Source organism: Helianthus annuus, chromosome 5, assembly GCF_002127325.2.
Source record: "Helianthus annuus cultivar XRQ/B chromosome 5, HanXRQr2.0-SUNRISE, whole genome shotgun sequence".
In the NCBI taxonomy this organism is placed as follows: domain Eukaryota; kingdom Viridiplantae; phylum Streptophyta; class Magnoliopsida; order Asterales; family Asteraceae; genus Helianthus; species Helianthus annuus.
The window spans coordinates 175,221,016-175,365,194 of record NC_035437.2 but is presented as its reverse complement, the minus strand read 5'-3'; the positions used below and the strand labels follow the sequence as shown (position 1 = coordinate 175,365,194).

Below are 144,179 nucleotides of genomic sequence, written 5' to 3'. Positions count from 1 at the left end.
TACCGGAACAATTACACCATTACTATGTGTTGTGGATCGCCTCTGGTATATATAGACTATCTGGGCCGCTCATACGACATACCGTATGAGCGGTCCAACATCGAAGCCATAAAAGCGATCCAGAACATGACCTAAAAAGCGATCCAGACACAAACTGACACATAGGCGATCCTAGACTAGGTACAAATAAACAATCCCTATACAAAACACTATTCTAGGATTCCGTGTCATTTCCGATCTTCTCAATCTTTATGACTTGATGAAAGACGTAGTCAGCAGACGTAGGTGCACTAACAGAGACCATACCACAACTGTTGGTGCATACGTCTATTGACTTCGTCTTATATCGAGTCTTGTAATAGAATTGTTAGATCAGGGCACGTTGTATGAGAAAACAGAGTTTGGGTGTATTTAGGCTATTTCGCACGAAATAGCAAAGTGCTATTTCGTACGAAATCACCTTTGGCTATTTCGCACGAAATAGCAAGGTGCTATTTTATGCGAAATACCCACTCCTATAAATAGGCTTTTTGCCTTGTCATTTGTAACGTTCATGTTTCCGGTACCGAAGTGCTGCTGACGTGTCGTTTGATCTGTAAAAGTGTTATGTCAATAATACAAGACAATTAAGAGTGAATCAAGCTGTTACAAAGTCTAATTAATGAATTCCGCCTCTGATTAGACCGATAACTCTTCTGATCGACTCGTTTGGGTCACAAAACGATCCTTTAAGTGGTATCAGAGCTCAGGATGGAGAGTTCTTACCAATTTCAGCTTGATTTCTTCAAAATTTCTCACTTCTACACCTTCTTTTCAAAATTAAACAGAATTTCACGGTTAAAATGGCTTAATTTTCTCACATTATAAGCGAAACGGTGTTTTAATGAATCCTTGAAAGAATTAGACCCTAATTCAGCTTAAAGTTAGTCAATTTTACAAAAATCAGATCGAAACTATGATGTCAGCGGTATTTCGCACGGAATAGCCATTTGATTTCGCTTAAATTTGGTATTTCGTTTGAAAAATACACTTGATTTCGCACGAAATCAGTGTATTTGAGCTATTTCGTACGAAAACAGCTTATTTCGCACCAAACTTGTCTATTTCGTTTGAAAGTTTCATACGAAATCACCTATTTCATACGAAACTACCTGTTTTCGTATGAAATCAAATTTGTTTTCGTACCAGATTGTATTTCGTGTGAATTGATTTCGTTTGAAGTTGTTTTTGCTGGGCATTTTGCACTAAAAGTTGATTTCGAATCAAAGTGATTTCGTTTGAAATTGTATTTCGTTTGAACTTGTGATTTTGTGAAAAATTTGCCGAGACATGGAAGAGGAATTTTACAATGCGTTTGCTACACCAGTTGCTCCAGTTACTGCTGCTAAAACTCTTTTCAGTGAGAATAAGACGGGAACTTATCAAAAACAGCCAAAGCTTATGTACATTGAAGATTTTAAGGGATGGCAAAATCGATTTGAAAATTGGGTGCAAGCTTACAAGTTTGACGCATGGTGTTCATTGGAGGTTGATTATGAGAAACCGAAAAATGAACGTGGGCTTGAAAAAACGTTTAGTGACTATTCAGAGAGTGAAAAGTTGAAATATACAAGTGAAAAAATGATGAGATATCTTTGTTTTGCTTCAGCATGAGGGTACTGCAAGATCAATTTGGAATGCTTTGATTAACAAGTTTAAGGGAAACGCTGATATGATAAAGAATAAAAATACTTTATTGAAGAAATCATTTGATATGTTTACAGCCTTTGAAAATGAAACAACAAAAATGACTATTGATAGATACTGTCATCTGGTTCTGGAAATGGGAAGATTGGAAATAAAGAAAGACGACGATGAATGGGTTGACAAGTTAGCTGATGCGTTACCGCAGAACAAATGGGGAACATATTTGTTGATCTTAAAACACCCGAGAAAATCAGAAAATATGAACTTAGCAAAGTTCATTCAAAAGATTGAAGAGCATGAATTGGACATTCAGAAAACGACAATCATGTCTAATCCAAATGCACAACAAGATATCAGTTTGTACTACCGAGGAAATAAATTTGAAACCACTCCAAGTCCGAAGATCAAGACTACTTTTAGTGCTGATAGTTCTTCTGGACCAAATGTTAGCACTACAACTCAGAGTGGAGGCTATTCATCATTGTTTTCAAGTTTTGATCCAAATAGTGCAACACCAAGTCCTCAACGACAAAATTCCACAAATCTACAATGCAACGTTACATTAAATATTAAAAATGGTCAACATTTGTCACCAGAAATAGCTAAACAACACATGGCATTACTTGTTGCTATGTTAGAGTCGTATGAAAGTTTAGTTGCTGGTAGAATTGGAAATCTGATGCTCACCAAAGAGGATTATGACCAAATTGATGCTGAGGAGCTTGAATTGATGGATATCAAATGGTATTTAGCTAGTGCTGTTAGAAGGGCAGGAAAGTTTCAGCAAATCACCGGTAGAGATGAGTTTCGTGATATGGCTAACTCCCTGATAGGATTTGACAAATCGAAAGTTACTTGTTTTCGTTGCAAAGGAAAGGGACATTTTAAACGAGAGTGTAAAAATAAAGAAGCAGCTGGAAGACAAGAAAAGAATGATTATTATCAGAAATCCATTTTTCATCAGATTGAACAACCATCATCATCCCATGTTGTTGAAGACGGAAAAAAGAAAGCTTTTCTCATTCATCAAGATGATGAAAAAGTGGCAGAGGGTTTCAGCTTAGATAAATACATTCCACCTAATTCTGGACTTGTTGCTAGAATTCTGAAAAAAGAAAAAGTCAAATCTAGTCCGAAAAGAGTACAGATTTTTTCCAGATTTAGGAAGTGACATTGATACCGATGATGAAGAAGAATATATTAATAAAGCTAGAAAAGGTCTGGATTCTGATAGTTTTTATTTGTTCTTTGCAGATAAGGTTGATATGCTGAACGAGAAGAAAGCTGCCAGATTGAAAAGAGAGTTAGAAGCAAGAAGAATTGCTGAAGAAAAGGCAAAATCGGAAGCTATAGAAGTTAAAGTTGAAGAAGATTTGTCAGAACAAATAGAAGTTGAAGAATGTAAAGAGAAAACAGTTTTTGATGAAAAACTGGTTGTGGAGAAAGTTGTGGAGAAAATTGTTGAAGTGGAAAAGATAGTTGAGAAAATCGTCGAAGTAGAAAAAATTGTCGAGGTTGAAAAGATTGTTGAGGTCATTAAACCTTGTCAAAAATGTTTGGAATCTTGCAAACACTGTGAAGAAAAAGACAAGAAGATCACTGAATTAGAAAAGATGAAAGAAAATTTATTGTCTGATGTGAAGTATGTTAAGGAATCTTATGATGTACTGAACAAGATGAGCTCAACGTTAATGATTCTGAAGAAGACAAATTCTGAGGTTGAGACTGCTATAACAAAGATGAGCTCAACGTTAATGAGAAAGCAGAAGGTCATCAATGAGTATATTGAAGACTGTGCTAAACTGAAGCAAGATTTGGAACTTGAAAAGATTGAGAGTGAAAGAATCAAACGTTTGTTGTTGAGTTATACAACATGTGATTATTTGATTGACAGAGTTTATCCTACTGTTGCAGGTCTTGAAGCGTTTCAAGATAAAAAGACAGAAGAAATGGGTACTGGTAAGAAACAAAGTGTCAAATATAACAAGTGTCCGCCTCCAATCTTTGAGAGTTATTCCCCCAGAAAACCAAATGAGGAGTGTCTAAAAAAAGCAGTCAACATAAAGTTAAAGTCTGAAACCATTGATGAGTTACCAGAAAACATTGATGTTACATTCACAGCGTCTGACACCGATCATGAGTCTGTGTTGTTAAAGAAAGTGGTCGATCAGGTGTTGGATATGGATGAAGAGTCAAAGTCGGAGTCTAAATCAGACAGTTCGAGTTCGTCAGAGAAGAGTCCGAGTTCACCTGTCAAAAGGGTTTATAATAAAGAATTTCTGTTATTGAAAAATAATTTGAATGATGAACCTATCAAAGTGGCATATACTTTGAGTGATTCGGACAAATTATATTCCGATGAGGAATTCCCAATAAGAAGTGTCAAAACTGAAATGATTAAACATGTTTCAAATTGATAGAAATTAATATTTTTTGAAATAAAAGATGTAAATCTTTTTGATAAACCTAAAAAGTACACTTCAAGAATTAAACAGAAAGTAAACAAGAAAATGGGTTACGATTGTGGTTATAGTTTCCAAAAGAAACTAAACCATAACAGTATTTTCAAAAAGAAAGGTTTAGGTTTCATTCCTCCAGAAAATTATAAAAATAAAAATACTTATAAACCAAAAACAAAATTTGTTTCAGGAGGAAGTGCTGAAGAGGAACAGAAGAAACCATTCTGGAGACAGTCAAACCAGGAATTTCTTGCTGAAAGAAAGAAGAATCAGAAGAAGTTTGTTCCAAGAGTTGATAGAAGAACTTGTTTCAAATGCTAGGAAATTGGACACATTGCTTGGAATTGCCCCGAGTCCAATTACTCAAAACAGGGAGTTTCTTCTAACTCTGAATTGAGAAAGACATTTGTTGATAAAACAGAACAATCTTTGGAAAAAGGTTAAAATGTTTGAAAATTCTACTTCTGAAGAAGGTGAAAGTTCAAAACGTTTTTACAAAAGAAAAAGGTGATTTGAACAAGCAAAAGTGGATTGTAAAATCAGAAAGTAGTTCTGACAATGAATCTGATTCCATAAAATCAGAGGAGTCATTTGTTGAGAAAAGTGAGAATTCCGTTCCAGATTTTAACGATGAAAATTTTCCTCCATTGTCAAAGGAAAATCTGAAGTTGAAAGGTGGAAAAGTTGAGATCTCAGATCAATTATTCCCTGGTAAGGAAGGATTTGATGTTGAGAAGGCTTTCAATGGAAAAGTCAAACATATTTTTGGGAAGATGGTTGACAGGAAGGTGAAAGAAGCAAAAGAGTTTTATAAATCAAAAGGAGGACGGAGTAAAGATGACTCAAAATCACCCAAGGCTGGTCAGGCTTGGGTGGATATATTTTTTGGTTAAACACCCGACTTGCCGGAGCTCTCAGGTTGGTAAGCGGGGAGCATGAATCGGCACTTTTCTTGAGAAATTCACGTTTGTGATATTTCGTTCTACAAGATTAATCAGGAACATTAAGTTGTACTTGATTTATCTTTCTTGCATGTGTTTGTGTTGATAAAATTGGGAAATGTTAAATTTTACAAGAGGGTAAAAATGAACAATTTGATGAGTTTTCCCCATGCCTACAAGTGCTAAAATCAACAAAACTAATTTTCCGGAAAAACCATTTTGATTAAAACAAACTTAAGTGTTTTGAAATCATAATGGGAAAAAAGTTTGTTGTAAGGGGGAGTTTTGATTGTTTAAGCTAAATGGATGAAGATTTGAAGCGATTTGGTTTCGGTTGTCACTTTACGTGTACAGTTTGTTTTCAAATTTCTTTAAATGATTTTGAATTTTAGGGGGAGTAAAAATTTTCAGAAAATCCAAAAACATTAGAAAATTTGAAAAATACAAAAACATGATAAAATCTATAAAAACCAAAAACATTTGAAAAATTAAAAATGAGTTTTGTTGAGAAAAGAGGAAATGATAGTACATCAGTGGACTATCACAGCACGCTAAAGAATTGGAAAGTCAAAATGTGATAAATGATCTCACTGCGGATATGTCAGTAGGTTTTTGCACATTTAGTAGATTGTTTTCGAGATATAAATATAAAAATCTATACTTACTTATTTCGTGGGGAACATCTTTCGGATATATGGGTAACCCCCGAAATCTTGTTTGAAAGATTTTCTATTTCTAACATACTAGGTCTTTGTGTGTGGTAATATCTGGGGTATTATACCTGGACTTCTGATTTTGTGGGAGCAATAGCCTAGTCCTCGTATAATACTTTGCATTTGCTTTATTCTTAAAGCCAGCCCTTTGTCACAACCCTATTTTCCACGTGTCACCGGTGGGCCCGGTGGGGGTATCGTGACGTAGTTGATATCGTCATAGTCAAACAACACAATATATAAATGCACAACGGAAGCAAAAGATAGATTTATTTCAACCGAATAAAATGTAATATTAAGTATCACAAAGTGGTTGAAACAGATCCACAGGCGGATCAAAAGAAAAAGGAAACTTGTTCAACAGATTTATTTGCATCCAAGCTTGCGAGACTCTAAACGATGCTAAGGAGAGGCCAGCCTATTACGCGTAGTACCTACACTTAACCTTTTTGGGAAAATACGTCAGTTTACACTAGTAAATACAATTTAACTGACTCATTTTGAAAAGGTTTAAAATTGATTTAAATGCACAAGGCACAAAAGGATTTTTATAACTTGGGATAATTATTTGAATATAAACTTGTAAAAGATTTACATGTTTCTTATGCGTCCGGTAGCCCAGGTTGACACCGGGTTAAAGATCAATAGACACACCACATGGTATAGTCCCGCAGCGGTTAAACCCAAAACCGGCGGTTATACCTTAATATTTATTTATGCACTAACCAGTGTACGCCTACACCCATATGCTTAGGTCGTGGCCATTTCGTAAAATGATGCCAAGGATATCTAGGACATGGTCATTAACCCCCCAAAGGCTTTAAGCAAACAAAACAATTTTAACGGGTCATTTCAATGATTTAATCTACATTTGATTAAAGATTCAATGCCCAACCAAGCGGTATTTTATATACCGTACCCCAAGCCCGTATAAGGGAAAATAAGTTAAAAGTATTTACCTGAGCAAGTATAGTCACAATAAGCAAGTGCAAATAGCTTTTACTGGATCTCCTATTCTAGAACGAAGGTTTTAATTTAGCCTAAGCTTAGACCGGTTAGTTTTAAAGAAAGGATACGGTTCAAACGCATGATAAAGCAAAGACCGGTTTAGAATGTGGTTTTGACCTGACAAGCTTGCATGCTTGTTTAATATGGGTAACCTAAACACATTCTGGATTTTGAGACAATAATGATATGGTTTGACCCGTTTCGGCTAATATATGCAAACTAGTTATATAAGCTGATCTGAACGCGGAGGGTGCGTAACGAGTAACCATATGAATTATATACAAGTTCCCTGAGTTAATATGCACTAAATATGTTGTGACATCAGTAAGATATCTTCTATTATGCCCAAAATGATTTTAAACTCAAACTACGCCTCATAAGGGCATTTTGGTCATTTTAAAGGGTATAAAAGAGTTTAATTTGTAATATGAGTTACAGGTCTGATTTATTTAATAAATATACTTAATTTAATAAGTTAGAACAGTAGGGTATCCTATATATGTGAAATTTATTAATTATAACCATATTATACACCGTAGGGGCATTTCGGTAATTTCACATAAGCCTAAATGGTCAAAACTGGAATTCTGAGTTTAAAACCCTTGATTACTGTTATAATATAGAAATTTACTGCATATATCAGTAGGCATCAAACCTTATATATATAAACTAGTTTTGATACATACCATGTCGTTAAAACGCTTAAAAAGGCGATTTAGAGCCATTTCCGGGTTTTGTATAGAAAGCTGATATTTTTATAATTCCAGAAGGCTAAAAATAATTTATTTAACATATTGAATCAGCATAAAAAGGTTTGGGGTCAAAAGGATTTATAAAACTCATTTTATAGCCCAAAAGGGCAAAACCGGCAATAACCGAATTAAGCTTAGAACTCTAAATTATGCTCAGCCTAAAAATAAATAAAAATATTCAAAAATCCAAAAATATTATTTTATATCAGTTGGTAAAAAGTTTGATATTAAAATTTGGGCTTAGATAGGCTATATGCTAAGTACGCCATCTAATTACTAAGAAGGCTTCTAATTACGCTAATGAGCATAACTCTAAATCTAGACCTCAAACTGATGTCAATTTTTAGGTACAATTTTATAAATCAATAACTAAGGTGTCTACTCTTTTACATTCTAAAAAATCATAGTTTAAGGTGGAAAGGGCATAATAGTCAACATTTAGGCAATTAACGGAAACTTGCATAATAATTAGACAACTAATGAACCAAGTCGTATAATCACAGAGGGTTATACTAACATGTAACTAGGTTCAAAAGAAGCTCTAAGGCAATCCTAAACTTGGCTTAAACGGGTCAGAACTGAAAGTCAAAGCAGAAGTCAAACTATGCGACTTTCGGTCCCGAATCGAGCTTAAACTGAAAATTGTCGGGGTGAACATGTTTAGACATGTTCTTACATTATTTACCAAGTTATATTAATGATAAAACAGGTTGCATGGATCCTACATTGCTAATTATGCATTAATCTGAAAATAAGCATTCTGTTGACTTTTTAAAGTAACCTTTGACCCGACAATTGACCTAGTTAGAGTGGGAATCAGAGAGTACCCTTTTAAGGGTTTATTACCCACATAATTACCCACTCATAGGTATTTTTAATTCGAGATTTGACTGAGTAATTATTGACTAATCTCGAAGTCAAATCTTAATTACGACGGTTTGACTTTTAGCTAATTAACTAAGCTAAACTGAATAAAAGAGGATTAAGGACACTTACAAGAGTCTTAAGTATGATTAGGGACCACTAGGAAGTTTGCTTGATGACCAGGGAGCTCCAGAAATACAGTTGTGAATGTTGCAACATTTCTCTTCTTATATAGCAAATTCAAGTGATTTAGATGATGCCATGCAAGCCTATGAACGATTCCTGATCATTACAATTGTCCCTAGTGCATGAAAATCCATTTGTACAGCCCCTGGTATCAGTTTACAGGCCCTTAAGTCAGTTAACAGACCTGCAACTGGCATCTGCAGGTTTTCTATCACTGTGTTGCTCTCGCGGGCCGCGTAAGCCCATAAGGGATTCTTACGCGGGCCGCCTGGCCCTCCAGAACCAGCCACATAAGTTTCACATATTTACATTTCAGTCCCTGGTCCTTTGTAACGTGGTTTTAAGCATTTTTCTTGCACTTTTGGCCCTCTAACCTTACTTTTAAGGGTCTTTAGACTTATACAAACTTGGTTAAGTCCTTGTTTAACTTTGTGATCACCCATAAGGCCTTAGAATTTAACGTCGACGTTTTTAATCCCTCGTATACGAATTTCATCATAACTTTCTCATTTGTTAACGAAACTTTATGAAATTTTTATCACATAATCTAGTGAGCATAATTTATCGTTACAAAACTTCGGGTTTGTCAAAAGGTCACTCAGAGGTGTACTTTAAACATGTTGACACATTTAGCCCCTGTAGTTTGTAATCTCTCACTTTCTTTCATATTTAGCTTCGTATGATCCATGATTTATTCGTTTGAAGGTATAAACATCTTGTAGGGCTATTTTAAAATATATTTATCCATTGTTGACACTTTGGATCCTTATATTCCTTGTTTGTCAACTTTAGTCCCTCTAAAGTATTCTTTCACACGTTCAAAGCTTACGACACGTGTCAATACATTATTGGACATTAATTTTCAAGGTGTTACATCCTCACCCCCTTAAAAGAAATCTCGACCTCGAGATTTACTGAAACAAATGAGGGTACTTCTCTTTCATAGTGGACTCTAACTCCCACGTGTATTCGGGACCTCTGCGGGTATCCCATTTTACCTTGACAATAGGCACATGCTTCTTTCGAAGCTTCTTAACCTGTCGATCCTCAATCGATAAAGGGTTTTCCACAAATTTCAAGCTCTCATCTATGTGCACATCCGTGTGTGGTATGACTAGTGATTCGTCAGCTAGACATTTCTTCAGATTGCAGATGTGGAATACATTGTGAATACCACTGAGCTCTTCAGGCAAATTCAACTTATAAGCCACTGATCCGACACATTTGATGACCTCGAATGGTCCTATGTACCTTGGGCTCAACTTACCTTTCTTGCCAAATCGCATCACTCCTTTCCAAGGCGATACCTTAAGCAAAACTTTATCAGCAACCTCGAACTTGAGAGGTTTTCGCCTTTTATCAGCATAACTCTTCTGCCTATCCCTGGCAGCTTTTAGGCGATCACGAATCTGGACAATCTTATCCGTCGTTTCAAATACTATGTCAGGTCCTGACAACTGAGCTTCTCCTACTTCAGCCCAACAAATATGCGTTCTGCATTTTCTACCATATAATGCCTCAAAAGGCGCAGCCTGAATGCTGGTATGATAGCTATTATTATAGGAGAATTCGACCAAGGGTAGATGCTTATCCCAACTACCACCTAAGTCAATCACACATGCACGTAGCATGTCTTCCAGAGTTTGAATGGTACGTTCACTCTGTCCATCCGTCTGAGGGTGGTAAGCCGTACTGAAATTTAAACGCGTACCCAAAGACTGTTGGAAACTTTTCCAGAAGTGTGACGTGTACCTGGTATCTCTGTCAGAGATAATGGCCACTGGTACTCCATGTAGAGATACAATCTTATCAACATACAATTGGGCCAACATGTCAGAACTATAAGTTTCCTTAATGGGTAGGAAATGTGCTGACTTAGTCAGTCTATCTACTATCACCCATATAGTATCATTTCCTTTCCTTGTCTTTGGCAGCTTGGTGATGAAATCCATCGTCACCATTTCCCATTTCCAAGTGAGAATTTCAGGCTGTTGTAGCAGACCTGACGGCTTTTGATGTTCCGCTTTAACTTGCGCACACGTCAAACATTTAGCTACATAGGCAGCTATAGACTTCTTCAAGCCTATCCACCAATAGTTTGCCTTTAAATCTTGGTACATCTTATCAGCTCCAGGATGAACAGAATATTTGGAACTGTAGGCTTCCTGAAGGATGATGTAACAATTGCCACTAAAAACAATAATTATGACAATAATTAGTCAATAAGGAAACCCTAATTGAGACACCCAAGTAATTCTGCACTAGCCCTAAAATTTTCAGAATGATCAGAATCAGGATCAGGGCCCCTAAAACTCGAGGGGGGCAAACCCTAGTCTAATAGTTATCTAAAAAAAACGATGGATTAGTCTGATTGGCCAAATATTTTGATTCATGCAAGCTACTCCCGTGCATGGCAAGTCTAGGACAAATAGGTATCCCTTACGGACCGTAAGGGATCAGGCTTACGGTCCGTAAGCAAGGCCAAATTTTGGCTATAAATAGCCGACCTTGGGACTTGAACAGGGGACTTGAAACGACGTAAAACGCTTCTGTATATGTCGAGTTATAGCTGTTATATTACAATAAACACACACACGATCACGAGGTGCTGCCGCAATTAGGGTAATAACTCGATCGCTATTACGATTCAACATCCGATCGATTATAACTATCCAACGATTGTCCGAGTGCTGCTCAAATTGAGCTTGTACTTTGTTATTCATTGTGATTTCGACTTGAATGTTTGAGTGCTGTTCGAATTCGGACTATGCTCTGTCATTCGTTGTAAATCCATTGAATTGTTAAGTATTGCACTTGATAATAGTTGTGAGGGTTTAATCTCGTGAATTGACGTAACTGCTGAATTAGTTACTAATCCCGTTTGTGTGTGTATTGTTATTTAAATTAGGTTAAAAGGCTAATCAGTAAAGCTTATACTCTGCTCGTAAATCTGCAATGTGAGTCATTCTCTTTTTATCAACTGTTTTACAAAACTCCAAACTATTTTAAGTTATAATTACAGGGATTAAGTCTATGTAATCAGCAAATTACAGCCGGTATGTGGGGTTTTGTATACATTACTTATTTCCCGTCACACTTGGACAAACGGGTGGGCAAGGGGTGATCTGACCACAGTCACAGACACCATTGGACAAATGGGCTAGCCAATGGATGGTCGAGTGACAAATACTGTGGGTAGTTGGTTTGATATCAGAAACATTGTAATTCCCCTTAATACTGTAGATTATAACAAATGTGTCGTTTTCAGTAAAATGAATGATTCACTCAGTATTTCCCCGCTGACAAAACCTTTTTCAAACATGTTTCAGGTGATATGGTATGAGCAAAGAAAAGTGCCGTGGAGCACTCTCAGCTTAGAAAAGTGGCTCAATGTAAATAAATAAATGAACATGTTTTGAAAATAAAGATTTCCCTGAGAAATCACATTATTGTAAATTTCAGGAATTTATCCCTAAGTTATGAAACGAGCAGTTTAAATTATTGAAAGATCCTGTTTAAAAAAAAAAAAAAGACTTCCGCTGTCGCCTAAATTAAATACCACGGGATTCCTGTCCCGCGGCTCCTGAAACGAGTCAAACCGGGTCGGGGTCCGTGACAGGAAAAGGTGGTATGAGAGCCACTGTTTTAAGCTTACTGATTAAGCTCATTATTTTAATTAAGAAAATTTTATTTGTCATTCTGTGAAAATATGTGCTTTAACTGATTAAATTGTTAAAATTACAGTATGGGTAAACAAAAGATTTCGGCTATCTACCGCAAATTAGATAGTACACCTAAAGAACAGGGAACTTCTTCCTCCAAATCTCCCACCAATTTAGAAGAAGGAATCTTTGTCCGTAAGGCAAATTATGAAAACCCACTTACACCAGAGAAAAGGAATTTGATTATTAGAAAGGGTCAAGAGAAAAAGAAACCCCAAACCAAGAGTGTGAGGTTTAATCCGGAAATTCAGGAAATTAACAGTAATCCACCAGGGGAAAATAACTTAGATGAAAAATGGGCAAATCTGTATCTGCTCGCTACCGTAGCAGAAAATGCAAATCTTTAAGCTTTAAATCTAGAAATATTTACTTCCCAGTAAATAAATAAATAGATCTGAGAGTGTTCTGTTTGCTGTTACGTTGTACAAATTGGTGTGCAATAAAAATGTTTATTTGTTAAGCTTTGTTCCAAAGTTTTAACTTAACATTTTGTACATTTTGCATATATGCTACACAGCATGAGTGAGCTATCCGAGGCGTTTCAGAATCTCAACCTCTATCCTGTGCCAATTGAAGTCTCCCACAACTTCACTGGTTACATTGCTGACATAGAGGAACCTCTGGAATTCCAAGCTCCACCGCTGGAAAAGGCAAAACCTAAAAAGAAGAGAAGATATGTAGGGTGGCGAAAGGTGCGCAGAAGGAAACCTAGGAGACTCCCTAAAATAGAAAATCCTGTGAGTGTGAGCAAGGGAAAAGAAATAGAAACCAGAGAAAGTTCCAAACCAGCAGAAATAGGGATAGACTTAAAGCAAAAAGGAATAGAGATCGGAGAAAGCTCTAAACAGTCTGAGGAAATCACATTCCAGGACGAAATAAACCGCCTACTGGATAAATGTGATGTTCTAGAGCCTATCAACGATAATCTCTTCTCTTATCCTGCTACAGCCCAAATTCCAATAAACCTAGGACCAGCTATTCCAGACCCACTAGTTCACACCCGACCATTAGGCCAAATGGAGGAATGGTGGACCAATGACTGGCAATTCCAAAATATAGTTAATAGTCCCTATAGTTTCCTCCCACAGTTTGATCCAGAACCTATCCCTAATCCGCCAATGAGCTATGAAAATTTAGCTGAGCTACGTCAGTTTGGTGAAGAACTGATAGGCACCGGGAATAGGATCCGGGAAATGGGGGAACAGATCTCTTGGAAGTACGACGAGAGGGAGCGTTGTTACTGAAACCGCCAGTGGACCAAAAGATAGGAAGGGTTTGAAAAAGTTTGTTTGTATTATAACTAATATAGTAAAACTGATTCTGTAAAATGGGCAATAAAACACTGTAAGATAAAAAGTGTGTATTGAAGCAGGTATAATATATAAAACAAAACAGAAGTCGAGGCATCGACAATTTTGACTATGCTTGCATGTTATACTGATCTATGTGTTTATCTGTGATTTTGTTATCAATAATTAGACACTAATAATTTCTATTAATACTAATTAGCAGATGGGAAACGCTAATAGTGAATCAGTTAATGAAGTAAATCAGTCTGATCAAAAGCAGGAAGATCAATATATAACTAGACAAGATATTGAGCACTTTATTGCTCAAGGGATAGCCAATGCTATTCCAGAAATTGTGGCTGCTGTTCAGAAACCTGCCGAACCACAATTAATTCCTAGTAAACGTATTCCGGAAGATAACGGCAGTAACAGCATAAATGGAGGCGGCAATCATGACGATCATGATCCGCAGCAGGCCCCACTCCCTAAGAGAATGAAAGCTGCAACGCCTGGTTGCACTTACAAAGAATTTCTTGCCTGTAAACCCGCAGAATTTGCAGGTAATGAAGGGGCAACTGCAACACTGCGTTGGTTAGAGAAAACCGAGGCAGTAATTGCAATAAGTAAATGTGCTAAAGAAGATCAAGTGATGTATGCATCAAACTTGTTCAAAGAAGGGGCGCTAGAATGGTGGAATACGGTGCTACAAGCAAAAGGAAGAAGGGTAGCCTATGCGATGAATTGGGAAGAATTTAAGAGTCTTGTCGAAAGAAAATTCTGTCCTGAATACGAGAAGGAACAAATGGCAAACAAGTTCCTAAGTCATCGTATGTTAGGTGTAGACTGTCGAGGATATACTTCGACATTCTTCGAATATGCGAGAGTGGTACCTTCCCTGGCTTCGCCAGAACCGGTACTTATTTCCCGTTATATTTGGGGATTAATTGGAGAAATCCGTAATATCGTTAAAGCTGCGAGACCACGCACGATTGACGATGCTGTGGAATTAGCTAATACCTTAACCGATGAACTAGTCCGCACCAGAGAAGAAGATCGTAAGAAGGAATTGGCTCAGAAGATTACCCAAGGATTTCGCGTGGGTAATAATAGTAATAAATTCAAGAAAAGAGGAACCGGGCAATACTCGTCACCTCCTTTCTGCAGAAATTGTAAGAAGAAACACTATGGACAGTGCAATATATTTTGCAACTTCTGCAAGGCGAAAGGACATCGGGAAGAAGACTGCAGAAGAAAAACAAAAGTTTGTTATAACTGCAGAGAAACAGGACATTTCCAGTCTGAATGTCCTAAGTTAGCTAAACCAGCAGACGATAGAGCTAAAACAACTGAAGGAACTACTAAGAAAAATGCACGAGCGTTCCAGCTGACCACTCAAGAAGCCGAACTCATTCCAGACGTGATAGCGGGTACGTTCTTAGTGCATAACGTCTATGCAAAAGTATTATTTGATTCTGGTGCAAACCAAAGTTTCATTAATACTGCATTCTGTCGAGCTCTTAACTTACCTCTAACTACTCTTAGGCAGATCTTTACTGTTGAAACGACAGATGGAAATTCTGTCAACATAGATAAGGTTTTGCAAGAAGTAAAAATAGAATTATTAGGTCATAAGTTTTCTGCAAACCTATTACCTATGAATTTAGCCGGATTCGATGTGGTATTAGGAATGGATTGGTTAATAGCCAACCATGCACGAATCCTGTGTGATAAGAATTCTGTAGAAATCCGTACCTCCACAGGAGAAGTAATTCTAATTACAGGAGATAGACCTCGAAAGCCATTGAAATTCATTTCAGTAATGAAATTGGCTAGTTATTCAAAGAAACAAGAAATGGTGTATATGATTTCCGTAATCATTAACACTAAAAGTAAAGAACTCCAGGACATCCCTATAGTTTCAGAATACCCAGATGTTTTTCCAGAAGAATTACCTGGGTTACCACCTGATAGGGAAGTAGAATTTAGAATTCATTTAATTCCAGGTACTATACCAATAACTAAGACACCTTATCGATTAGCACCTACTGAAATGCTAGAATTGAAAAAGCAATTAGATGAATTATTAAGCAAAGGATTCATACAACCTAGTTCATCCCCTTGGGGTGCACCAGTGTTGTTTGTGAAAAAGAAAGATGGATCAATGAGAATGTGTATCGATTATAGAGAATTGAATAAAGTCACAATTAAGAACCGATACCCATTACCTAGGATTGATGATCTTTTTGATCAATTACAAGGAGCTAGGTATTTCTCTAAAATAGATTTAAGATCTGGATATCACCAACTGAAGGTGCAAGAGGAGGACATACCTAAAACTGCTTTCAGAACTAGGTATGGTCATTATGAGTTTACAGTCATGCCCTTTGGATTAACAAATGCTCCAGCTGCATTTATGGACATGATGAATAGGATCTGTAAACCATACTTGGATAAATTTGTAATCGTGTTCATTGACGATATACTCATTTATTCCAAAAGTCAGGAGGAACATTGTAAGCACTTGCATACACTCTTAACTTTGTTAAGAAAGGAAAAGCTTTATGCCAAATTCTCAAAGTGTGAATTCTGGCTACAAGAAGTGTAATTTTTAGGTCACATGGTGAATCACGAAGGAATTCACGTAGATCCTGCTAAAATAGAAGCAATCACGAATTGGAAAGCTCCACGAACGGCTATGGAAGTTAGAAGTTTTCTAGGATTAGCTGGGTATTATAGACGATTTATTAAAGATTTCTCTAGGATAGCTGTACCTTTAACTAAGCTAACCTGTAAAGCCGTTAAGTTTGAATGGGGATCTAGACAAGAGGAAGCTTTTAGGATTCTAAAGCACAAATTAACGAATGCTCCAATTTTAGCTTTACCCGAAGGAACCGAGGATTTTGAAGTATACTTTGATGCTTCAAAATTAGGATATGGATGTGTGTTGATGCAACGCAAAAAGGTAATTGCGTATGCCTCTAGGCAATTGAAAAAGCACGAAGAAAATTATACAACTCATGATCTAGAATTAGGAGCCATAATTTTTGCCCTTAAAATTTGGAGACATTATCTGTATGGAAGTAAGTTTACTATCTATACAGACCATAAGAGTTTAAGGTATATATTTGTGCAAAAAGAGTTAAATATGAGGCAAAGAAGGTGGATGGAAATCTTAAGTGATTACGACTGTGATATTCAGTATCACGAAGGAAAAGCAAATGTAGTCGCAGACGCCTTAAGTCGTAAGTATCATGAAAAGCAAAAGCGAGTTCGTGCTCTTAGGTTAAATCTACAATTAGATTTAATGGAACAAATAAAGGAAGTTCAGGAAACGGCAATCAAAGACGATGCCGAAGGAATGAAAGGTTACCTAAAGGAAAGAAAAAGGAAAAGATGGGATTTGGAAATTCCACAAGAAACGAATTTGGGTACCTAAGCAAGGAGAACTAAGAAATAAGATTTTAGAAGAATCTCATAAATCTAGGTATACTGTACATCCAGGAAATAATAAGATGTACCAGGATTTAAGAAATAATTTTTGGTGGATAGGAATGAAAAAGGATATAGCTGAATACGTATCTAAGTGTTTAACCTGTTCACAAGTTAAAGCCGAACATCAGAAACCTTCAGGACTACTACAACAGCTAGAAATGCCTGTATGGAAATGGGAACTCATAACAATGGATTTTGTTACTAAGTTACCCAAAACCAGAAAAGGTAATGATGCTATTTGGGTAATTGTGGATCGATTAAATGAGATTGCCATAGTTGATGACACTGAAAAAAGGTAAATGATGAGTTAGAGAAGGAGATTGAAATTGAAAGAGTTGATGTTGATTAGACGACAGAAGTTCACAAGGAAAACTTAAAGTCTGATGAAGAGAAGGATTATGCAGATAAGAAGATGGCTGTTTATATGGCCGACTTGAGCAAATCAACGAGAGAGGTAAATTCTAACCCTGTTAGTTCAGTTTGTTCAAGATGTCGTGAATTACAGGGTGAGGTTGAGAGGGTATCAAAACAAAATCAAAGTCTGATAAATGATTTGTCGAGCTTAAAAGAATCAAACTTTTTTGTAAAAAGAAATGAGTCTTTATATTTATCACCAACCTTAATTTGTGATTTCTAAATCCATTTGAGTGAAATTTTAATTACTAATTAAACTCTTCATATGGTGAAACTCTTGAGTAGAGTTTTAATGGTGACATTTGATGAGTTTTATTAGAGTTTAAGTCTATAATTATTGAGACTCTTAACTCTTCATATGGTGAAACTCTTGAGTAGAGTTTTAATGATGACATTTGATGAGTTTTCTTAGAGTTTAAGTCTATAATTATTAAGACTCTTAACTCTTCATATGTGAAACTCTTGAGTAGAGTTTTATTGATGACATTTGATGAGTTTTAATGATGACATGTAATGCTTTAATTTGGTCATGTTTTGTATATATAAAATGACTTAAATTTTCTAACATGTGTGTTAGAAAATGTGTATCACGAATACGAGGTTAGAGATTGTTCATAATGAAAAAAATGTTTTATGTAAACATTTAATTGCATATGTGTGCATTAAAAATGATGAGAAATGGTTTATTTTATAAACTATAGCTCATTTTCTACCAATGAAGGAAACCTTTAGCATGGAAAGATTAGCCAAGTTGTATGTAGATGAAGTAGTATCCTTACATGGAGTCCCACTCTCCATTATATCGGATAGAGATAGTCGTTTTGCTTCCCGTTTCTGGACAAGTTTCCAAGAAGCAATGGGAACTCGACTTAATTTGAGTACTGCATATCATCCTCAAACAGACGGACAAAGTGAAAGGACGATACAAACTCTGGAAGACATGCTCCGAGCATGTGTAATTGACTTTGGTGGTAATTGGGATAGCCATTTACCATTAATTGAATTCTCTTATAACAATAGTTATCATTCGAGCATTGAAGCTGCTCCATTCGAAGCACTGTATGGACGCAAGTGCAGAACTCCCGTTTGTTGGGCAGAGATAGGAGAAAGTCAGTTATCAGGACCAGAGATTGTGCAAGAAACTACTGACAAGATATCACAAATCAAGGAAAGACTGAAGACTGCTAGAGATCGTCAGAAGAGCTATGCAGACAATCGCCGCAAGCCGTTAGAATTCCAAGTCGGAGACAAAGTACTTTTAAAAGTATCTCCTTGGAAAGGAGTAGTACGATTTGGTAAGAAAGGAAAACTGAGTCCCAGATATGTTGGACCATTTCTAGTGATCCAACGTATAGGACCAGTAGCTTATCGTTTACAACTACCAGAAGAATTAGCTGGAGTACATGATGTGTTTCATGTATCCAATCTCAAGAAATGCTTATCAGACGAATCCCTGGTAGTACCTCTTCAAGATATAGAGGTAAATGAAAAGCTGAAATTCGTAGAGAAACCCTTACAAATAGAAGATCGGAAGATTAAGTTTTTCAAACATAAACGACTGGTGTTGGTCAAAGTCAAATGGGAATCCAGGAGAGGACCCGAGTACACTTGGAACTAGAATCAGAAATGAAGCGAAAGTACCCTCATCTATTTCAATAAATCTCGAGGACGAGATTTTTCTCAAGGTGGGGAGGATGTAACAATTGCCACTAAAAACAATAATTAGGACAATAATTAGTCAATAAGGAAACCCTAATTGAGACACCCAAGTAATTCTGCACTAGCCCTAAAATTTTCAGAATGATCAGAATCAGGATCAGGGCCCCTAAAACTCGAGGGGGGCAAACCCTAGTCTAATAGTTATCTAAAAAAAACGATGGATTAGTCTGATTGGCCAAATATTTTGATTCATGCAAGCTACTCCCGTGCATGGCAAGTCTAGGACAAATAGGTATCCCTTACGGACCGTAAGGGATCAGGCTTACGGTCCGTAAGCAAGGCCAAATTTTGGCTATAACTAGCCGACCTTGGGACTTGAACAGGGGACTTGAAACGACGTAAAACGCTTCTATATACGTCGAGTTATAGCTGTTATATTACAATAAACACACACACGATCACGAGGTGCTGCCGCAATCAGGGTAATAACTCGATCGCTATTACGATTCAACATCCGATCGATTATAACTATCCAATGATTGTCCGAGTGCTGCTCAAATTGAGCTTGTACTTTGTTATTCATTGTGATTTCGACTTGAATGTTTGAGTGCTGTTCGAATTCGGACTATGCTCTGTCATTCATTGTAAATCCATTGAATTGTTAAGTATTGCACTTGATAATAGTTGTGAGGGTTTAATCTCGTGAATTGACGTAACTGCTGAATTAGTTACTAATCCCGTTTGTGTGTGCATTGTTATTTAAATTAGGTTAAAAGGCTAATCAGTAAAGCTTATACTCTGCTCGTAAATCTGCAATGTGAGTCATTCTCTTTTTATCAACTGTTTTACAAAACTCCAAACTATTTTAAGTTATAAATACAGGGATTAAGTCTATGTAATTACCAAATTACAGCCGGTATGTGGGGTTTTGTATACATTACTTATTTCCCGTCACACTTGGACAAACGGGTGGGCAAGGGGTGATCTGACCACAGTCACAGAAACCATTGGACAAATGGGCTAGCCAATGGATGGTCGAGTGACAAATACTGTGGGTAGTTGGTTTGATATCAGAAACATTGTAATTCCCCTTAATACTGTAGATTATAACAAATGTGTCGTTTTCAGTAAAATGAATGATTCACTCAGTATTTCCCCGCTGACAAAACCTTTTTCAAACATGTTTCAGGTGATATGGTATGAGCAAAGAAAAGTGCCGTGGAGCACTCCCAGCTTAGAAAAGTGGCTCAATGTAAATAAATAAATGAACATGTTTTGAAAATAAAGTTTCCCTGAGAAATCACATTATTGTAAATTTCGGGAATTTATCCCTAAGTTATGAAACGAGCAGTTTAAATTATTGAAAGATCCTGTTTTTAAAATAAAAAAAAAAGACTTCCGCTGTCGCCTAAATTAAATACCACGGGATTCCTGTCCCGCGGCTCCTGAAACGAGTCAAACCGGGTCGGGGGCCGTGACAGATGACATCCCGAAGTCCTCCATAAATAGGAACCCATATTCTTCCATTTAATCTCAGGATCCCGTCCTTGCCGTAGGATAACTGTCCTTCAGTTACTCCTAACTTTTCATCGGGATAGTTAGCTTCCAACACAGCTTCCTTCTGTGCAGCTAACAACCTTTCATTTAAACTGTTCTTTACTTCAATGCTCTTGGCATTGATTCTTATTGGCTTCACTCTTTCCTTCCTACTTAAGGCATCAGCGACTACATTTACATTGCCAGGATGGTATCTTATCTCACAATCATAGTCGTTTAAAGTTTCCATCCAACGTCGCTGCCTCATGTTTAAGTACTTCTGATTGAACAAGTGTTGAAGGCTTTTGTGATCAGAGTAGATCACACACTTAGTTCCATACAGATAATGCCTCCATAATTTTAGTGCAAATACAACGGCACCCAGCTCTAAGTCATGGGTGGTGTAGTTCTTCTCGTGCACCTTTAACTGTTGTGAAGCATAGGCAATGACCTTGCCTTTTTGCATAAGCACACACCCTATCCCGGTGTGTGATGCATCACAATACACTACAAACTCATCAATTCCTTCAGGTAACGTCAGCACTAGAGCGTTGCTCAACTTCTGCTTCAAAATATCGAAGGATTCTTGCTGCGTAGGCCCCCAGTTAAACTTGCTATTATTGCGAGTGAGTAAAGTCAGGGGTGCTGCAATTCTTGAGAAGTTTTTGATAAATCGCCTGTAGTATCTTGCTAGTCCTAGGAAACTGCGAATCTCCGTAGGCGTCTTCGGTTCTTGCTAGTTCATGACAGCTTCAACCTTAGCAGGATCTACTTGGATACCACACTCACTAATCACATGTCCAAGAAATTGGACTTCAAGAAGCCAAAATTCACACTTTGAGAATTTGGCATAAAGCTTCTCCTGCTGAAGTAGTTTCAGAATACATCTGAGATGCTTCTCGTGGTCAGCTTGATTCCTTGAATAAATCAGAATGTCGTCAATGAATATGATAACAAATTTGTCCGAGTATGGCTTGCAGACATGATTCATGAGATCCATGAATGCGGCTGGTGCATTAGTGAGCCCAAAAGGCATCACTAGGAACTCGTAATGACTGTAACGAGTCCTAAATGCAGTCTTGTGTACATCTTCATCTTTGACCTTCAACTAATCATAGCCTGACCTTAAATCAATCTTGGAGAAGTAGCTTACCCCTTGCAACTGATCGAATAGATCGTCGATCCTGGGCAAAGGATACCTATTCTTGATAGTGACCTTATTAAGCTCACGGTAGTCGATGCACAGACGCATCGATCCGTCCTTCTTCTTGACAAACAAGATTGGCGCTCCCCATGGAGACGAGCTAGGTCTAATGAAACCTTTGGCTAGCAATTCATCCAACTGCGTCCTCAATTCCTTCATCTCTGTTGGTGCCAACCTATATGGCGCTCTTGCAATAGGCGCTGCTCCTGGAATGATGTCGATTCTGAACTCTACTTGCCTATCTGGTGGTAAACCAGGTAGTTCTTCAGGGAAAACTTCAGGGTATTCAGAAATGATGGGAATATCTTCAATCTTGGGCTTCTGTTCATCAATAGTTACCTGTGCCATATAAATGACACAACCTTTCTTTAGACATTTGGATGCCTTGAGCATAGCCACCTGCTCAGGCAATCCATGTTGGGTATCTCCCTGAATGGTAAGTGGTTCACCAGACGGAGTCTTGATCACCACTTGTTTCTTATTGCACACAATCTGGGCTTGGTTATGCGATAACCAATCCATGCCTATCACTATATCGAAACCGGCTAGCTTAAAGGGAAGCAGGGACAAAGGAAAAGAGTGGTTCTTAATGGATATGAACATCCCTCTAAAACGGTTGATGCGGTTTCAATGGTTCCATCAGCTAATTCTACTTCATACTTCACACTTATGGCTTTAATAAGCATTTTCAACAACTCACAAAACTTATTATCTACAAATGATTTATCTGCTCCAGAATCAAACAATACTCTTGCGTAGATATCATTAATAAGAAAAGTACCTGTTATGACATTATCATTCTGGATCGCCTCCAGTGCATTCATTTGGAAGACCCTGGCATTGGTCTTCTTCCCTTCATCTGCCTTCTTTGCAGCTTTTGGGCAATTTGTCTTGATGTGCCCTTTTTCATTGCAACTATAGCAAGTTGCATCCTTCAGTTTCTTGCACTCTAAGGTCTTATGCTCAGTTGATTTGCAAATCCCACATGGACTTGGCTGAGACTGGGATTTTGAGTCATATCTGCACCTCCCAAAATGGTGCTTCTTGCAAACCTTACACTTGGGATTTTCTCCAGATTGATGCCCATCCTTCTTAGATTCAGACCCCTTCTTGTGGTCGTTGTTTCCCTTGTGCTTCTTGTTTGACCGTCGTGAATTGTCATCATCACGCTTCCTTTTCTTGGCATCCGTGTTCCTCAGCGATCTCTGCCGGACCGCGTCCAATGTGAGGGACAAGGATATATCAGCTACAGACCTGAATGTAGTTGGCCGAGAAGCCTTTACGCTTACCTTAATCTCCGGGGCTAAACCCCCAATGAAGCGAGCTATTCTTTTGGGTTCCGGGGTCACAAGATAAGGAACCAACCAAGACATTGTATTAAAGCTCGTGAGGTAGGCTTGGCAATCCAGGTTTTTCATCACCAATGACAGAAAATCAGACTCAATCTTTTCAACCTCATGCTGAGGGTAGTAGTTCTCCTTGATTAGTGCCATAAACTGTTCCCAAGACATGTTATACAATGGGATCTTCCTTGTAGCTTGGATTAAGGACCTCCACCAAGCTAATGCCTCACTCTTAAAAGACTGAGATACAAACTTCACAATGTCTCTTTCAGCACACCCACTAATATCTACCACAGTGTCCATTTCATCCAACCAAATCATGCAATCTACTGCCCCTTTTTCCCCAGTGAAATCCCGGGATTTGCAGGAAACAAATTATTTATATGTGCAACCTTTGGCACGTGGTGCATTATCAAACACTATCTTCTTGGGTGGAACACTGTTTTCGTTCGAAGAATGTCGATCATCATCCTTCTTCGACTCATCTTTCTTAGAGGGTGGCTTGTTACGAGCCTCAGAATGAGTCTTAGACTTAGTATGCGGAGTGGATAGAGTTCTACTTTGAGTTCCGCTGGACTCATTATACTGTCGCTCCAAAGCCCTTGTAACGACATTATCAACCAGTGCTTGCAGTTCTGCACCAGTCATCTGTATTCTAGCATTTGCATGGTTTTCCACCGGATGACTATTCACCTCATCCGACCCAACCATGTAGCTTCAATTGCTACATATAGACAAATAATGGGCAAGGTTTTATTTAGAAGCTAATATTTTATGATCTATTAACCATGGTTTTAATAACCATTTTTGGGTTAATTTGTTAATTATTTAAATTTTTCTCAGGACCTTTAATACAATCCTATAGTATAATTTAATAATAGCACAAAAAGGCATAGTCATACAGACAAATTTAATTTTTAATTCGAGACTTCTACAGAGTCAAGGTATACATGCTTTAATCAAAGTTTATTGCCTTTTTCTAGACAGGGAGTTATAGGCTACTACTGTCTTTAGTTCTAAGGACATTAGCTATAGCCCGTAGGCACCTCATCCTTAAGGGATGGTTACATAATTAAGGGAATTTAAATTAACCCAATTAAAGGATGACCTATTTGATTTTTATCGCATCACAGTTTGTCAACATGTTAACATGTTTTCAGATGTTAACAAGAATTGGAATCTTTTGGATAGGTTTTACCATCTTGGCCATGTCTGCAATGACATATGCAATTAACGCAGAACAGTTCTAATTTGAGATGTTAATGTGGATCTGAATCTAATTATGGAACTACCATCTTGGCCTGTCTTATGATGACGTGTGTCTAGGTCTTGTCGCTTTTAGATTTTGCCATTTTAATATATGGTAGATCTTTTAATAGGAAAATTATTTTTATTTATTTTATGTTTTATGATCATGCACATAATAAATAATAAACAAATGAAAATATAAATTAAACATCTCATTAAAAATTCAAACAAGTACATTTTTTTCCCTAAACGGGACTTCTACAAAATAACATGCCCACGCAGGGGCGAAAATAAATAAACATACCCACGCAGGGGTCAACAGAAAGACATGCCCACACAGGGGCGGAGTACAAAGAGACAAGCCCACGCAGGAGCTGAGTACTGAAACAAAAGTCCACGCAGGGACTTGATTACAACTAAATAAATAAAATAAACAAAGGTCTTTAATGACCCCTTCTTTTGGACTTCCCCTTGAGTAGGTCTGACAGACCCTTGAAGAAGCCTAGATGTTCCCTTCGGTCTTCCTGAACTTCTTGCTCAACTTGGTTCAACCTATCGAGAACCTCTTGTTGGCGTTCTGGCGGGATCAGTTGCGGCTGTGGCGGCTGCTGATACAGAGGTTGAGGAGGTGGCGGATGCTGGTACACATAAGGTGGGTACCCGATGGTCCAAGGACCACCATAAAGTCCTTCAGGGTGACGAGCATTGTAGTCCCACGCCTCCTGGTATGGGTCCACATTGGCATAGTTGTAGCTGTTGTGACCCGGCAGCTCGAATGGGTTATACGCCGCTGAACCGGCATATGCAGGGATTGGGTTATCAAAACCCAATGGTGGCGCCACAGGTGCAGAGTTTGCCTCCGAGACAGGGTTTGATGGTCCCCCTGTCTGCGGGTCTTCTTCCTGGAGTGGCGGATAATGACTGCCACTTGAGGGTTGAGGAGTGCTGATGCGGACTCCTCCTCGCACGGACATCCGTGCGTTTGATCTACGTCACCTCGGTGGCTCCGGAGGCGGCTGCTGAACTGGTGGTGGTGGTGGTGGAGTAACTGCCACAAAGCGTGAATCCTTGGAAGGATCATGCTGCTACTGCTGCTGCTGCTGGTAGGGAGACGAGTGTTCAGACGGGGTAAAATACCAGTCCCACTGGTTGAACCTCGCCTGGTAGCTGTCTGGACCGCGATAAGGTGATCCATGAAACGAGGACCCATCAGAGATTTCGATGGGGTGGTTCAGGGTCCCGGTTGCAGGCTCAAGGGGATCCGTATCCTCATCCATGTCGTTTTCACCCGAAAATTGATCTTCGGGTCCTAGTGGGTTAAAACCCATGGGCTCTTGGATGTAGTTAGTCGGGTTGAACCGGCACTGAAAGGCGGGTGTTGGGTCACCAAAAGAATGGTGAGAGTTTGATCTTCATTGGCGCCCACCGATTTCTCAGTTTTATCCGTTTTTTCTCGTTTTGATTCACTTTGTCATCTCCATTTTTTTAAATGGAAGAAACTCCGACAAACCGTCAAACCGGCCCTCGGCCAAATTTCGCTTACAATACCCAAGTTGAGGGGATTGCAGAAGAGGCTTCGGATGAAAATGAAGTGCAGTACACTGATAATCATCCGAAGGATCCTGTCACTCCAGGGATACAGCCTGAAATCCCTATAATCTCAATTCTATTTCCGGGAGAGACCCCTATCTCCTGGTATGTCAGATCACATGGAGCATTAAATGCTGTGTATGCACAACTCTGTGCACAAACTGCTCCTCCCACTCAATCACGAAGGTCTGTACCCCGTACTCGAGCACCATCGATACCTCATGTTTCCTAGCATGATGGACCATCACGGGTTCAGGTAGAAGACAAAGAAGTTTACTCTCGATCTCCAGCAAGATATGAGTATACTCAATCTGAGAATCGAAGAAGAGAATATCATAATGAGTCCCACTCTCATAGAAGACTGTCAGTTCACTCCAGGTTGGGCCCTTCACGGGACACCCACACCAGGGAGTATGATAGAACATACCATGAAGGGGACAGTGCAAGTGTGTTTAGTCGGTTACAACCAAATTACAACAAATGTAAACCCCGCTCGGTTTATAATCCTGAAGTTGAACACGACTATAATCTGATCTACCGCCCTGCGGAAGCTACAGAAAATTCCAAGTTCATCAGCAAAATTGTTCTGGCTCCACTAGAAAAAGCGAAACTCCCATCCAACGTAGGCAAGTTTAATGATATGGCGGACCCAGACGACCATCTTCGGGTCTTCACGAGCGCAAGGTTGGTAGGAGGTTGGACTCTACCGATGTGGTGTCACCTTTTTATTCAAACCCTAACAGGTGCCGCTAGGCTCTGGTTTGATAACCTGCCTGTAGGAAAAATCACATCATGGGGAGACTTACGAGCAAAGTTTTTGGTACACTTCAGCCAGCAGAGGCGGTCCATCTGCGATACGGCGGACGGCATGAACATCTAGCGACGCGACGACGAAAGTTTAGAAGATTTCATTACGCGTTACAACAAAGAATTGCTCAAATTAGGAGAGGTTCATGAGCACCTGATCAGAGCCCAATTTAAGTATGCCATCCGATGTGACGACATGATAAAAGTCTTGTCCGGAACGGAGGGACTCCCAAAAAGCTGGGAGAAATTAATGGCAGCAGCTAAGGTCTATGCCCAGACTGAGAAAAATCTCAGCACCAACAGACCGCCACCACTGCACAGTCGCCCAACAGACTTGGACCCGAGCAGCGGTAAAAAAGTTTAAAAAGAGTTGGCGCGACTCGAGTTCAGGAAATTATTCATCTGAAGATGCACGAGCTACCATCAATAAGCTCGCTGCACAAAGAGAAACAAAACAAGAAAACAGAGAAAGGCAGTGGACTCCTCTGACCAAAACTCCCGCAGAGGTACTGAGTATGGAGGACTACCAGTTCAAGGCTCCTCCACCTATGAAGAACAAGCGCGGACAAGACCCAAATCAATAATGTGATTATCACAAAGACAACGATCATACCACCAACAACTGTATCTCCCTGCGCACTGATATCGAAAAGGCGCTTAAAAGCGGTGAGCTCACTCACCTGTTGCAAAATGTGCGCAAAGAAATAAAACAAATTACTCGTGGCGAGGAGGGCCCGAGTAAGAAGGCGAAGAATTAAGCAGCAGTTCTATAGTCTCCTTGCAGGTTGGTCAAGCTCTATAGTTTATCAATTCTCAGCAAGGACTATAGTATAAGTTAAGTCTCATGTAATTATTCTAAATTTGTACGGCCTCTGCGCCTTATCCACGAATAAAAATAAAAGTTTCTATTATTTCTGAGTTTATTACAAAGTGCATGCAATTCCTTTTGGTAAGCGCAAAAACATTATGGTAGATATAATACAAGTCTCATGAGCGGTCAGCGATTACACACATCGCGCAAGACCTTACGTTCACACATGAGCTTTATACCACCTTTATTCGCCTTACCTAATCAAAGCAATTGTACTCATGCAAAATATTGTAAATTAAAACACATTTCATATCAAGTTACTGGCGCGCCACACGCCTTAACATAAAGTCATAAATATACACGGCAGTGTATTAAAACAAAGTTACTTGTGCAGCAGCGCATTAACGAAACAGGGATACACATCCCAAAAACTACAAGCTAATTGTTCATACAACCACCAAGGAAAACCTAATCTAAGTCTTCATCTTCATCTTTATCTGGGAAGATTTCTTTCAATTGCGCCACATGATCCTCAGATTGTAACACAACATTGATCAGATCCATAACCGGGAGCTGTAAGTTATTAAACTCTGTCTTCGCAGCAGCAAGAGCAGCATTTGTATTAACGCCAGGGGTAGCGGACTTGCTAGTATCCCAGTCAACCTTCAAAGCGTTAACCACATGGTATGAACATTCAGCATACCCTTGAGCATATCCATCGTTTCGTCCAGCAACCAATAAGCGCACAACCGTTTTGTTGAGCTCCTCGGAATTTAGAACTGATCCAACAACCTGTAATAAAAAAGAAAAAAAAAGCAATCAAGGAACAGCGCAAGACAGCTCCAAAGAGTTATAAAAAAGAAAAGAGAAGAAATTTACGCTTGCGATTCCACGCTCTTTTAACCATAGCATGTCACTCTTCAACGGTTCAAGCTCACTCTCCGCCGTCACCCGCGCAGTCTCGGAAGTTTCCAACTTCTCTTCGGTTTCGGCAAAGCAGCGGGAAGCTTCAGCCTTTTCAACCTGCGCAAGCTCCAGGGTCTTCTTGACAGATTCAACTTCCACCTTAAGTTGTTCCTGCTCAGATTGCAAAGCAATAAGTTCTTCTATCTCCTTATCTCTAAGGGCAAGGGTAGCGTAGGTGTGTACCTCTCGTAGTTCACTCCTTTCCCTGTGGGAACGTGCTTCGTCTCGCGCGACTTCAGTATCGACTTTTTCTTTTTTCAATTTTTCGATCTCCACATCTTGTTTCTTCAACTTCTCAACCTCAGCCTTGAGATTGTTGATAACATTGCGGAGACCCATCTTCTCGGCGTTATCCTTATCACAGATCTTTTTCCAGTTTTTGCGCACCTCGGAAAGAAGGGCAGCTTCAGCTTCCGCCTTTCTCTTCCAACCCGCAACAGACCACTCTTCCAGTTTTTCAGTCAGTCTCAAACTTGGCCTGATCAGCTTCTAGTTTAGCCCTCAACTGGACAACACGGTTTTCATCATCAGCATCTTTCTTTTTGGAAGCCTTAAAAGCAGCCCACTCTTTATGCATGCAATGCCACTCACGCACTTTACGGTAAGTAGTGGATGTATAAGAAGCAACCTCTTCAAGGTAGGCATGATAAGTTTGATCATGAAGGTGTCCTTCCTGGAATTTAATCTCCCCAGGCGGGAAGGTTCCCTGTAACCAATCTCGACACACACGCTAGTCTGAAAAGGTATCACCTTTCTTCATATTCCAGACAGGGACGTGAATTTCAGCGGCGTGCTTCTTCGAATAAGTTTTATAATAATAATCCCCCAGAGTTTCATCTGGGCGGATTGGAGAATTTTTATTAGCACCAAAAAACGAACCTTGATCCTCAGCAGAGACTTTCTCAATATTCTCAGGCATGGAACCAGAAGCCATGAAGGGAGAAGCCGTTACAGGGATCTCTTCAGCAGTTTTCCTTTTCTCCGAATCCTGAGCAACAAATTCAGGAGTTTGTAGATTACCAGCACCAACATCCACAACCTCTGGGCTAGTGACTTTTCCTACATCCACAGCAACATCAACAGGCTTTTCAGCCTCAAGACTCTCAACCCCAGCAGTCTTCCCCGCCTCATTCTCAGGAATCTTAGTATTCTTTAACTGCTCAGCAATAGAGGCGCGTGGAGGAGAGGGCGGAAGTTCTTCATTAACCACAAAAGATGGTTCTGTGTGAACAGGAGAGTTTGGTTTTTCTGCAAGAACAAACATATAAATCACACGAAGCATGTAAGCGGAAAGCAAAGAAGAACACTTACCAACAAGGGGATTCGCAGTACAGGCATCAAGATTGCCTTTCCTAGTGATTTTCTTCTTCTGAACCTTCTTTGCGGGCTGAACTTCAGCTTTAGCGTCAGTCTGTTTTCTTTTTCCTGCCTTCTTTCTCAACAGGCGCTCGAGACTCGATTCCAGATCGATAGGATCATCAGGGTTCGATGGAGTGATATCAACAGTATCTTTTGGTTCCGGCTTCGGTCTTCTTATAACTACAGGCGCAAGACCCTCCAATGAATCAGATACCACCACATAATCACACCAGGAGTCAGAGGAACAACACGTACCTTTCTTATCCCCTCACACATTTTTTGCCTTAGAAGGTTAAGCTTTCTCAGTTTCACCCTTTTTTGGCGCAGCAGTAGTAGTGGGCGCACGTCTTTTCTTCTCAGGGCCTATCCCCAAATTAGACAGCTCACCTACTATAAAGCACATAAATTAACTTATTCAAGCGCGCAGAAACAACGCCAAAAAAAACATTGCGATAAAAACTTACCAGTGCCAACAGCAGGTTGCGTAGACAAATCCTCATCCCGCGGAAGAGCAAAACTCCTCACAATACGGTGATACCAAAGCTCCTCATCAGGCTTTTTGGCAATGGTAGCCATCCTCCCACCTTCTCTCTCAAATGCAACAACATACAAAGAAACAACTGCAAAGGAAGAGAAGTAAAGCCAAATTCAAAAAAAAAAAAAAAAAAAGAAGAAGAAGAAGAGAAGAAACAGGGCAAAACCCCAAATCTTATTTTTATCGCCCTCCATATACACCGGCTTCTCTTCCCGATTCATCCTCCAGTTCAGGCTCATGCTAGCACCAACAAGGGCTTTCTCCGGCAAAGCAATAGATGGAACGTCCTTCAAATCCCGGTACCAATTTTCATCAACAGGAGTCTAAATAGTCTCAGTAGGGACATCCCCTTTTTCCGTAAACATCATCTTTATCGGGATAACCCCTACTTTAATAAAAAAGAATTTCTGCTTCCAGTCATGGAACGAATTTGGGGGTTGAAGCAAGATCTTTTTTGTAGATGCTCTTTGCACAAATGAATAAAACCCCTGAGAACAGTGCATTTGATGGAAAACTCGAAATCGAGGAACCGTCAGTTCAATATGCATTGTACGACACATAAATTCAAAATGTCGAACCCTAACCATACAAATAGGGTGCATCTGGGAGATATGAAACTTGTAATAATCGAGAATATCAATAAAGAATTTCGTTGTAGGCAATCGGAAATTGCCTGCAGAGAAAAAATCCCAAAACAAAGTTATGTACCCGGCCGGAGCATCCGCCGCCGTTAGACCCTCGTCAGGGTATCGAGCAACCCAACCTTCCAGAAATTTGAAATTCCGAATCAAACCATCAAAAGTTGCCCTAGACCACTTCAATGGTGGAAGTTCGGCAGCCATGTCTTCAGCAGAGTCTTCGTGATGATCTCCGATTGACATAAGAGAGAGAACTCACAAATTCTTTCTAAGAACGGATAAAGAAGACGAAGAAGAAAGGGGTTTTCAAGAAAGTAATGATTAACGAGAATAGAAACTTGAAAGCACTTATATACTCACCGCCATAAATAGCCTAGGTAACTGCAACAACACCTTTTTCGGGATGGCACAGTTATCCAAGCGTCAGGGGCGAGTGGGTAAGTACCACAAACGCGAGTTCACGCGCGCGTGTGAAACACGATCAGTAACATACAACCGACAATGATAACCTGTCACACATCAACAGTCATTACTGCATCTTTTCACAGACCCAAAAGTCAAAATTTTCAAAATCATAATAATGAGCAAGAAGTATCTTCTCTCAAAAGATTCTCCACTTTCGCGCCAAAAGCTCTACAGCAAAAACACCTCTCTCTCATAGTCTAGTGCTCCACTTATTTGCATAAGAGCAACACTAGACTGGGGGACTTGAAGGGGTAAGGTCCCAAAAACCTCGCTTCGAGTACTTGGGACCATACCACAACCACATCCTTCTAAGCATCTTTAGACCTTGCGCGGCCGCGCACTTGTCCCACAAAGAGAACTTAGAAGAAAAACAACAAGCAACACCTGCGCGCCAAAAGGAAACTAACGAATCATTGCGCCTCTCTCCACAACAGATAAGGATAATAATCCTGATAAACACTCCCGCATAAATAATACCCGGACTTGGATATTATTTACTCCACCGATGCCATACAGTAAGGAGTCACACAAGATTACAGCTGTAATCTTCTGGAGGACTCTATAGTGCATCACCAGACAGTTATAACCGTCTGGCCACGTGTCCTCATCCCAAGCTCTCTTGAAGTCACGATGATGGTATGGAATTGAAAAGAGATCTTCTCTTTCCCACTTTCCACGTGGCAATACCCCAGCCGTTGATCAAATATCGCGATCCGTGTGCTCTCACACTCGTCAAAAGATTAACGTAGGAAAATGATAACCGCTTACGGGGTGAACAGTTTCCGTCAATATTTCATCAACAAGTTTTCCCACACAAACTTCGGCTATAAATAGAAGGATAATTCAGGTATAATCTCCAAGTTACATTCACTTCACTTACACTTCTTCTTCTTCATAAACCTGTACTTATTCTCACGTCGGAGGGTGGTCACGGAGAGAACCCCCATTCTCCTCATGGCGAGTCTAACGGTGGTTGTTTTGCAGTTACTGTGAAGAGAAGAAGATCAGTCACCACGAACCGAACGAGAAGAAACCAACCCTTTTTATGCAGAACCGAACCCCCTGGTTTATCTGATTCCGGTCATTTAACCAGTGTTTCTTCAGCATCTTATCTACCTTCTATACATATTCGTTCGTTGTTTACATCAAATCTCTTCTAATAATCTCACATATGCATTTCATCAAACACTTGGCGTGCGTACATCATCTATTGCACAATTTACAACTAATTCATGCTCTTATTCCTATTTCCTACATTCATTCATCATCATCACTAAGAATCACATAAATTTCATACTATCCTTCAATCTAACCAACAATTATGCATCACACACTAATTAATTCATCATAATTACACAAGGATTGGACATGGGTAACATACTCATGTCGCCATCTTCATAAACCCAAATGGGTTTTACCTCCAAACATCGAATTAATCAAAATCATGTATAACACATGTTCTATATAGTGATCCTAACACATAATCATGCTTAATTTCATACTGATTTGTGGATTTATCAATAACCCACTTCATACAAAATCATCGAATCACAAATTTCAACATACCTTATGTAGAGGACACTTAGATGTTTAAGAAACCCATCACATGCATATGAATCCAGCCTTAATCCACTCTTAAATGGTTGAATTTCTGGTTGTTGTTGGAGGAGTGGTTTTTCTCCTTCCTGCTCTGTAGTTCGACACACTCAAATGCCCAGAATTGGGTTTTTCTTTCCCCCCCCCATGTTTTAATTAAAATATCTTTCAACTTGCCCCCTTTAACCCCTATAATTTTGTTACTTATTTTGTTTAGTCACCAGGAATTCATTCCTTGTTATTGAACTTACAATTTAACTAAAATAAATAACTTGGTTATCTCATATCATACCATGGCACAAGGGATCAAGATATCAAATTAAAATTCAAGTTTTGGGGCGTTACAAGTATACCCTCCTTAAAAGAGATTTCGTCCCCAAAACCTTGCTTATTCCTACTTGACATTTATTATCTTTTCTTTCAGCCCCATCAAGTTGATCGCGAGCTCGCCTCGGTGATGACCTTCTAAACTCCAAGAACCGATCCAGAGTTCTTATTAGTGTCATCTTCATGGTATAATGCTAGTTTCTAGCAAAATAAACATAATTCTATGCATTGCCCCTGCCTTCTTAAATTTAGCAAATAACATTCATCATCACATAAAAAAATTGGAATCTATCCAGAGCTTTTAGTGTCGTTTTCACTCTATAGCACTAGTTCCTAACACACTTCATCACTAGCGGTTCATTCATCACTCTATTGCTCCTACAGATCTAAGTTTACGGCTTGTTTTCATCTTTTTAATTAAACATAATACATTTATGTTTTACTTATTCAAAATGAATGAGTTTATTTCATTCTATTCATATATCATCTATGATATTTCATTTTGACCATCAAAGACAAATCCCAACATTCCATTATTAACATTCCTTCTTATTTATTTTCGTATTCATATGAAGGTCAACATATCATTATACGTATACCAATAGACATTTGATTATCTATTAATACTACAACAAAACTACCATGTTCTTGCTTACTTATTCGTACTTGACACGTGAATTAGGTATCATTCTACGGTTGTTATCGTTACTTGTACCAAGCATACCATTAAGTTAACCTCGAATCATCTCATCCACATCTCTTTATTATTAGCTCTCTTCCAGTACTACTTATCCTACTTAGCAAGTATGTTGTGCAAGCGCATCACGAGGGCGTTTAACCGATACCCTAAGTTTTTACTCAAGGATTTTGGAAATTTCCTCCTAATGACATAATCTCCCTTCTTATATTAACTATTAAAAGCCAAACATTCAATATACCAATTCTTACTCATAATCATGAGCTAAATATTTTACTAACCTTGCTTTTATTGCATAAATCATCGATCCGCGACCCGGATTGGCCCACTTCTTCATGAGTTCAAGCCAGAACTGAATTGGCTTCGTTCATCCATGTGATGAGCTTCCGCTCGTGCACATCCTTTTCCATCTCTACCAGCTTTACTCATCAAGCGTTCTACCATTCTTAGCTAGCCATTTCTAGATTCTTTTTTTAAACATTTATTCATTTGACCCATTCATGATAGGTCAATACATGACCATTATTTAACATACCATTTCCACTCGGTTCTTCATTGTATTCGGTGTTAATTCATCTATGTTCTTTTGCTATCCCTTACTACTGGGTATCCTACTTTACAAATTGCATTTTTTACGTAATACTTTCAAAATTTGTAAATAATTATTTACCGACTTCTGCAATTTGACTTTTCAAAGTCAACCACCACTTAGCACCTATTGTGTACAAGTCTTATAGTACGCGTTGTACTCACTTTCAGTTCGAACATACTTACAAAAAGTTATTTCATAGCTTTATTCAAAAATTCTTTTACACAATACATATATGTTTATTCATTATGACAACAACTTTCGACGGTCTTGTTTAGTTAGCATATCGAACATTTCATGTTATATTAGTATTACTTGCCTTCTAACTAACAATATCATCATCTTCTTTTGACTTTTCAGAAACTCAGCCCGTACGTACATTCTTATTTGCGTTTTTAAGAATTGGCTACAATCGTACCCAAACGTGTTCATACATGTTTTTACCCGTACTCACCTACAGGTTTATTTTTTATCCATACTCTTCATTCCTTCCTTTCGACAGCGAAAGATTTTGGCAACTTAGAGCGTTTACACTTAAGCAATTGTTCAAATTCTAGCGACACAAAACTTTTATCGGCGCCAGTATCAAATAGACAAGAAGCATAAACATGGTTCACAAGAAACGTACCAGTAATGACATCGTTGGCATTTTGAGCCTGAGCCGCAGTGATGACAAAAGCTCAGCCTCTAGCAGGTTGTTGAGCTTGCTGTTGCTGCTGTGGCGACTGCTGCTGTGGTGGTGGCTGTTGCGGTTGTCGAGGTTGATAACGCTGGGGACAGACATTGGCGAGATGATTGAGATCGCCACACTTGAAGCATGCTCGCACAAGAGCATTTTGAGGTTGAGGGAAGGTTCGACAGCTGTTAGCAAAATGACCATACCTCTGACAGTTGGCACATTTACGGCAAGGTACATTGGCAGGATGGTGAAACAGACAGGTGGTACATTTGGGATGAGTTCCAACATAACCTTGTTTTGGTGGTTCGGTGTTTGCGGGCGCGACGACGGCTAAAGCTGGTAAGGGTCGTGGGTTTGGCGAAGTGACGACCGCACAATTTTGGCTCGAAGCCTTCCGCTTCTTGCCCTTGTTTTTCTTGGATTGGGAGGATGAAGGTTCAACAATGGTAGTGTCGGTTGTGGCTTGGTGTGCATTCTTCGTTGAAATCTTGTCAAAGACTCCCTGAAGGACACAGTTATTGTTAAGTTCGGTGGCTATGGTATAGGCTTCCTCTATGGTTTTAGGGTTAGCAGAGGCAAGGTGATTGGTCACGGAAGGTGCAACACAACGAATGAACTTGGCTATGGTTTTGGGAACGGAATCGACTTGTCCAGGGAAAAGGACACTCAGCTGTTTGAAGCGCGTAATCAGACCATACATGTCGCTCCCCTTTTGCTTTAGATTCCAAAATTCGTTCTCCAACTTTTGGAATTCGTGAGGAGGACAGAAGTGGTCTTTCATAAGCTGCTTCAGTTCATCCCAAGGTAAAGCATGTGCAACTTCGTTTCCCCTCTTGTTACGTTCGGTGGTCCACCACTCAAGCGCCCTTGAGCGGAAGACTCCAGTTGCGTTCAAGGTTCGTAGCTCATCAGGACAACCACTTTGCAAGAATGTAAGCTCGACTGCATCAAACCAATTCAACATGGCGGTAGCGCCATCTTTGCCTGTAAACTCCAAAGGTTTACAAGCCATAAATTGCTTGAATTGGAATGTCGGCTTGGGTTTTTCGGCCTTCGAATCGACAGAACCATGTGGTGAATCGGTGTTTGGCTGAATCTTGGTAACAATGTCGGGTAGGACCTTAGCCATTTGCTTGGCCATGAATTTCATGCAATCCTTTTGTGACATGGAGTTGGATTTGGCGTTGGAGGTTGAACCCTTCTTTGACTTGGCTTTCTTACAAGCATCGTTGGACGACATCTAAGGAATCGAAAGAGAAGGAAAAAGGATGAGACTTGATCATCAATTCAAAATAAGTTTGCAAGTTTAAGCATGTAAGTATGATGTATCACGTATGGTTCACATAATTAACAAGAATTCAAAAAGTATAAACACGCATGAATGTGTGAAAAGAGTATAAATTTAGTTTGTTCACGAAGGTTATTATTGTTTTTGATTGCGCTAGACGTGCGAATTGTGTAACGGTTTTGAAACGAACGGGGTAAAAGGTATAAAATCACATATAAATTGAATCACATAAAAGAGAGGCTCATAAAACACAGGATTGTCTTTGGGTAGAGAAACGTCGACTATTCCAAAGTGAATCGAAAGTCCTTTCAAATTAGAGAAACGTGCTTTGGCCTATAGGTAAGATACTCTCGTCGAGAAGCGATTAATGGTGTCTTACCCTTCCAGTTACTACATGTCTCTAATCGATTGAAACAATCGAAACTTTGGCGAGGTCAAAAATCGAGGAATGGGACTTAATCGACAAGGTGCGGGTTTCACCCCTAACTTGACGATTTCGTACCCTAATGTGGTTAGTACTCGTCAGGTCAAAATATAATTTCAACACTTTGACGAGGGTCCACTAGAGTTTGAATTGGAAATTTACCATTTAGATGTGGATTTCACTCCTAGCTAAATGGCGAAATTTCGTACAAAATAAGAATAAGCGGAATGAGAGTCGTTACCAAAATTGTGGTTTTCACGCCTATTTTGGTAACACGTCTCTTTTGTATAAAGAGTGGCTTCAAGTCTTCAAGTGTATTGTGTAAAATGTCTTAGGAAATACATAATGTAAGTATTAAGACCAAAAGAAGAGAAAGGAGCAAAGAAGGAAGCATAAAGTTTTAAGCATGAAACAAGAATGGTCAAAAATATGGTTCCTACTATAGACTAGGTCGAACATGGCAATTCTACCTAATTCCCTATAGTTATGGCTTTGATACAAATCTGTCACACCCCAACCAATGGCGGAATCGTCGGAGTGGGACTTGTTCAAGATTGTAAGAGACTTCATAACACTATTTATGACAAGACTATATAACCGAAACCCCGAACATGCAAAATGGAAATTAGCATGAAAAATGGAAAAAAATAATATTGATATGTCTGTTGCAGGTCGCGACACCCTTGTAACTTTCTGGTCACGCTTGTTGACACGTGTCGAACCTATACTGGTGACTAAGGCCACCTATGCCCTAGTTAGGGCCTACCGCGGGCCGCGATAGGGTAGCCCTAGGCTACCACGGGGGGGGGGGGGGGTGAAAGCCTACCAGAATTGCTATAAATAGAACATTCAGTCTGCAGTTCAACTCGTTCAAAAACTTTCTTTCTCTCTCAACTTTCTGCTCAGGTTATTATACCCAATACCCCTAATTCCACGAAGCTTTGCCCCGTTGTAAGTGTTTTAACCCCTAATCACTAATCGATACCATATCCGATCGATCCAAAACCAAGCAACGGATGTCAAGGCGCTGCTTGAATTAAGCTATGCTTTGTTAACTACGTTGGGGTTCGGATCTCGTGATGTATCGATAAAGTTGAGTTGGGTTATTATACTAACACGTGTGCATTGTATATTTTATTAGGAACTCAGGAAGTTCACCAGGATATATTATTAAGAAGCTTTTAATTAAACCCTATGTTTATAAAGTGAGTCATTATCCTTTTCCTCACATTATTGTGAGACATTCTTTTTATTTAAAATGCTTTACAAAACCCTAAATGTTTATCAGTTATACTTATAGTGATTAAGTCTTTGTATTATGAAATTATTGCCAGTATGTGGGGTTTTGTATACATCACTAGTCCACAGTCACCAAGGGTGTGACATGAACCGTTACTATTGGGTGACAGGATCCAATAGTAATATGACCACGAGCACAGGGGATTTTCCTCAGTCGCATACTGTGTTGAATAATTGACAGATATAAACATTGTAATTCCCATTGATACTGTAAAAATATAACAATGCGTCTTTTTATAAAATGGAATGAACTAGCCAGTATTTCTTGTTTATAAAATGTTTTCAAACGCGTTTCAGGTAACTAACTGACTGTGAAGGTAATAGAAGCCCGCTATGGAGCACTGAAGGCTTAAATAAAGTGGCTATGATTACCTGAATAAAAGAAGAAAATTATATTTTCAGCAATTAGGGTTTACCCCTATTAAAAACATTTTAATTAAATATGGGGTTTTAACCCATTTGTTTAATATTAAACGTTTGGTGTTTTACAAACTCTGAAATTATTTCCTAACTACGATCCTGATGATTTATTCCGCTGCAAATTTAATAAACACCGATACCATCTGACTGGCTCGCGGGCTCCCGCTTCCAGGGTAGGGTCGGGGGCTGCGACATTTGTGACTTCACAAAGTCTGACAATCTCATAAATGCATTCTCTAAATTTTTCACGAACAGAAACTCCCAAATGCATAGAAATCAACAATCTCAGGCATCATATCAATCAATCTAACAGTGTTATCATATCACAAACATTGCAGAATCATTCATTCTAAGCAATTACGTATTCATTGGCATAATCAATCACACACAATCAATTGTTTGGATCATCTAGGGTTTGTATAAATCAAAAGAACAAGATCAACAACGTATCATATAATCATAAACACTTACCTCTGATTAATTCTAGATGGATTGAAGATCAGGGATTTATGTGTGTGAACTTGTGAAGCCAAATGATTGAAGAAGGATTAGAAATGGTTAGAGAGTAATATAAATGTCGTATAGAGAAGTTATGGGGAGTTTAGGGTTTTGAGAGGTTATAAGAATTTTATAATTATTCTAAACACCCCTAATAATATAACTTTTACACAAAAACCACATAATACCATGTAATTTACAATTAAAGCATACAGTTCACGTATTTGTCATGCAACACATAAGTTTTGTATAAACCATCTGTTTATAATTATTATTCGCCTTAGTCGCCAATGTTCGAGAGTTATTGTCACACCCCAACCGATGGCGGAATCATCGGGGCGCGGCACTGAGCGAAACAGATTGTTCAGAAGTTTCCACAACAACTATCATACAATTCAGTTATATAACACGTCCCATACCGTGTCCCAAATAATAACAAGTTATCATAGAAATCAACTAAACAATATGGGAACTGTTCCGACAACTCAAATTCTTAATTATTACAGACTGAATGTAAATATTGTTTTAAGACTTCTAGACGGCTATCCGTAAATCTTACTGACTACAGGTGCCAGTGCAAGATCTACAGATAATTATGGCCCTGGAGCAGGCACGTGGACACTGTCCTAAGGTCACAGGCTCCTAGAAGCTTATTATTGCCTCGCTTCCCTAGCACGCTAGTAGCTTAAACACCTGTCACATACGTTAAAATAAAAGTCAATACATATAATGTAAAGGTGAGTACACAAGTTTGATATAGCATATAGAGTTCGAATAGTTTACGCATAACCAAGCACGTACACAAGGGAAAACGATGCATGTAAATTATCAACATGGGACCATCGATACCAACGACTTCGAGTTGACTGTCCGAGACAGTTCGCAATACATGATTACCACCGTAATCCATGCAAGAAATTGTCCTTAGCAACCCCCGTGTGAACGGGTGCTAAGTCCAAACTATAGTACTACGTTGCTAAAGCAGGCAGATAGCACTCCACGTGTATACATAATAAACAGCAATCATTTAGACAAGTAATACATGCAAGTAGGTTAGCGTTCAAATAGATTGTGTTGTTTGTGAATTTGATAGATTACGTATGTAACACCCAAAAGTGCTGAAAGCAAAAAGGGATCGAGTATACTCACAGTGGTTGATTGTGGATTGAAGGGAGCACTGAGAATAGGTTAGCCTGAATAGTTCGATAACACAACGATGAGTAACGCGGAAAAGTAAACAATGTACTTGGATCGAGTAGGCCATTCGATCGGACAGCAGTTCGATCGAGTGGGCTGTTCGATTGGTTTGAAAGTCCGTTCGAACATCCATTCGATCGGCTGGCTGGCTCGATCGGCTGGTTCCTTCAAGTGGATTGTTTCTTCCTTTGATGTGAAGGATGTGTTTGTGTATGATGGTTTGTACTACCTTTCAAGTTGGCCGATCGAACAGCTGTTCGATCGGTTAGCCCAACCGATCGGCTAGCACTTCATTGTTTTCAAATATGTCACTCGATCGGTTGGCATGTTCGATCGGGTGACATTCCAATGTTTCGAAAAGTCTAAGTGTTGAAGTATAGTATCTCATGATTCGAGCAGTAATGTTTACAATCGAGTGGCGTAGTCGATCGAACAGTACCTCGTCAATACTACACTTCATGAGTTTGTGGGACTAAGTGCTAGTCGATCGGTTAGCCTAGTCGATCGGCTGGCATAGTCGTTCGGTTGGGCTGTTCGATCGAACAGCCTAGCCGTTCGGCCAGCTTCTCGATTCGGTTAACCTTTCACTTAACACTTGGTTATTCCCGTTAATTGTTGATGTTTTAGAGATATTTTGACTACGAGTTGAACCACAAAACTGAAGTCCCCATTTAGCCTACTGACTCGAGCAGGAATCACCCAACTCGGTCAGAGACGGTTAGGAACCCAAGTTTAACGTTTAACCCGAAATCGGTATATCTCTCGGTAGAACCCGAATCTTGAACCATGTGTTTGTTTAGATTGATTTATAAATCGGTTCAAGCTCGTTTTCACCGGTTTGAGTGTAAAAGAGTTGAAAGATAGATGAAAACCCATCTTCCAATCCTTTTTCACCGTGAAATGTTAAGATCTTTGGTAGATTTTAAGTTATTGATGTGGAAATCGGTTAGATCTAGCTTATTCATGGTTGAATGAAGTCAAGAACATGAAGTTCTTGATGAACACCAAGAACACCATGATGACATCACTCAAGAACACCTAGATCTTGGTGATTTCATGGTTGAAATTCAAATTTTGAAAGATAGAAAGGTGGAGAATCGATTAATGAACAAAAACGTACAAGGATTAGAGCGAAATACTTACCGGTTTGAGAGAAATCTGAGATTTAGTGAGAAGAAGAGGCTGGTCGGTCAGAGCTTTTCCAAAAGTGGAAAGCTTGACAAGGACAGCCCTATTTATAGGCTTCCAAAAGAGGAAAGGGTCAGCTGATCGAACAGCATCCCTGATCGAGCAGCTGTCCGATCGAACAGTCCTGTTCGATCGGCTAGCCTGTTCGATCGGGTTGCCCTGTTCGATCGGCTTGCCTGGTTTTGAGTGTTTCGCGACGATTTTTGATATTTCGACATCGATGAACGATGATTTGAGAATGATAGAGTTCCTAATCAAATTACTTTTAGTAGTAGTCGGGGCTATATTTAACATACAAGCATCCTTACAACCATTTCGGGTTCGATTTCCATTGAGTTTGATTCACCTTTGAGTCTTGATTGATTTGATTGATTCACCACACACTTAAACATAAAAATAAACATGCACAAGTAACACATAAGGCACACACACACGTATAAAAAGTACTAAAATCCCCACACTTGAGTTTGATGATTGATTTGATTAGCTTGATTATTGATTGACTAGCTTTATTGCATTGTTACTTCCTATCATTCACAGTCGGTCGTTGATTCACAGTTCGATTATTGTCCGATTAGTTTGATTATACAACACTTACTCCAAATAATATGAAAATCAAAATGAAACTAAAATGAAATTAATCTTTATTAATCTTTAATTCCAATAACAGTCAACACTTGACTTTGACTTTGACTTTTGGAAAACACGGGGTGTTACAGTCTCCCCTCCTTTAGGGAATTTCGTCCCGAAATTAGGCCGAGAACCGTACATCGCCGTGTGATTTTACCAATTTGATGCTTCAGATCTATCTGAACAACTGCGGGTACTTGGCCTTCATGTCACTTTCGAGTTCCCAAGTGAACTCCGCGCCTCGTTTGCCTTCCCATCGTACTTTTACAATAGGAATGCGAGAGCGTCTGAGTTGCTTGGTCTGTCGGTCCATGATTTCGACAGGCTTTTCCACGAAGTGTAGCGTCTCATTGACCTGAAGATCGTCGAGTGGTATTATTGCGTCGTGGTCGGCAACGCATTTTCGAAGGTTTGAAATATGGAAAGTCGGGTGGACATTGCTGAGTTCCTCCGGTAATTCGAGTTTGTAGGCAACCTTACCGATCCTTTCCAGAATCTTAAAAGGTCCAACAAATCGAGGCGCAAGTTTCCCTCTTTTGCCGAATCGGACTACTCCCTTCCAAGGTGATACCTTTAGGAGCACGTAGTCGCCAACTGCAAATTCGCGGGGCCTGCGTCGTTTATCGGCGTACATCTTTTGTCTGTCCCGGGCTTTTACCAAGTTTTCCCTTATCTGGTGGATCTTGTCAGTCGTTTCTTGCAGAATCTCGGGCCCAGTCAATTGTGAATGACCGACCTCGTGCCATACAATAGGCGAGCGACATCTCCTACCATACAAGGCTTCGAAAGGTGCCATTTCGATGCTGGAGTGATAGCTATTATTATACGAAAATTCGACCAACGGTAGGTGTTTGCTCCAACTACCACCAAAATCATTAACACACGCACGGAGCATGTCTTCAATAGTACGAATCGTTCTTTCAGTCTGCCCGTCGGTTTGCGGGTGGAATGCGGTACTCAAATTCAGCGTCGTACCAAGAGCTGCTTGAAAAGTTTCCCACAATCTCGATGTAAACCGAGCATCGCGATCGGAAATGATGTCTCGAGGCGTACCATGATTCTTAATGATCTCGTCGGTGTAGATTTGGGCTAGCTTGGCCACCTTATAGTCTTCTCGTATTGGCAGAAAGTGGGCTGATTTGGTTAGACGGTCGACTATAACCCAAATACTGTCGTGACCTGATGGCGTGGTCGGAAGCTTAGTTATGAAATCCATAGCTATGCTTTCCCACTTCCATACGGGTATCGGCGGTTGTTCGAGTAAGCCTGAGGGTCTTTGGTGTTCAGCCTTGACTCTTGCACAAGTTAAACAGCTACCAACATATAGAGCAATATCCCTTTTCATCCCAGGCCACCAGTACTTGTAGCGAAGGTCCTGGTACATTTTGTCCGCACCGGGATGAATGGAATATCGGGATTTGTGGGCTTCGTTCATGATGATCTTTCGCAAATCTGTCCTCCTCGGAACCCAGATTCGGTCCAGATAATAGAATATCCCGTTGGCTTTGCTCACGAGCTGAGTTCCATCGTGATAGATTCGTTCTTTCTTCAACGTACGCTCGTTAAAGCAAGCGTGTTGTGCTTCACGGATGAGAGCTTCGAGGTTATACTGAGCCTGGATGTTTCGAACACCTATCACGTAATTCTTTCTGCTGAGGGCGTCTGCAACTACATTCGCCTTGCCCGGGTGATAACGGATCTCACAGTCGTAGTCATTGAGAAGTTCTACCCATCGGCGTTGACGCATATTGAGTTCTCTCTGGTTAAAGATATGTTGTAGGCTCTTGTGATCGGTGAAGATCGTACACTTTGTACCATACAGGTAGTGTCGCCAAATCTTTAAGGCAAAGACAACTGCGCCTAGCTCGAGGTCATGGGTTGTATAGTTCTTCTCGTGGATTTTGAGCTGTCGAGATGCGTAAGCTATAACCTTGTCTCGTTGCATGAGAACACAGCCAAGTCCAAGGTTTGAAGCATCACAATAGACAACGAAGTCATCGCTTCCGTCCGGCAGTGTGAGAACTGGTGCATGGCACAGCATGTGTTTGAGGGTTTGGAAAGCAGTCTCCTGCGCGTTTCCCCACACAAAAGGCTTGTCTTTATGAGTAAGGGAGGTAAGTGGTACAGCAATCTTTGAGAATCCTTCGATGAATCACCGGTAGTAACCAGCTAATCCGAGAAAAGAGCGAACTTCTGACGGATTCTTTGGCGTAACCCATCCCTTGACTGCCTCAATCTTTGCAGGATCAACGTGTATACCCCGACTATTCACAATGTGACCCAGAAATTGAACCTCCTCCAACCAGAACTCACACTTGGAGAATTTGGCGTAGAGTTGGTTTCCCTGAAGCAACTCGAGAACCAATCGCAAATGCTGCGCATGTTCGGCCCTCGATCTGGAATAGATCAGGACATCGTCGATGAATACAATGACAAAACGGTCTAAGAACGGTTTACACACGCGATTCATCAGATCCATGAAGACCGCGGGTGCGTTGGTCAAACCAAAAGGCATGACAACAAATTCGTAGTGGCCGTATCGGGTTCGAAAAGCGGTTTTGGGTATGTCTTCCTCTTGAATCCGCAACTGATGGTAGCCTAAACGTAGATCAATCTTGGAGAAACACTGAGCACCTTGTAGTTGGTCAAACAGATCGTCGATTCTTGGTAAGGGGTATCGGTTCTTGATGGTCAGCTTGTTCAATTCCCGGTAATCGATGCACATTCGGAACGACCCGTCCTTCTTTTTGACGAAAAGGACTGGTGCGCCCCATGGAGAAGTGCTCGGGCGAATGAAGCCTTTTTCAAGTAATTCTTGGAGTTGGTTTGAGAGTTCTCGCATTTCAGATGGAGCGAGTCGATACGGAGCTTTTGCCACTGGGTTGGCTCCTGGAATGAGGTCGATTCGAAAGTCGATATCACGACTTGGAGGTAATCCAGGAAGATCATCAGGGAACACCTGAGGAAATTCTCGGACAACTGGGACATCCTTGACTTCAACTTTCTTTTTCTTGTCCGTCTCTGCTACAACAATGTTGGCCAAGAAGGCTCGATATTCCTTGCGGAGATATTTGCGAGCTTGAAGACAGGACATGAGCTTGAGATCTTTTGCAGTAGTTTCACCATAAACACATAGAATATCACCACTAGCTAGCACAAAACGAATCATCTTATCGGAACACACAACTTCAGCACGGTTTTCACGAAGAAAGTCCATGCCTACTATGACATCGAAACTTCCGAGTTGCATTGGAATGAGATTAATCGGGAATATATGATTGTTGAGCTCGAGAGTACAATCACGGAGCACAGAATTGACAGCAATGGTTCTTCCGGTAGCGACTTCTACTTCGAAGGGTGTCCAAAGATAAGAGCGCTTACGTCTAAGAAGTTTCTCAAACTCAAATGACACAAAGCAGTTATCGGCTCCAGTATCAAACAAACATGATGCATATATACCATTCACAAGGAACGTACCATTGACCACGTTGTTGTCAGCTTGAGCCTGGCGTGCGTTGATGTTGAAAGTTCTGGCGTGAGCGGCTTGTTGTTGAGGCTGTTGTTGTTGTTGCTGGGGTTGTTGAGCTTCTTGTTTCACCACCCTGTTCGGGCACCGGTTTGCGAAGTGGTTAGGGTCACCACATGCAAAGCAGGTCCGAACATTGTTTGCCGGGGCCTGTGCAGCGTGAGGAGCTTGAGGAGCTTGAGGAGCAGGGAGTAGAGCCTGGTTGACAGCGGCTTGAGCTTGAGCTTGACGGGGACCATAGCGGCAATTCGCAGTGAAATGCCCGTAAACGTTGCAGTGGACACAGAAACGGCAGGCCACACCCACCGGGTGATGATAAGAACATGTAGCACAGAGTGGGTGGGGGCCGGTGTACGCACGCTTCGCTGGCGGCGCATTGATCACTGGTGCAGTGCGCTGTGGTTGTTGCTGTTGTGCTGGCACAGACTGAATGGGAGCAGCAGTGGTTGCGGCAGCGCAACTCTTGTTCTTCTTTCTCCTTTTTGAAGACTTGGAGGCTTGGGCAGTGGTGTTATCGGTTGATGCTGCGGTGACTTGATGCAGGGGCTTGACTTGCTTATCCCAGAAACCAGCCTTCACCCGCTTGTCATTAATCTCAGCGGCGAGCAGGTAGGTCTCCTCAATCGTTGCGGGCTTTGAAGCTAGGACAAAATCCGCTACACAGTCAGGAAGAGCGCGGATGTATTTTTTGATGGTCATGTCGGGAGTCTTGACCTGGTCTGGACAGATGATGCTTAACTGCTTGAAGCGAGCAGTGAGACCGGCGTTGTCACCCTTGTCTTGTTTAATACCCCAGAATTCATCCTCCAACTTATGACGCTCATGGGAGGGACAGTATTCTTCGATCATGATTTCCTTCAGCTTCTTCCATGACAGAGCATAGGCTGCGTCGTTTCCGCGCTTGTTTCTTTCAGCAGTCCACCAGTCCAAAGCACGGGACTGGAAGACGCCAGTAGCATTGAGAGTCCGGAGATTATCTGGGCATCCACTTTGACGAAAGGTGACTTCTATCGAGTCAAACCAGTGAAACATAGCCGTTGGACCATCCTCGCCGGTGAACTCTTTTGGCCCACATGCCTTAAATTGCTTGAAGCTAAAAGCAGTCTTGCTGGATTCTTTCGGAGCATCAGCTTGTGACATCTCAGATGATTTGCTGGCGTTCTCATAAACCTCACTCACGGCCTTCGCCACGGTCTTAGAGATGATAGCAGCCAGACGTCGATCTCTTTTCTCCTGGCGGGTAAGACGCGAGCGTGATCTAGGTTGTCCAGATGACGACATGGTCTGCAATAGACATCGTCACAGGCTCAACACAACGAATTCGAGTCTCACACGTTCTTAGATCTCTAAAGCTTAGAATCACGTCGCATCTCTCGTCACGTAACACATATAATCACATAAGCACATAATCATAGAGGCACATAAGCACAGAAGCAATTAGAGCACATAAGCAATTAAGCAAATAGGGCACTTAATTTCCTAACACGTACGCATTTTTATCACAGAGGCGGTCAGAAAACAGAAACCTATAACCACAAGTCGAGTGTCGTTCGTTTTGCGTATCGGATAGCATCACATTGTATCATCTAACTTAGTCATATAGCGTAGCATAGCACACTGGTTTCGTTTAGATCACATCAACAGGGATTCGAACCGAGATAGGATAGCAGCAAAGGTCACGCAGATTGATTAACAAATGGAGTAACCAACAAATCTTAAAACACGTAAACAGGTAAATCATATAAAATCAACAAAGCAACACTCAAAATCGGAAAATGGATTGTCTGCGGCTACTAGACTTTGACTAACCATGGCAATTTAACTATTCACAGTTGACTTGTCGTCACTTTCGACTCTAGGGGACATGTTTCTGCCTCGATTCTTGGGCATTATGCATGCGCATTCTAGGCCATACTCGTGAGTTCAGGTCATTGGAGTCCGTCAATTGCCTTGGCGAGATGAAATAAAGTTGGAATAACTGCCAAGGTTAGGGTTTCACCCCTAGCTTAGCAATTTCTTCCTTGTTTTAAGAAAAATCTAGAGGAAAGTTTTCATCAAATTATGGGTTTCAGCCCTGATTTGGTATAATTTTCCCCCGTTTGTTGATAGAAATTAGCACAAAATAATTGGCAAAAATTCGTAATTTAGGCAGGAATTTGCGGGTTTCACTCCTAATCCCGTCCAGATTACAAAATTTGGCTCGGAGTTCGGATGTAATGATAGAATAGAAGGAAACAACATAAAATAAGCACATAAACTTGGTCTCTTGGTTCCTAACTATAGTCTAGGTCTCTAAGACAGCGATCCGGACTAGATCGTGTCTAACCTAATTCCCTATAGTTATGGCTCTGATACCAATCTGTCACACCCCAACCGATGGCGGAATCATCGGGGCGCGGCACTGAGCGAAACAGATTGTTCAGAAGTTTCCACAACAACTATCATACAATTCAGTTATATAACACGTCCCATACCGTGTCCCAAATAATAACAAGTTATCATAGAAATCAACTAAACAATATGGGAACTGTTCCGACAACTCAAATTCTTAATTATTACAGACTGAATGTAAATATTGTTTTAAGACTTCTAGACGGCTATCCGTAAATCTTACTGACTACAGGTGCCAGTGCAAGATCTACAGATAATTATGGCCCTGGAGCAGGCACGTGGACACTGTCCTAAGGTCACAGGCTCCTAGAAGCTTATTATTGCCTCGCTTCCCTAGCACGCTAGTAGCTTAAACACCTGTCACATACGTTAAAATAAAAGTCAATACATATAATGTAAAGGTGAGTACACAAGTTTGATATAGCATATAGAGTTCGAATAGTTTACGCATAACCAAGCACGTACACAAGGGAAAACGATGCATGTAAATTATCAACATGGGACCATCGATACCAACGACTTCGAGTTGACTGTCCGAGACAGTTCGCAATACATGATTACCACCGTAATCCATGCAAGAAATTGTCCTTAGCAACCCCCGTGTGAACGGGTGCTGAGTCCAAACTATAGTACTACGTTGCTAAAGCAGGCAGATAGCACTCCACGTGTATACATAATAAACAGCAATCATTTAGACAAGTAATACATGCAAGTAGGTTAGCGTTCAAATAGATTGTGTTGTTTGTGAATTTGATAGATTACGTATGTAACACCCAAAAGTGCTGAAAGCAAAAAGGGATCGAGTATACTCACAGTGGTTGATTGTGGATTGAAGGGAGCACTGAGAATAGGTTAGCCTGAATAGTTCGATAACACAACGATGAGTAACGCGGAAAAGTAAACAATGTACTTGGATCGAGTAGGCCATTCGATCGGACAGCAGTTCGATCGAGTGGGCTGTTCGATTGGTTTGAAAGTCCGTTCGAACATCCATTCGATCGGCTGGCTGGCTCGATCGGCTGGTTCCTTCAAGTGGATTGTTTCTTCCTTTGATGTGAAGGATGTGTTTGTGTATGATGGTTTGTACTACCTTTCAAGTTGGCCGATCGAACAGCTGTTCGATCGGTTAGCCCAACCGATCGGCTAGCACTTCATTGTTTTCAAATATGTCACTCGATCGGTTGGCATGTTCGATCGGGTGACATTCCAATGTTTCGAAAAGTCTAAGTGTTGAAGTATAGTATCTCATGATTCGAGCAGTAATGTTTACAATCGAGTGGCGTAGTCGATCGAACAGTACCTCGTCAATACTACACTTCATGAGTTTGTGGGACTAAGTGCTAGTCGATCGGTTAGCCTAGTCGATCGGCTGGCATAGTCGTTCGGTTGGGCTGTTCGATCGAACAGCCTAGCCGTTCGGCCAGCTTCTCGATTCGGTTAACCTTTCACTTAACACTTGGTTATTCCCGTTAATTGTTGATGTTTTAGAGATATTTTGACTACGAGTTGAACCACAAAACTGAAGTCCCCATTTAGCCTACTGACTCGAGCAGGAATCACCCAACTCGGTCAGAGACGGTTAGGAACCCAAGTTTAACGTTTAACCCGAAATCGGTATATCTCTCGGTAGAACCCGAATCTTGAACCATGTGTTTGTTTAGATTGATTTATAAATCGGTTCAAGCTCGTTTTCACCGGTTTGAGTGTAAAAGAGTTGAAAGATAGATGAAAACCCATCTTCCAATCCTTTTTCACCGTGAAATGTTAAGATCTTTGGTAGATTTTAAGTTATTGATGTGGAAATCGGTTAGATCTAGCTTATTCATGGTTGAATGAAGTCAAGAACATGAAGTTCTTGATGAACACCAAGAACACCATGATGACATCACTCAAGAACACCTAGATCTTGGTGATTTCATGGTTGAAATTCAAATTTTGAAAGATAGAAAGGTGGAGAATCGATTAATGAACAAAAACATACAAGGATTAGAGCGAAATACTTACCGGTTTGAGAGAAATCTGAGATTTAGTGAGAAGAAGAGGCTGGTCGGTCAGAGCTTTTCCAAAAGTGGAAAGCTTGACAAGGACAGCCCTATTTATAGGCTTCCAAAAGAGGAAAGGGTCAGCTGATCGAACAGCATCCCTGATCGAGCAGCTGTCCGATCGAACAGTCCTGTTCGATCGGCTAGCCTGTTCGATCGGGTTGCCCTGTTCGATCGGCTTGCCTGGTTTTGAGTGTTTCGCGACGATTTTTGATATTTCGACATCGATGAACGATGATTTGAGAATGATAGAGTTCCTAATCAAATTACTTTTAGTAGTAGTCGGGGCTATATTTAACATACAAGCATCCTTACAACCATTTCGGGTTCGATTTCCATTGAGTTTGATTCACCTTTGAGTCTTGATTGATTTGATTGATTCACCACACACTTAAACATAAAAATAAACATGCACAAGTAACACATAAGGCACACACACACGTATAAAAAGTACTAAAATCCCCACACTTGAGTTTGATGATTGATTTGATTAGCTTGATTATTGATTGACTAGCTTTATTGCATTGTTACTTCCTATCATTCACAGTCGGTCGTTGATTCACAGTTCGATTATTGTCCGATTAGTTTGATTATACAACACTTACTCCAAATAATATGAAAATCAAAATGAAACTAAAATGAAATTAATCTTTATTAATCTTTAATTCCAATAACAGTCAACACTTGACTTTGACTTTGACTTTTGGAAAACACGGGGTGTTACAGTTATCGTGTGTGTGTTCCGGTAATTCCCCGAATTACCAACGTAGACTCATTTAACTAACCCTAGTTAAATGTAGTGCCATGATGTATGATTAAATTAACCGTGGTTAGGTTAAACTAAACCTGAAGTTGCGGGTTGTTACATCATCCCCAACTTGAAAGAAATTTCGTCCTGAAATTTGATAAGCAGTCCCGGAGGAGTGAAACGGTAAGTTAAGATGACTGTGGGTTTTCCTCGGGTACCACATCATCCCCAACTTGAAAGGGAATTTCGTCCCGAAATTCACTAGTCGCATCAGGGTTAGGTTCGGCAGTTTTGAATAAGTGAGGATACGTGAGCATCATCTGATCCTCGTGTTCCCACATGAACTCCGGTCCACGCCTTGAGTTCCAACGAACTCTCACAATTAGGATACGACTGTACTTACGGACCTTGACTTCCCGGTCCATGATTTCGATGGGTTCCTCGATAAACTGCAGTTTGTCATCGATCTCCAGTTTTTGTAAAGGAACCACAAGTGTTTCATCGGACAAACACTTCTTTAGGTTAGAGACGTGAAAAACGTCGTGAACGTTCCCAAGTTCATAAGGCAACTCAAGTCTGTAAGCAACCTTTCCAATTCTTTTCAAAATCTTAAACGGTCCAACATAACGTGGATTGAGCTTGTCGTGTTTCCCAAAACGAACCACACCCTTCCTGGGTGAGACTTTCAATAAAACACGATCGCCCACGACGAATTCCAAGGGTTTCCTACGCTTGTCGACGTAGCTTTTCTTGCGATCACGTGTTGTCACCATATGATTTCTGATTTGAACAATCTTCTCAGAAGTTTCGAGTACGAGTTCTGGACCCGTGATTTGGTTGTCATCCACCTCAGCCCAACAAAGAGGAGATCGGCATTTCCGCCCGTACAACGCCTCGAACGGAGCTGTCTGAATGCTATAATGGTAACTATTATTGTAGGAAAACTCTACCAAAGGTAAATGTCTTTCCCAACCTTTACCAAAATCGATCACACATGCTCGCAGCATGTCTTCGAGTGTCTGGATGGTTCGTTCGCTTTGACCATCAGTCTGAGGGTGATAACCGATGCTCATGTCTAGACGTGAGCTGACTGATTTGTGCATCGCTTGCCATAAATCGGACGCAAAACTTCTTTAAGTTTGCTTAATCAAACAACGAACTTCTTCAAGTATTTCACTTTCATTCAGCAAACTTAAACATAGCATAACTTTTCCAGAATTTGTCAGAACTTTTTCAGAAAGATGGTAAAAGTTTGTTGTTTCAAATAGCGAACTACCTAGATGTGAAAACATTTTCCAAGCCCACCTAAAGACACTCTTTCCTTGTTCAAAGCCCCTATTTATGCAAAAAAATTCCATTTCTGACGATAAGGAAGTTCTTATATTTTCTACGCCGCTGCTCATGTTCTTCTATGGTATACTTCTTAGGCTATACAAGACGATCGTTTCTTTGTTTTAGTCCTTCACTCGCAGACAGAACCACTTTCTTTCTTAGGATGTTCATAGTTTTGGTTTTGTGTTGGATCTTTGAAAATTTCGTCATCTTGGTGTATATTATGTGGTTTTTGTTCTTTTTCTTAACGAAACAAGATGGCAAATAGGTCTTTTTTTAGATGGAATCTCAGGTAATTCGTTGAATTGTTTTACAACTTGTTTATGACCCTTTTATCTGGATTACAAATTGTTTACAACCAGGTTAGGACCATTTCAATCTGACTACATTTTATTGAGACCCATTTTGACCTGGACAAATTTATACTTTTCTAAAATGGCTCGTTTTAACCTGAATTCATTTTACTCATAACCTGTTATGACTTGACCGAACTGCCCGCTTTACCAAACTCACAAAAAACTATAATGCGGTAACAAAATAAATACTAAACTTTCATCCAAATATTTGTTTGGTTAAAGAAATTTGAAAATTACCAACCAAAAACCTAAAAGTTCTACAAATTTCAAATTAACTAAATATCAAGTTTGTTGTAATTTTCTAACTTTTTTTTTGTTCCTCATTCAGCCATTCCGGCATATCGATATCACATATGCATCCTCTAGTTTTGCTAATTAATGTTCAAATATATTAAAACTAAGAGTCAACTAGTAAAGTGATTCTACACATATACGATTATGTTAAGAACAACACGATTCTACTGTAGAAAAACATACTCTGTGATCACATGATTTATTAAATTTTGTTTCATGTAATTCTACCATCCCATAGGTTTTCTGATAACATATTCTCATGGTTTAATTAGAAATTGGCTAAGGTTGTTGTATATTTTTCGCATAGTTTCTAAATTTCTTGGAAACATTTATGGCGTCATTCGCTTTTTAGAGTAACTAGTTCAATCAATGGTTCGGTTTTTAAAACATTATATGTCACAAAACGTAATCATTTAAATAATCACAAGCCATTGAAAAGTTTTCATCTAATTAATATATCAATATATATTACCATGGTATATAATTATCCTCATAAAGAATCCTCAAACAAGTCTAAATTCAAGAACAATAATATATGTTCAACACACCCATCTCAAATAAACTATGAAACTAAACACCACAATTCGTATATAATAATGAAAAGGGGCTATATATAAGTAAAAAATAACTATAGTCAAAAACGTCCTGAAAGTAATTCATTCGAAGATGATTGTTGTTCTTGCTTGTTAGATCACTTAATGTGCTTCCATGTTGCAACACTTTCTTGCTTTTCCATAGATGAACACCAAGTAGATGATAACTTGATACGCGATTTCCATCCCAAGAGGTATATATAGCACCGGATAATCAATCCATTTGGGGTTTTTAGGGACAAACAGCACCGAAAACGTCAAGGTAGGTACAAGAAAAAGTACCAAGTAATTCAAAAAAATGAAAGCACATGATCTCTTGTCGCGTTTTTGATCACCAATATAGAAACATGTAACTATGATCCCAAACATTACACACGCCACCAAATACGCGATCCAGTTGAGTTTGGAGGGAAGTACTAGTACCATCATAAGCGAGAAAGGAGCAAGAAACGCCGAGAAGCCACCAATTAATTTCAAAATGGTGTAACAAATACCCCTCATGTATTTGGTTGGACAGAACAAGAAAATCACACCTACAACATCAACTGTAGATAATGCAACAATGCCAATGATGTTAAATGCGCCGTTACTTTCGAAAGCGGATTGATTAATCCGGATCCTCGCAAGCGCACAAATGAAGGTGGTGCGACAGAAAAACAAAATATAAAGTATAATCCTGAAACAAAAAATGTCAACAAGTTATTATTATCACCACTACCACCACCAACACCAAAATCTTGAAAACATGATATGAACTTACTGTAGGTCCGTAGCGGCGGCAGAAAGTGGTGGTGGAGGTGGTGGTGATGGTGCGTCATCTCTAACGGAAATTGTGACCTGTCCACCCATCTCAGTTGGAACAACTGACTTCATGGTTATGGTTATGGTAGGTTAACTCTAAACCAAGGAGTAATAAAAAGATTAGGGTATAATAATAATAATAATAATGGAATTAAGATAAAATATATATACTATACATAGATCATCTCTTTATTCGGAAAAAAATAAAGACAACTTATTAATTAATTGAGAAACTCATAATGTATTTAGCTGAGTTACAATAACCGAATTTTCAAGCTTGTAAATGTTTAGGTTAGTGATTCTAAATATCGTTTCTAAATCATCTCATCTTCATAAATTAAATCAAACTAAATCCTACTTATGTTTAGGTTAGTGAAACCATAACTTTTTATTAACAGATAACGAAACGAGTCCTTCAAATAGGCTACTGGGCTACTGGCGAAATTCAGCACATCGTGATACACCCGCCTCCGAACCAGGAAAAACCCTCACCTAGGGTTTAAGCCCGTGAACACTTGCCCGAAGGCACAACAGTGCAGTGAGGTAAAACGTCAGTACAAGAATCGAACTAGCGATCGCCGCTTATTCGCTTAATCTCCCATCATCACCCGGTGCCGCCGAAAACATTTAATTAAACTCAACCATATGGTCTAAAGTTGTTGCATGCATGTATATATATGTTACCTGTTGACGTAGGGTACGCTACGCGTAGTGGCGATCGAATAGCGGTCGTTCGGACGTCTTCGAATGGCGGAACAAGGGTGTAGGCTTCATTATATATAGCGGGATTGCGTGTATTTTAAAAGGAAACAAAATTTATAAATTTTCAAGATTTTTATTATTTTTTTTATTATTTTCGGTGATTGTTATTATGGTATTGATAAAAATATTCAACATTTTTATTATTATTTTTATTATTTTCGGTGATTGTTATTATGGTATTGATAAAAATATTCAAGATTTTTATTATGATTTTTATTATTTTCGGTGATTGTTATTATGGTATTGAATTTTAGTCCGATAATAAGAAAAAAAAAATACTAATGAATAATCGAATAATTGCATTGAGATCCAAATTTTAACAATGACCCATATAAGTTTAAAAGTAGATTGCTAGAAAAAGTTTATATATAATAAAAGAAGAATTGTTTATTGTCCTATAAATAAAATTAACACAAACTCGTTGAGTAACATTTTAGCATATGATTAAGTTTGTTATTAACCGGTTACAACCCAATCCATTTACAACTTTATTACAACATGTGTTTACATGGTTTAAGCAAGTTCGATTTTGAGTTGATATTTTTCACATAAATAATCATATCGGTCCTTTTAGGGTTGATCGATTTTAACCCCTCATATTTTGAAGTGTGTGCTCTCACCAAATAAACACAATATGAATGTATAAATAGAATCATATATAATTTGTTTCAGTATCAAATACTACTTGTATTAATTTATAAAAAACATGTATTAGTTATGAAAATGCAAGCGAAATTAGCATCGCGGCATGTGAACAGGCGGTGGCAGCATGCTTTCTTGAGTCTGTTTGCCATTCTTAACGATGAATACCGTCTCCATCCCCCACGTAAGATGACGTTCGATATGACAATGCAAAAACCATACACCTAAAAGCAAAAGGATGATCGAGGTGTTATTGTTACAATATTAAATAAAATAGATGTGTTTGGTACTTTAACTAGTTGCTTATACAAATGTTACCTGGGTTATGAGCCTTGAACCTAATTGCGGCCCACCCGTTTATGGGAACAAGAACAGTGTTCCTGAACGGGGGGTCAACTAGGTTATAGTTCAAGGGATCCTTCTTTTCATCAAAGTTACCAAATCCCCATCCGACGACATAGAAGTTAAACCCATGTAAATGCATAGGATGATCAAGCCCCGCAACCAAAGCGGTCCCTTGAAAAACCACCTCCACTGTTGTATTATATTCTATCACCTTAACTTTTGTCGCCCTCTTAGGTGTTAGTAGAATCGCCGGTAAATTGGTATCGGTAAAATTGTAATACAATGGCGGAACACTAGGGAATCGGGTGCTAAACACACCATTGATGTGATAATAGTATGCTTCAAGTATGTCAACCAAGGGAAATTCAAAGCTAATGTTGTTCATACTAGCCGCGAGTCGTGTACCATTTGGGCCCGCACACGAGTTGTTCTTACATGGGAATGTGTTTACAGAAACGGTTGAATATATACGTGTGTCATACGCACTTAATGGGAATTTTAGCGGCTCAAAGCTTCTTAACCCACCAAGGAAGTCAAAAGCGGCGGTGGTGTCATTGTAATAGGGTAAGGAAGGAAGTATAGGAGATGTGGTGGTGGTGGTTAAGATAGAATCACCACGACTGTCGTATTGGAGGATCCCGGTGGTGGTGGTGTTATCAAAACTAACGCCTGTGGCAGAAGAATATGCTCTAGCCGCCATGTAGTAGCGACTCCCTGGTCGAACTTGGTTTGCTTCGAGCATACAATCAAGTGTTTGACCAGGGGAAATTACCACATATTCTTTAGTCAATTGCTTGGTGTAGCTACCATCAGCTCCCACAACGGTTAGCGAATGATTTGCAATGGCAAAAAAGAGTATTTCATTCATCGCCGCATTTACCATACGCAAAACATACCTTTTCCCGTATTCCACATTTAACTTGAAGGTAGCTATAGAAAATTAATGAAAATTGAAAATAATTACTACACAAAAGTTTTGGCTTTTAAGTTTGTGAAATTACTAAACTAACCTTGGCTTGAGCATGGATAAAAGTCACCAGGCTGACCATTAATGGTGTAAGCATCAGAATCTCTAGGGGCACCACCAGATTCAACAAATTCTTGAAGGACTTCCATTACATCTTTCTTCCACCACTCACCTAAATAGAATTTAACATACATAAAGTTTAGAGGAAAGTCCTTTTTCAGTCCTTGTAGTTTGTGCATTTTAACTATTTGAATCCAAAAACCAAATTTGTCTTGATTTGAGTCCTTTTGGTTTGTATTTTTAACCCTTTGAATCTAAAATGAAACCTCATCCACCCCTTTGAGTACCTGTGGTTTGTATTTTTAACCCTTTGAATCCAACCCTTTTAGTCCATGATTTGAATGAGGTTTGCGTTTTGGATTCAAATGGTTAAAAATACAAACCACAGGGACTCAAATCAAGACATGTTTAGTTTTTGGATTCAAATAGTTAAGATGCACAAACCACAGGGACTCAAAAAGGACTTTACTCTAAAGTTAAATTGAAAAAGTAGACTAGATAGGTTGGGTAATGAATCAAAATGGGTTAATTTCATACACGCTGAACGAGTTGGATTGATCCCTAACACCATTTTTAAACAAAACCCAACTTTTATGAATAAATAGTTATGTAATTTTGTAACAAGTTATCGAAAATGTAAATTGATTGTGTTAAACCATGTAAATGTACCGAATATTATGGGTACTTCTTCATACGGCTCGGGGAAAGGGGAGTATGTGCCAGGTTGAGGGTGCACCACAATCGCTCCATGGACCGTGGCTCGAGACCAGTCGCTATGAGCGTGCCACCAAAGTGTTCCCACCTCCATAGAAAATATGACCTTATAGTTAAATGAGTCACCGGGTTGAATTGGACACTGTGTGATATATTCAGGGCCGTCTGACCATGGATTTCTAGGTTGTTTTACTCCATGCCTGCAATTTAAACTAATCTGTTTTATGATGTTCATATACTTGGAATGAATATTTATAAAGGTTACGAAGACATCTCGTTGTTAGAACGAATTATAATCTATTGATAAAAATGGAATATCATTTTGAACTTGTTATATTACATGAACAAAAAGTGTTATTGTTAAAATTATTTCATCTTGAGATCTCATAGTGATGTTTCATTATTATTAGTTTAGAAAACTAAAATTAAATCACTTAACATAACATGAATGCCGAATTAAATTATAGTATATCAAAATCGATGTTTGAAATAGTATGAAACAAAAAAGTTGTCATACCAGTGAATGGTGATATTGTATCTCCCATTGTTATGCACCTTGACATAAATAGTATCTTCTTTGCGAACATACAAAGTTGGTCCCGGAAATTGCCCGTTAACAGTTAAAATGCTTTTGGTTTCACAAAGACGAGTGTATGACGCTTCCTTTACCTACATGATCAAAAAACCGATGGTTACAATAACATTCAAAGAAATGGACAAAGGAATGAAAACGTTTGTTCCATTTGAGATGAAATTTGCTTACAAAAAACTCATGGTGTCGAAGCAACGCTTCACAAAATACGATTTTCAGTAATGAGATAATGAATACGAATACAATCTTGTTACAAGGCATGTTGAAAGACAAGACAATGCGCCACGCTGTTTCTCTACTCGAATTCATGCGGATTTATACACAACTTGTGTAAGTTTGAGGTGATAAATTGCAAAAAGTAATGTGTATACATCAATGTATTCTTACTCTTTTGTGTTTGACTTGTTATGGTTGACAAAAACCAATTAAATGTAGCGTTGGAACTAATTTTGATTAGTCAATTATAAAGGGAGAATGCTTTTCAAAACATGTAATTAATCATCTTAGAATATCTTATGAATTATATACATTTCCTTACTTGTTATGGTTGACAAAAAGCAATTAAATGTAGCGTTGGAACTAATTTTGATTAGTCAATTAGAAAGGGAGAATGCTTTTCAAAACATGTAATTAATCATCTTAGAATATCTTATGAATTATTATTATATACATTTCCGTACAAAAGAACATATTAATTATAAATGTGTAGGTTCTTTAAATAAACAAATCTTGTTTTTTTTATACAAAAATGAATGGTTTCCTTTGCTTTTCTATTGTAAAAAAAAAAAAATATCTTCTGTGTAAAATCAAAGACTGGGTTTCATTAAAGGCCTAAGGAGGAGTAGGATCATGACATGTGACAGATTTGATTTTTAATGTGAATGTATTATGGTTAAATTTATTGTGTGTTATTTATGATGTTAATCATGTAGTTGCATTTTAGAAGCATTTTGTGAAACAAGATGATTATTATTTTTTTTTTCAGAATGATATGTCAATTTTCGGTTGTTATCTCGTAGAATGAGAAGAACAAAAAACCCCATGTATATATATACTAATTGAAAATAAAAATTTGAGCTGAACCAAGCCAAGCGGAACTTTACTCATGCTTGGCTCGTTAACTAAACCGAGTAGAGCGACTCGTTTACAACCGAGCTTCAAATCGAACAAGCATTTTCCGAGTGAGCATCGAGCAAGCGACAAGCGACGGGTGATTTGGACAACCCTAATTATAACGTGTCTGGATAACTAATATTAAACACCATGTACATTTGAAGAAAAAAAACCCCCTAAAACTAGAACAAAAAAACACCATAGCTAGAACTAAAATACCATATTTAGAACTAAAACACAAACGTGGACATGTGAAGAACAAAAACACCATAAGTAGATATTTTTAAAATGGTATTTGTTGATAAATAAAAGACGTACATAAGACATGATCATGAATAGAACTAAAACACATTTATATGTGACAAGACGTGCTTATAAGGTATTGTTGATAAATGATAGAAAAGTTAATAAGTGTTAATTCAAAACTAGTCATATTTAGAAAAGAGTAAGAATATATTTTTAAGTTTTCTATACGCCCTAATAGGTGTGCGTAGGTAATATATAGAATGCCTTTTCTTACTATATTTTTCCCATGTAAAAGTGATGTGAGTTTAATTCTTACAAGTAAAAAGTTAGGTGGTATTTAGATATAAATTGTTTCATGGTGGTTTAACTTTAATTGCATTTACAATATTTTCTTCCGCTAGCTTGAACCAGTTCTCACTAGAAGAAAAACGAGTATCATTGTCGACCTATCACCGACGGACACGGTCTATGATATAACAGGTCCCAGTAAAAACCAAATAATGAAATGAAAATTAAAATACTTGTGGGTGATTTTTCCATAATAACTAGATTATTTTTGTATTTATATTTTTAAGTATACAAGCTGTTGTGAACACTTATATGACCATTGATCAATGTACATTTATATAAAATTGGATTTAATATAAAATAACTAAGGCTACGCGTTGTTGAATCGAGATGAAGATCGGGACGAAGCCACGTCAGATCAGGAGAGGCGGGAACACCGCCCCCCCCCCCCCTCCCTTGCCCGGTCCAATATCGGGTTAGATGTGAGCCCTATCCCAGGTTGAGAAAGAAGAAGGATATTGAGGTTGAGATTAACAACTGAGTTTGAAGAAGATGAAGGATGTGGAAAGAAAACAAAAGAGTTCATTACTATTTAGTTTTTTTACGGCGAAACTTTATATAAATATAGAAACGGACCAGTATGGAGTAAGGGAGTAAGGAGCTGAAACACCCAAAACACCAAAAGTTACAATATTACATTGTGAATAGCGCACGACGTATTCCTATTATCAAACTTCTTGTTTGACACATTGAAGTTGTGAAAAGCATCTAACAAAGCTTTACAAGTGAACCTCGTACTAGGAATCAGCAACTTCAACTAAACGAAAATGTTTTACCATATGGTCGGAACCCAAATTTCCACAAAGCCCATCTAAAACCACTGTGAAGAAGATTCATGACTCATTCTTGAGAATTACTTGGGCCTCTCGTCTAAACCCAGGCCCATTGACGCACCGACCCAACCATGGAGAAGCATTGGGCTACCGTTGCCCTCTTGTTAGGGAAAAATGCTTAGACCACCCGGGGAAAATTTGGTCGTTTTATGCCAAAACCACGCCGCTCCACGCTTCTTGTTCAATTTGTTGGCCAATCATATTTAATCTTCTTTTTTTGTCCAATAGTTTTTTTTGTTGGTTTTTTTATTTAATTCTTTACACCCGTTTTAATATAATGTCCCACAATGTCCACATCCCAAGTACACTCATTTTATAAAAACACCTCATAATGCCCCATTGCTGACTGGACTGTCACATGGCGCAAAACGCTCAAGGGTGGGGTGTCTTCCACTACGCATGGTCATAGGAAATGTGACCCGAAGTGGACCCCCTTTGAACAATGACGATTCTATATATAATGCATGGTTGTAAAAATCCCGACTAGACGTCGATTAACCGCTAGTCCCCACCTCATCGGCTGACTAGCGATTTCTACACCCATTAAATGATCCAAGTATCGGTTGAGTCGAACAATTCTTCGTCATAACTCATAACCGGTGTGTCGAATAGAACAATAGACTTAATTTTGGATGTAAATGACCAGTCAATTCATGTATAATTATTTGATACTCACCAACTTTACTTATTACCATTTTGGATTCTACCATCATGAAGTTTAGATTTGCCAACAACAAATCTATTGGAGTGTGCATCTTTCATTTCGTTATTATTGTCTAAAGATTCCCAAAAAAAGATATTTCATATAAATATGACTATACACATTGCACATATATTCTCCAAACCATTCGTGAGGTGGAGATTGACCGAAAGTTAAGGGGACGTAAAGCTATGGGACCTAATTTTTTTTCCTATCGTTATGTTTCAGGTCGGGCCAGCTATTAGATTCGGGTCGGGTCAAATAATAATAGTTTCAAATAAAACTAAAAAAATTCCATTTATTCAAAGGACACGTTCTTACATATAAAAAACTAAATATTGTTTAAGAAACAAAAGTCCAATATATATATATAGGGCAAGGATAAATTGAAAACCCACTTGAGTTGAATAAACCCTGAAAACCCATTAATAACCATTGATCATAGTTAATAGATGGCTGAGATTGATTTTGAGCATTTAGTTGCTTTTGTTTCCCTTTTTCTCTATTTTTTATTTCATTTGATGTACGTTAAGGGTAATATAGGAAACATTAATACAATCTCTTACAAAGAGATAAAAGTCTGCATGGTGTAAGAACAATCACATCGCTGCATCATTACACTTACTACACATCACTCTTCATTATTTTCAAAACTTCAAAAACAAAATATACATTCTCTCTCTTCCAAGTCTTCATCAACTCTTCTTCATCTAACCTAAATCACCGGACCTGTTCATGTATACCCAAAATCAACGGAGAAAAATCGCCTAATATATTCAAAATTGCCGGAGAAAATCAACAATCACTAGATACAGCAAAAAGTCTCAGGGAAAAAAATGTACAAAAATCTCAGGGGAAAAAATGTAACATGGTAAAAACAAAACCAAAAAATCCATAACATAGAAAATTCTCAGATTTAACATAGCAAAAGTCTACAAAAATCTCAGGGAAAAAATGTAACATGGTAAAAATAAAACCAAAAAATCCATAACATAGAAAATTCTCAGATTCAACCAAACATCAACAAGTACATACTACCGAAAATGTCATTAACATACTAACAAGGATAATCCAACTAAGTACCACCTATTTCTTAATCTCAACAAACAATGGCAAAACCTCAACAAACAATGCTAACTAGTGTGTTAGCGCTAGAAGAGTTGACCTTGAAGCTTGAGTTAGAGCTTTCACATCTTGATGTAGTCTTCATCAGACAACACATTGGGATGTCACGGAAGTAGGCAGGTACCCATTGGTCCCTAATTGAGTACATATCATTCAACCAGTCATGATCTTTTAACCCATATTCCTCCATCAAAAGTTGCCAACGCGTCTCAAATGTAGATGGCTTCACGTGATCTTGTAAGACTCGGTGGTTTCATTGAATAGCAAGCCAGCACCGAATGTCACACATTGTTTATGATTATCAACCCCAGTGAAAGGAACAAAAATCATGTTGTACCTGCGCGACGAAGAAAATAAACAAAAGTTAATAATATGTTAAAGGGAAAAAAAGTGCCAGTTTGCAAAACCCCTTTCATCTCTTGGTTTGCCCCTTACGAATAGAAAACCCAGAATACACAGCATAGTCCTTGTACATACTGAAAACGTCCTTCCACGTTTCATATACACAACCAACAACAGGCTTTAAAACAATAGGAACATTAGGACACCACATTCTAGTGCCATTGGGTGTGTGGTGAACATAAAATTCCTCGTCCACATGAATACCTACAAAAAAGGTATTGTTTAATAAATTTTAACACGTATAGGTTAAAAAAAAATTACTTGTAACATGATACCTAACAAACTGATGCATTTTACTGTATTCTCAATACATGTTTAACACGTTTTCCTAAAATGCAAACAAAACATGGTGGTACATTTTTTTGATCTCGCCAAAAAGTGTAGATGCTGGTGTATTTTTATGTAATCCAAAAATGTAATCTCGAATGTTTTCCCCTTCCAAAAAATATAAAAAATTAATACAAGTGTAACCACATGTTTTTACCTTCTACACAATATAAAAGCTTGTTTCATAAAAAAAAATTGTTACACTTGTTTTTACCTTCTACAAGTTTACACATTTTCAATCAAACTAACCAACACATCATCTGTTTTTTTTCCTCCTCTACCAACAAAAAAACAAAAAAATAATAATAATAATAACAAACTACAAACATTAAAACTAGGGGTGTTACAATAACCCTATAGAAAAAAATTCATGGTTTCACATAAACAATGACCTGTGGATAGCAGCTGTGTAAAAGTACAATTCTGAACACCATCCCCATCACCATTTGTGCCATTTTGATTCAGAACTGAGGCTACACATAAAAAAATACCAAAAAACAAAAAAAAATCAAGAAGAATCCAATGAAAATCTAAACAAGAAAACCTTAATTTACACAACTACTCATTTGCATTTAAAGTTGTACATTTCATAGAACTGAAAAAAAAAGTATCACTCACCTGGAAACTCTAAAGAAATAGTATCACACCCCAACCGATGGCGGAATCATCGGGGCGCGGCACTGAGCGAAACAGATTGTCCAGAAGTTTCCATAACAATTATCATTACCAATCAATTTAAAGTAACATGTCTCATACCATGTCTCAAAAGGTAAACAAATTATTACAGACAAAATCTTGGCAAGTAGTTCTATTCCGACAACTCAGATTTTTCAAATAGCCCAATTGTTTATCTGCTTCTAGAGACTCTTGATTTCATTTGTACAGACAACTATTTGTTGGCCTCTAGAGCTTTATTCTAGCCTCGATTTCCTAGCAGATAAGCATCCTAAGATCCTGTCACATACGTTAAAATAAAAGTCAATACACATAGTGTAAAAGTGAGCATACAAGTTTGATAATAGCATATAGAGTTCGAAATAGTTTACGCATACACAGAGGAAAACGAAGCATGTTAGTTATCGACATGAACCTATCGATACCAATGACTGCGGGTTGACTGCCCAAGGCAGTTCGTAATACATGATCACCACCGTAATCCATGCAAATAATTGTCCTTAACAACCCCTGAGTGAACGGGTGCTGAGTCCAAACTAATAGTACTACCGTCGTTTAGGCAGGTAGACAGCATTCCATGTGTAAACATAACAAACAAGCATTCATTAAGTCATGTAATACATGCGGTAACGGTTAGCGTTAAAGTATTGCGTAGTGTGTTTGATGTGATTTCGTATAAGTAACGTATGTAACACCCAAAAGTGCATAAAGCAAAAAGGGATTGAGTATACTCACAGCGGTTGATGGATTGAAGGGAGCGCTTGAGTGTAAGGTTAGCCTGAATAGTTCGATAGCTTAACGATAAGTGACGCGTAAACGAGAATAAGTGTTGATGGGTCGGTCAGCTGGTCGATCGGATGGTAGTCCGATCGGATAGCTGATCGTGCGGGTGACAGTCCGTTCGGACGGCTGTCCGATCGGATGGCCGTTCGAGTGGATTGCTTCTTCCTTTAGGAAGGATGTGTTTGTCTATGATGGTTTTGACTTTTGAAGTTTTTGTTGTAGCGTTTGAAAACATAGAAGTATCTTTACATTTCAGGTCGGTCGACCGGACGGTCGTTCAATCGGCCGGCAATCCGATCGATTGGGCACTTTAGCGAGAACAAGTTCACAGCAGGATGTCACTCGATCGGACATCAGTTCGATCGGGTGGCATTCCTAGTGCATTGAACATGTTGAAAAATCGATTAAGTGTTAGAGTTCAAGTATCTCATGATCCGAAGGGTAATCCGATTGGATGGTAGTCCGATCGGATAACATTTCGTTCAATACTCAAACTTCAGATAAGTAGGTTAAATGTGGGACCCAAGGGTAAGCCGTTCGGCTTACCGGTCGTTCGGGTGGCTGTCCATTCGGACAGTAGTCCGATCGGACGGCACCTCGTCCTGGTCGTCCTATTCGTTTCCCACTTGGTTGTCTTGATTGTTTGTCGTTTTATCGAGGCATTTTGATAACGTGTAAAACAACAGTAACCTTGTCACTACTTGGTTCTCCTGATCGGACAGGAATCACCCCGATCCGGTCAGTTAACTTTTCGTGACGGTGTTCCATTGTTAACCCGAAATCGGTAAACCTCGTGGATAGAATTCAGATCTTGATCCACACAACCACAAGAATGAGTAGTATGTCGACACAAGCTCCGATTCCACCGGTTTTGAGTGCATTGAGTGTAAAAGAGTTGAAAGAAAGTTGGAAAACCATCTTTCAATCCTTTCTTTTGTGAAAATGTTTAGATCTACTAGAGATCTTTGTTTGTTTATGTGGAAATCGGTTAGATCTAAGTTGTTCTTGGTGGATTGAGGCCAAAACATGAAGTTCTTCAAGAACACATGATGACGTCATCCTAGAACACCTTGAATCTTGGTGATTTCACGGTTAAAAGTTAAGATTCAAAAGATAGAAAGGTGTAGGAGTGTGTGTAGGTCAAGAAAGTACAAGATTTAGGACGAGATCTTACCGGAATCGAGAGAAATCTGGGAAAAGGTGAGGAGAGTCTGCTGTTCGGTCAGAGGGTTTCCAGAAATAGAAAGTGTGAAAGTGACATGGGTATTTATAGGGTTTCAAAAGAGGAAAGGGCTGGCCGATCGGCCAGGCAGCTCGATCGGACAGCCTGTCCGATCGGACGGCAGTCCGAACGGACGGCTGGTCGATCGGCTGGTAGCCTGATCAATCGGCTGGTAGCCTGATCAATCGGTCGCCTGGTTCGAGTGTTCGGTGCGACGAGTTTTGCTGTTTCGATTTCGATTGCGAGAGTTGCGATGCGATAGAGTTTCCTAGTCAAATTACTTTTAATCCCAGCTACTCATATCTCGCGCTATCTCTTCTCCACTAATTATCATACTATATATATACAATCATCCTTAGTTCGTATTTGTTTTGCGATTGCGATTCGATTCGATTGTGATTGAGTTCGATTGCGTTTTGATTGATCACCACACATAACATAAATAAACTTGCACAAGTAACACATAAGGCACACACACACGTATCATAATCACCAAAATGCGTAATTCGAGTTGCGAGCACGATGTTGATTAGATTAGATCGATTAGCGTTTAATTGACTTTATCGCATTGTTACTTCCTATCATTCACAGTCGTAAAGCGATTAGTAGCGACGTGTGTTCGTCGATTATTGCGATTTTAATTAATTACTCCACATAATACAACTAACGTAAAACATAAAATAGACTAGCTATAAGTCAAAGAAGTCAAAACAGGGATTGAGCAAGGAGAGACAGATCGCAATTAGCAATCTTTTCTCCCTTTGACTTCAATCTTGACTTTGAATTTGACTTTCGAAACACGGGGTGTTACAGCCTCCCCTAGTTGAGGGAATTTCGTCCCGAAATTAGGCCGAAGCCGTAGCAAACAACTGCAGATACTTTGTCTTCCTATCGCTCTCGAGTTCCCAAGTGAACTCTATGCCTCGTTTGCCTTCCCATTAGACTTTCACAATAGGAATGCGCGAGCGTCTGAGCTGCTTGGTTTGGCGATCCATGATTTCGACAGGCTTCTCCACGAAGTGTAGCGTTTCGTTTATTTGGAGGTCATCAAGAGGCACAATTAAATCATGCTCAGCCAGGCATTTTCGGAGGTTTGACACGTGGAAAGTCGGGTGGACGTTACTAACTTCCTCCTGTAGTTCGAGTCTGTAGGCGACTTTTCCGATCCTTTCCAGAATCTTAAAAGGTCCAACATATCGAGGCGCTAGTTTCCCTTTCTTGCCGAATCTGACCACACCCTTCCAAGGTGATACCTTTAGGAGTACGTAGTCGCCAACGTCAAATTCAAGGGGCTTGCGTCATCTATCGGCGTAACTTTTCTGTCGACTTCGAGCTTTCAACAAGTTGTCTCGAATTTGGAGGACTTTGTCAGTCGTTTCTTGCAATAGCTCAGGACCGGTTAATTGCGAGTGACCGATCTCGTGCCATACAATAGGCGATCGACATCTTCTTCCATACAAAGCCTCGAATGGTGCCATTTGGATGCTGGTATGATAACTGTTGTTATACGAGAACTCGACTAACGACAGGTATTTGTCCCAATTACCACCGAAGTCTATGACACACGAACGGAGCATGTCTTCAAGAGTACGAATCGTTCTCTCAGTCTGACCGTTGGTTTGAGGGTGGAATGCGGTACTTAGATTAAGCGTAGTACCAAGAGCAGCTTGAAATGTTTCCCACAGTCGCGAGGTAAACCGAGCATCATGGTCAGAGATGATGTCACGAGGCGTCCCATGATTACAAATGATCTCGTCGGTGTAGATTCGGGCTAATCATTCCACCTTGTAGTCTTCCCGTATTGGCAAAAAGTGCGCTGATTTGGTTAAACGATCAACAACAACCCAAATGCTGTCGTGACCTGATGACGTGTGCGGAAGCTTTGTTATGAAGTCCATAGCTATACTCTCCCACTTCCACATGGGGATTGGGGGTTGCTCGAGTAAGCCAGAGGGGTTTTGATGTTCAGCCTTGACCCTTGCACAAGTCAGGCACTTCCCAACGTAGAGAGCAATATCTCTTTTCATACTCGGCCACCAGTACTAGTAGCGAAGATCCTGGTACATTTTATCGGCACCGGGATGAATAGAATACCGGGATTTGTGGGCTTCATCCATCAAAATCTGTCGCAAATCAGTCCGCTTAGGGATCCAAATTCGGTCCAGAAAGTGGAATATCCCATTCGACTTATTTACCAGTTGAGCTCCATCGTGGTAGATTCGTTCCTTCTTCAAAGTGTGTTCATTAAAACAGGCTTGCTGGGCTTCGCGGATGAGGGTTTCGAGATCATATTGGGCTTGGGTGTAATATCCAAAATTTTAAGCTATAAAATATTAGTTATTTTAAATAGATAACGATTTGTTAATAGTTAAATGCTATGTTTTGCACATTTAGTACATCTAAAACTATATAGTATAATATAAATTATCAAGAAAAATAAACAAAATGATAAACATGTTTAATACCAAATAGTAATTATATATACTCTTTTAGTAAAAGTATAGAAATCAACCATCTTACGTAATTCATTTACTTATCATAGTTACACTCTTTAAAAACATTACACCTGGAACCAATTTGAAACACCTCATCAAGTTTTGATCCTATCTTAAATTTAGATATTTTTCCTTTTAACTTGGTGGCCAAGTATAACCTACTATAGAAAAAAAAAAAGGAAAGATGGCCTTCCTAATTTTCTATCATCCAAGTTTTCTTTGTATTCTCCTGACAATTTTCGATAAACTTTACAAGGTATCATATTAAACTCACTCTTTACTTAATAATGATTTATTGTCCTTGTTTTAGTTTTGTTTATTTTTTTAACCAACTATTATTTTGGGTTTTTATTATGTTCAACCAAAAAAATATCTGATTCATGATTTTCACAAACCAAAATTTGACACACAATTTATTTATTTAACATAAATAGTTATTAGTAAATATTACATGTAGCTGTCAAAAAAAAGGAAATTATTATAATTTTATGAAAAGTGAATACTTTATTTCAAAAGATTACACGTAATTCATATATGATAAAATTATTAATTTTAAAGTATTTTTTAGGTTTTAATAAGTGGTTTATGAAAATATATGTCTTTCAAAAAAATAATAATAAATAAATAATACATTGATATTTTACGAAAACATGTTCATTATTATATTTTATAATTTAAACTAGGTTAGAACCCCGTGTATTACACGGGTTGAATAAATGTAATTTTATATATTAAAGATTTTAAAAAATTATATCTTTATAAACCCCGTATATTGTACGGGTTAAATAAATGTAATGTTATATACCAAATAGCAAAAAAGTTATATCTTTGAAAACCATGTGTATTACACAGATTAAATAAATGTAATTTTGTATACTAAATACTAAAAACGTCGTATTTTTAAAAAACCCGTATATAATCGGGTTGAATAAATCTACCAAATAATAAAAAAATACATTCTTAAAAACCCCGTATATTACACGTGTTGAATAGATCTAAAAAAGAGTTATATCTTTAAAAACCATGTCTATACACATATTAAATAAATGTAATTTTGTATACTAAATACTAAAAACGTCATATTTTTAAAAAACTCATGTATAGTCGGGTTGAAAAATCTACCAAATAATAAAAAAATTATATCCTTAAAAACCATGTGTATTACACGTATTAAATAAATCTAATTTTACATAGCAAATGATAAAAAAGTTATATCTTTAAAAACTTTGTGTATTACACGGGTTATATAAATGTAACTTTGTATAGTAAATAATAAAAAAATTATATTAATAGTAAATAATAAAAAAATTTATATTTTTAAAAATCCCGCATTTAACACGAGTTGAATAAATATAATTTTGTATACCAAATAATTAAAAAATATTTTTTTTAATAAATTAGGATAACATTTAATATTAATTTATTATTTATATATTTAATATAAGATAAGTAGGAAAGAGATATATTTGTTTTAAAAATATATTAAATTAACAATTTAGATTTCAGGATAATATTTTATTAAAGTACGATAAGATTTTAACATTAATTTATTATTTATTTATTTGATTAATATAAGTTAAGTATAGATGTGAGGATAACTTCAATAAATGACACGTGACCAAAACTTGGTTTCTTTTATTATAATAGATAGATTTTAAACCATCATGATAACATTGAATACAATTCCATACTATACAATAATATATGTTACGATTGATCAAAATTAGTTAAAATCTAAGTTCTAAGTTGGTAAGCTTGGTTAGGTTCTTATAAGTCAAAATTAGTAAAAAAAAAAAAGAAAGCATGACCCTAAAGATAAACATTAACTAAAATAAGACAAAATTGGAAGTCAAACCCACCAATTTAATAACCTAAAGATCAAAAATAACTAAAATCTAATAACCAAAATTAACTAAAATATAAGTTCCAAGCTGGTCATCGAATTTGCCACGTAAATAATTATGATTCTTTTTTCTAGAAGAGATTTTTTTTTTTCATAAAATATGAGATAAGGGTAAACTAAATAAAAAAGTGTTAATTTGATAAATAATAATATTAAGTATAAAAAGGTAGGAAATTACAAATGTAGACATCTTCAATGAATGACACGTGTCCAAAATTAGGTTTCTTTTATTATATAGTATAGATTATATTTAGATTTCATACTATCCTAAAAAAATAAGAGTTATGATTATAAATAAACGTGAATTGTTATATCCTCGTCGACAAATCAAGAAAAAGAGTATTAATCAAAAAATATATGTCTAAATAAAATTATAATGGTATTATAGGATTTTGTGATCGTCTACACATATTTGGTTATCTCTATTTGTGATTATCACTTAAGGTACGGACCCCTCTTCACGTATGTGTACAAGTTTAGGTTTCCACTATCCAGTAGTCGGAAAGGCTAAACTCGTTATTTTGTTATATTATTATGTGGTATGGACCCCTCCTCATATATGTGTACGGATTTAGATTTCCACTACCTCGTAGTTGGAAATTTAGATTCATTACTGTATGCTTTTGTGATCTTCAAGATTTTGTGCTATTATATTTAAATATATAGTTATATTGTTTTAGAAAATATTGATTATGATGCACTGAACTACTGATTGTGTCGCACCGAAAGGTGACGCGCTGAAAAACTGAATGTGAACTATTGAATGTGATTACGTGACACACTGAATGTGAACTGACTACGCATTGAACTACTGAATGTGACACACTGAAGGTGACTAACTGAATATGTGTTATATATTGTTTGATATATAGATATTGTTAAGAAAACGTATATTGCATTGTTGTTGTCCCACTGAGTAAACCCCGTTTACTCAGACGTACATTTTCCTTCTTATGTACGTTAGGTTGCAAGAATATTCAGGAAAGCTTGGATGAATGGTTCGAGGGAATAAAGACGCACATGGATTTTCATAAAAGTTTAAATTGTTTTGTACAATATTTCGAATTTTGAAATAATGTAAAAGTTTTACAATTTATGGAATGAAGTTTTGACCTCTGATGTACTGTATAAGTAACACGTCAGCCCAAGCCGGGGTGGGGTGTTACATTGGGTATCGCGAATGCTGAGCAAATAACTCCGTCTGCTGAGAGTGTCGGCAACGACAATTGCTTTGCCTGGGTGATAACGAATCTCACAGTCGTAATCGTTGAGTAGTTCTACCCATCGGCGTTGACGTATATTAAGTTCTTTTTTATTAAAGATGTGTTGTAGGCTCCTATGATCGGTGAAGATCGTACACTTGGTACCATACAGGTAGTGTCGCCAAATCTTTAACGCAAAAACAACCGCGCCTAGCTCGAGATCATGGGTTGTATAGTTCTTCTCGTGGATTTTGAACTGACGAGATGCGTAAGCTATAACCTTGTCCCGCTGCATAAGGAGACAACCAAGACCAAGGTTGGAAGCATCACAATAGACAATGAATCCGTCATTTTCGTCGGGCAATGTGAGAACAGGAGCGTTGCAGAGCATGTGTTTGAGGGTTTGGAAAGCAGACTCTTGTTCGGTTCCCCAAACAAAAGGTCTGTCTTTATGCGTGAGAACGGTAAGCGACACAACGATCTTAGAGAACCCTTCGATGAATCGTCGGTAATAGCCCGCTAGTCCGAGAAAAGAACGGACTTCGGATGGGTTCTTAGGTGTAATCCAGCTCTTAACTGCCTCAATCTTCGCGGGATCAACATGAATACCTTGACTATTTACGATGTGACCCAGAAACTGAACCTCCCCCAGCCAAAATTCACACTTGGAGAACTTAGCATAGAGTCGATTCCCCTGGAGTAGTTCGAGAACCAAACGTAGATGTTGCGCGTGTTCGGCTCTTGACTTGGAATAGATCAAGACATCGTCGATGAACACGATGACGAAACGGTCGAGATAGGGTTTACACACGCGATTCATCAGATCCATAAAACCGCGGGTGCGTTGGTTAAGCCAAAAGGCATAACAACGAACTCATAGTGGCCGTAACAAGTGCGAAAAGCGGTTTTAGGTATATCCTCATCTTGAATGCGTAGCTGGTGATAGCCTGAGCGTAGATCGATCTTTGAGAAACACGTAGCACCTTGCAGCTGATCAAACAAATCGTCAATGCGGGGCAGGGGATAGCGGTTCTTGATGGTTAGCTTATTCAATTCTCGATAGTCGATGCACATCCTGAACGACCCATCCTTCTTTTTAACGAAGAGGACTGGCGCGCCCCAGGGAGAGGTGCTCGGGCGAATGAAGCCTTTCTCAAGCAATTCCTGGAGTTGATTTGAGAGTTCACGCATTTCGGACGGTGCGAGTCGGTAAGGAGCTTTGGCAACAGGGTTGGCTCCAGGAATGAGGTCGATTCGAAAGTCGATATCACGACTTGGCGGGAGTCCTGGGAGATCATCAGGAAACACGTGAGGGAATTCACAAACAACAAGTACCTGGTCTACCGCCATTTCTTTCTTTTCCTTCTCCGCTACTACAATGTTAGCCAAGAAAGCTCTGTATTCCTTGCGGAGATACTTGCTAGCTTGGACGCATGACATGATTTTGAGACCTTTCGAAGCAGTTTCGCCATAAACACGCAATAAATCACCATTCGCGAGCGAGAATCGAATCATCTTGTCGAAGCACACAACTTCAGCATGGTTTTCGCGAAGAAAGTCCATGCCTACTATGATGTCAAAACTTCCGAGTTGCATCGGAATAAAGTCAATTGGGAAGATGTGATTGTTGAGCTCAAGGGTACAATCACGAAGAACAGAATTAACGCCGACAGTTCTTCCGGTAGCGACTTCAACATCGAATGTCGAGGGAAGATAGGAGCGCTTATGACTAAGGAGCTTTTCAAATTCGAACGATACAAAGCAATTATCGGCTCCAGTATCAAACAAACACGACGCATAAATACCATTCACAAGGAACGTACCATTGACCACGTTGTTATCAGCCTGGGCTTGGCGCGCATTGATATTGAAGGTTCTGGCGCGTGCTGCTTGCTACTGTTGTTGTGGCTGTTGCTGCTGATGAGGTTGCTGCTGCTGGGGCTCTTGTTTCACCACCCTGTTCGGGCATATGTTCGTAAAATGGTTGGGATCACCACATGCGAAGCAGACTCTGGCGTTGATCGCGGGTGCCTGAGCCGCATGATGGCCTTACGGGGCTGGGAGTAGAGCTTGATGAGCAGTGGTAGGAGCTGCGGTGTTGCGAGGACCAGTACGGCAGTTGACAGTGAAGTGGTCGTACATGTTGTAGTGAGTGCAGAAATGACAGGCAAGACCCACCGGATGATGATAAGAGCATGTTGGGCAAACTGGGTGGGGGCGTGTGTATGCACGCTTTGCTGGTGGTGCATAAGTAGTTGGAGCTGGACGGTGATGAGACTGCTGCTGGGCCGGTACGGCCTGAAGTGGAGCAGCAGTGGTAGTGACATCACAGTTCTTGTTGCTGGAGCTGCTGTTGTTGTTCTTCTTCTTTCGGCGTGAGGACTTTGACGGTTGAGCGGCGGCGGTTTTGGTAGTTGGAGCGGCGGTGGTAGCTTGATGCAGGTGCTTCGAAGTTTTATCCCAGACACCAGCCTTGACTCTCTTGTCGTTGATTTCAGCGGCCAGTAAGTAGGTTTCTTCGATCGTCTTAGTCTTAGCCGCTTGCACGAAATCTGCAACGCAGTCAGGCAGGGCTCGGATATACTTCTTGATCGCCATGTCAGAAGTCTTCACTTGATCAGGGTGGATGATACTGAGCTGCTTGAGTCGAGCAGTTAGAGCAGCGTTTTCGCCATCCTTCTTCTTTATGTGCCAGAATTCATCTTCTAACTTCTGGCGTTCATGAGGAGGGCAGAATTCTTCCAGCATGACCTCCTTGAGTTCGTCCCACGACAGACCGTAGGATGCATCGTTCCCTCGTTTGTTTCTCTCGGCCATCCACCAGTCTAGTGCGCGGGACTGGAAGACGCCAGTAGCATTGAGAGTGCAGAGATCGTCAGGGCAACCGCTCTGTCGTAAAGTGACCTCAATGGAATCAAACCATTGGAACAACACAGTAGGGCCTTCCTCGCCAGTGAATTCCTTTGGCCCACAAGCCTTGAACTGCTTGAAACTGAAGGCAGCTTCGGAGGTAGCTTTAGGAGCTTCGGTTCTCGACTCCTCAGATGATTTGCTGACGTTCTCGTAGACATCACTCAGAGCTTTTGCTACTTGTTTAGCGATGATAGCATCAAGACGTTTGTCTCTCTTTTCTTGGCGAGAAAGTGGTGGGTGACGGGATCTTGATGACGGTCCAGTTGACATTGTCTGCAACAGACATCGTCATAGGTCTCAGACACATCATAATCAGATCTCACCTCACACGTCTAATACTTACTAAAGCTTAGGAACACAGCGTAACATACACCACATAATCGCGTAGGCACATAAATCACAGATTCACATAAACATATAAGCACATAAGCACGTAGGGCACAGAATCACAGAAGCACGTAAGCACGTAGTGCACAAAACACAGAAACATATAGTTACCAGAAGCAGTCAGAATACAAAAACCTATTATTCAAAGTCTGCAAGCGTTCGAATATGACGATCGTGTTTAGTGTAGCGATTAGTATAACATAAGCATATAGTATAGCAAGCATCATAGCGTACGGCGTTTCCTTATAGTAGTAACGATTTGAGATAGAAGAGCAATGCGGGTTGTGTGTGTCGATCGAAGTGAAAGCAAAATCGAATAAGTCCCCAGAATTTAAACACTTAAACATGCAATTTCATATAAAACACACAAAATCAACGGATCATCAGAGCCAGCAGTTGCGGGCTCAGAATCGAAATACGTAAAAATCGAGAAGTACATCGTCTGTGGCTATTAGACATTGACTATCCAAAGCGGTTCGACTATTCTCAAGGACTTGGCGTACACATTTCGACCTTCAGGATTGGGCCTCTACCTCGATTCTTGGGCATCCGGCGTACATCCCTCTAGTCACATTGTGAGTTCAGGTCGTTGGAGTCCGTCGAGACTTTGGTGAGAGTTTTGTAAAACCATGGACAAGCCGTCAAGGTTAAGGTTTCACCCCTGGCTTGACAACTTCCTTTTGATTTTAATAAAATAGAGGAGATTATTCATCAAAATATGGATTTCACTCCTGATTTGGCATAATTCCCCTCGTTGGTAAATAAAAATGCGGGTTGATCAAGCAAATTTTAGTCGAGAGTTTGCGGTTTTCACACCTAATCTCGACTTAATCGCTTGTCTTCATTTGGAAATTCGAGTGCAGTGATAGTGTAGTGTAGGTGAGAATGGCGGAGAATAGCGGTAAACTCATACAAAATCCCTATTGGACATGCACGAGTTGGTCTATTGGGTCCTAACTATAGACTAGGTCTCTAAGACATCGACCCGGACTAGGTCGAGTCTAGCCTAATTCCCTATAGTTATGGCTCTGATACCAATCTGTCACACCCCAACCGATGGCGGAATCATCGGGGCGCGGCACTGAGCGAAACAGATTGTCCAGAAGTTTCCATAACAATTATCATTACCAATCAATTTAAAGTAACATGTCCCATACCATGTCTCAAAAGGTAAAAAAAAATTATTACAGACAAAATCTAGGCAAGTAGTTCTATTCTGACAACTCAGATTTTTCAAATAGCCCAATTGTTTATCTGCTTCTAGAGACTCTTGATTTCATTTGTACAAACAACTATTTGTTGGCCTCTAGAGCTTTATTCTAGCCTCGATTTCCTAGCAGATAAGCATCCTAAGATCCTGTCACATACGTTAAAATAAAAGTCAATACACATAGTGTAAAGGTGAGCATACAAGTTTGATAATAGCATATAGAGTTCGAAATAGTTTATGCAAAACCAGCACGTACACAGAGGAAAACAAAGCATGTTAGTTATCGACATGAAACTATCGATACCAATGCCTGCGGGTTGACTGCCCAAGGCAGTTCGTAATACATAATCACCACCGTAATCCATGCAAATAGTTGTCCTTAACAACCCCCGAGTGAACGAGTGTTGAGTCCAAACTAATAGTACTACCGTCGTTTAGGCAGGTAGACAGCATTCCATGTGTAAACATAACAAACAAGCATTCATTAAGTCACGTAGTATATGCGGTAACGGTTAGCGTTAAAGTATTGCGTAGTGTGTTTGATGTGATTTCGTATAAGTAACGTATGTAACACCCAAAAGTGCATAAAGCAAAAAGGGATCGAGTATACTCACAGCGGTTGATGGATTAAAGGGAGCGCTTGAGAGTAAGGTTAGCCTGAATAGTTCGATAGCATAACGATAAGTGACGCGTAAAACGAGAATAAGTGTTGATGGGTCGGTCAGCTGGTCGATCGGATGGTAGTCCGATCGGACAGCTGATCGTGCGGGTGACTGTCTGTTCGGACGGCTGTCTGATCGGATGGCCGTTCGAGTGGATTGTTTCTTCCTTTAGGAAGGATGTGTTTGTGTATGATGGTTTTGACTTGTTGGTGCATACATCTGTCGACTTCGTCTTGTATCGAGTCTTAGACTAGACTGTCTAGATCAGGGCACGTAGAACGAGAAAATGTCAAGATTTGTGATATGTAAATGCTGATTTCGCTCCAAAGGCTAATTCCGCCCGAAATGTCATGAAGATATTTTCGAGCGGAATCACAACGCCTAATTCCGCTCCAACCGTCATTGTATCCTTTCGAGCGGAATCAGGCCCCTATATATAGGTGGCCTGGAGCGAAATCATGGACCGAGTCCTTGTATTCCATACCGAAGTGCTGCCGGTGTGAGGTTTGACTGTATTCGCTATCAGATTAATCAAATCAGTAGTTAAAGTGAAGTATAAGCTGTTTCTACCTTTGTTTCTTGTTTTCCGCACCTGAAACAGAGTAAAACTCCCCTGAACGACTCATTCGGGTCTAACGCACGATCCTACAATTGGTATCAGAGCTCAGGAGGAGGAGTTCTGCAGAGATTAGCTGTTTTTCATCAAAATTTCTTACTTCTACACCTTCTTTCTTCAACAGAACAAGATTTAACGGTTAAAACCAGACCAATTTTTCACAGACTGTGTAAAAAGACATATAGACAAACCCTTGAAAGTTTCACTGCTAAAATCGAACTAAAAATGGACAAAATGGACCCCCGAACTGATTCCGCTCGAACTGGACATTTTCTGATTTCGCTCGAGTTGAGGGACTGATTCCGCTCCAGATTGTTAAGTTTGTGATTCCGCTTCAGAATACTTCTGATTTCGCTCCAGACTGTTTGCGGTGATTTCGCTCCAAATATCATTCAGTGATTTCGCTCCAAACTACCAAAATTCAGATTTTGCTTCAAACTGCATATTAGTGATTCCGCTCCAAAGACTGTATTCTGTTATTCCGCTCGAAATCTACTGTTTTTGAAAACCGTAATAAGTAATCATGAGTGAAGAGTTCTACAACGCGTTTGCTTCATCCCCGACTACTCCGGCTTCCATTGCTCAGAATATGAACCTAGAAAACGAGACCGGAACGTTACAAAAGCCACCGAAACTAATGAGTATCGAAGAGTACTACGGGTGGAAAGACAGATTCGAAAACTGGGTTCAAGCAAACCATCTTAGGTCTTGGGAGTGTATTCTGAAGAAGTATGTTTTGCCATGAACAGATTTGCAAGTTATCAAAGAGCTATCAGAGTTTTCTGACAAAGAGCGAGATATGTACAAAGCTGAGAAGATGATGATCAGTTTGCTTCAACAAGCCATCAAGAAAGACATCTTCATTCTGCTTCAACATGACAAAACCTCAAAATCGATTTGGGATGCTCTTCGTGTTAGATTTGAGGGTAGTGAGAACATGATTAAGAGCAAGAAGGCGTTACTTAAGAAGGAGTTTGATCTGTTCAGTAGTCTACCGGGTGATGTAAGGACCGCTTTTCGTCTTTATAAATTAACTTACAAGGGTAATTAAAAGACTTCAAAATAACAACATTAATACATATTTTTGACAAAAATTGGGCATGACCCATCCGTAAAACGGATATACCCCTGTTATAAACATAAGTAAGACAATTACCATTCTACAATTTGTCCAATAAGACACTACTAAAAACCTAGACATCAAGTGTTAAAATGTATGTCCACAAACAAGTAGTACAAAATAGAAATTTTGACCCAAAACATTAGTGCAACTAGCGGAAGCGCTTGGTATAACATATCATGAACATGTGCTCGCTCCAATTCTCCAAGTTGCCTAAATTGAGGATTTACCTACATTCAACAACAAAACTTTAAAAAGTTAGTCATTATGCTTACAATACCATCATACTAGTTCCATTCATTTATATGCTTTCATTCCTGTTAAGCATTCAATTACCCAATTAAATGGGTATGGCATATACTCTCATAATGAGATTCAAGCATCCACTTACGACCCGGTAACATCGGGTTAATTGCTTTCAACATAGATCTTTCGTTCTATCCGTTTGACGGATTGAACTTCATACATTTTGTTATTGCATTCATGACCACCCGTTCTAAACGGATGGTGCCTTATTCTTACTCGACTTGTTCAACTCGAACGGGTTGATTTGCATAGCTTATCATAACCTCCGTTAGCATAGCCAAATCCGCAAGGGATTTGGTATCCACTTACTAATCACCATATTCATTATAATAAGAGTTATTCATCATAATTAATAACAAAATTTAAGTAAGGTTTTGTATGCAACGGAACATACCTCGATCTTGCGTGCCTTCCATTTTCCTAGTGCTTGCACCTTCTTCCTTCACGCCTACATTACAACATTCATTCATTCATTTAGTCTATCAAATTCATCCCACCATTTTCCATATTACACATACATTCGTCTCTTAAGCATTTCATCAAACACTTGGTAGGCATCATAATTAAGGCATAAGGTACAAGTCTATAAAGCACATCTCTACTAGTTCATCTTCACACAACGTTCACATTTATTTGAATTTACATAACTATTTCATCCTACATCAATTTTATTCATCATCCATGTATCACCACAAGCTTATACATCACAATTCTAGTTATATGATTTTACTCAATCATCCTACACTTACTAACTTCTTAACAAGTGGATTTTTGCTACAATCATATCAATCAATCAAAATCGAACATAAATTCTGCTTTATTTCACTATCTTAACCTCTAATTATACAAGGTGTTTCATAAACTCATGAATCGGGTGAAACCCAAATTCCCAATATTCACCCAAAACATAAAATTGAACTTACCACTTATCAAGAATGTTAGACTACTCGAAAATTCGAGGACATGCAATCGATTTGCTTCAATTTCACTTGTTGATTTGATGAATCTTGCAAGACAAGGGTTTACCCTTGTCTTTCTCTGCTCTGGTCGATCCCAAATACGCACCAGAGGTGAGTTTTGGGTTTAAACCCTATTAACCCCCTTTTGATTACAACTTATCATATTAACCCCTCCTAAATTGAAAGGTATTTAATTTAGACATTTTTCCATGACTTCAACTATGTTTTATTACAATTCAGCCCCTCTAATTCTTTTATGATCATCTTGCATTTCATTTATTTTCTTTTAAATCTTTCCTTAATTTTTAAACAAATTATCTTGAAATTTTGGGGTGTTACAAGTCTACCCCCCTTAAAAGAGGTTTCTTCCCCGAAACCTGGGCACTTAACAACTAGACCAATTCTACTCCTACTTTTTCGTCTTTTCATTCATGATGGTTACTACAACATAGATACATTCGAGATCTTGGCAAGAGTTTCATTCATGCATAAACGTCTTTGTACGCATTGTCCCTCCGTTCTTAAATCAAGTAAATTACTTTCATAATCACCTATAAGTCGGAATCTGATCCAGGGCTCTTATTAGTGTCGTTTTCAGTTTATAATGCCAGTTCCTAACATACATCATCACTAGCGATTCGTTCATTGGAATTTATTTCGATGTATATTATTGGTCGTACAAGCTTATGCTTACAGCTTGTTTCTATCTTTCTAAATAAGCGTAACATATTCATACATTTACTAATATAAATAAATCGATTTATTTTATTCCGCACACTAATCATGCACGACATAATTCATTATTGTAATTATAAGCAACCCCATCATCCCATTACTAACGTTATTCCAATACTTTCTTGCTCATATGAGGGCTTAGCATAACATTATACGTATACTATTGACATTTAATGATGTAGTGGTACTAATACAAAGCTTCCCACTTCCTAATTACTTTTTCATACTTAATACGAGTATAAGGCATCATTCTATGGTTATCACCGTCACTTGAACTAATTACAAGTTTGAGTTTAGCCTTGAATTTAATCCTTCGCACACTTTAACATTAGCTCCTTGCATGAACTACTTATGATAACAACTAGGTATGTTGTGTACGAGCACCATACTAGCGTTTAACCAATTCAGCTCAAACTTTCATTTAAGGCCTTTAATTCTCCCTCTTAATGACATTCATACCTTCTCACGCTGACCATTACAGGTCGATCATTGTATAGCATACCATAATTATTCTACCATTCATTTTGTTCACACTTACAAATATATCTACGGATTCTTAATCATTAACTAAAAATTAAACAGCTTACTAACCTCACTTTTAATGTATAAGTCGGTTATCCGTGTGCCGGATCGATCCGCTTCTTTATATGTACCTTCCGTACCAGAATTGGTCTCATTCATTCATGAAATATGCTCCCACTCGTGGGCATCCTTCCACTAGCTTCAATACTACCATCTCACTGAGAATTCCATCACATTTATCTATAAATAAATAGTTAGCACATAACCTTTCATAATTGTGTCCTACAGGGTGTTTGTTCGCCTATTGTCTCTTTCAAAATTTTCTTACGTACATGCTAAACATATTATACATTCCATTTCTTTTTATTGGTTATCTCGCCAACTTTCGCAGTTTGACCTTTCAGAAGTCTAATTGTAAATACATTCTCACATATGGGTATCGGTTATCCTATTCTGACACACCAATCTCTAGTCGAGTCCTATGCTCCTTTTAAAAATACAATCTTTTTATACCTACCTGGCGCGGGTCAGAACCCTTGACTCGTCATTCATACTTTGCGACGATTAATACTTTCCAAACTGTGACAATGCTTGCCCATACATTATGCTCACCTATAAGTAATAAACTTGACAAATCGAACATTAAATACCGGGTTTAAATGGCGATCGCCATTTGACCCATATGACTCATTTGAGTCTCGTTTTTAGTTTCTATTCTTATTCGTTTAATCCGTCTTCATTTACGGATTCGAACTTTTAATTCATTACCTTTCATTCTTACTGGTTTGACCCGTGCTTGCTTACGGATTCAACCTTTCATTCCTTACATGGTCGAATCCATTTCTCAGATTCAAACATTTTCCTCCGTACCTTCCTTTCTTCTGCCGTATCATTTACCATGTCATTTCTTACAAAACATTTTCATATTAATCTTCTACATTCAACTTCGAGTGTTGGGTCCTAAAACTTAATTCCATGTCCTATTTCATGTAGCGCGTCTCGACGCGACACGTTACATCCTATTTCTAGTGGTGTTCCCACCCTTCTTTCTTAAGTTTGTCTTACATTCAATCGTAGGCTTATACTTTTCATTCTTATCCTTCTTTCTTTCTTATATTGATCCGTTCCTTTAAGAATCGTTAGACCCCTTTTTGCTAGCTTGACCGGACATAAGTGAGGTGATTCTCATGTCTTTCTCGAGCTTCGATCACTACATGACCATCCCTTAATATACCATTTCCATTTGTTTGTTCACCGTATTGGGTGTTAATTCACCTACGTTCTCTAACATGTGTTTTACTAATGAGTATTCTATTTTACACGTCGTATTTCTTACGTAATACTTCCAGCATTTGTAAGTAATTATTATTCACTGACTTCTACATTATAACCTTTTAAGGTCAACCACCATCCAGTATTTTTGTATATAAGTATTGTAGTACGGGTTGTTCTTACTTTCCATTCGAACACACTTACAAAACGCCTTTAGCTAACATCTAAACTGTTATCCTTTCCATACCTTTCATTAACATTACCAAGTTCTCATTTAATTATATGTTCCACTTAATTTCAATTATTCTAACACGCATACATCTTTATGTAAATACATTTGAAGTGATTGCAAATTCACCCTCCTTTAACGTCCATGTTCATGCTTACTTTATTACTTCCTCTTAACCCTTTTTGCCATCCATGCTCAAGTAAATTGACAGGATTCCCATCCTTACATATCAGTACTTTCGTAATATCATTAGCTTATGTGAGCCTATATACGACTGTTCACTTTCTTTCTATTTATACGTTAATCGAATTTTGTTAGTAGAGTTTCGTATAAGTGAGATGTTCATTAATAGTTATCTCATTTCAAATCCATACAACTAAACTATCATCCATCATAACACGTAATTCATCTAGTACGTAACACATTAATTCTTTACTTAAACAATTGTGTCTAATGGCCATCTCACGATATCCCTATACTGTTGACCTTCAGAAAGTCAATTGTCTCGTTTACACACTTCAAACCTTCGAACATGTATTCGTCTAAATATGGTAGGTCATAATAATAATATCCTGCGTATCTCATACTCGTATTGTATGTAACAACCCGTACTCTCGTTGTCGAGAAAAGGGTATTTTAGTAACGCGCACATCTATTAATATCGGTATTATTATTATTATTATTTATTTTATTATTATTTTCGAAAATAATAATAAATCGCGATGAGAGTTTTAAACACTTGCGCATCAAGTTAATTGTCATCGAGCCTGTTCATTTTATCTAGACACGTTAAGTATTATGGATCCACACATACATTTGAGCTAGGCCCAAGCCCACCCCCTAAACCTAAAACCTTAGCCTATTTATACATCCTTAAACCCTCACATCTCCCATTTTAAAAAAAAAATAAAACCCTAATGCATGCATATCAGCCGCACAAGCCCACACTTATCTTCTCCTCTCTAACCTTCGGTCACCGGAGACCCACTCCGACCGGCGATAGACTCCGGCCACACCTCAGGCCAGACGGCACCCCCTTCCTTCCTACACTATCCTTGTACCGTCACACTCGTATACCCATGAAACCCACAACCCTCCTCTTCATGTATTTGATACCCCCCTGTTACTCGGTGATAAACGGTCAACCACCACTCGGTTGAGGCGGCGTGCAACACAGTGGCAGCAGACGCGTTGTATGACGGATGTCGAAGATGGTTTTCGGATGACTTCGGCGGCGACCAGCGACGGTAAAACAACGGCGAGTAAACGGCAACAGTAGCGGCAGTTGCATCAGAGGGGAGAACGATGGTGGATGCCATCAAGGCAGCGACGACACGGACCGTGCCGAGGGCCGTGACGGACCAGAACAACGGCAACCCGCACACTCTTTTGATTCTCCTCATCTTTTGGTTAGTAGAGTATTACCCTTAAATGTCTGTGTTAATTGTAACTCATGATTTTATAATTGTTTAAGCTTCAATGAAATGGAATATGAACTTGCTGTAAGAATGAATATGGTAGTTCCTGTTGAATATTTGAGTAGATGATGGTAGTAAGCGTGAACTCATTCCTGAGCTACATATAAGAAAAATGGTAAATTGTTTATTGGAAACCGTATGCATGATGATAATCCTAGGAATATGCATGTGATGATGGCTCTGTGTCGACAGTTGATGTTCATGTGCTGATGTTTAAATCTATTAATCGTTAAGAGAGAATATGATGATGATTTTCCTTATTAGTTGTTGTTAGTGGTCATGAAGATATATGAGTTAATGTGCATAATATATGATCTGGGTCTGTGCATTCAAATTGTGGAAGATGAGTTGTTATGTAAATGTACATGTAGTCATGCATAGGGTACTGTAGGCATTTTGAAAGATGCATATTATATACATCAATCACACATTTAATTATGCTGGGCCTCACTACTGTTGATCGCACATTCCGACCAACCATACACCTATTTAATAAACTGGTCCCTACCATTTGTTAGCACATGTCCTTCTACCTTTTGATCGCACAAAACAAGTTCATTAGCACAATTTCTTTTGCAAATATTACAAACTTCTCATGCATTAGACTACATAATTATATGAAACCAATCGCACACTAGTTGCTGAATGCAAATCACTTTAATTGGGCCGCACACTGACAAGTGGGCCCCACAGTCCCTTTGGATCTAATCTAATAATGGATCGTACACTATTGAACCGCACACCCTTGAATATGCCGTACACTCTTGTATTGGGTTGAAAATTGTCGGACCTCACACTACGCATCATATTATGGATTATCTAAACTACTGTTTAAATTATGTGACTCGTACATGCTTGTATGTGAAATATGAAACTTATGTGCTACGTATAAATACGTGTATACGTGATGTTTACTTGAATACGAACCTGATCAAATTCGATAACCATAATAGGACGTGGCTGAACACTGTTAAAACCAGTAAATTATCAACCGAGCAATCTAAGGTGAGTTCACTGCACTTTTCTAAGCATGCGTCCCGGTGGTTTGGGACATCTGGTAAACGTTTCTGAAGGGGATACTGGGTAAACTGTTTAATTGGGATGTTGGTTATTGAACACAGTATAAATCATGTAAGACCCCGTACATCTACCGTGTTGCTGAAGAAGCAACGAGGTATTTAGTTGATAGCGCTATTAGGTTTGGCACCCTCACACCGGGCCGAAAGGACGGGCGTGAACTAATTACCTGGACTTCATGACCAATGCCTAGTTAGAGGCATTGGGGTTGGGCATTCTCATCGTGTACATATAAGACCCCTTACATCTATTCAAGGTTGTTTGATACCTTGACCTCATGACCAATGCCTAAATGGAGGCATTGGGGTTGGGCATTCACATCTAGTCGCCACATACGGTAATCGAGTTAATAACAACATCAAAACAAATCGTTGAACTGTTTTATACACATATCTGGTAACAAAACACGTTAACAAACTTTGAACTCACCAGCGTCGTCTGACACACTTGTCTGCATGCTTGCAGGTCTGTATGCTTATATCATTTGGAACTTGCTGTCTGGGAGGCTGGAGTGGTCATGGGTCGAGATACAAGGAATCCCAATACAAGCTTAATGGTTTATATACACATGTTTTACGAAACACTTAACAAATGAATTATGCTTCCGCTGTATACAATGAATGACATGTAACGCCTGTAACACTTTATGTTAATGAATGAAAGTTTTATTTAAATACATTTACGAGTTCAATGTGATTGGTGGCTTGGATCCTGGTATGTCATACGCCTCGCGAGGGTTTCCGCATGTGGTATTTTGGGGGTGTGACATTGTACGACATGTACAATTCACGTGATCCTCTAAACATTACACATATACATTCACAAACACGTATTTTTCACGTGCTAATGCTCCATGATTCTACAATTAGCAAATTTCATTCGAAACAACTATATAACATAATTTCAGCATATCCTTTACTAATTAGCTCGTATGATTCACATTTAGCACATATTCGCCTCTTAATCATACTAAAGCAAATCACTAAATACATATAAGCATCACACCATTCATGTACAAGGTACAAGCCTTTAATGCATAATTCTATCAAAGCATACATTCATCCGAATTTCAACTCCGCCTTATACATTTGTCATTCATGTCATGCCCTTCCATACGTTACATTCGACTTTTATAAATTTTACTTTATCGTCGACGATCTACATAACTTTACATAACTTATTATATCTTCTTATAACTTGACAGGAACATAAAACGGGAATTTCTGAGAAGTATGGGAACTTAAATCATAATTCACAAGCTTCAATACATCATAGTTCATTAGTCCGAGTTTACTTCATTCGCATTCTTATATTCTAGACTTTTACTCGCTTTTTCAGCTTTTATCATTCATTCGTGTCATTCGACTCATTACTTTTGAACTTTTATAAGCCCGTCTATCTTACCCACTAATCGTGGTCACGTATATCTTACTAGGCCTTATTTAGACCCTACACGTGCATTCATTAGACCTTTGAACAACTTAGAATCTCAAAATACGAAAACAAGACAAAACAAAAAGTTTCAGCGGATTTGATTTCCGTTGGCCGTCGGCGACGGCTACACACCCCGTCGGCGACGGGCTCTGAAAATGTGCGTCGCCCACAAAAGTCCGTAGACAGGAAAATAGGCCGTCGACAAGCATAGGGGCGTCGGCGACGGCATCATAGCCCGTCGGCGACGGCCCTCCCTTTGCTGAAAAGCTAAAAAAACCATTTTGAGATGTTCCGACTATTTCCCGGGTCCGTTTTCAGCTACACGGGTTTCGGGACTTCTTATTTTCCCCTCCTTATCACCCATAGCATACTTGACTCTAAAACTTACACCGTAACACACTAATACATTCTCATATTAAACAAATATTTAAAATTTTTACCTCATAGGCGATCTCGGAGCGAGCACACTTTTGCGCGAGCCTTCGGTTTGAGTTCAAGCACTATTACTCTTGCCTGAATCTCTCAAACCTAGGCTCTGATACCAACTTGTAAGGACCGCTTTTCGTCTTTATAAATTAACTTACAAGGGTAATTAAAAGACTTCAAAATAACAACATTAATACATATTTTTGACAAAAATTGGGCATGACCCATCCGTAAAACGGATATACCCCTGTTATAAACATAAGTAAGACAATTACCATTCTACAATTTGTCCAACAAGACACTACTAAAAACCTAGACATCAAGTGTTAAAATGTATGTCCACAAACAAGTTGTACAAAATAGAAATTTTGACCCAAAACATTAGTGCAACTAGCGGAAGCTCTTGGTATAACATATCATGAACATGTGCTCGCTCCAATTCTCCAAGTTGCCTAAATTGAGGATTTACCTACATTCAATAACAAAACTTTAAAAAGTTAGTCATTATGCTTACAATACCATCATACTAGTTCCATTCGTTTATGTGCTTTCATTCCTCTTAAGCATTCGATTACCCAATTAAATGGGTATGGCATATACTCTCATAATGAGATTCATGCATCCACTTACGACCTGGTAACATCGGGTGAATTGCTTTCAACATAGATCTTTCGTTCTATCCGTTTGACGGATTGAACTTCATACATTTTGTTATTGCATTCATGACCACCCGTTCTAAACGGATGGTGCCTTATTCTTACTCGACTTGTTCAACTCGAACGGGTCGATTTGCATAGCTTATCATAACCTCCGTTAGCATAACCAGATCCGCAAGGGATTCGGTATCCACTTACTAATCACCATATTCATTATAATAAGAGTTATTCATCATAATTAATAACAAAATTTAAGTAAGGTTTTGTATGCAACGGTAATACCTCGATCTTGCGTGCCTTCCGTTTTCCTAGTGCTTGCACCTTCTTCCTTCACGCCTACATTACAACATTCATTCATTCATTTAGTTTATCAAATTCATCCCACCATTTTCCATATTACACATACATTCGTCTCTTAAGCATTTCATCAAACACTTGGTAGGCATCATAATTAAGGCATAAGGTACAAGTCTATAAAGCACATCTCTACTAGTTCATCATCACACAACGTTCACATTTATTTGAATTTACATAACTATTTCATCCTACATCAATTTTATTCATCATTCATGTATCACCACAAGCTTATACATCACAATTCTAGTTATATGATTTTACTCAATCATCCTACACTTACTAACTTTTTAAAAGTGGGTTTTTGCTACAATCATATCAGTCAATCAAAATCGAACATAAATTTCTGCTTTATTTTGCTATCTTAACCTCTAATTATACAAGGTGTTTCATAAACTCATGAATCGGGTGAAACCCAAATTCCCAATATTCATCCAAAACATAAAATTGAACTTACCACTTATCAAGAATGTTAGACTACTCGAAAATTCGAGGACATGCAATCGATTTGCTTCAATTTCACTTGTTGATTTGATGAATCTTGCAAGACAAGGGTTTACCCTTGTCTTTCTCTGCTCTGGTCAATCCCAAATACGCACCAGATGTGAGTTTTGGGTTTAAACCCTATTAACCCCTTTTTGATTACAACTTATCATATTAACCCCTCCTAAATTGAAAGGTATTTAATTTAGACATTTTTCCATGACTTCAACTATGTTTTATTACAATTCAACCCCTCTAATTCTTTTATTGTCATCTTGCATTTCATTTATTTCTTTTTAAATCTTTCCTTAATTTTTAAACAAATTATCTTGAAATTTTGGGGTGTTGCAGGTGAAGACACAAAGAAGCTGATTGAACGATACTGTCACTTGGTGCGATCCATGTCATTGTTGAGTGTTACGAAAGATCGTGAAGAGTGGGTAGATAAGTTAGCCGATGCTCTACCACAAAAAGAGTGGGGTACATATTTGATGATCTTGAAGAATACAGGTGTTTATGACGGGTTGACTATTTCTCAGTTTATTGAGAAAATTGAGAGTCAGGATCTGGAACAGCAAAAGATTGCTAGGATGAACAGCCCAAGTGGTCAACAGGATGTAAAAATGTATTATAAATGCAGTGTTCCAGAAGCTGAAAGAAGCCCGAAAATCCAAACTGCGTTTAGTGCTGGGGATTCAATAGAAAAAGTTGACCAGAGTTCAACAAAAAGCAACAGTGGTTTCTCTTCATATCCAAGCGTCAATCCAAAAGATTCAACATCAAGTTTCCATTCTCAAAGCACGAAAACTGGAAATGGTTATGTGATATAGTGCAACATTGCCTTGAATCTACCAGATGGTCAAAGTTTTTCTGAAGAAACTGCAAAAGATCACATGGCATTGCTTAGTTCTGTATTACTTTCTTATGAAGGTTTGGTTGCAGGGCGGATCGGAAATCCTACGCTCAAAAAGGAGGATTACGATCACATAGACGCCGAAGAGATGGAACTGATGGACATCAAATGGTGTCTAGCTAGTGTTCTTAGACGAGCAGAAAAATTCAAGCTTATTACTGGGAGAAATGACTTTCTCGATGCACATGTTTCTACTTTAGGTTTTGATAAATCTAAAGTTACTTGTTTTCGATGCAGGGAGAAAGGTCATTTTAAGAGAGAATGCAAGAACAGGGAAGCTAGTGGAGCTCAGAGTCCGTTCGGAAAAGATGATTACTACAGGAAAGCTATATACCAACAAGTGGGTCAGCAACAACTACAAGAACCGCAGGTGGCTCATGGTAGAAAAATCAAAGATTCAAAGAGAGCATGTTTGGTGGATATTAACTGGAACAAATACATATTACCTGAAAGTAAAGTCTGTTTAGTCAATCAGGATGATGAAAGACTACCTGAAGGATTTAGCTAGGATATGTTCACAGATGAAAATGGAGATTTTAAAGCGTTTATTGCAAAGATTGTGAAAGAACCTGATATGTTTGCCACGTGGATGAGATCCATTGGTGAGACTGTGAAGAATGTGAAGGAAGAGCCTGTTACATCTGATGAAAGTTCACTGAGTGCAGACGAAAGTTCACAAAGTGATGCTAGTTCAGAAAAAGAAGTTGTCTTTGATCAAACACCATCTGTTTCTAGTTCTTCGGATGATATGTCTGAAAAATCAATCGAGTTTGATCAGTCACCAATTGATGATAACAGTGATGATGAGGAAGAGAAACATATTAATGTTGCTAGATCTCATCTCTCTCCTGAAAGTTTTCATTTTTATTTTGCAGATCGTTTGGAGAAGCTGAAAGAAAAACAAGCTGCAAAAGAACAAAAGAAAATGAAGACTGATAGTGTTGCTGAAAAGGATGAGATTTTTCAACATGAAGAAGTTAATGTTGCTGCTAAGGAGACTATCGAATCTGAAAAGGTGATTGAAACAGAGAAAGTGGTTGAAGTGGTGAAAACATTTGAAGTTGAATAGATTGTTGAAGTAATTAAGCCTTGCACAAAGTGTTTGGAAGCTTGCAAGGAATGTCAGCTACAGATGAGATGATAGCTGAGTATGAAAAGAAGAAGGAACAGTTGCTGTTCAATCTCAACTATGTGAAAGAGTCTTATGACATTTTGAACAGAACAGTGACTGGTCTTCAAGAGACAAATTCAGAGCGAGAAGATGTTTTAACAATGATGAATGTTGTGATGATGTCGAAGCAGAAAGCTATCAATTTCTACATCGAGGAGAGTGCGAAGTGGAAGCAAGAGTTAGAGACAGAAAAGATTGAAAATGAGAGAATCAGAAGATTATTGCAGAGTTATTCTAGTTCTGATTATCTTATTGATCGAATTTATCCAACTGTTGCAGGTTTCGAAGCATTCAAGGATGAAAAGACAAAGAAGAAGGATACTGGTAAGATATCGACTGTTAGCTATAACAAGTGTCCACCTCCGATTTGGAATGGTTATTCTCCCAGAAAACCAAATGAGGAGCAACTTGAAAAGGCAGTCAATATTAAGTTAAAAACCGACACAACTGATGAACTACCAGAAAACATTGACGTCACTTTTACCTCTTCTGACACTGATCATGAGTCTGAGTTAATCAAAAAGGTAGTCGATCAGGTGTTGGATACTGATGAGGAGTCTGAGTCAAAGTCTAAGTCTGGAAGTTCAAGTTTGTCAGTCAACAGTCAAAAGTCGTCGGTCAAACGGTCTTACAGTAAAGAATTTTTGTTATCAAAGGCAAATTTTGATGATGAAACATTTGAAGTAGCTTACACTTTGAATGATTCGGACAAATTATACTCTGACAAAGAGTTTCCAATAAGAAGTGTTCGTCTTGAAATGATCAAAAAGGTTTTCAAAATGACAGAAATTAATATTTCTAAAATAAAAGATTTAAATCTTAATGGAAAACCTAAAAAATACACTTCAAGAGTTCGACAACGTTTAAACAAGAAAAAGGGTTACAATTCTGGTTCTGGTTTTCAAAAGAAACCAAACCATAAAGGTAGCTACAAAAAGAAAGGCTTAGGCTTTATTCCACCAGAAAATTATAAAAATGAGAAAAATTCTAAAACAAAAACAGAATTTATTTCAGGTGGTAGTGCCGAGGAAGAACAGAAGAAACCATTCTGGAGACAATCAAACCAGGAGTTTCTTGCTGAGAAGAAAAGGAATGGAACTGGAGTGTTTCATCCAAGAGAGACTCGAACCTGTTTCAAGTGCAATGAAGCTGGTCACATTGCATGGAACTGTCAGAAAAATGCTAAGACAAAACAGGGAGTTTCTAAAAAGATGGAAGAAATAGTTGTTGTTATAGAACCACCAACCAAAAATTTTAAAATTTTTGAAAACTCAACTTATGAGGTTGGTGAGTGTTCTAAAAAGAATTTTTATAAAAAGTTTGCAAAGAACAACCAAGTGTGGGTTGTTAAGAAGGTTGATGAGAAAGTTGGCGATGATTCGGGTTCCACAAAGCCAGAGGAGCCACAAGGTGAGTTAAAAGAGAATTTTGTGTTTTCAGTAAGTGATGATGAATTTCCGTCACTAAAGTTTGAAGAGATTAAACAGAAGGTTGGTAAGGTTGAAATCTCAGATCAGTTTTATTCTGAGAAAAATAAGTTTGATGTCGAGAAAACATTCAATGGGAATGTTAAGAAAATTTTTGGGAAAATGCTTGATGGGAAAGCAAAAGGGGTTAAAGATTTTTATGCAACGAAAAAGGCAACTTTTAACCCGACTGAACAAGAGCTGAAAGAGCTAACAACACCCAAGGTTGGTCAGACTTGGGTGGAAATTCTTTTCCCTTGAACATCTGACTTCGCCGGAGATCCCAAGTTTATATCGTGGATCAGGAATCGGCATCATTCTTGAAAAATTGTTTTTGATGAAAATTTTAAAAAATTGATGAAATTTTTACAGGTTGAAGGATTACACCGGAGCTTCCAGGTTGGTAAGTGCGAAGCAGGAATCGGCATCTTTAATTGGTAAAATGATCTAGTGTAGATGTTTTATTCCTACACTTGATACAGGTGTCTGTGTTCCTATAACTGGTAGATAGTTGTGTATTTTTACAGTTGGTACAAAGTGTGCATACATGCAAATGATAAATCAGGGACATTAAGTTGTACTTGATTTACTACAAGAAATTGATGAACAATATGATGAACCATACCCCGTACTTACAAATGAACCTACAAGTGATTATAACAAACTTATTTTCCAAAAAATCATTTTGATTAAAACAAACTTCAGTGTTTTGAAATCTAAATGAGAAAATAGTTTGTTGAAAGGGGAAGTTCTCATTGTTTATGCTTAGTGGATGGCGAATTGATGCGATTCGATATCAGTTGTCACTTTATTTGTACAGTTTGTTTTCAAATTCTGTTCAATTGGGTCAAGAGCTTAGTCTGTTTTCAATTTTTCTTTAATGTGTTTGCATTTTAGGGGGAGTAAAAAATTTCAGAAAATCCAAAAACATTAGAAAATTTGAAAAATCCAAAAACATGATAAAATTCAAAAATGAGTTTTGTTGAGAAAAGAGGAAATGATAGTACATCAGTGGACTGTCACGACATGCTAAAGATATGGAAAGTAAAAATGTGATAAACAATCTCACTGCGGATATGCCAGTAGGTTTTTGCACATTTAGTAAATTGTGACGAGATATAAACTAAAATTCAAACTTGCTTATTTAGTGGGTAACAACTTCTTGGATATATAGGTAACCCCTGAAATCTTGTTTGATAGGTCCCTCTTTCCGAGATACTAGGTCTTTATGCTCAGTGATATCTGGGGTATTATCCCGGGACTTCTGCTGTATGGAAATACTGGCCTAGTCCCCGTATAATACTTTCCGCAAAAGCTTGAAATACAGCGCCGCCCTCAGCAAATCGATGAAACAATAAAATTGACAGTCATTGCTGTTGTAAAAAAGATCCTCTAAAGGGGACACACCTAAAGTCGAGCTGTCATCTCTCTGCTGAACGGAAGTTCTGACCTGAGCTCTCACGGTTTCGCACCTAACCCCTGACAGATATCATCTGTGGTATACTCACCTGTAAGACTGAATATTGGGATCTGGATACGGGAGTATATTCAAGAAGTGGGACACACAAATAAGTTTAAGTCATTAAGACATTAATCTCGTATCTCGGATCAATTGAACTTTGTGTGAAAATTTAAGTGGACCAATATACTGACAATCTAGGTGAATTGTTTAAAACTTAAAATGTAATAAAGCTTAACGGTGTTCGTGACTTGTCTCATAAACTGATATGATCCTCTTACACAAACTCGAAAAAAATATTGTTTGTAAATATTTCGTTTTTGCAGTTCTTTATTTCTACAATTGATGTCTTTATTTTCTTTGCATTTCAAAATCCAAAAAGATTTTCAGTGTGTTTTAGCTTAAACTTTTGAAAAATACAAAAAGATTTTCGACAACTGGTGTTGGAAAGCTGATTTTCAAAATCCCAAGTGCTAAACATGATGTCATTTTTGTGAGGGGGAGTGTGTCTTGAACATCAAATGTGTTTCTAAATCAACAAGTGGTTCATTAAAGAGGATAGTTACTTTTGAGGGAGAGTCAATGTTAGTGCATATATTCAAATTGTTAAATTGAGAACTTACTTTGAGGTATAGTGTGTGCAGGCTTAAGAATGAGCTGGGTTGTCGATCCTGAGCAGATCTAGAGCCAAGCTTCGATCTTGGAATTAAAAGTTGTGGGATAGTAAGTCAGATTGATCGATTCTGAGAAGCTTTATGTGTTAGAGAGCCGGGTTCCTATACCTGAGGACTCTGTGGATAGAGCATGAGTCAGGTTTCGATTCTGTAGACAAAGTTTGAGCCAGGCTAACGATCATGAACCTGTGAAAGCCAGACAACGATCCTGAAGCAGATGATGCTGAAGATCTAAAGGAATGCCAGCACACTGTTAAGGGGAGTCTGTTGTTGCTGTTAGAGATAGAGAGTGAAGCCCAGAGGCTGATCAAGACTGAAGATGCGAAGACACAACACTATAAGACTCGACACTGAAGACTCATCAACATCTGAGGGGGATTCTGTTGGTGCATACATCTGTCGACTTCGTCTTGTATCGAGTCTTAGACTAGATTGTATAGATCAGGGCACGTAGAACGAGAAAATGTCAAGATTTATGGTATGTAAATGCTGATTTCGCTCCAAAGGCTAATTCCGCCCGAAATGTCATGAAGATACTTTCGAGCAGAATCACAACGCCTAATTCCGCTCCAACTATCATTGTATCCTTTCGAGCGGAATCAGGCCCCTATATATAGGTGGCCTGGAGCGAAATCATGGATCGAGTCCTTGTATTCCATACCGAAGTGCTGCCGGTGTGAGGTTTGACTGTATTCGCTGTCAGATTAATCAAATCAGTAGTTAAAGTGAAGTATAAGTTGTTTCTACCTTTGTTTCTTGTTTTCCGCACCTGAAACAGAGTAAAACTCCTCTGAACGACTCATTCGGGTCAAACGCACGATCCTACATGACTTTTGAAATTTTTGTTGTAGCGTTTGAAAACATAGAAGTATCTCTACCTTTCAGGTCGGTCGATCGGACGGTCGTTCGATCGGCCGGCAATCCGATCGGTTGGGCACTTCAGCGAGAACAAGTTCACAGCAGGATGTCACTCGATCGGACATCAGTTCGATCGGGTGGCATTCCTAGTGCATTGAACATGTTGAAAAATCGATTAAGTGTTAGAGTGCAAGTATCTCATGATCCGAAGGGTAATCCGATCGGATGGAAGTCCGATCGGATAGCATTTCGCTCAATACTCAAACTTCAGATAAGTAGGTTAAATGTGGGACCCAAGGGTAAGCCGTTCGGCTGACTAGCCGTTCGGGTGGCTGTCCGTTTGGACAGCAGTCCGATCGTGCGGCACCTCGTCCTGGTCGTCCTGTTCGTCTCCCACTTGGTTATCTTGATTGTTTGTCGTTTTATCGAGGCATTTTGATAACGTGTAAAACAACAGTAACCTTGTCACTACTTGGTGCTCCTGATCGGACAGGAATCACCCCGATCCGGTCAGTTAACTTTTCGTGACTGTGTTCCATGTTTAGCCCAAATCGGTAAACCTCGTGGCTAGAATCCAGATCTTGAGCCACACAACCACAAGAATGAGTAGTACGTCGACACAAGCTCCGATTCCACCGGTTTTGAGTGCATTGAGTGTAAAAGAGTTGAAAGAAAGTTGTAACCATCTTTCAATCCTTTCTTTTATGAAAATGTTTAGATCTACTAGAGATCTTTGTTTGTTTATGTGGAAATCGGTTAGATCTAAGTTGTTCTTGGTGGATTGAGGCCAAAACATGAAGTTCTTCAAGAACACATGATGACGTCATCCTAGAACACCTTGAATCTTGGTGATTTCATGGTTAAAAGTTAAGATTGAAAAGGTAGAAAGGTGTAGGAGTGCATGTAGGTCAAGAAAGTACAAGATTTAGGACGAGATCTTACCGGAATCGAGAGAAATCTGGGAAAAGGTGAGGAGAGCGTGCTGTTCGGTCAGAGGGTTTCCAGAAATAGAAACTGTGAAAGTGACATGGGTATTTATAGGGTTCCAAAAGAGGAAAGGGCTGGCCGATCGGCCAGGCAGCTCGATCGGACAGCCTGTCCGATCGTACGGCAGTCCGAACGGACGGCTGGTAGCCTGATCGATCGGTCGCCTGGTTCGATTGTTCGGTGCGACGAGTTTTGCTATTTCGATTTCGATAGCGAGCGTTGCGATGCGATAGAGTTTCCTAGTCAAATTACTTTTAAACCCAACTACTCATATCTCGCGCTATCTCTTCTCCACTAATTATCATACTATATCTACATACAATCATCCTTAGTTCGTATTTGTTTTACGATTGCGATTCGATTGTGATTGAGTTCAATTGCGTTTCGATTGATCACCACACATAACATAAATAAACATACACAAGTAACACATAAGGCACACACCCACGTATCATAATCACCAAAATGCGTAATTCGAGTTGCGAGCGCGATGTTGATTAGATTAGATCGATTAGCGTTTAATTGGCTTTATCGCATTGTTACTTCCTATCATTCACAGTCGTAAAGCGATTAGTAGCGATGTGTGTTTGTCGATTACTGCGATTTTAATTAATTACTCCACATAATACAACTAACGTAAAACATAAAATAGACTAACCATAAGTCAAAGAAGTCAAAACAGGGATTGAGCAAGGAGAGACAGATCGCAATTAGCAATCTTTTCTCCCTTTGACTTCAATCTTGACTTTGACTTTCACTTTCGAAACACGGGGTGTTACAGCCTCCCCTAGTTGAGGGAATTTCGCCCCGAAATTAGGCCGAAGCCATAGCAAACAATTGCGGATACTTTGCCTTCATGTCGCTCTCGAGTTCCCAAGTGAAACTCTGCGCCTCGTTTGCCTTCCCATCGGACTTTCACAATAGGAATGGGCGAGCGTCTGAGCTACTTGGTTTGGCAATCCATGATTTCGACAGGCTTCTCCACGAAGTGTAGTGTTTCGTTTATTTGGAGGTCATCGAGAAGCACAATTAAATCATGCTCAGCTAGGCATTTTCGGAGGTTTGACACGTGGAAAGTCGGGTGGACGTTACTAAGTTCCTCCGGTAGTTCGAGTCTGTAGGCGACTTTTTCGATCCTTTCCAGAATCTTAAAAGGTCCAACATATCGAGGCGCTAGTTTCCCTTTCTTGCCGAATCTGACCACACCCTTCCAAGGTGATACCTTTAGGAGTACGTAGTTGCCAACGTCAAATTCAAGGGGCTTGCGTCGTCTATCGGCGTAACTTTTCTGTCGACTTCGAGCTTTCAACAAGTTGTCTCGAATTTGTAGGACTTTGCCAGTCGTTTCTTGCAATAGCTCAAGACCGGTTAATTGCGAGTGACCGATCTCGTGCCATACAATAAGCGATCAACATCTTCTTCCATACAAAGCCTCGAATGGTGCCATTTGGATGCTGGTATGATAACTGTTGTTATACGAGAACTCGACTAACGGCAGGTATTTGTCCCAATTACCACCGAAGTCTATGACACACGAAGGGAGCATGTCTTCAAGAGTACGAATCGTTCTCTCAGTCTGACCGTCGTTTTGAGGGTGGAATGCGGTACTCAGATTAAGCGTAGTACCAAGAGCAGCTTGAAACGTTTCCCACAGTCGCTAGGTAAACCGAGCATCACGGCGTCCCATGATTACAAATGATCTCGTCGGTGTAGATTCGGGCTAATCATTCCACCTTGTAGTCTTCCCGTATTGGCAAAAAGTGCGTTGAATTGGTTAAACGATCAACAACAACCCAAATGCTGTCGTGACCTGATGACGTGTGCGGAAGCTTTGTTATGAAGTCCATAGCTATACTCTCCCACTTCCACGTGGGGATTGGGGGTTGCTCGAGTAAGCCAGAGGGCCTTTGATGTTCAGCCTTGACCCTTGCACAAGTCAGGCACTTCCCAACGTAGAGAGAAATATCCCTTTTCATACCGGCCACCAGTACTTTTAGCGAAGATCTTGGTACATTTTATCGGCACCGGGATGAATAGAATACCGGGATTTGTGGGCTTCATCCATCAATATTTGTCGCAAATCGGTCCGCTTAGGGATCCAAATTCGGTCCAGAAAGTGGAATATCCCATTCGACTTATTTACCAGTTGAGCTCCATCGTGGTAGATTCGTTCCTTCTTCAAAGTTCGTTCAATAAAACAGGCTTGCTGGGCTTCGCGGATGAGGGTTTCGAGATCATATTGGGCTTGGGAATGTAACACCCCGAAAACGAGTTTGGTAATTAAACCCCGTTAATACTAAAGACGGGGAAAGTACCGTTAGTGATAAAAGTAAACTGTCAAATATTAGGAATTTATTTAATAATCCTAATATTTATTTGAAGTGAATAAAAAGCTTTTAAGAAATAAAGTGATAGAAGGCCCGAGTTAACGGGACCCGAAATAAACTTAGTCATAAATATTCTCGAACCCGCAAAGTTAACTAGGAATATTAAACCTAGTTAATAAGTGGGGAATATTGTTAGAAATAAGTAGGTTGTTCCCTACTTAATTAACTAACCAAATTGGAGGGGCCAATATTGTTAAAATTGAAACTTAACTTTAATTAATTAAATAAAACACACCAAACACCCCACAAGGAGGTGTCTGGTCGTACAAGAAGAACAGGGGGGCGATCCCCACACATCAAAACCCTAAGTCTTCACCAAACTTGCAAATTGAAGGCTCAATCCAAGTCAAAATCGAAAATCAAGCATAGATTATTGATCCCCATTGTAAGGGGAGTCATAAGGTATGTAAATTTTATGAAAAATCTCTAGTTGGATTTCTAGGTAAACTTAGAAATCTGAAATTTGATGGTTGCATGTTTGTTATATGATGAATTATGAATGATTTGATGTCTAGGAGTAAACCCTAGTCATTTACTTGTTGAATTGATGTTCATAATTGTGAATTCATGATCACCCGATTATGTGCTAAATGAGTTTTGTAGAAACATGATGAACCCTAGAATCATAATGGTTAAATTGTGTTAGTAGAACTCCCTGAAGTTGGATTTGAAGTTTGATGTTAGTACTTGTTACTTATGCTAGAATTTAAGGGTTTAGAACACTTAAATGGGTTGGAGAAATTTGATGTTTCGTGTTGCACACAAGGTGCTTGATGAAATGCTTGAACAAGAAAATATAACAAAACTGATTGGGATTAAAAATTATTGGGCTGCAGTTTTAAAAAAATCATATAAAGTCATTGGAACGACCTGTGAGGTTGAGCCTTATATGCTCAGAAAGCTATTGAAACATACTACGTTTTATGTTTGAACATGTTTGTTAAATTCTGATGTTAAACGGGTCAAAACAGTGTCCGAAGTCGGCTGAACTGTTTTGACAGCAAGCTGACTGGAAGCATTTTTTTACTTCAGAGCTGATTTTGTAAAAATCATATAAAATCATAGGAACATCGTTAGAAGACGTACCATATACGCCTAGAAAGCTATTTCAGAGTTCTACGATCCATTTGTGAACATGTTGATCTAATTCAGCTTGTAAATGGGTCAAAATGGTCAATTACAGCAGCTGAATACAAAACCGCTGCACTTTAGTAATGTTCTTATTAACCAAGAAAAAGACATATGATTGCGTATACTTGTTTAGTCATGAAGTATTTATTGTTAGGAACAAGTAACACTTTATATGACATGCTTAAAGTGTTCAAAATCACTTACTAACTAGTTTGTATAAATAACTTGACTAACGGGTCAAACGGTTAGTGAATGGAAAGAATTATGACAAAAATAAATAAGTAAATAATATAGTTGTTGAATAAATAGCATACTTTGGTGAATAAGTGTGTGAATCCATAAGGTGTGATGGTCATGTTAATGGTTGACTAATCTAATCATCTTGTGGATATGATATGGTAGTTTGACTCTGACAAGCTAGGTAGGAGCTTGGAAATGAACGGGTCAAATGGATACAAGTTCAAGTATGAAGCTCGCAAGGATGCAAGGTAAGTATAACTTACACTAGTCATATATTTTAAAATGTTCTTTTGTCATATTGACTACGAATAAGACAAATGGTAATTTAGTCACACGTTGACAATAATCGTTAGTTTTAAAAGACGCTTTCCCGCGAAAGACATAAAGAGCCGAAAGTGGTAATAAACGGTTTATAAATAAAATGAGCATACGGTGTTAAAAGGAGCGAGTCATGTAGATGAGATGATAATAAATATTATCTCGCAAAGATAAACGGTCAATTCGGCCAAACGGGTCAAAAGGTGTAGACATCACCTTTTGACAATATCGACTAATGATTCTGGTGTCGAGTTATATGTTTACAGGAGTAGATATCCAATGGATACTCGCATCGCTCTTAATTAGCAATTATAAAGCAAGGTATTAAACCGGGTTAGTAAGTTGATCCGAGCCAGGTATGTATAATAGATTAACTCATCACGTAGAACTTGAAGTTCTATGAAAGTTAGGCAAAATAAAAAAAAGGCATTCGGTTACCTTAATAGGTAAACGAAGGATTTAAATTATTTAGACAGAATGTTTTGAAAACAAGATTTGGTTAAAAATGAGAAATTAGAATCAAACAACAGGTTTGTTTGATAAAATCACGAACGGGTCAAATTTGGTAAAAAGGGTTAATAAGCCGAAGACTTAAAAGTCTTAAAATTTTGTTAATCCAGATGTTGGGTCTTGACTCCATTTGATGGAGGTTCAATTTACAATCATGTAGGAAGAAACGGTAGGTCAAACAGACGAGCGGTTTGAAAGATACGAAAGTTTTCGTGTCAAAAACGGCAAAAAGGAAAGGAATGATGCAGGGGCCACCGTAACTTACGGTGCCACCGTAAGTTACGGTGGACATGATTTGGTTACGGTAAATGCCTACTGTTGTACGGTTGAATAATTGAAACACAGAGACCACCGTAACTTACGGTGCCACCGTAAGTTACGGTGGAGGTCAGAAATGAGTTTTTATTTTGGGTTTAAGATATCCATGTGGGATTTTCCTAATTTCCCCATTTTATTAGTTTAATTAATTATCAAAACTGACCTTTAAGTTGGTTTTGATCACAGGTGAATGTCGAGGGTCCCGGATGAAGATCGAGCATCAAGCAAGAACCGAACACACATTAAATAAAGCTTCCGCAACGTTGTTTTGTCGTTATTCTAAACGGTGATTTAAATCACATTATGTATATCACTTAAATTGTAAAAGTTTTTAATAAACCCGCATTTTGTACAGTATGTGTGGTCTTAACTACACATCTAATTGTGGTATTTTCATGTAAAATTGTAATTTAGTAACTAGGGTGTTACAAGTTGGTATCAGAGCTCATGGTTAAAGATTAAGGTGTGTTCGGTTCGAGGCTTGATCGCAAATCCGGTAAGTACATGTATGTTAATAGCTTAGCATGCTAAAGTGTTGTAAACAACACATAGGGCTATCGTGTGATACACGTTACCCCAATTAAAATGATTAATATGGTTGACGAAAATACGCGCGTTGACGCGTATAGTAAAAAAAAAAAGCCTTATATCATAATACGGGCGATTATTGAAGTTGAAATTACTAACTCTTGTGAATGTTTTAATTGAAGGACACTAGCGTCTGAAGATGACGAGAGTTGAACAAATTGCGGATATGATGATGGAACGGTCCGAGATGTGACAAGAAGAGCATACTCATCAAGGACCTAAATCGCGTAACGATCGCAAATAAGTAATGGCAAGGAATGCCCGTCGGGGCAAGCATTACCAGGTGCACATTTTAAACTTATAGTACAAACAGTAATATGCAACAAATACATAGTGAATGACAGTTGCATATAGAATATGAAACTTGGAAAACCTGGATAGGTTACCTATCCAGGATGACGTTTCCAAGAGAAATTCAGTAGAGAATATGTATTATTCACAAATTGTGAATAACAAGACAATAACAGAATTCAGTTTATATAGAAACTTGGACGAGAGTGATCATCCAAGTAAGTATTCTCAATATAAATCCTATTGAGAAAAGTAATGATCACATCAACAAATGTGAATAAATGTTTATAAAAAGGGACATTTTACATGTTCAAGGATAAACGACTAAAACTAATAATTGTTAACTAACAATTAAATAAAGTTTTACCAAATGAAATCATAAATATGGAAATAATTTGAGGAGTTACTTACATGGGACATGATGTGGTAATTATAATAAGGTCACGCGTACCATGTGTTGATCGCTTACTCTGGCCAAGTAAGTAGTGAACACATGATAGCATGAGCTTCTTATAATGAGCGCAGTTATGTCCGATGTAGTAAGGTCAAGATGAATGAAAATTTAAAGGATCCTTAGGGTCAAGAAATCTTATGGGCATACTCGTATAAATGGTTTTCGCGGGAACCATAAAAACGACGTATGGCGCACATAGAAATAAACGACCCAAGGAAATTCGTGACATAAGTCATTTCGGACGAAACAACCATGGTAGACAAAAAGGGCATTGTAAAACCAAAGTATAAATGACCCGCGGGGTCATAGAAACAAAGGTTTTGCCCACATGGGAAAAACGATCAAAAACCATGGTAGACAAAAAGGGCATTGTAAAACCAAAGTATAAATGACCCGCGGGGTCATAGAAACAAAGGTATTGCCCACATGGAAAAACGATCAAAGTCGTTGACTTTGGCCGTAGTAAAGAAATGATGATGATGATGATAATCATCATTCATAGTTTATAAGACTGTCAAGGATGGTCGAATAAAGAATAAAGGTTTGGTTGAATAAAAGCGATGGATTTCGCTAAGACAACCAAACAAATTAAAACGAAATCTTAATGTATACCGGAATGCTTGCACTAATAATGACTTCGGTAAAGTATCCGGTTGATGGGTAAGGATTTAAACACATGCGTAAACCGAGAAACGGGAACACGAATTTAAAGTCAAAAGACTCGGATTATGAGTTATGACTGAAAGACCATAAAATTTCGCAAACAGAAATTTTGATAATTATATTCAAATATTCGAAGTCGAATGGGTTGAATAAAGAATAAAGTTGATTGTTTATAAGTGATGGATTTCACATTAATAAGTCAAACAGGTTGAATACAATATAACGCCGAATGGCACAAATGAGCGCTAGCCAGATAAGGGTAGCGTTAAATGCAAGAGAATAATGAGCCCGGTAATGGGATATAACCAAATAAGAATAAATTATGGACTGTCAATATCCTGGTAGGGATAATTGACAAAAGTTAAAGAGAAGATCCTAAAACTAAAACTTCGGTTTTAGTAAGAAATAATGTTTTTACAAACATAGACTCTGATAGGAATTTAAATAATAAGTATGAAAGATACAAATCTTGACACTGATAGGTGCAAGACAATATATTCGAAAAGTGATATTTTCGAAGATGAAAAGGTTAATATAAATTAAACATGATGTGACATGATCACGGTCAAGAGGTACAATGTGAAGAAGAATCACATTATAACCAAGCGAGCGGTAAAAAGAAACCGGACTAATAAGTCTAGTTAGTGAAACCGGTTAAGGTCAATAATTCAAGTTAAGAAATTTGGTTTGCTTGTAAGTGGTAAATTCGGTATAACTGAACCGAATAAATAAATTTGAAAATAAAAAGATTTGTTGCTAAAAGTGAAAGATTTCACTAAGGACCTTTAAACGGGTCAAAGTAACGGGTTCATAAAGAAATCCGATAGTATATGAAAGCATTGAATATCGCTAAGTTGATTAAACTAGTGGAAATAACGAGATTACGTTATTTCAAGTCGCATCATGTCATATAAGATACGTAGATGATTAATAACCAAAAGGATATTACCATACTTTTCTGGTAATACTAACAATCGGTTAAAATATGAGAAATGCTTAATTGATTATCGAGAGCAAATGCATGGAGTGGAACTCGATAAATTAAGTAAGAAAAGGTTTCGGGGACGAAACCTCTTTAAGGGGGGTAGACTTGTAACACCCCGAAAACGAGTTTGGTAATTAAACCCCGTTAATACTAAAGACGGGGAAAGTACCGTTAGTGGTAAAAGTAAACTGTCAAATATTAGGAATTTATTTAATAATCCTAATATTTATTTGAAGTGAATAAAAAGCTTTTAAGAAATAAAGTGATAGAAGGCCCGAGTTAACGGGACCCGAAATAAACTTAGTCATAAATATTCTCGAACCCGCAAAGTTAACTAGGAATATTAAACCTAGTTAATAAGTGGGGAATATTGTTAGAAATAAGTAGGTTGTTCCCTACTTAATTAACTAACCAAATTAGAGGGGCCAATATTGTTAAAATTGAAACTTAACTTTAATTAATTAAATAAAACACACCAAACACCCCACAAGGAGGTGTCTGGTCGTACAAGAAGAACAGGGGGGCGATCCCCACACATCAAAACCCTAAGTCTTCACCAAACTTGCAAATTGAAGGCTCAATCCAAGTCAAAATCGAAAATCAAGCATAGATTATTGATCCCCATTGAAAGGGGAGTCATAAGGTATGTAAATTTTATGAAAAATCTCTAGTTGGATTTCTAGGTAAACTTAGAAATCTGAAATTTGATGGTTGCATGTTTGTTATATGATGAATTATGAATGATTTGATGTCTAGGAGTAAACCCTAGTCATTTACTTGTTGAATTGATGTTCATAATTGTGAATTCATGATCACCCGATTATGTGCTAAATGAGTTTTGTAGAAACATGATGAACTCTAGAATCATAATGGTTAAATTGTGTTAGTAGAACTCCCTGAAGTTGGATTTGAAGTTTGATGTTAGTACTTGTTACTTATGCTAGAATTTAAGGGTTTAGAACACTTAAATGGGTTGGAGAATTTGATGTTTCGTGTTGCACACAAGGTGCTTGATGAAATGCTTGAACAAGAAAATATAACAAAACTGATTGGGATTAAAAATTATTGGGCTGCAGTTTTAAAAAAATCATATAAAATCATTGGAACGACCTGTGAGGTTGAGCCTTATATGCTCAGAAAGCTATTGAAACATACTACGTTTTATGTTTGAACATGTTTGTTAAATTCTGATGTTAAACGGGTCAAAACAGTGTCCGAAGTCGGCTGAACTGTTTTGACAGCAAGCTGACTGGAAGCATTTTTTTACTTCAGAGCTGATTTTGTAAAAATCATATAAAATCATAGGAACATCGTTAGAAGACGTACCATATACGCCTAGAAAGCTATTTCAGAGTTCTACGATCCATTTGTGAACATGTTGATCTAATTCAGCTTGTAAATGGGTCAAAATGGTCAATTACAGCAGCTGAATACAAAACCGCTGCACTTTAGTAATGTTCTTATTAACCAAGAAAAAGACATATGATTGCGTATACTTGTTTAGTCATGAAGTATTTATTGTTAGGAACAAGTAACACTTTATATGACATGCTTAAAGTGTTCAAAATCACTTACTAACTAGTTTGTATAAATAACTTGACTAACGGGTCAAACGGTTAGTGAATGGAAAGAATTATGACAAAAATAAATAAGTAAATAATATAGTTGTTGAATAAATAGCATACTTTGGTGAATAAGTGTGTGAATCCATAAGGTGTGATGGTCATGTTAATGGTTGACTAATCTAATCATCTTGTGGATATGATATGGTAGTTTGACTCTGACAAGCTAGGTAGGAGCTTGGAAATGAACGGGTCAAATGGATACAAGTTCAAGTATGAAGCTCGCAAGGATGCAAGGTAAGTATAACTTACACTAGTCATATATTTTAAAATGTTCTTTTGTCATATTGACTACGAATAAGACAAATGGTAATTTAGTCACACGTTGACAATAATCGTTAGTTTTAAAAGACGCTTTCCCGCGAAAGACATAAAGAGCCGAAAGTGGTAATAAACGGTTTATAAATAAAATGAGCATACGGTGTTAAAAGGAGCGAGTCATGTAGATGAGATGATAATAAATATTATCTCGCAAAGATAAACGGTCAATTCGGCCAAACGGGTCAAAAGGTGTAGACATCACCTTTTGACAATATCGACTAATGATTCTGGTGTCGAGTTATATGTTTACAGGAGTAGATATCCAATGGATACTCGCATCGCTCTTAATTAGCAATTATAAAGCAAGGTATTAAACCGGGTTAGTAAGTTGATCCGAGCCAGGTATGTATAATAGATTAACTCATCATGTAGAACTTGAAGTTCTATGAAAGTTAGGCAAAATAAAAAAAAGGCATTCGGTTACCTTAATAGGTAAACCGAAGGATTTAAATTATTTAGACAGAATGTTTTGAAAACAAGATTTGGTTAAAAATGAGAAATTAGAATCAAACAACAGGTTTGTTTGATAAAATCACGAACGGGTCAAATTTGGTAAAAAGGGTTAATAAGCCGAAGACTTAAAAGTCTTAAAATTTTGTTAATCCAGATGTTGGGTCTTGACTCCATTTGATGGAGGTTCAATTTACAATCACGTAGGAAGAAACGGTAGGTCAAACAGACGAGCGGTTTGAAAGATACGAAAGTTTTCGTGTCAAAAACGGCAAAAAGGAAAGGAATGATGCAGGGGCCACCGTAACTTACGGTGCCACCGTAAGTTACGGTGGACATGATTTGGTTACGGTAAATGCCTACTGTTGTACGGTTGAATAATTGAAACACAGAGACCACCGTAACTTACGGTGCCACCGTAAGTTACGGTGGAGGTCAGAAATGAGTTTTTATTTTGGGTTTAAGATATCCATGTGGGATTTTCCTAATTTCCCCATTGTATTAGTTTAATTAATTATCAAAACTGACCTTTAAGTTGGTTTTGATCACAGGTGAATGTCGAGGGTCCCGGATGAAGATCGAGCATCGAGCAAGAACCGAACACACATTAAATAAAGCTTCCGCAACGTTGTTTTGTCGTTATTCTAAACGGTGATTTAAATCACATTATGTATATCACTTAAATTGTAAAAGTTTTTAATAAACCCGCATTTTGTACAGTATGTGTGGTCTTAACTACACATCTAATTGTGGTATTTTCATGTAAAATTGTAATTTAGTAACTAGGGTGTTACAGGGAATCGCGAATGCTGAGCAAATAACTCCATCTGCTGAGAGCGTCGGCAACGACATTTGCTTTGCCTGGGTGATAACGAATCTCACAGTCGTAATCGTTGAGTAGTTCTACCCATCGGCATTGACGCATATTAAGTTCTTTTTGATTAAAGATGTGTTGTAGGCTCCTATGATCGGTGAAGATCATACACTTGGTACCATACATGTAGTGTCGCCAAATCTTTAACGCAAAAATAACCGCGCCTTGCTCGAGATCATAGGTTGTATAGTTCTTCTCGTGGATTTTGAGCTGACGAGATGCGTAAGCTATAACCTTGTCCCGCTGCATAAGGACACAACCAAGACCAAGGTTGGAAGCATCGCAATAGACAATGAATCCGTCATTTCCGTCAGGCAATGTGAGAACAGGAGCGTTGCAGAGCATGTGTTTGAGGGTTTGGAAAGTAGACTCTTGTTCGGTTCCCCAAACAAAAGGTCTGTCTTTATGCGTGAGAGCGGTAAGCGGCACAGCGATCTTAGAGAACCCTTCGATGAATCGTCGGTAATAGCCCGCTAGTCCAAGAAAAGAACGGATTTCGGACGGGTTCTTAGGTGTAATCCCGCTCTTAACTGCCTCAATCTTCGCGGGATCGACATGAATACCTTGACTATTTACGATGTGACCCAGAAACTGAACCTCCCCCAGCCAAAATTCACACTTGGGGAACTTAGCATAGAGTCGATTCCCCTGGAGTAGTTCGAGAACCAAACGTAGATGTTGCGCGTGTTCGGCTCTTGACTTGGAATAGATCAAGATATCGTCCATGAACACGATGACAAAACGGTCGAGATAGGGTTTACACACGCGATTCATCAGATCCATAAAAACCGCGGGTGCGTTGGTTAAGCCAAAAGGCATAACAACGAACTCATAGTGGCCGTAACGAGTGCGAAAAGCGGTTTTGGGTATATCCTCCTCTTGAATGCGTAGCTGGTGATAGTCTGAGCGTAGATCGATCTTTGAGAAACACGTAGCACCTTGCAGCTGATCAAACAAATCGTCAATGCGGGGCAGGGGTAGCGGTTCTTGATGGTTAGCTTATTCAATTCTCGATAGTCGATGCACATCCTGAACGACTCATCCTTCTTTTTAACGAAGAGGACTGGCGCACCCCAGGGAGTCGTGCTCGGGCGAATGAAGCCTTTCTCAAGCAAATCCTGGAGTTGATTTGAGAGTTCACGCATTTCAGACGGTGTAAGTCGGTAAGGAGCTTTGGCAACAGGGTTGGCTCCAGGAATGAGGTCGATTCGAAAGTCGATATCACGACTTGGCGGGAGTCCTGGGAGATCATCAGGAAACACGTGAGGGAATTCACAAACAACAAGTACCTGGTCTACCGCCATCTCTTTCTTTTCCTTCTCCGCTACTACAATGTTAGCCAAGAAAGCTCTGTATTCCTTGCGGAGATACTTGCTAGCTTGGACGCATGACATGAGTTTGAGACCTGTCGAAGCAGTTTCACCATAAACACGCAATAAATCACCATTCGCGAGCGAGAATCGAATCATCTTGTCGAAGCACACAACTTCAGCATGGTTTTCGCGAAGAAAGTCCATGCGTACTATGACGTCAAAACTTCCGAGTTGCATCGGAATAAAGTCGATTGGGAAGATGTGATTGTTGAGCTGAAGGGTACAATCACGAAGAATAGAATTAACGCCGACAGTTCTTCCAGTAGCAACTTCAACATCGAATGTCGAGGGAAGATAGGAGTGCTTACGACTAAGGAGCTTTTCAAATTCGAACGATACAAAGCAATTATCGGCTCCAGTATCAAACAAACACGACGCATAAATACCATTCACAAGGAACGTACCATTTACCACGTTGTTGTCAGCCTGGGCTTGGCGCGCATTGATATTGAAGGTTCTGGCGCGTGCTGCTTGTTACTGTTGCTGTGGTTGTTGCTGCTGATGAGGCTGCTGCTGCTGGGGCTCTTGTTTCACCACCCTGTTTGGGCACATGTTCGCAAAATGGTTGGGATCATCACATGCGAAGCAGACTCTGGCGTTGATCGCGGGTGCCTGAGCCGCATGATGGCCTTGCGGGGCCGGGAGTAGAGCTTGATGAGCAGTGGTAGGAGCTGCGGTGTTGCAAGGACCAGTACGGCAGTTGACAGTGAAGTGGTCGTACATGTTGCAGTGAGCGCAGAAACGACAGGCAAGACCCACCGGATGATGATAAGAGCATGTTGGGCAAACCGGGTGGGGGCCTGTGTATGCACGCTTTGCTGGTGGTGCATAAGTAGTTGGAGCTAGACGGTGATGAGACTGCTGCTGGGCTGGTACGGCCTAAAGTGGAGCAGCAGTGGTAGTGACAGCACAGTTCTTGTTCTTGGAGCTGCTGTTGTTGTTCTTCTTCTTTCGGCGTGAGGACTTTGACGGTTGAGCTGTGGCAGTTTCGGTAGTTGGAGCGGCGGTGGTAGCTTGATGCAGGTGCTTCGAAGTTTTATCCCAGACACCAGCCTTGACCCGCTTGTCGTTGATTTCAGCGGCCAGTAAGTAGGTTTCTTCGATCGTCTTAGTCTTAGCCGCTTGCACGAAATCTGCAACGTAGTCAGACAGGGCTCGGATATACTTCTTGATCGCCATGTCAGAAGTCTTCACTTGATCAGGGCGGATGATACTGAGCTTCTTGAATCGAGCAGTTAGAGCAGCGTTTTCGCCATCCTTCTTCTTTATGTGCCAGAATTCATCTTCTAACTTCTGGCGTTCATGAGGAGGGCAGAATTCTTCCAGCATGACCTCCTTGAGTTCGTCCCACGACAGACCATAGCATGCATCGTTCCCTCGTTTGTTTCTCTCGGCCGTCCACCAGTCTAGTGCGCGGGATTGGAAGACGCCAGTAGCATTGAGAGTGCGGAGATCGTCAGGGCAACCGCTCTGTCGTAGAGTGACCTCAATGGAATCAAACCATTGGAACAACACGGTAGGGCCTTCCTCGCCAGTGAATTCCTTTGGCCCACAAGCCTTGAACTGCTTGAAACTGAAGGCAACTTCGGGGGTAGCTTTACGAGCTTCGGTTCTCGACTCCATAGATGAGTTGCTGACGTTCTCGTAGACATCACTCAGAGCTTTTGCTACTTGTTTAGCGATGATAGCATCAAGACGTTTGTCTCTCTTTTCTTGGCGAGAAAGTGGTGGGTGACGGGATCCTGATGACAGTCCAGTTGACATTGTCTGCAACTGACATCGTCATAGGTCTCAGACACATCATAATCAGATCTCACCTCACACGTCCAATACTTACTAAAGCTTAGGAACACAGCGTAACATATACCACATAATCGCGCAGGCACATAAATCACAGATTCACATAAGCACAGAAGCACATAAGCACATAAGCATGTAGGGCACAGAATCACAGAAACACGTAAGCACGTAGTGCACAAAACACAGAAACATATAGTTACCAGAAGCAGTCAGAATACAGAAACCTAGTTCAAAGTCTGCGAGCGTTCGAATATAGCGATCGCGTTTAGCGTAGCGATTAGTGTAACATAAGCGTATAGTATAGCGAGCATCATAGCGTACGGCGTTTCCTTATAGTAGTAACGATTTGAGATAGAAGAGCAATGCGGGTCCTGTGTGTCGATTGAAGTGAAAGCAAAATCGAATAAGTCCCCAAAATTTAAACACTTAAACAGGGAATTTCATATAAAACACACAAAATCAACGGATCATCATAGTCAGCAGTTGCGGGCTCAGAATCGAAATACGTAAAAATCGAGAAGTAGATCGTCTGCGGCTATTAGACATTGACTATCCAAAGCGGTTTGACTATTCTCAAGGACTTGGCGTACACATTTCGACCTTCAGGATTGGGCCTCTACCTCGATTCTTGGGCATCCGGCGCACATCCCTCTAGTCACATTGTGAGTTCAGGTCGTTCGAGTCCGTCGAGACTTTGGTGAGAGTTTTGTAAAACCATGGACAAGCCGTCAAGGTTAAGGTTTCACCCTTGGCTTGACAACTTCCTTTTGATTTTAATAAAATAGAGGAGATTATTCATCAAAATATGGATTTCACTCCTGATTTGGCATAATTCCCCTCGTTGGTAAATAAAATGCGGGTTGATCAAGCAAATTTTAGTCGAGAGTTTGCGGTTTTCACACCTAATCTCGACTTAATCGCTTGTCTTCATTTGAAAATTCGAGTGCAGTGATAGTGCAGTGTAGGTGAGAATGGCGGAGAATAGCGGTAAACTCACACATAATCCCTATTGGACATGCACGAGTTGGTCTATTGGGTCCTAACTATAGACTAGGTCTCTAAGACATCAACCCAGACTAGGACGAGTCTAGCCTAATTCCCTATAGTGATGGCTCTGATACCAATCTGTCACACCCCAACCGATGGCGGAATCATCGGGGCGCGGCACTGAGCGAAACAGATTTTCCAGAAGTTTCCATAACAATTATCATTACCAATCAATTTAAAGTAACATGTCCCATACCATGTCTCAAAAGGTAAACAAATTCAGACAAAATCTAAGCAAGTAGTTCTATTCTGACAACTCAGATTTTTCAAATAGCCCAATTGTTTATCTGCTTCTAGAGACTCTTGATTTCATTTGTACAGAAAACTATTTGTTGGCCTCTAGAGCTTTATTCTAGCCTCGATTTCCTAGCAGATAAGCATCCTAAGATCATGTCACATACGTTAAAATAAAAGTCAATACATATAGTGTAAAGGTGAGCATACAAGTTTGATAATAGCATATAGAGTTCGAAATAGTTTACGCATAACCAGCACGTACACAGAGGAAAATGAAGCATGTTAGTTATCGACATGAACCTATCGATACCAATGACTGCGGGTTGACTGCCTAAGGCAGTTCGTAATACATGATCACCACCGTAGTCCATGCAAATAATTGTCCTTAACAACCCCCGAATGAACGGGTGCTAAGTCCAAACTAATAGTACTACCGTCGTTAAGGCAGGTAGACAGCATTCCATGTGTAAACATAACAAACAAGCATTCATTAAGTTATGTAATACATGCGGTAACGGTTAGCGTTAAAGTATTGCGTAGTGTGTTTGATGTGATTTCGTATAAGTAACGTATGTAACACCCAAAAGTGCATAAAGCAAAAAGGGATCGAGTATACTCACAGCGGTTGATGGATTGAAGGGAGCGCTTGAGAGTAAGGTTAGCCTGAATAGTTCGATAGCATAACGATAAGTGACGCGTAAAACGAGAATAAGTGTTGATGGGTCGGTCAGCTGGTCGATCGGATGGTAGTCCGATCGGACAGCTGATCGTGCGGGTGACTGTCCGTTCGGACGGCTGTCCGATCGGATGGCCGTTCGAGTGGATTGTTTCTTCCTTTAGGAAGGATGTGTTTGTGTATGATGGTTTTGACTTTTGAAGTTTTTGTTGTAGCGTTTGAAAACATAGAAGTATCTCTACCTTTCAGGTCGGTCGATCGGACGGTCGTTCGATCGGCCGGCAATCCGATCGGTTGGGCACTTCAGCGAGAACAAGTTCACAGCAGGATGTCACTCGATCGGACAGCAGTTCGATTGGGTGGCATTCCTAGTGCATTGAACATGTTGAAAAATCGATTAAGTGTTAGAGTTCAAGTATCTCATGATCCGAAGGGTAATCCGATCTGATGGTAGTCCAATCGGATAGCATTTCGTTCAATACTCAAACTTCAGATAAGTAGGTTAAATGTGGGACACAAGGGTAAGCCGTTCGGCTGACCAGCCGTTCGGGTGGCTGTCCGTTCGGACGGCACCTCCTCCTGGTCGTCCTGTTCATCTCCCACTTGGTTATCTTGATTGTTTGTTGTTTTATCGAGGCATTTTGATAACGTGTAAAACAACAGTAACCTTGTCACTACTTGGTGCTCCTGATCGGACAGGAATCACCCCGATCCGGTCAGTTAACTTTTCGTGACGGTGTTCCATGTTTAACCCAAAATCGGTAAACCTCGTGGCTAGAATCCAGATCTTGAGCCACACAACCACAAGAATGAGTAGTATGTCGACACAAGCTCCGCTTCCACCGGTTTTGAGTACATTGAGTGTAAAAGAGTTGAAAGAAAGTTGGAAAACCATCTTGAATCTTGGTGATTTCACGGTTAAAAGTTAAGATTCAAAAGATAGAAAGGTGTAGGAGTGCATGTAGGTCAAGAAAGTACAAGATTTAGGACGAGATCTTACCAGAATCGAGAGAAATCTGGGAAAAGGTGAGGAGAGCGTGCTGTTCGGTCAGAGGGTTTCCAGAAATAGAAAGTGTGAAAGTGACATGGGTATTTATAGGGTTCCAAAAGAGGAAAGGGCTGGACGATCGGCCAGGCAGCTCGATCGGACAGCCAGTCCGACCGGACGGCAGTCCGAACGGATGGCTGGTAGCCTGATCGATCGGTCGCTTGGTTCGAGTGTTCGGTGCGACGAGTTTTACTATTTCGATTTCGATTGCGAGCATTGCGATGTGATAGAGTTTTGTAGTCAAGTTACTTTTAATCCCAACTACTCATATCTCGCGCTATCTCTTCTCCACTAATTATCATACTATATCTACATACAATCATCCTTAGTTCGTATTTGTTTTGCGATTGCGATTGAGTTCGATTGCGTTTCGATTGATCACCACACATAACATAAATAAACATGCACACGTACCACATAAGGCACACACACACGTATCATAATCACCAAAATGCGTAATTCGAGTTGCGAGCGCGATGTTGATTAGATTAGATCGATTAGCGTTTAATTGACGTTATCGCATTGTTACTTCCTATCATTCACAGTCGTAAAGCGATTAGTAGCGATGTGTGTTCGTCGATTACCGCGATTTTAATTAATTACTCCACATAATACAACTAACGTAAGACATAAAATAGACTAACTATAAGTCAAAGAAGTCAAAACAGGGATTGAGCAAGGAGAGACAGATCGCAATTAGCAATCTTTTCTCCCTTTGACTTCAATCTTGACTTTGACTTTGAGTTTCGAAACACGGAGTGTTACAAATAGGTTCAGGATCTTCAACAACTCTACTCTCACCCAATGCATCTTCATCTTCATTAAATGAAAAATCAGGTAAAAGATTATGTGGGGCAACATTTAATGGTGAACCCGGATGATCATTAAGTGTCCCCGTACCACCGGCAACAGTCCGAGGTTGTTGGCTGTTCAAATCAGCCATGCTAAATGCAAAAACTCTTCAATGGTGAGTGTGGTTTCTTTCTTTCACTCCACTTCTCTGGTTGGGATAAATGAGATGTGAGATATGGAGCTTATGGATATGTAATAAAACAAAAGAGAAGATATGTGAGAGAGGTGAGAGATTATACAAGTACAAAGGTATTAAATGTGAGAAAGATGAAAAGAAGAAGAAAAGTCTACGTGTACAGACTTACACATTTCATATAATCAAAAGGTTAAAAGAAAATGACGAAAATGCCCTTGTCTCCTATCAAACTAATATCAAACGTGGATCAATCCTAGCCACATGTGAGAGTTTCCTGGGTTTTCTCAACTGGAATGGGTTTTCTTATTCTAATTAGCCTCTCTCTCTCTCTCTATATATATATATATATATATATATAGGAGAAGGATCCGTTAGGAACCACCCTTTATTGCGAGAACCGCGAGAACCAATGTGAACACAACCAAAAATACCTAAAAATAGCTAAAAACACACAAAATTATTTTTTTAACATTTTTTATAAAAAAAAATCGCTATTTTTAGTAGCCAAAAAAAATTTTAAATTATTTTTTTTGCTACTAAAAGTAGCGATTTTAATGTAAAAAATATTAAAAAAAAATTGTGGGTTTTTTTATTTTTTTAGATTATTTTAGGTTTTTTGGGGGTTTAGTTTTTAGCATTTTAGCTTGGGGGGGGGGGATTAGGGTTTTTTTTTTTTTTGGTGGGGGGGGTGGTGGGGGTTAGGTTTTTTTAGCTATTTTAGGTTGTGTTCACATTGATTCTCGCAATAAAGGTCCTTCTCGCATGAGCCTTACCTCGTATATATATATATATATAGGATTAGGTTCAAGAGTGAACGCTAGTGTAACTTGCGAACTAAGTGAACTAATCCTGGCCATACACGTGTGTATTTTATGTTGAAATACACTAGTGTATTTTACGATTTGATGATGAGATCCTGGCCATACACGTATGAAGATCAATGGCCAGGATTTGTTCACTCAGTTCGCAAATACACTAGTGTTCACTCTAGAACCCTAACATATATATATATATATATATATATATTATATATATAGGGTTGGGTTCATTTCAGAACTCTAAATAATTGCAGAACTTTCAGAACTTCAAATAAACAACCATTTTATATATATTTTTATTCATTTCGGGTATTTTTACCATTCATTATATGTATTTTTATGATTACATACATGTTAAGAGTAGTTTACATATGTGTGGTTGCCAAATTATATTTATGTGTAATGACTAATTACATATATGTAAAAAACTAGTTTACATATGTGTAATTATAAAATTATACTTTAATATGTATATAATCATAAAAATACATACAATAAATGATAAAATTATCCTAAATATAATAATATATAATTAAAAATATTGTTTATTTGGAGTTTTGCAAGTTCTGTAAAAATTTAGGGTTCTGAAATGATCTTCTCCCTATATATATATATATATATATATATATATATATATATATATATATTGGGGATCCTACGGAAAGTGTGTTTTTCTTAGAAAGTCTAGGAAGCGATCTGGGCCATCCAATGGGTGTGTTTAATGGTTGAGATCATCTTGGTGGCATTTTGGTAATATGTGTTTCTTAAAAATAGGATTATTTAATTAATCAGGGGTAGATATGTCATTTAGGTTGTTTTAAATATGGAAATAATTGTCATTCTATAACCACCCCACATTTCTTGCAATTTTTTTTCTCTCTCTCCCTTTCTCTTCCTTCTATCCTTCATGAAGAAACACATCAAGAAAACATATCGTATTAATCTGCTTGTTGTTAAAACACAGCGTCAAGAAATCCTCCAGCATTACCAGCATGGATGGTAAAACACAGCGTATGAACCTGCTTGCTGTTAAAACACAACTGTATGAATCTGAATGCTAAAACACAACTGTATGAATCTGCTTGCTGTTAAAACACAACTGTATGAATCTGAATGCTAAAACACAACTGTATGAATCTGCTTGCTGTTAAAACACAACTGTATGAATCTGCTTGCTGTTAAAACACAACTGTACGAATCTGAATGCTAAAACACAACTGTATGAATCTGCTTGCTGTTAAAACACAACTGTATGAATCTGAATGCTAAAACACAACTGTATGAATCTGCTTGCTGTTAAAACACAACTGTATGAATCTGCTTGCTGTTAAAACACAACTGTATGAATTTGCTTGCTGTTAAAACACAACTGTATGAATCTGAATGCTAAAACACAAGCGCTTGAATCAGCCGTATACACAAAATCTTGCACATTTCAACAGAAAATTCCCTTTAGCAAAGTGAAGACGGCCACTATCTTCAAGTTGTTGTGCCTGAAGCCTTCGTGCCAACTGAGAATCCTCATCTTTACCACCTATTTCATCAAATTCATCACTCTCCTCCTCCTCCTCCCGCCTCAACGTAACCCTCGTATTCTGCAAAAATTCTTCACAAAGTATCTTCCGCTTCTCTGCCACAGTCTCCTTTTCCTCCAATTCAAAATTTTGCTTAATTTTGTGCCGCTTTAGAGTTAGCAGCTTATTATTGTTCAACTTTTTAATATTCATCATCATGAACGAAATCTTATCATTCATGAATCTCAAACCGGGTTTTGTTAATCAGTTGGAAATATCAATAGAATTAAACAACTATCACTATCATTTAAAGTTCTAACAAGTATATAGATCTATTGATGATTTTACAATTTGTATTTTAAAACGGCACACGGCCACTTTTGGAGGACTAAACCAATTTTGATTTTGAAAACAGAATTTTATTTATTTAAAAAATTGGTTGAGGTCATCATCTTCCCAAATAAAAACCCTAAATCAATCCAATCCAAAAATCGCTTAAACGGTTACAGAATTATCTTTGACATGTTAGGGCTTTTGATCAGAATGCTAAGATAAGTAGGATGATATGTTAATTACCTCACGTGCTTTTGGTTTACGCCGGAAAGCTTGCAGCGACGGCGGCTTTAACAACAGAGGGTTCGCCGGAGGTGGTGGTTGGATGGTGAAGACGGTGGTTGTGAAGACGGTAGTGGCGGCGGCATGTGGTGGTGTTGGTGAAGACGATGGTGGTGGTGGTGGTGGCGGCGGCAACATATGGTGGTGAAGACGGTGGTGTGGTAGGTGAAAAGAAAGAGGGGTAGGAGAAGGGAGAGAGACGGTGGTGGTTGTTTGTTATACACACATGTATATATAATTTTTTTTTTGAAATATTTTTTAAAGAATAAATTACAAGTTTGTCCTTTAAATAAGTAAAAAGACTAAATTACCCATGTGTAATAAAATTTAACAGAAAAATTTAATTGGGTTAGGCTCAAAGGACATAACTTGCAACAAAATTCCCGATAAAGGGCAAAACTGTCAAAATTCATTGAAAAGAGCACCGCCGAAAAGTGGTATATAGATAAAGGACAAAACTTGTAAGTTTGTTTAAATTTAATAAGGTAATAATATTAATATATCAGTTAAAAGGAGTTAAAACTATTAGTATCTATCTATGAATAAAGATAGTATGACATATAATGAGTATTTTTGGTAAATTCTAAACTTTAATGGTAATCACAATGGACTTTTTTTAAAAAAAAAAGCATATACATGAATATATCTTTCTATAAAAATTTACAACCATATTTGTTAGGATTTAGACCAACTTGTATTTGTAGGGTCTTTGCATGCGTTTTTATGTAAAATGTTTAAGAATGCAGTTTGTGTGTGTGAGAGAGAGAGAGAGAGAGGGGTGATGGTCATCCATCCTCATGCACGCGATTAGCATTACACATTGATGTTGCATTTTTTGAGATAGTTTTGGTTGTGAGATGGATGGGAGAAAAGAGGCCATCCTCAAATCATGTATGTGATTAGTATTAGTGTTTTACACATCTATATTTTTACAGCTACAAGATAATATTGTGGAGTGATTGGTAATGGCTTGGGAAAGAATCCATGTCACACAATCCTAGTCACAGTTTTGATCCACGAATACAATATTATGCGATACCAAAACAGTTAATAAACTAAAAGCAAAATAAGCCCCAAAATGGCCAAACTAAACGCAAAAGCATAAGGTGTTTTTAATAAGTATAGAGAAATATCTAAAACAACTTTGAGTTATAACTAGTATCTATCTCATCATGTAATGACTGACTCTAGGGTTAAGCAACTAATGATATAAGATGGTGTTTGTAACAAGTATCTAAAACAACTTTCAGTTATAACAAGTATCTATCTCATGTAATGACGCTAGGGTTAAGCATATAGTGTGCTTCAAGATAACACATGCCGCCGACAATGAGAAGACATAAAGAGCTAGCTGAGTAGATGGGATGTCTGGCTAGAAAGTACTCTGCCATATATTTCATACTTACTGCTTCTATGGTTGTGCCATAGCAACAAAGCAGTAAAAACCTGATAGATGTGCTAGCAGTGGGGTTCTCATTAGCCTTCTCGTACGTGTATGACAACCACAGCCAGGCTAAAAAAGAAAGCGCCACTAGCATGTTAGAAATCATCATAATACCCCCATACACCTCCAGGTCGTCATGGCTCCACAAGTACCCAATGGTCAATAGTGTAGTGGCCCATCCAACAAACAAATACGAGCTCCTCTCCTTAAAAATAGCTCGGTGCCTAGGCTCCCCACTAGGCGGACTAACATTGAAATACGCAATTAGCTTTTAGAAATTTTAAGTTAGGATTAATTTCATTTCTACCCTTACAAACTTGAAAATTTCCACATATAACCAACGAAAACTTAAAATAACATATATACGCTTACAAAGTAGTTAAAATATCAAATATACCCAATTTATTAAAAATAATCTAATAAAATCTTACCCCTATTTTTATAACTTCAAGTTTTCATCATATATGCTAATATTTTAAATTCATATTTTTAAATAATACATTTGGCATAAATTAATTAGCCGGCTCGATCGAAGTTTTTATGACCCGAGTTCGAGCTCGAGCCCAGCTCGCTCTGTGGCTCGACTCAGTGAACTCGTATGTATCGATGTACTCGTGGGATCCGACAGGTTGGGGGGTGACACCTTGGCTACTATCTTCTCGAGATATATATATATATAGGGTAGGGATATGGTAAAAAGTGTCCAAAGTGTAAGAAGTGTAAGAAGTGTTTTAAACCATTGGATCTTTGATCTAATGGTTGAGATCAATAGGGTATTAAACTGTAAATTGTGTTTTAATTAGAAGGGGCTTTTGTAAAATTGAAGGGCAATAGTGTCTTTTCCATTCTTTCAAATATGGTAACCGTATCCTACACAACCAAAACCCCCTATCAATCTCCTAAAAACAAGCGACGTTCCCGTCAAAGCAAGAGTTTTATACTTTCCGGATACTTTCGTCAATCAAACTACATTCCAAAGAAGCAGAGAAGAGTTTTATAGGTAAACGGAGAAGGGTTCGTCGTCAAAATCCAGTTGAACGTAAAGGTGTTTTATTTTTCACTAATCAGATGACAATGGTGTTCTATTAACAGGAGAATCAAGGATCAACGAGTGTTATATGGACCCAAAAAAAGGAACTATGAAGCCAGCAGGTTCGAAGAGGAAGCGAGAATTTTCATTGGCGAAACCAGGTTAGTGTTTTATTAGTGATTTGATGTTCGGTAAATGGCATAGTGTTTTATTAGTGTTTTATTAGCTATTTGAAGTGTTTTAGGGTTTACTGGTTAGTACTTTAGGGTTTTATAAAGGATTATTGGGTGTAATATGTTATGTAAATAAGATAATAGTGTAGTATAATCAGTAGACTTCGGTTTGTTTTAAATGTGGACGAATTGTAAATCGGTCTGTTCTTTGGCATCTCTGTTTTTATTACTGCAGGGTTTTTTAAAATTGGGGTTTTAGAAGCATAGTGTCTTATGAAAGAATATAGGGGGTTTTAGTGTGTGTCTTCTCTGTTTTGATTACTGCAGGGTGTTTTAAAATGGGTTTTTTAAAAATGTAGTGGCTTATGAAAGAAGAAAGGGGGTTTGAGAAAAATAGTGTCGTATGAAAGAAATGTAGTGACCTATGATAAAGGGGGTTTTAAATTTGTCTGATTGCATAAAGCACTACAATATTTGCATAAGCCTCCATATTTGTGATGAATACTTTAGTGCATACCTTAGTGCACTTTATATGCATAAAACACTTTATATGCATAAAACACTACAAGTATTGCATAAAACACTTTATTTGCATAAAACACTTTATATGCATAAAACACTTTATATGCATAAAACACTACAAATATTGCATAATACCCCAGAATTCTGTTGTTTGTAGAGTGTTATATGGAAATGGTTGTAGATGGTGACAGTATTGCATAACAAACTAGACTTCTGTAGTTAATGAATACTTTAGTGCATACTTTAGTGCAAAAAGTACACTTTATTTGCATAAAACACTTCTGTTTCTGACACAGTGTTAAACTTAAATGGTGGTTTTGAAATAGAGTATGTTGAGTAGTTTATTGCATATAACACAACTAGTCTTATCATTTCGTATAATTTGAAATTCCTGGTTCGATAACTAATTGTAAAAAGGATTTAATTTTAGTCCGGAGAAGCGGCCGAATACCAAAAATCAAAATGGGAAAGGGATTCCATAACACAATTGGACAAAGCATCCAGTTGAGCGATTCGGATAATGATAACGAAATGCAAAAAGGTATACGTAAAAAAAATTAACTACGCATGTAAAAAACAGTTTGTGTACACTTTACTTTTAATAATTTGTTATGCACTATGACGTTTTGTCGGAATTCTTGCACCAAGTCTCACCAACAAAAAAGTACGACACTTTAATTATATTGAATTTGCTGTTTTAAAGTAATATAATGTGTTCGGTTTGCAGCTACAGCAACACCAGATGCAAACAGCGATGACGACTTCCAAACGCCGCTTCCGGTACCGTTCGCGGAAGGTAAGAATTTGAATAACTGAAATTAAATGTTGGAATCTTTCGTATGATAGGGATCATAATGTAACATCATCTAACATTTTGTATTAGTTCCAACTAAACACCATACTGATGCTGATATAACACACCGTGCCACGGCCGACGACGACGACTTCGTGACGCAACCACCAACGACAGATCAATCAGGTAACTTTGCACACAAAAGTTTAACCACAAAACACTTTTCGTTTCATTGAAAATATAGTCTAACTGACGAGCTGTATATGGGTTACAGCTGCCAATTCACAGGAAGGCCGTGGCAATGTTGACCACCAACAACCATGCGATGGAAAAAGACGTAAGTCAACAGCGACTAGGAGGAAGTCGACGAGACCACCAGCATCATTTGAATCGAAAAAATATGAGCCCTTTACCGGGCCAAAAATTAAACTGAAGACGTCTCCGGATAATCTGGTTATATTGGTTAACAGCTTGAATAAAGTTCAAAAAAACAAGGTCATAGAGATGGGATTCGGTGCATTGCTGAATTTCAACATACATCATGTACCGACGCGGCTAGCATATTGGCTGGCAAGCAACTATGACGACGCTGCAGGGGTGTTGAACTTTGGAGATACCCGTTTACGAATCACATCAAAGTTGGTGAACACAATATTCGGAATACCAAACGGGGGTATAAAGATTGTAGAAAAAGAAAGAGCGAGAGACAGCAATCCGGTTGTGAAAGAATGGAGGGATCAGTTCAATGATAACACTAAGGTGTCGCCAGTCGGGCTGAAGGACATGATGGTTACAGACACTTCAAGTGGCCGGGCATTTGAATTGAACTGGTTGGTGTTATATAATACTATACTTGGAGAGATAAGCGCATGCAACACAGTTAACCAGCGCTTCTTGGGATGCGTGTACCCAAATGAAAAAATATCAAGCTTTGATTGGAGCAGCTACATGATAACCTGCTTGGATCGGACGACGAATGCATGGAACCGGAAGAGGAATGACGCTTTTAGAGGCCCGATCGTGTTGCTAGCGGTATGTGACTCTACTGTATTGTTTATGATATGAAAGTTAAAACACTACGTGCATAAACACCACAAAAAAATTTATGTAACATCGTAAAATTGGTTACATCAGCTACCATTGCATACAAAACCATTAAAGTCTATTAAACCAGTAATACACTATGTTACATTGTATAACACTACAGACACATAGTGTATTAAGAGACTGCATCAGTGTACTATGTAAAACACTACAGTCGAACCGTAGTACTCTATGTTACAGTATATAACACTACAGTCACATATATAGTATTACAAACAGGTCTGTTTTGAATAGAATATTCCATAGCATACATATTAAACAGTACCATCATATTAAGACACTGCATCAGTTGACTTCGTAAAACACTACTGTTGACTTCATATTAAGACACTGCATCAGTTGACTTCACAAAAAGTATAACACTTTTAACAAGCATGCATAACCAGTAAACATGGGTACATAATCCTTATAATTTAATGCTTATATGTGCAGGCTGCATACGCGTACGACCAAATGGATGCTTTGAAGCGTAATAAGAGGGGATGTAAACCGATTGAATTGATAGATGACGGGATGCTTGACGAACTGCTCGGAAAGCTTGATGACATACTTTGGGATTCTCACGTAAAGCATAACACCCCAATGATACCCAAAATTCATGTAGATGCAGAAAAACCGATGAGTGATAAGGTTAAGAAGATACCTGATGATAAAAAATCAGCATCAACCAGCGCTAAAGTAGTTGAAACGGCCGCAGAAAAACGTGCGGATGACAACAAGGATGGTGGCAACGAAGAATACGGACCTTACGAAGAAGGGGACGACGACCATATGGGAATATATAAACATTGCAAAAGTTATCTGTTGTCACAGCCAAGTACACAGGAGCTGCCGTTTGTATGTCAAGTTGGGGCAGACGGCGAGTTTCTGATCCCAATGGTATCACAGTATGGGACGCCGCCCGTCTACTCACAAGAAGAAAAAGATAGTGAAGAGGTACACCACTTGATAACCTTTTTAACGTTTGGTGTAATATCAGGAGTATTTATACTTATATACATCTGACAACGTTTCGCATAACACTTTATAATTTGGTTAGCAGGATATGGCGAGAAATCTGGATGATGCACTTAAGGAATTTGAAGATTGCGTTGAGAAGATAAAAAATGCAATGAGGGAAGCTTTACGTTTGCACCCCAACAGTGAACAAATATTGAGTAGGAAAACGTCATGGATTGCGAGTGTCCGCAAACATCTAAAGGACATTGCGGATACTGAGGAAGGCGATGAAGTGTCAGAAAAAACCCCCACAGCTGTCAAAAACACTGGACTGTTGACACAAGGTAATCAATCTCCTTTCTCGCCCATGACTTCATCAGTTTGCGCAGAAATAGATGAACTGATATCTGCAATACAATCCGTACGACACCCAGGCACACAATCGAAAGCTGAGGGGATCGAACCAGTAAACTTGCAAAGTGAACTGGACAACGTCGCAACAACTTCAAGTATTCCAGCCACTGAACAGGAAGGAAATGCCTTACTGCAGTATAAACTCCAAAGGCCAAAAAGAAACACCAATCTTCCAGATGTTTTCAGGTCACCGTACGTGCAGCGTGTGGTTTCGTTAACAGATAAACGAGAACAATTGGAATCTGCATTGGCTAGCTGTATACTCAGTGCAACGGCAAACAAATGGTAGGCATCGAAAACAACAAAAAAATTAAATAATTGAACAAGTTAATGATTGAGTTTCATTTATCACGTAGGGATGTTATATTCGATTGCCCAGCAGGTGTCTCGATTTTGAGAAGCTCGTTTGAGACGATGTACCCGTCATTATGCTTGGATGCAGATATTATATCAGCTTGGGCCGCAGTCCTTAACCACGAGGAGCGGTTAAGGGCACCTGGTACCCCCGCGAGGCTGTTTTGCAATGCCGGAATGTTGGTAAGATACTTTTCACACCTTATAGAACACTACTTCATAATGTAGACCAGTTGATAAAGTAGACAAACTTATAACACCCCAATACTAAACATACATTAAAAAAGATACTTATAACACTATATGCTGCAAAGTAGCTTATAAAACGGCTTATAACACTACAGCCCCCAGCTTATATTATGCCTTTATACATATAAAACAGCTTATAACACTACACCGCCCAGCTTATAACCCAGATTTTTGAATATCGTCGAAATAACAAACGGACAAAGTTGCTTATATAAACTAAAATCTGTTATTTGTTATGAAACAGGTGGCAGGCGATTTTGAAGAGACCGATAAAACCAGAAGCTTGATGTTCAGTAGCCGGATGGAAACAATACTAGGCCAAGCAGATAACATGGACATCAGAAACTTCCAAATGGTATTCGTGCCGGTGCTGTATAATACACACTATATTATAGTGTTCTTCAATCTCGCACAATCACAAATATTGGTGATCGACAATATCGAGGGTGATGTCCCTATCAACATACGATACAACGGCTACGTAGAAAAAGTTGTAAGAACACTACCATTAAAAAATATTAGTTGACATACAATAAGTATAAGTTTTAAAAAACCCCATTTGACGTCATAAAATTCACAGGTCAATGCATTCTGCTCGTATGTCAAAAACCACTCTCCTGCAATTGCTAAAAAACTGCGATCAACATCACCAGTTAGTCTGAAGTTCCCGTGGCAAACCATGTATAACGGAACAGATTGTGGAATATTCGTCATGCGTCATATGGAGACTTTTAAAGGTGTTATTGTAATTATAGTTTTATTATTAAAGTTGACACTGGCATGTACCCTAAATTGGTTTGCATTTCTGTTCACTAGGGACAAGTGTGCGCGAATGGAACTGCGGGCTATCGCCAGAGCGAGACATCACGGGGGAGGTGTTGAAAGACCAATTGATAGAACTATGTGACTTGCGAATAAAGTACTTATCAAAAATCTTGTTAAGTGACATAAACTCAATGCGGTCTAAAATGGAGCAAGAAGTACATGAGTATGCAAATAAGAGTCAAGATGAAAGACTGGAAAATTCTAGGACTGCAAAGGAAAGGATCGAGCTACGATTGAAATAAGAATAGCACATAGTTCTGAAATGTTCTGATACACGTTATAATTAGACTGGTTTCATTTTGTCTGGTACAAACACTTTATTTTAGATATTAGCCTGGTAGCATGGTTCTGAAATGTTTTGATAAACGTTATAATTACACTGCTTCATTTTGTCTGGTACAAACACTTTTGCAAAAGTGATGGTAGTGGTCTGTTTCGTTAATATAACACTATATTTCATTACAAAACACTGCATTTATAAGTAACTGATGGACTTTAAACTAACTGTATATGACAATAACAACATACTGCAGGTCCCTAATACTGCATTTAACACTATAATTATAGATAAAACACTATAGGTAAAGATCAGTCTTTAAACTAAATATAGAACCTGTAATAAAACACTACAAATCAATTATAAAACACTATATGTCATTACAAAACACTGCATTTATAAGTAACTGACTGACTTTAAGCTAACTGTATGTGACAATAACAACGTACTGCAGGTCCCTAATACTGCATTTAACACTATAATTATAGATAAAACACTATAGGTAAATGTCAGTCTTTAAACTAAATATATAACCTATAATAAAACACTACAAATCAATTATAAAACACTATATGTCATCACAAAAACACTGCATTACATAATTTGAGAGCAATTAAGTGTTTGATTCAGATGATTATTGTTGTCATAGTTTAAACTATGATAAAACACTGCATCTAAATATAAAAAACACTATATTATAAACCAAGGAATTCATGTATGTTAATTAAAAAAAATTACAATTTCTATTCATGTTGACAAACAAACAAATTCAAAAAACATAAAACACTATAATTATAGTTAAAACACTATATGGTAAAACACAGACCTTAAACTAACTGTGTATGACAATAACACCATACCGCAGGTCACTGTTACTGCATTAAACACTATACTTATAGATAAAACACTATAAGTACATGTCAGACTTTACAATAAATTTAGAACCTGTAATATAACACTACAACTTAGTTATAAAACACTATATTTATAAAATATGATAAACGACCTGGTCATTAAGTAATAAAAACGTCAAACACAAGGAATCCAACAAAAAAATTAAACGTCATTAAAAAAATAGAAAAAAAACTCAAAGTTTGCATAATTTATTGATCAACTACTCTTGCTCTTCATCGTCTAGGTCCTCATCATCGTCTTCTTCACCAGCCACATCTTCTATCTCCTCTTCGTCGTCTCCTTCAAGATCCGCTTCATCACTTTCTGAGGAGTCGTCGGCATTTTCCCTTGCCGGGTACGTGCAGGTACGTCTATTATGGCCCATACGTTTGCAATTGCCACACTCGCGACCCTTTTTTTTCTTCGCAGATTGAATAATGGCAATTTCACGATTACTCTTCATTCTGGAAGGTTTGCCCATACCTTTAAATCTAACGGTTTTCGGCATACGAACAGTTACAGGTGTTTCTTGCATGTATCCAGTTATTTCAGCAAACCTATCGCGACGACTCCTAGGGGGAGCGTTCACGACTGCCTGATCAGCGGTCGATTGATACTGGGCAACATGGTCCCTAAAAGCGCACAACGCATCAAAGTTATAAACCAACCTGTTGATAAGAGACTCGGCTGACCTTGTTATCTCCCTTACAACACCATTAACTTGCTGGTACCGATCATCACTTTCACTAATCCCCAAAATTGCTCCCGGCGCACTGTTAGGAACAGCTTCCCTTGTCCAACGTCGCATTATGTACCTTTCAGGGAACTGCCTGATATCAAGAAGCCGCAAAACGCAAAAAATATGCGCACACAGAAGCCCAAATTGTTCATACCTATTGCATGAGCAACTAACGGTCATGTCTAGCTGCCGCATCATAACCTAATACATACAGACAAAAAAAAATGAGAACAATAATATATACTAAATCAAAACTATAAGATAAAACACCATGCACAAAGAAAAATTATAAACAAACAATTGTTACATCCTATAGTTACCTGAAAAAATGTAGTACACGCTTGAGAAAAGTCCTTCACAGAGAAGTTCACAAAGTTATCCTCTCTATCCTCCCATTTTCCAACAGCACACTTGTGAATGGCTGTCTGAATTTCAAGTTGCGCATCAAAGAAAATTGTCCGTGTGTATATGTTTGCCGCCTGTTGCTCTAAGACAAACTCTTTTGCAAGTATTTGGGGGTTCGTGTGCCTAGTATCGTGATCATTCTTCCTGTGCTCGTGTCTTTGGGCTTCGATTGCAGAATCAAAATGGCCCAAGAATTCAACAAGGGTACAATTCGGGTTGCAAAACTGCCCAAAGAAGTGGTTCTCACTCTCCGAACGTGATGAGGTACGCATCAGCCCAGACATGTGTTGATCGCGATAATATGCAGGGATCCATGTATCCCTAATCTGATACATTGACTGTAACCATTCATGATTCAGCAAATCAAAATCAGCCAATATAACACCCCATTTATTTTCAAACTGTTCTGGCAGTAAGGCATCGGTCCAAACAATATCACACAACCTCCTCTTAAAATCAGTGCTATTGCATAGGTTGGCGCCAACCTAAAAAACAACGATTCAACAATGAAAAAAATTAAATAAAAAAAAATACATGATAAAAGCAGATAAAACATTATATAAAAGTAAAACGACGTCAATAAACAAAAACAGACATATTCATATATAAAAAGGTACAAAAAAAAAACAAAAAAACCAATTCCATTAAAATAAATAACGTCGTAAAACATAATTTTGGTATTTAATAAACCTTGGTAGTGAGTTTCTCCATTATATGCCACATGCAAAGCCTGTGCCTACTTTCAGGCCAAGTATCTTGAATAGCTTTCCTCATCGCGGGGTCTTGATCAGTTACAATCACAGGTGGTGCGCGCCCAAACGCCTGCCGAAATGCGTTGAGCAACCAGCTATATGTTTCGGCAGTTTCATCCTCTATAATAGCAGCACCCAAGGTAACATTACGATAGTGATTGTCAACGCCGGTAAAAGGTACGAACATCATATTGTACCTACAAAAAAAAAAACGGGAGTGATCACTGATTTGATATTGTAAAATCCATACAATATTAAAAACATGAAACAACATACATTTTTAAGTATTTTGCAAAATTAAAACACTATTAGTATGATATAAAAGTTACAAGTCTTTTCGTGCATATACCAAAACAATATAAAGACATTATCATGCTGATAAAACACTATGATATGTATCTATTATGGATGTAATGTATCTAGAAACAAAGGAAGGATACGAACTTGTTACGACGATAAGTAGCATCGAACGACACAACATCCCCAAAAATATTAAAATTTCTCTTTGTATCACCATCGGCCCAGAACAACGCACGTAAAACGCCCTCGGCAGTTGTAAGGTATTCCATAGAGAAATTGGGCATAAATTCTTTCTTCCTTCTTAGGCGTTTGATAACCATGTCAGCATCGTACTCAGCTATATACCTATTTAAGTCTCTCTTAAAGTTCTTGAAGTCAACTTTAGTTGCGCCTACCTTATCGAAACGTCCATAAAGAGTCCTCATAATGTTAAACGCTCTAACTTGACCAACGTTTATGGCACTCAAAGCATTCACGGCTTCTTCCTGTACGTAATTCATAGATCTGTTTTCAGGAAGCAAGTACCTGTCATCTTCGGCAACAAATGAGTGATTATGCGACTCCTCGAAGTAATAAACCACGTAAAGATTATCCGGTTTCATTAACTTAACCCGAATGCACGCTTCACATCCGGTCCTTATAGAAGGAACCCTGCGAGTAATCTTAGACTTCGAGTTAACATTAGAACTACCAGCTTCCTGGGTCGAGTCAATCGCCTTTAAGGGTTTAGTACCCTCCTTTGAGCATACGAACCATTTATTATGTATTAAACCCTTTCGAGGCTCGTATTGAGTACCCTTCCTAGCTGTGAAACCTCCCGCCTTAGCATATCTTTGGTAAAAAAGATACGCATTTTCCAGCGAATCAAACGTCATATGCATCTGAGGTTTAATCAAATCATCAACATCTGGAATAAATGTCCTCCTTCCAGAATTTGGGGACACCTGAACATTACCAACGGGCTGGTATGTAGGAATATCTACAACGAAAAAACGACAAATCAGTCTTTTATAAATACATTGATAATAAACACTATATCAAGAAATAACCCTATCTGTATGGAATAAAACAGTATTTGTGACGGGAAAAACACTATGAAAATAAATTAATATTCCTGTATATAATATAACACTACACATTGTGGATAAAACACTATGCATCTGATAAAAAAAAAAAACTTTCTCAATGATAAAACACTAGAACGGGACTAGAACATACAACTAAATGTATAAAACACTATGAATGGGGATTCAGATGTGTGAATAGAATCTAACACTGTTGTTCTTACATATGACACTATAACACACTACAACAAAAATTACTAAAACAGAGGTAAGCAATTCAATGTATAAAACACTATGAAAAGGGAAATATGATGTGTGAACAGAATATTGATCATGCATATAACACTACCCATCTAAAAACTATAAAACATAAAATTGATCTTGCATATATCTCTAGACTATAAAACACTACAGATCATGCATATAACACTACAAAACTAAATCAAGAAAAAAACTTTAAAATAATAATCCGCCTAAACAACTAAATGTATAAAACACTACGTACACACAAAATCAAACAAAGAGTAAATGTCCTGTAAAAACGACATACTAAACAACAAAACGAGGAACAAAAACTACTAATTATCGGAACATGCTAACTAATATACAGATTAACCTGCATCGCCGGACTCCATTGAAATTGATATAAAACACCAAAATCGAAAAAAGGCGCAGACGTTAAACAACTGGAATGGGGATATCGATTTGATAATCGTTTATGTATTTATAATTAACGATGATTGAAAGATACGTAGAACACAATCGTATTGTATCTTGCAGTAAATTACAAAATTCGTTCAAATCCCTAAACAATCTCATTGACGGTTATTCTTGGATCAGATATCCTGAAATTGAATTAAATGACAAAAAATGTGCAATTACAAATCTACCCTTTTGAATTAATTAAAAGTATGGACACTTGTCATTCCAGAAATATTTCTTACACTTCTTACAAATTATGCCCTTTGTACAGGATCCCAAACCTATATATATATATATATATATATATATTAGAAATGTGTGTTAATTTTTTTGGATTTTATAATTTTTTGTAAAAAAACTAATAAAAAGTTAAAAAGAAAATTAACAAGGCCGGCTCGGAGTTTTTACGAGCCAAGTCCGAGCGTCGAGCTCAGCTTGGCTCGCTCGATTACAGCCCTATTTGACTCTTGCTTTAAACTTGCTCTGGGTTGTTTTTTTACTCATCTGTTTGGCAGCCTTGTACCTCTTGTCACTTTGCCACCGACTTACCATCAAAACAAACCCGAAACTACCCGAACATGCCGTCCCCGTATGGCATCTTTTATGAAGGCCACCATCTCCATTATTCGGTATAATATGACCACGGTTTGCAAAACCGAAACACCTCTCATGCAACTGCCATACATCCTGATTCTCCGTTGCTACTTCATTCAATGAAGTTCTTCACCTACCTGCTTGCCTTCAGTTTAATTCTCCTGCCTGCTTGCTTGAATTTTTTTTCACAACTCCAAGAAAGAGATTTGAGATGCATGCTTGCTTACTTATCCAGCCTTCAGCGATCACGCAGATCGTCTTCTACCTTGTCTCCGCCCGGCACACTCGGACCCACTTTTATTTCAGCATAACACTTACATTTATTAGATTGTTTTTAAAGGTCATATATGAGATTTCAGAGTTATGAAAAAATAAGGGTAAAACTATCATTTATTAGATTGTTTTTATTGAATTGGGTATATATGATATTTCAATTACTTTGTATAGGTATATATGCTATTTATAATTTTGCATGGGTGGGTGGGTGTTTGTGTGTGTGTATATATATATATATATATATATATACCCTACAAGTTTGTAGGGTATATATGAATTGGCCCTTTAATTAAAAAAACTAGTTTATTATGTACCTGGGCATTTGAATTACCACTTGGTTAACAGGACTAGGAGGCCTGGAATAGAAAAGAATTGTTAGTTTTTAACATATATTATACATTAAACAAAGTGTTAACTTACCCGGGAAATTGTAGGACGATTTGATTTTCTTGGGTAGCGAGAATAAAAACTTGAGCTTGTGGTGGTCGGATTTCCGCTAGCGCTACAACCCGAGGACGAGAAGGTGCAGCCATGCTCCTGTAGTCAAAATCAACTAGAAACATTAAAAAACGTATGCAGTCACTAGGCCAGATATGATGTATGCAGTCAGTTTAATCTCAAGATTCAAGACAGTACCGAAAGAAGACCACCTGCGTGACGCTAAAAGTATATTACGGTATCTCAAGGGAGCATATAGATTAGGGCTGAGGTATGAAAAATAGGTTGAAACGGAGCTCTGTGTGTGTACACTGATAGTGATTATGCATGCAACATAGAGGATCGGAGGTGTACTTCTGGCATGTGAAAAACTTTGTGTGAATGCTAAACCGGATTGCAATTATCTTGATCGTAACTGTTTGTCTCCTTGTTCAGGTGCTAGTGATTGGGCATCATCATACATATAATCTGGTGTCCTTCTCTGTTGTTATGTTGATGTTTTCATTGGCGACGGGAGCGTATCTCATGCGAGTCTATTTAAAAGTACTAGAAGATCCGTTAGATACTGTTTCATTAGATTCGCGACACTCCTTTTTTTATGATTTCGGGGTTATGTCCTGCATTTTAGCTGTAATAGCCAACTTCTTCCCTGCAGAGACAGTCAAGCTGAGCAGGAACTTGACTTTTGCCGGAGGTTTTATCATACTATTTGCCTGTACGTTGGTGATTATGCATGCAACATAGAGGATCAGAGGTGTACTTCTGGCATGTGAAAAACTTTGTGTGAATGCTAAACCGGATTGCAATTATCTTGATCGTAACTGTTTGTCTCCTTGTTCAGGTGCTAGTGATTGGGCATCATCATACATATAATCTGGTGTCCTTCTCTGTTGTTATGTTGATGTTTTCATTGGCGACGGGAGCGTATCTCATGCGAGTCTATTTAAAAGTACTAGAAGATCCGTTAGATACTGTTTCATTAGATTCGCGACACTCCTTTTTTTGTGATTTCGGGGTTATGTCCTGCATTTTAGCTGTAATAGCCAACTTCTTCCCTGCAGAGACAGTCAAACTGAGCAGGAACTTGACTTTTGCCGGAGGTTTTATCATACTATTTGCTTGTACGTTGGTAAACAGATTTAAGGCGTGTGTAGCAGCTATCATTGGGAAAAGAGCAGCTGGTGCTACAACTGCTCCTGTCAACACCACCTAATGTGCAGTAGCTCCAAGGTTCATTCTATACAAACCCTTTTAGATCTTTGAATGCATTAAGAAATTGGAACTGCATAAAGATATGTATAGGAGTTGTGATTTTTAGCTAGATTCAAATCTAGCTACAATGTTTTTTTTTGTTGTGGTCTTTTTGTGTCTCAATCCTTTAATTTTCAGTATTGGTTTCTAAAAACTTTGTTAAATCAGTCTCCATGTTAAACGTCTCGCAAATCTCTTTAGTGGTCTTTCCGTCTATCATGCATACACATAGTCAAGTCGCTGATGTGTTTACCAAAAGCTTTCCAATTCAAAAGTTGGAGAAATTTTGCAAAAGTATGAACATGAAGATAACAAGTGTTGAGAGGGAGTATTGAATGTACAACACTTGATATTGATTGAAGATTGGATGGATTCAAATGCCTAAAGATCAGGAGATGGATAAATATAAAGTTTGAGTTATAAACTCAAATGAAGGTTGGTAAAAAGAAAAAATAAACATGTTAGAACAATCGTGCTTACCTACAAATACGATTATATTTTAAATTGTTATGAACTTTTAGTTGTATATATATATTTTTCTACACAAACTCAATGGTTTTAAGTTAACCCGAAAAATGCATATACAATAGTGGGGATTCAATTGGCACCATTAACAAAATAAACGAAAATTGGTTCCTCTAACTCATTTTAACCTTTGTGTAATTTATGAGGATTTTTTTTACAACAATAAGGCCTCATATTCTTTATTTGGTTTTCAACAACTATCAAAACTTATAAATGTAAAACCATATACACACAAGTATAACTCAATTTTCGGTTACCTCGTTGCAAAGCCGAACATATCTGAAAATGAGATGGTGCCGACAGTTTTGTCGCGACTAGTAGATGGCAACGAAGGGTTTCGAGGTGCAAGATGATCGGCTTTTATAGACAAGAAGCATGACGACATGCATGTAATGTCGTTTTCACTGAATCAGGTGAAAGAGAGGACAAGTTTAAAAGAGACGAGATTTGGTCAAAAGAGATCACATACCATTCACATGATTCCTTCACTTTATAGCTTATTCCATTTTATTATTATTTATTTGTCTTTTTCTTTCTAATATAACTATTATATTATTTTAACTTACAAAAATTTATCAACAGTTTATAATTGATAGTTATTAAAAAGGATTTTTACATATTTCCCCTTATTAAGACTCCTTATTATATATATTTACCAAATTCTTAAAATCAATTACATATTTCCCCTTTTTGATAAGAAATTACCCATTTACCTTTTTTTAATCTCTTTCTTAAATTTAATCTTGTTGATATAAAGAGTCAACTTACTTGCTTTTCCCTTCACCTTGAAAGATCAAATAAGAAATAAAGTTTCTTGATTTTTGAATTTAGCTGTTTGCTTAGGCTAGAGGGTATGGGGTTCGTCCCCACCCCCGTCAAGGAACGGCGACGCCGGCACACCATCCCCCCCCCGGACGCCGGCACACCATCCCCCCCCCCCCCCCGGTCCTGTCCTTACCGGCGAGTTGTTGACGTTGGCGACGATCCAATTTTGGTGGGCCCCTCCTTCAAATGTGACCGTTAAAATAAAAAAAAATTAAATTCCATTTCTTACCCATCAATTTTTATAATCCAATTGTTGTCTGTGTTAGGGAATCGAGAGATGGAGTGTGAGTGTTTCAGAAGAAGTTTATGTGTTTGAGTTGTGAAGGATTTGAGGGTTTTCAAGAAAAAGGAGTGAAGGAAATGAAATTCTGATGTTTGATTTTTGTAGGAATGTTCTGTGTGTTTTGAGAAATGAAAGGAGTGTTTGGATGATATGAAAACTCACAAGAGAATTTGGGGAAATGTATGGGAAAACGGCTGATCAAGAATGATGTCTAAGGTCTTTTACTACACTTTTATAGGTAGGGTTAAATGTGGGTTTAAGTGGGCTTTGGGCTTGGGCCCAAGGCCCACAAGACCAATCTCGTGTTTTAATTGACCCGCCCGTATCTTTAGAGTCCGTTAACGCACCCGATCGTCGTAAAAATGTAATAAATAAATTTTTAGCGTCAAATTATGAAAAATTAGCGTCGGTAGACATTCGTGCTCTCGTTCGTCGTTTACGGTAAAAATTGCGTAAATTGCGTCATTTGTCGTTTTAAACCGTTTTTCGATCCGGTTTATGTTTTTTTTTTAAGTTTATGTAATGTTTTTTAATATTAATGAAAATATTTTATTAGTTTATTTGTTAAATGTTAAAAAAAAGTAGAAGATTAAAAAAATAAAAAACATAAAAGTGGTGAGGTAGGATCATCTAGGACCATCCTCCATACCCTCTACTTTTGTGGGATGGATCATCCTTGGGAGGACTATGATGTGACGCCTAGGTGACGGATCATTCTCCCTTGAAGGACCATCACCATACCCTCTAGCCTTATTGATGCCTACTATAATTTGAATTTCTTGAGGCAACTAACCTGCTTCTCCATCATAGGGTTTTCAATATTTTCTTGTTTTTAGAACATATTGTATCCATTGGTTGATATTTTATGGCTGATTCTTGTTCATTCCTTGTTTTGTTGGATCGATTACCTTAATTTGGTTGAATGGGTTGGATAAGAACTGTTATAGTCATTTGAGTTGTTTTACAAAAGAAATCCTTGAGGGCTTTCTTTGAGTTTGTTTATATCTTGAAATTGCTTCAAAAGTTTGTTTATATCTTGAAATTGCTTCAAACTTTAGACAACTGCAAATCTGGAATATCGATTTGGCTTGTTTGATATTCCATGGATGTTGTGTGCCCCACTTAGAAACACAAGTCCGAGAGAATGATCAGAATTATCATTTTGATGATAATAGATTACAAACATTAAATAAGATTGAATGAATTGAAGGAAATACAAGAGTAATAGGGAAATATGTAAATACTCAACTAAGAATTCATTGAGGGTAAAACAGTAATTTAATAGGAATAATTTTAATGAAAAGGATAAATATGTAATATATATAGTTTAGGAAGGGGAAATATGTAATTTTTTTTTGAACGACAAATTTGAATCACTGACGGACTACTGGAGTATCATCGTGCCACCAGCGGAACCACCCAATCATATCCATCTCCACTAGGCATAATGCCTATACACCAATTCAGGAGGAAATCCAATAAATATGGGAAAACCCCCCTTGTGAGAATCGAACTCAGGACCTATTGGTCCCAAAGTTTTATCCCACCCCCAAGATGCCACTAGGCTATAAAGCCATGGACGGAAATATGTAATTGACTTTAAGGGTTGGGTAAATATGTAATAAGGGCTTTTAGTAGGGGGAAATATGTAAAAATACCTTATTAAAATATTTTAGCATCCAAAACACCATCTCACTATACAAGATTACAAGCTATTCTAATAAGAAAATATTTATCTAGATTCTTAAATACACATACTAAATAGTGAGTAACTATTAAAACACAATTAATAAGTGTTCCAATGAGGACGGATAGTGGAGTCGTAAAGGTGTACTCCTCCCAGTCAAGTGGCGGGAGTTCGAGTCTTGGGACGAGGGATTCATTTTAAAAAAAAAGGCATTAGATTAGTGTTAAATGGCACCACATGAGGGTTATAGCTCTGTTGTAGACTAAAAGAAGTACCTTTGATATAGCTTATGAGCTATGTTATTTAAGTCGCTTTAAACACTTCACTAAATAATTACAGTAGTCGATCAAGAACGTAGTTATTACTTTAATCACTACCCTAACTTTGGTTTGAAACTTTACATGAATGGTCATTGTCTTGAAAAATCAGTTGAGTTCTATGTGATGTACCGTAGTTGAGTTTTATGTGATACCGAATTTCTGGAAAAGTAGGTACCGAATTTATCAGTATGGTACCGGTTTGGTACGGTACATGTACTCATTTCAAAGTGTTCATCTTAATAGGGAATTGGTACTGAACCGATACCGGTATCGAGAAAAATAATAAATTTTTAGAATAGTAAGTACCAAATACCATACCGAATCTATCGATACAACACCGGTTCCATATGGTACCGGTACGGTCATCCCTATAAAAAAATAACATGGTGCTTGTGTACTTGTACAATTCAGGAAAGATCGACGACTGAATTTTGTTATACTTGTTTCACGTTTGATTTCTGGATACTTGAGACATGTAAAAATCATTGTCAAGATGTGATTATTTCTCGATACTTAGGACAGGTATTTACTTCCGAATTTGGTGTGGCCACCATAAATTATAATCTTTGGAAATCTAAAATATTTGGAAATTTAAATTTTAATCACATATATAACAAAAATAGTTTCTGGCCAAGACGAGGGGATGGGTGGATGACTGCACATGGGCTTGAATAAAAAATTTTAATATACGTTAAGGTTTTTTATATATGTTTCTTAGATTGAATAAACTTTTTGTAACATATGTTAAGGTTTTTTATATATGTATCTTAGATATGGATGTTGATTCCAAAATTCCTATAATTTTAGGTCGTCCATTCGACCATTCCTAGCCACAATTAGAGCCTTAGATGATGTTTTTGTGTAACACCCCAAAAACACGTTTAGTAACTAAACCTAGTTAATATTAAAGAAAGGGTAAAATACTATCAGTGGTAAAAGTTGACCGGATAAGTGTTAGGATTTTAAATAATCAAAGCCAACGCTAATTAAAATGAACAAATACATTGTAGCAAGTAAAAGTTCATAAAAGGATCGGGTGAGTGGGACTTAATTTGAATCGGGTTGTAACTCCAAAATTTAATTAATTAGACTAGGAATATGCAAAACCAAGTTATGATGGTGGTTAATTGTTAGTAAGTGTTATATGGGAATTTAAACAAAACTAAATTTGAGGGGCCAATGTTGTCAAAAGGAAACTTGAATTTTATAAACAAAAAAAAATAACACACAACACACATAGTGTGTGTGTGTGTGTAGGTCGATCCTCAGGAGAGCAAAACAAGGAAAACCCTTGTTCTTCAAAGATCATCAAAATTGAAGGAGAAATTGGACCCCAAATTCCTGCATGAACATGAATTATCGGTCACCTAGACGAGGGGATCATAAGGTATGTTGTAGAACTTGATTTGATGATTTCGGGTTTATGATAAATCTTTGATTTGTAGGAAACTAAACTTGATGGTGCAATAGAATCACCAAATAGAACTTGAATATATGTTGATTTTAGCCCTAGTTCTTAAATTGACGAAGATGAAGTTGAGAAGATGGTAAAAATTAGGGTTCATAGATGATTTCTTGAAATAGATGATGTTTTTGACACCTCTTAGCCTATAACATTGTGTTATAGGTTCTAACCATTTCCAAGAGTTTAATAAGAGCTTTAGCCATAGAAATGGGTTGCATTTGATGGTTTGGGTCGAACTTGAAAGGACCCTAAACATGATTTTTGTAGATTTTTATATGGATTTTGACTAATCTTAAAAAAATCATATAAAATCAACCGTTTATCCGATTTGGGTGTTCTATACCTTTTCGGAAAGACTATGGAGTAAATTTTCATTGTTTTCAATGATAAGAAACAAATATGGTTGGTAAATAGGCCAAAAAGGTGAATTAAAACTGCTGTGCAAAAACTTTGAAAGTTGTTTGAAAATGAAAATATAGTTGTACTGATTTTATAAAAATCATATAAAATCATAGAAAATTCATTAGAAGGTGTACCTTATATGCTTGCGAAGGTATTTGAATTTTCTACGATCCATCTTTGCATGTTAATCTAGTTTGGACTTTGAATGGGTCATAATGGTAAATTACAGCAGCTGTATAGAAAATTGCTGCACATTAATAATGTTATTATTAATCAAGAACAGACATATGATTGCGTATACTTGATTTAGGCATGAAGTATTGAATGTTAGGAACAAATACCACTTTATGTGGCATGTTTAAAGTATTTAAAATCACTTACTAACTAGTTTGTATAAGTAACTTGACTAACGGATCAAACGGTTAGTGAATGGAAAGAATTATGGGACGAAAATAGTTGTTGAATAAATAGCATACTTTGATGAATAAGTGTGTGTGAATCCATAAGGTGTGATGGTCATGTTAATGGTTGACTAATCTAATCATCTTGTGGATATGATGTGGTAGTTTGACTCTGACAAGCTAGGTAGGAGTTTGGAAACGAACGGGTCAAATGGATACAAGTTCAAGTATGAAGCTCGCAAGTACACAAGTAAGTAAAACTTACATCTTTTAAGTAGAATACCTATTTATAAATTTGGTTAAGAACAATGTAAATTAGTACTTTTAAGTAATATGATAGTATGGTGTAAACCGAAACGGACTACATGGATGAGATGGCAATTAAATACAATCTCACAATGATAAATGGTCATTTAGGCCAAACGGGTCAAATGGCGAATAATGACTAATAGTTGTTGTCGAGTTGTTGTGCTCACAGGGTGAATAGTGTATGGCTTGTATTGCTTTTAATTAGCAATCATTATTGCAAGGTATTAAAACAGGTCAAGGCTATGACCCGAGCCAGGTATGTATAATGGGTCAAACTCTCAATGAGGACTTAGGGTCCGACGAGAGCTATACGAGTTATGGGTGGACCTTGGATTACCTAAAGTGAGGTATATCAAGCGAATTGAAATTTAGATATTATGTTCTTACGGACATAATGAAATTAAAATGGAATATGGGTTAAAAGAGTATCCTTGGTCAAAACAAACTTTCAAAATGTTTTTAGTGATTAAAAGACTAAAGTTAACCAAATGCCCTCGGATGATAAACCGGGCAAACGACCCATAAGGGTAGTTTGAATATGAGTTTATAATTTGGTAAAATCCTTCGGGTAGAATACAGTGGAAGTTTTAAACCATTTTGGCTTAAAGGTACATAATGGATTATTTTCGTAAATGTGTCAAAATCGAGGGTAAAATGGGGAATAAAATGATTTTCCTATCATGGCGCATCACAATTGAAGTTGTGATGATACATGAATAAAGATTTTAGAGTGGGAATAGAAGATATGAAGAAATGCGGATAAATTAAGTTTAAGTGCCTTAATTTCCCATAACGGGTAAAAATAAGTATGTGCACAAAACGGATTACGGATGCATAAAACATAGGGATAATACCCCGGGTAGCGGGGTATATTCATAAAAAGGATGATATTGTGAAAAAGATGTAAATATATACGCTCATTTGTTTAATTACGCAAACGGGTCAAATAATTCGTAAATAAACACTAAGCCGAAAGCTTATAAGTTAAGAATTTTGATGATCCGGATGGTGGATGTTGAGTCCGTAATGTAGAGGATCAAATTACGATCATGTAAGAAGAAACAAGAGGTTAAACGGCTAAGAGAATTAAAAGTTATGGTCGTTTTTGTATTAAGGGCAAAACTGGAAAACAAAACTGCAGACCAGACCGTAACCTACGGCTGGAGGCCGTAGGCTACGGTACAAACTTTCTGCCCAGACATCCTATACGGACCGTAAGCTACGGTATACGGTCCGTAGCTTACGACGGGTTCCAAAAAAATTTATTTTGTTTGTTCCTTTGATATTTTTGGGTTATAAAACCATGTTTAAGCACCATATAACTAACGTATGAGTTGTTATTGGTGTATAGGTGATAGTTAAGACTAACGGATGAAGATCAAGCATAAAGAAGAACCGAACGCAACCGAAATTCAAGCTTCCGCTTAGTTTCGTATTTTGTGAAACGAAACAATTATGAACTTTGTAAAAGATTTATATTTTACGAACATATTAACGCACTAAAGGGTTGAAATGTATTAAACGCTTATGAACTTTTATTAAACCCGAAACATAGAATGGACGTTTATGTGCATTATTCTTATAAAATAAAAAAGTTTTTGTTAATTCTCAATTGTATGAGAATGAGTCTTACGTTTTGAAGGAAAGTTAACCATCAAATTAATGATGATAAGATGTATTTAATAGGGGTGAGCAGAAAACCGAAATAACCGAACCGTAACCGAAATAACCGACAAAACCGAACCGAAACAAAAACCGACGGTTCGGTTTTCGAATAACCATTTTCAATAACCGAAAAAAACCGAACCGAAACGAAAAAAACATATATTTTTATGTTTAAGTTTAAGTGTTTAACCAATTAACCCATGCTATTAGAAATTATTATTATTTTTCTTAAATATTAAGTACTTATGATAAAAATATTAAGATGTTTATTTATAATTGAGATGATTTATTTATTGCCTATAACAAATAACAAAATTTAATATAAAAATTAAACAATCTTCAAAGTATTATAAAAGAAAAGGTCCTAATAAAAACTTTGAAGAAACATAAAAATAGATTAGAAGGTTAGGTTTATGTAAACATTTTTAGTTAAAAAGATCAAGTATAATAACTTAAATATAACCATATAAGAAAGATTCTTAAATTTTGAATTATACTTTTTTTTTATTTTTGAATCTTACTTACTTTTGTTTCAAAAACCGAAATAACCGAAAAACCGAACCGAACCGGTGTAAAAACCGAAAAACCGACACCAAAAAAAACCCGAAACCGAACGGTTTTAAAAAACCAAAAAACCGACATTTCGGTTTCGGTCTTGATTTTGCCCAAAAACCGAACCGAACCGAACCGAACCGTGCACACCCCTAGTATTTAATATCAAAAAGCGTTTCGATAATAATCAAGACTCATATAAAACATCCACCTTTATGATTAACACCATTGAGTAAGTTTGATCTGAGATGTCTTGGAAATATGAGTTTAAAGGTGAATTGGTAATTTAGTGTTGGTAATTAACAAGACACTTCATTTTGATCATGAAAAGGACATAGAGGAATTTGAATGGTTGATTCATGGCAAGCCACGTGACATGGAATTTTAAAGGGTTGAGTTACAAGAAGTAGAAGAGTATGCTATCCTAACAAACAAGTATGGGGATAGTGAGCCGGAAGATAAGGGGTATGGCATAACTAAAATTGAAATTGGATTGGATATAGCTACTACTGAAGCCGATCATAATCTGTTATGGGAATTACTCGTTGCAATGGTGAAGTATAAGAAATTGATTAAACTACAGATAGATTGGTTTAAGTTAGAAGAAGAATGGAATGTTCGTGGAGCTGTTTCCGTTGAAATTGATTAAAACACCCGTTTGAAAGTGGCAGCTATAAAAGTTGCCATGACCTCTCATTTGCACACTCACACTCTCTAAAAATCTCTCTAAAATTAGGTGTTTGAACTCAAGTCAAAGTGGAATTGATGTTAATCATTCACTCCTGGAGTCATTTCTTCCGCCCAATTGCTAAAACAGGGTACACATTTTGAGTTTAAACTAGTTTTTTTAGAACCCAAAACTTAGATTCGCTGTCTCATTTTCTGTTTTGCAAGAATTGCAGAATATGAATGAGTATGACTCGTACCCTCTTTGAGTGCGTACGGGCCGTACCCTCTTTAACTCTAGAAAAATAATCAAGCCAAGAACAATACGCTTTGTATCCTTTTAGTAGGCTACGGGTCGTACCCCTCTCATTCTAGGTTTTTAACTTTTGAGTTGTTCCAATATTTACAGATGGCATCTTCGTCACGTCATGAGCCTAGTAGGAGAGTCAGACCACGTAGAGATCCAGACTATGACTCGGATCATACTCCTTCGGATCATACATTAGACTTGGACCGCTGGCCATCGCCTAAGGTACATTCTCATCCACCCCATACAACTCCTAGGATTGATACTCGGTAACTTACCTGAACTATACAGTATTCTAATAGGTACGCTTGCTTGTTGCGTGTATAGATTATTTTATTTGGTTTTTTTCCTTAAAGCTCATCTGTTTTTGTTTTAATTTATTTGTTACTATCTAAGCATGTCACTAGGCTTCGTTTCATCCTTACCGCCATCGAAACTATAGCAATGAAGAGTTGACCCACTGAAGTCACCACGTGACCTTGTTGCTAGTGTTAATACTACAGTCGTTGTATTTCTTAGTTTTTTCCTTTCGTTGTCGGTGATGTAAACAATGGGAACACCTGTGGTATCTTAAAGTTGGTCTTGTTTTTTACCCTCTTAGTTGCGTCACTACAATGTCATAAGCACGTGATGCCTTCCCGCAGTATCAATGTCGAATCCTCTATTAACGACGTAGTTTTTTTTTTAAGCGGAACATCAATGAACGATTGGTAGGTGTTGTCTCAGCCCCCGACCCCACCCCGGAAGTGGGCGCCACGAGAGCGAACTGGTGGTATAGGTGTTTATTAAGTTTGCAGCTGTAACACCTCGTAAAAATCACGTCCAATGATGTATTGACACGTGTAATAAACCCTAATAAAGTCGAACAGTGAAATTTAGGGACTAATTTTTCGAAAAATCGAAAACTTTGATTTTGAAAGGACTGGAAGTGTTAGCATACCTAAAATAAGTTTCTAAATAACCTCTCACGATGGGGATGTTCACAAATGTGCCACTTGATGATAAAGTGTGGCCGTTTGCGTAATTAATTGAAAGTTTGCGCAATGAAGGGTTAAAAGAGTCAACATGTTAATTCTTACCTCTGAGTGACCTTTTAACAAACCGGGAGCTTCATGATATTTAATTATACTCTCGGGAATTCCAAGTAATGGCCAACAAGGGTTTTTATGCCTATAAGTAAAGTTACGCGCAACTTTGCAAGTTAGAGGGACTAAAAGCGTCAATATGTTTAATTATACCTCTGAATGGCCTTTTAGCGAACCCGAAGCATCGTGATTTTTAATAATACTATCAAGGATGTCTAATATGGATTAAATGAGGCTTCAATGCTAATAAATGATGAAATGCGCAAGTTGCGCAATAGAGGGGCCTAAAGCGTCAACTTTTGAATCTACGCCATTCGGTGACCATTTAAGCGAACGAGAGCATAGTAATATTTAAGTATATGCTTGGGAATGATTAATATGGGCCATGGAAGGCTTAGATGTCATTAAACGGCATTTCGCGCTACTTTGCGCAATTAAGGGACTAATTGCGTCAA

At 38.3% G+C, this 144,179-nt stretch overlaps 2 protein-coding genes and 3 long non-coding RNA genes across 12 annotated transcripts; 3 read left to right on the top strand and 2 right to left on the bottom strand.

The window, feature by feature from the left end:
- Positions 1-56,099: 56,099 nt before the first annotated feature.
- On the bottom strand, positions 56,100-84,308 carry LOC110944186 (laccase-15). Its single transcript, XM_035990074.1, has 7 exons — positions 84,051-84,308; positions 75,116-75,244; positions 58,610-58,761; positions 58,048-58,292; positions 57,362-57,490; positions 56,325-57,281; positions 56,100-56,230 (listed from the first exon to the last, which is right to left on the bottom strand). Exons 1-7 carry the CDS (start codon positions 84,306-84,308, stop codon positions 56,100-56,102), a joined length of 2,001 nt encoding a protein of 666 aa, XP_035845967.1.
- Positions 84,309-99,994: 15,686 nt separating this feature from the next.
- Positions 99,995-101,686, top strand: LOC118492433. Its single transcript, XR_004893687.1, has 2 exons — positions 99,995-100,857; positions 101,516-101,686. It is a non-coding gene; the product is annotated as an uncharacterized LOC118492433 (long non-coding RNA).
- A 346-nt stretch (positions 101,687-102,032) lies between these two features.
- Positions 102,033-107,425, top strand: LOC118492432. 2 transcript variants are annotated; one of them, XR_004893686.1, is made up of 2 exons: positions 102,033-102,200; positions 106,084-107,425. It is a non-coding gene; the product is annotated as an uncharacterized LOC118492432 (long non-coding RNA). The 2 variants fall into 2 exon arrangements; XR_004893685.1 differs by lacking the exon at positions 102,033-102,200 and adding an exon at positions 102,207-104,953.
- A 19,382-nt stretch (positions 107,426-126,807) lies between these two features.
- On the bottom strand, positions 126,808-135,079 carry LOC110942300 (protein FAR1-RELATED SEQUENCE 5-like). 7 transcript variants are annotated; one of them, XM_022184044.2, is made up of 8 exons: positions 134,716-135,079; positions 134,015-134,161; positions 131,964-132,080; positions 131,858-131,899; positions 129,052-129,886; positions 128,546-128,804; positions 127,771-128,340; positions 126,808-127,651 (listed from the first exon to the last, which is right to left on the bottom strand). In XM_022184044.2, exons 5-8 carry the CDS (start codon positions 129,786-129,788, stop codon positions 126,932-126,934), a joined length of 2,286 nt encoding a protein of 761 aa, XP_022039736.1. In that variant the 5' UTR covers positions 129,789-129,886; positions 131,858-131,899; positions 131,964-132,080; positions 134,015-134,161; positions 134,716-135,079; the 3' UTR covers positions 126,808-126,931. The 7 variants fall into 7 exon arrangements, with proteins under 7 accessions (XP_022039736.1, XP_022039739.1, XP_022039734.1 ...); XM_022184047.2 differs by lacking the exons at positions 134,015-134,161; positions 134,716-135,079 and adding an exon at positions 132,180-132,315 and having other exon boundaries at positions 126,808-127,526; positions 127,605-127,651; XM_022184042.2 differs by lacking the exons at positions 134,015-134,161; positions 134,716-135,079 and adding an exon at positions 132,180-132,315.
- A 3,051-nt stretch (positions 135,080-138,130) lies between these two features.
- On the top strand, positions 138,131-140,983 carry LOC110939494. Its single transcript, XR_002592298.1, has 3 exons — positions 138,131-138,259; positions 139,306-139,390; positions 140,801-140,983. It is a non-coding gene; the product is annotated as an uncharacterized LOC110939494 (long non-coding RNA).
- Positions 140,984-144,179: the final 3,196 nt, after the last annotated feature.

Excerpts from the sequence above, each read along its gene's own strand:
- LOC110942300 (XM_022184044.2), bottom strand. The coding sequence starts at position 129,788 with ATGCATATGACGTTTGATTCGCTGGAAAATGCGTATCTTTTTTACCAA. Across the intron at positions 128,805-129,051 it reads GCTACTTATCGTCGTAACAA|GTACAATATGATGTTCGTAC; the intron begins GTTCGTATCCTT and ends TTTTTTTTGTAG. Across the intron at positions 127,652-127,770 it reads CGTGTACTACATTTTTTCAG|GTTATGATGCGGCAGCTAGA; the intron begins GTAACTATAGGA and ends TGTATGTATTAG.
- LOC110944186 (XM_035990074.1), bottom strand. The coding sequence starts at position 84,308 with ATGGCATCCACCATCGTTCTCCCCTCTGATGCAACTGCCGCTACTGTT. Across the intron at positions 75,245-84,050 it reads ATGGGTATACGAGTGTGACG|ACAATGTCAACTGGACCGTC; the intron begins GTACAAGGATAG and ends TGTCTGTTGCAG. Across the intron at positions 58,293-58,609 it reads TACAATATCACCATTCACTG|GCATGGAGTAAAACAACCTA; the intron begins GTATGACAACTT and ends TTTAAATTGCAG.